General features: G+C 35.3%; 5 protein-coding genes, 2 long non-coding RNA genes and 2 pseudogenes across 8 annotated transcripts; 3 read left to right on the forward strand and 6 right to left on the reverse strand.

The window, feature by feature from the left end:
* Nucleotides 1-11,017: 11,017 nt before the first annotated feature.
* LOC144548878 (oryzalexin D synthase-like) lies at nucleotides 11,018-11,413 on the forward strand. The gene has a single exon (XM_078297589.1). It carries the CDS (start codon nucleotides 11,018-11,020, stop codon nucleotides 11,411-11,413), a length of 396 nt encoding a protein of 131 aa, XP_078153715.1.
* Nucleotides 11,414-14,083: 2,670 nt separating this feature from the next.
* Nucleotides 14,084-86,272, reverse strand: LOC144549089 (RNI-like superfamily protein). Of its 2 annotated transcripts, XM_078297838.1 has the most exons (3): nucleotides 85,866-86,272; nucleotides 78,544-78,693; nucleotides 14,084-14,269 (listed from the first exon to the last, which is right to left on the reverse strand). In XM_078297838.1, exons 1-3 carry the CDS (start codon nucleotides 86,160-86,162, stop codon nucleotides 14,090-14,092), a joined length of 627 nt encoding a protein of 208 aa, XP_078153964.1. In that variant the 5' UTR covers nucleotides 86,163-86,272; the 3' UTR covers nucleotides 14,084-14,089. The 2 variants fall into 2 exon arrangements, 1 of the variants encoding a protein (XP_078153964.1); XR_013509569.1 differs by lacking the exons at nucleotides 78,544-78,693; nucleotides 85,866-86,272 and adding an exon at nucleotides 85,447-85,596 and having other exon boundaries at nucleotides 14,142-14,269.
* On the reverse strand, nucleotides 23,906-24,410 carry LOC144548897 (uncharacterized). The gene is made up of 3 exons (XR_013509487.1): nucleotides 24,357-24,410; nucleotides 24,171-24,252; nucleotides 23,906-24,051 (listed from the first exon to the last, which is right to left on the reverse strand). It is a non-coding gene; the product is annotated as an uncharacterized LOC144548897 (long non-coding RNA).
* LOC144549040 (uncharacterized) lies at nucleotides 32,598-33,316 on the reverse strand. Its single transcript, XR_013509547.1, has 2 exons — nucleotides 33,110-33,316; nucleotides 32,598-32,978 (listed from the first exon to the last, which is right to left on the reverse strand). It is a non-coding gene; the product is annotated as an uncharacterized LOC144549040 (long non-coding RNA).
* On the reverse strand, nucleotides 42,103-71,864 carry LOC144548813 (uncharacterized). Its single transcript, XM_078297531.1, has 4 exons — nucleotides 70,880-71,864; nucleotides 44,139-44,221; nucleotides 43,168-44,049; nucleotides 42,103-42,216 (listed from the first exon to the last, which is right to left on the reverse strand). The coding sequence occupies exons 1-4, from the start codon at nucleotides 71,862-71,864 to the stop codon at nucleotides 42,103-42,105; spliced, it is 2,064 nt and encodes a 687-aa protein (XP_078153657.1).
* On the reverse strand, nucleotides 78,866-79,892 carry LOC144548815 (F-box/FBD/LRR-repeat protein At1g16930-like). The gene has a single exon (XM_078297532.1). The coding sequence runs from the start codon at nucleotides 79,844-79,846 to the stop codon at nucleotides 78,866-78,868; it is 981 nt and encodes a 326-aa protein (XP_078153658.1). The 5' UTR covers nucleotides 79,847-79,892.
* Nucleotides 86,273-88,889: 2,617 nt separating the features above from the next.
* On the reverse strand, nucleotides 88,890-91,004 carry LOC144548879 (F-box/LRR-repeat protein At4g14103-like). Its single transcript, XM_078297590.1, has 4 exons — nucleotides 90,976-91,004; nucleotides 89,863-90,894; nucleotides 89,394-89,543; nucleotides 88,890-89,105 (listed from the first exon to the last, which is right to left on the reverse strand). The coding sequence occupies exons 2-4, from the start codon at nucleotides 90,838-90,840 to the stop codon at nucleotides 88,890-88,892; spliced, it is 1,344 nt and encodes a 447-aa protein (XP_078153716.1). The 5' UTR covers nucleotides 90,841-90,894; nucleotides 90,976-91,004.
* Nucleotides 91,005-91,354: 350 nt separating this feature from the next.
* On the forward strand, nucleotides 91,355-99,046 carry LOC144549091 (uncharacterized; annotated as a pseudogene).
* A 2,556-nt stretch (nucleotides 99,047-101,602) lies between these two features.
* LOC144549088 (ABC transporter G family member 37-like) lies at nucleotides 101,603-109,524 on the forward strand (annotated as a pseudogene).
* Nucleotides 109,525-110,191: the final 667 nt, after the last annotated feature.

Consider the following 110,191-nt stretch of genomic DNA (forward strand, 5'->3'; position numbering starts at 1 on the left):
ATTTTTATATGAAGATCACGTTGAGCGGTTAAAAATGACTGTTCGGATTTTTTTTTTTTAATTTCTACAATAATTTTTATTGACCAGATAAATTTCTCATATAATTTTTTTTTTTCATATTGAATCTCAGCAACCAAACTATTTAAAATTATTACTGATTTGATATATAAATAATTTACATAACTGAAAAAAAAGAATAAGTCTATAATCCAATTGTGAATTCAAGATACATTTGAGATTTGATTTTTATTCCTACAGGGAAATTAACTGCGAAATTATGCAATAATCCAACTATAAATCCAATAAGATAAAATAAGATATTGCTTTGATTTGACAAATTAATTAAAGGTTGTAGAACGATGCAGAGAAAACTAAAATCCAACCCAATCCATTCTTATTTCTTAATTTTAATTTGTCCACCTCATCTTATCGAACGATCACAGTTAATTATCTATTTTTATAGGAGAAATCTAAGATTGATTGATTCACCATTTACGACCCAAAAAAGAAATATACAGCTACAAATTAATGCCAGCCAGAACAATATATGTGTGTGTATATATATATTCTACCTAAATTAATTGTAGATTTTTCTCTCTCTCGATCGATGGAGCGTGCACAAAGGCTCTTTCTCTCATTCTTTTTGCTCATTGTACTGCTCAGTTCATCTGGTATAATTTAATTTAATTAATTAATTATATTTTTTCTTCATTATTTATTACCATTATTACCAGCGTCAGCCTTACATATAGGACTGCAAACGAATCAAACCAAATCAAACATATCCTAGTTTGAGTTTGAGTTTTAATCAGATTCTAACCGAATTGGTTAATTTGATTTGTTTCAGAGCGAATTTTTTTTTTTTTGATATCCAGGTAGTGACTACCAGGTGTACAGTAATAGATGTGATTACAATTTCAAAAAGTTAAAAAAGAAAATCATACTAAATGAAATATACAATCTTTGATCTCAACGACTAAGCAGTGAACCCCTGCAACACTTCAACCACATTTCAGTTTCTTCTTTGATATCCTGTGCCAATAGTCATGGAGGTTTCCATTGACGACCAAAAATTATTGCATTTCGTTGCTTCCATACCCCCCCCCCCCCCCCCCCCAAAGAACAACCATAATACGAGTCATCCATACCCATTTAGGTTCTTTGATCAGTACCTTATATCGGCTCCAAGAGACTTCCACAAGCTATCTACGCGATACATCTAATTGCACTACATATTTTTTTGGCAACCACCAACAGTTATGAATTAGTTTTTTTCATGCGAAACAAAATTTATGCAGTTTCCTTTTACCTTTTAGGAAGTTACACTGATGAATTACGGACCAGCTCAAAATTCCCTTACCTTTTACCAAAATTCCTTACCTAGTCATATGAAACTTATTTCTATAGTTACTTTGTTATGCTATTGAAGCATTTTCCTATTATAAGTAATCATTATCATTATCTAAATAGTTTACTAACCAATTTCGAATAAACTATATATATTACTCAGTTTGAGTTTGAGTTTGAATAAGATTTATTACGTACTAATTATTACCTTAATATATAATTATTGTAATGAATTAATTAAATAGAAATGGGGGTTGCACCGGTGGAGGCTATTTATTTATGTGAGCGATCGAGCGTCCTGCATCCAAAGATGCCTCCAAAGAGGCTTCCAAAGAGGCTTCACTGGGAGCCACTGCGCTCAAATTGGTTCTTCCAAGCAATTAAACTATGGAAAGTGCATATGCACCGTGGACTGTCCTTCCAAGGAGAATTGTCCATTGTGCAATTAATCCTATTAGACATTCAATTATACATTAATTGAATTATATAATTTGAATCAAAAATATTGAACTGCATGCTTCTATTGATCGATATTTGTGTGTATATATATGTGTGTGTGTGCACAGTGTACTGTTCATTTACTATCTATTGATATTTGTGTGTATATATATCGATGATGATTAAATATGATATCTTCTTTATTTTTTAACAGAGGCCTAACTTGACTGAGCTAATTAATTATATTGGTTTTTTTTTTTGAATTATATTTGTACATGTTCATTTTTGAATCCTGTTTATAATTTTTTAAGATAGCTAGATAGCTAGCATGCATGCATACATGAATGTAGCACTTTTCTCCATCATTTTTTTATTAATATCCAACATTAAAATAAAACTAATAGTAATGCTCACGATATTTAATTTTTTTTAAAAATGTCCAGGCCACCGAATTTCGGACTGGCTGAATTCTTTTCTGAACCGCCGGCTGAGTAATATAATTTTCTTTTTTATTTCTTAGGTTTCTGTCATAAAAATCTAATCGAAATTCATATATAACTATATGAGCATCAAATTTTCAACAAAATGTACATTGTAGGAATTATGACTGAAGTGAATTATGATGTCATCATCACTAAATATTATCCTTTCTTATAAGATGCACAGTGAATTAGTTTCTTATTTAATATGAAATGTCATATCTATTATAAAACATGTTACATTTTAAAGATTTAATCATAAACATGTTAATCATGAGTTTAAAACTCGGTGTGATTTCAATTTTCAAAACCAACCAACGATGAATCTCTGGTGATTAATTGTTTCATCGATGTTCGGATCAAGAACGAAATGAATTATAACTTTTACTCTAAATTTGATGTGGGCTTGATTCGGATTGGATTTGATTGGGATTGACTTGGATTTATTTGGGTTGACATGGTTTTGATTTCCAGGCGGGAAGACATGGTTTTGATTGCAATTTGACGTTGTTATGTGCTAGGTGAGGACGGGCCTAAAGACAGACAACCTATGGACCTTTATGTTAAAAAAAACAAGCAGAACAATAACCTTTATTTGCTATTAAACTATGAATTATTTTGTTGCTCCAATAGCAAAATCACATTGTTGTTTGTTATTAAATTATGAATTATTTTTTCTTTTATTAGAAAAGTCACATTATGGATTATTTTGTTGTTTTGTACCGTCTATGTGATGTGCTTGAATATGGATGGACCAGCGGTTATGGGAAGACCAGGCAAGCCCATGGACAAGGCCAGGGGAGGCAAGGATATACATGCATGAGCTTGAGGGAAAAACCCATAAATAGACTAGATATAGATTTTCAAGATCATCAGATTGGACTAGACAGGTGTACCATCAGTTTTTAACAGACAAACCATGTAGGCATGAACTTAGCAATATACCTGTAGACTAAGCCCATTGCCATCCCTAATATGGGTGGATTGGGAATTAAGGATCTCTACTCCATGAACCATGCTATGGTAATGAAAATTAGATTTTTTTTTGTAAATATTAATAAAATATTCGGTAAAACATCATTCCTTTGGGATATAGTCTAGAATATTTAAATCAAGTAATTTTCTACAAATCTAAAAAATAGAAAAAATATTCTACATATATATAAATTTTGATTTCCAAATATATTATGATATGAATATCATGTTCAAATACTCATCTAAATCGTCCGAGACATTAACACAAACTAAAAAAAAAGAATCATATGTATTTAATAATGAATTCTGCAACAATTTTAAACAAAAAAAATACTTTATAATACCGGAGAAAAAGAAGAATTTTTTAAATAATAATTAGTACTTCTCTACAAAACATATATATTTTAAATTTCATATATATTTCGAGGAACATTATATTTACCGTCTCGAACTAAAATAAATGCATAAACTTTAGTCCAAATTTCATTTCTTTGAAATAAGTAATTGTTAGCAAATTCTGAGCATTTTCGCACAAATTCTGAGCATTTACTGGTGGATAATTTTTGCACAAATTCTGAGCATTTACTGAAGATTTACAAATATTATTTGTTTCTTCAAAAATAAAAGGATCACAATATTTTATGTATTTATCTAGAATTAAGTGACTTTTGAACCGAGGTGCCCCTGGATCCAGAGAATAATTTTCCAAAAAGAAGACTTAAATCCGGAGAATTATTTTCCGGATTGAACATATTAATAAATGCAGAATGTTAGATTTTATATTTTTTTGAATATTAATAAAAATTTCGGAATATATTACCTATCCAAAAAAAAGTAAAAGATGTAAGTATATTTTCATATGAAGATCACGTTGAGCAGTTAAAAACGATTATCATAGCCTTTGTGCACGACAAGGAGCAATTGGCCGGAGGAGATTAAAATCGACTGTCATCTCTAGCTCATTTAATCGATCGATCACAATTAATTATCTATTTTTAGAGGAGGAGATTAAGATTGATTGATTCACCATTTACGACCAAAGAAAGCAATATAAAGCAATTAATTGTCGATTTTTCTCTCGATCGATGGAGCGTGCACAAAGGCTCTTTCCCCTATTCTTTACGCTAATTCTACTGCTCAGTTTATTTGGTTTAATTTAATTTAATTAATTTATTATATTTTTCTTCATTTTTTTATTATCATTGTTACCAGCACCAGCCTTACACACACAGATATATATATATATCCTAATTGTTACCTTAATAATTTCTGTAATTAATTAAACAGAAATGGGGCCCGCACCGGTGGAGGCTACGGCTTATCGTTTGCAACAGAGCAAACTATACCCACAATGCTCGAGGCGACGTCCCACAGACCCTCGATGCGTTGCTATGTGCTTCCGCGAAGGCTTCACTGGCGGCGACTGCCACGAGATTGTTTCGAGCCTTCCATGTATGTGCTCTGTGGAAATATGATATTGTAGAAAAAGAAAATTCATTGCTTCCATTGATATTTGTAGAAAAAATGAACAAAGCTTCAAATGGTACTAATTCCTATTTCAAGTTCTCTTGGTATATATATGTGCACAATGTACTGTTTATTTACTATTTATTTCATGTAACAAAAGGAACATATATATGTTTTTATTGATCACTTGATTAAATCTTGACCTTTAGATTGATCGGTCGATGATGATTAATTATGCATGAGATCTTCATTTATTTTTTAACAGAGACCTAACTTGACTGATCTAATTAATTTGGTTAATTAATTATACTGGTTTTTGTTTTGAATTATTATATTGGATGTACATGTACATGCTCATTTTTTTCTTTTTCTAAGTACCAATTAATGGTTTATTTGTATTATACCAATTAATTAATTATGTACGTGCATCAATAATAATAAAGATTATAAGTAATATTATATTATTCATTTTTGTCTGTTAACTCATGTCATTATTAATTAATTTGAATCATGTTTATTATTTTTTTAGATAGCTAGCTAGCATATATGCATGCATATATACATGAACGTAGCACTTTAATTTCTTCGTCATTTTATTAATATCCAACATTAAAATAAAATTAATAGAAATGCTCATGATTTTTGAATAATTTTAAAAATGTCCAATACATCGAGCTTCTCAGCGGCTGAATTCTTTTCTGGGCCGCCGACTGAATAACATATATATTTTTTATTTCTTAGGTTTTTGTCATAAAAATCTAATCGAAATTCATATATAACTATATGAACATCAAATTTTCGACAAAATGTACATTGTAGGGAATTATGATTGAAGTGAATTATAATGTCATCAACTAAATATTATCCCTTCTTACAAGATGCACAGTGAATTAGTTTCTAATTTAATATGAAATGTCATATCTATCATAATTCATGTTACATTTTAAAGATTTATCATAAATATGTTATGTATCTCTTATATAGATAGGCTAAGTTTAAAACTCGGTGTGATCGTTTCATCGATGTTCGGATCAAGAACGAATTGAATTATAACTCTTACTCTAAATTTGATGTGGGCTTGATTCGGATTGGAATTTGGTTCATTTGGATTTGATTGGGATTGACATGATTTTGATTTCCAGGCGGGAGATCGGTTTTAATCAAGGGGTTTTTACAAGATCTGCCTATCTATTACATGACTACTGATTGCCTTCCCAACCAGGTACAAGGGAAACCAGAATGAAAGGTTCATGGTGAAAGGTTATGGATGTGTTATAGTGTAACAATTCAGTTCATCAGTTTGTTTATTATTTGAAAATCAAAATTCATGTGTAAATTAAATTACAATATTAATATAGAGTTTATCACTAGACGTGTAGCGGATATCTTCGTTTATTTTTTTCAGCAGTGGCCTTTTTTTTGCTTCTTTTCTATATCAGATATACGCACCAGCGATAGCAGTTGTGTTGCTATTAGTATCCACATGAACATGTTAACAAACTACTGTAATTTGATATGCTAGTACCAAACTGACAGCTCTTTCTTTTCTCTCTTTATCTCTCTCGTTTTCTGAAATGAAGTAAAAAGATCACTGCATATTTATAAAACATATGCACCAGTTCAGATGCACTTGTATAATCGCACCACTTTAGAGAGACTTATATATTCAGAGATTATAGCAAATCACTCGATCCAGAATATATCCAGCCTAATATTTTAATATATTAATTAGACCCAAATCATTTCACTTGTAGAACATTTCTTACACATAATTAACCTATGTGGCACTGGCATGGAACAAAATAACAGCACCAAAGGGTATGGGTGAATTCGGAATTAAGGATCTCTACTCAATGAACCGTATTATATATGGTAATGAATTTTTTTTTTAATATTAATAAAAATTTCGGTAAGAAATCATTCCTTTCGGATATAGTACTCTCGAATTTTTAAATCATGTGATTTTCTACATATCTAAAAAAATAGAAAAAAAAGTCTACATATATATAAATTTTGGTTTCCAAATATATTTTGATATGAATATCATGTTCAATACTCATCGATCTAAATCGTCAATGCAAACCTAAAAAAAATGAATCATATGTATTTAATAAAGAATTCTGCAACATTTTTAAAGAAAACAAAAATACTTTATACTGGAGAAAAAGAAGAATTTTTAAAATAATAATTAGTACTTCTCTACAAAACATATTTTAATTTCATATTTGGAGGACCATTTGCCGTCTCGAACTAAATAAATGCATAAACAATCGTTTAGTCCAAATTTCATTTCTTTGAAATAAGTAATTGTTAACAAATTCTGAGCATTCACTGGTGGATAATTTTTGCACAAATTCTGAGCATTTACTGAAGATCCACAAAATTTTGTTTTTAAAAAAAATAAAAGCATCACAATATTTTATGTATTTATCTAGAAGTGACTTTTAAACCGAGGTGCCCCTGGATCTGGAGAATAATTTTCTGGAAAGAAGGCTTGGATCCGGAGAATTATTTTCCGAATTGGACAGATTTCAAATTCTCTCGAATTTAGATGCAGAGTGTTAAATTTTGTATTTTTTGAATATTAATAAAATTTTTGGGATATATAGCACCTATCCAAAAATAAAAAATAAAAGATCTTAAAAAATGTAAAATTTCATATGTATATTTTCATGAAGATAATGTTGAGCAGTTGAAAACGACTATTCGGAATTTTAAAAATGACTGTCATCTCTGGCATGTAACCCAGCCTTTGTGCATGATAAGGAGCAATTGAAGGACATTTCATCGATTGATGACAATTAATTATCTATTTTTATAGGAGGAGATGATTTATTCACCATTTACGAACCAGAAAAGCAATATACAGCTAAAATACCAGCCAATCCACTACATATATGTCTGTGTGTGTGTGTGTCTATATATATATATATTAATTGTAGATTTTTAATTATCTCTCTCTCGATCGATGATGGAGCGTGCACAAAGGCTCTTTCCCCTATTCTTTATGCTAATTCTACTGCTCAGTTTATCTGGTTTAATTTAATTTAATTAATTTATTATATTTTTCTTCATTTTTTTATTATCATTGTTACCAGCACCAGCCTTACACACACACACACATATCCTAATTGTTACCTTAATAATTTCTGTAATTAATTAAACAGAAATGGGGTCCGCTCCGGTGGAGGCTGCGTCTCTTCGTTGGCGACAGAGCAAAAGGTACCCACAATGCTCGAGTCAACGTCCCACAGACCCTGGATGCGATGCTACGTGCGTCCGCGAAGGCTTCATTGGTGGCGACTGCCACGATTTTGATTCAGGCATTGAATGCCTGTGCTTGGAAACATGATATTTGCAGAACAAAAAAATCATTGTTTCTATTGATTTTTGTAGAAAAAATGAACAAGGCTTCAAATAGAGCCGTTGGTACTAATTCCTGTTTGAAGTTATCTTGGTATATATGTGCACAGTGCACCGTTTATTTACTATCTATTTCATGTAACGAAAGGAAAATATGTTTTTTTTTCACTTGATTAAATTTTAGAGGTCTTCTTTAATGATCTTTTAATATTTAAGGGTTATTTATTTGTCAAGTTTTCAGTTTTAATATTATGTTGTTTCATAAAAAGCTTTTGTCACTTGTTTATTCTGTTGTCGAATTTTCTATTTGTTATTACATACAAAAATGTGTTTTACAAAAGAGGAGAACAACTATTTAAGTAAAAATGAGAATAGAGAAACACATACCTCACAAGAATTAGTTTTTTCAATCTTTCTAAACCCAACACCGAATAAAATACAAAACAACATATAATACGTTTTATTTGTGAATAAAACATGTATAAAACGCAAATCACGAATTATTCGCGAATAAAACACGAAATTATTTTTTAAAAATTTTTGCTTTAATTTTTTTAAGGGGTTTTCTTGGTTCTTTTGTCCTCTTTATAGTACCGAATCATTTCCGAATTATACCCGAATTATTTCCAAATCACAAAATTTTGACTCTGTCGAACTGAATTCGGACTATTCATTTATGAGTATGGTAATGAGCAACCCAAAATTAACATTATTAGATGATTACGGTAGCTCTTGGTTGGACCGCCACAAGATATCTAACCGTACCTCCAAAATCTGACACTTTTCTGTGAAATAATCATGAATCATGAAATTAGATGATTATTTCACAGCAAAAGTGTCAGCTTTTGGATGATTATTTCACTGCACCCGGTGCTGTCACAGAAGATGCACCGAGAATGGCCATAAGGTCTGACAAGGACGAGCCGGGGGTGCTGGTCAACAAGTTGGAAGATAAGGTTAAGGATGCGGCTGACTAAGCTGGGCCCATTAAACTAGCTTGGTAAACCTGATCTCGGCATTGCTGGTACCGGAGCAGATGATGGTTAACCCGATCTCGGCATTGCCGGCACCGGCTAGATTGCTGAGTTACACGTGTCATCTATGTATGCAATTTAATTTACTTAGGAAGAAGGCAGGTGATATATATTAAGTTATTAACTTTCGACCAATTAAACTGGCTTGCTCCTCTTTTTTTTTTTTCTCTCTCTTTGTTTAGTTATTTCTCAATTCTAATTTTACTGATGCATGTTAATAATGTTGAGAATATGAGTACCAGAGAGCAATCACACAACACAGAAAGAGAGAAAATTGAAAAAGAATCAAAATCAGAACCCACAGATTTTACATGGGAAACCCTCTAGGAGAAGAAAACCCACGACCGCTCGCCAAACAAATCCACTAATTTCTCAAAGTCGGTTACAACAAATTACAGAGAGATTTAATGTATATATAAAAAAAACAAACCCACTGAAAGGGCGCAAAAACAGACTAATCTGAACCGCACATCTTAATGGGTAACTTAACTAATCTGGACCGTCGGTTAAATGATTTTTTATGCAATTGCTTCGTAACCTCAGACACCGTTTGCAGGGGGCCCCCACCCCCCGCCCCCCTGCCACCCCCCGCATACTCCTAGAATCAGGCCCACATACATAACAGATAAGGCCAACTAAACCTTGTTTTTCTTTCCCCCTTTTCCTGAGCATCAACTGCCTATTCTTAAATATTCTAAGAAAATCATGAATGGGATAGTATCCGTGATGGATACTATCGGTATACGTACCCTTGCGGATGTTACCATCATTAATAGAAAAAACACATTTCTATCGGTATAGCCTTGCGGATACTATCCCATTCTGGTAGATCGGATAATTACATTAAAAATAAGTGCAATGATTTCTAATATAAGGTTTTCATATTGTAAATGGTCAAAACTAAAAGAACTGAGGATCGATTGTTGCTCTTCTCATTTTCTCATTTACTAAAACAATACATAAACTTTGACATTACCAAATCCCACAATACTACATAAGAATCAGATATTATAAATATATAAAGTTAACCAAAATTTTAAGTTAAATAATATATAAAATCAAACCGTTATTAAAGAAAAAAAAATGTAAGTTAATTTCTATGCATTTATTTTTTACTGCTTGAATCAATTTCTTAATTAAGCATATGAAGTTTTTTTTGCCGGACTGCTTAATATAATTTCCAATGTACTATTCTCTCAAGATGTGGTTGATATTAACTCCGAGTCACAGCAAGAATTCACTGAGTTGTTGAAGGACACCATGAACGAAAGCGCGAAATCTAATGTCTCCGATTTCTTTCTTTTTCTAAGGTTTCTTGATCTTCAATGTAGACGGCATATTTCTACAGACCACTATAGATGATATTATAAGTTTTTTACTGTTATTATAGATGCTCGCTTACAGTACAGGACCAGCAATGGAAAATACTACGGTGATTTCTTAGATTCCTTGTTCGATATGCTTGCAGAATCAAAGATAACTCGTCAAGAAATTCCAATACATCTTATGGTAATTTATCTTATATATTTCAACATAGAGTACGTTTATTTTAGAGATTAACAGCATGTCACATTGGGTATTTTTCACGGCATGCTCACAAAGATAGAAATTCTAATTTGTTTATTAAAATAGTAATAACTAACATTATCTTATAGTATTATCTGGTATCAGTTGTTCCTATACTAATAACCCCTCATATCCTATAGCATTATCTGGTATCAGTTGTTCGATAACTGACATTGCCAACAACATGACAATTTATATATATATTCTGTGCAAAAACTTCCATACAAAATGCATTCATATAATGTTAATTAATATTTTCCTCATCAAGAACTTATTGGGGCTTCAAGTGAAACAACCAAAAGTACAATTGAATGGGCAACGAGCGAACTTCTCCGTGACCCAATTGCCATGGCAAAAGCTCAAGCCGAAGTGAGGAAGGCTTTTGCATCACAAACTTTGAGAGAACCAGATATAATCAATCTTCCATACCTCCAAGCAGTGATTAAAGAGGTAATGCGATTACATCCGGCAGGGATAATAATCCCTCACAAGGCCATGAAAGATGGAGTGGACCTCAGTGCGTACAGAGTGCTGAAAGGAGCGTCAGTGCTTGTAAACAACTGGGCTATTGGACATAACCCGCAAGTTTGGAATGAACCAGATGTGTTTAGACCAGGGAGATTTTTGGAGAAACAAATCAGCTTTCATGGGAAAGATTTTGAGTTCATCCCGTTTGGGTCCGGGAAGAGAAATTGTCTCGGGATGCCATATGCTGCAAGGGTAATACCTTTTCTGCTGTCTTGATGCTTGAGGAATTTGATTGGAGGCTTCCAAATGGGATGGAACACAGAGACATAGATATGACAGAGAAGTTTGCGAACGGGATTAAGATGGCAGTTCCCCTTTGTGTAGTGCCCGTTCCAATAAACACTTGAAGTATGTTGTTTACTATTACTGATCATAAAAATAATTAATTATAGTATTTTAAATTTGCTTGGAATTTTGATTGGTGTTGTTCCGAAAATAGTATTTATTTATATTTATGGAGGAATTTGGTGAGTTTGAATTGGTGGATCAGTATTATAGTATATAGTACTGATCAAGTGCTCATAGGTTGTAGTGGAGTGACAATATTGCATCGCTATTGTACACTGTATCTGAAGATCATTTGAAAGTATGTTGCTTTTAATTGAGTACAATAAAAAAAAAAGTTGAATGACATATGTGTATGGAATGTAATGTTGAACATTCTGTAAATGCTAGCATTTTGTTATACATGTAGATCTATATATCTACCTAAAATTAGATTTATGCTTTGATGATCTAAATGCTAGCATTTTGTTTCAGTAAATTAATTTTGTAATTACAGGAGCAAACAGTAAAATATAGGATTTATGTTTTATTGATTATTTTCTCATAAATTCAATGTATATCTTACAATCACAATATATATATATATAACATACATAGCTAAAGAGTAGAGTAGGATTTGATCTTGCCGTACCAGTAAGAAATGGGAATAGCAAAATCATAATAAGCAACAATATTTAAAAAAAAAATACATAGTGTTTCAGTACAAACTGAGTACTAAGACCAAACGTTAGACTGTACAAAAACAATCATTAAATTAATTAAATTTTATGAACAGATCGGGCAATCTATCTTCATATTGTACCAATATATGTTACATATCTTTTCTGTTGATCTGACCCGCAGCAGAAAGAGTCAGGATCAGTGGCTCAGATAGAAGAAATAATATTATACTTGTAATAATCTTTTATTGATTATAATGTCATGTAACAAATACTTATTCACCATCCATATTATTTTGCAAAAAATGACATAAAATAAATGAGTAAAATATTTTTTTTCTGAAAAAAAGAAGGAAAAAAATGAAAAAAAAATTACTATGTTTATTTCTATTCGGTTAATGGAATCATTTTGTTCTATTTTTTATTATGTTTTGCTTAAAATGAATGAGTAAAATATTTTTTTTTAAAAAAGGAGAAAAAAAATGAAAAAAGAATTACTATGTTTGTTTCTATTCGGTTTATGCAATCATTTTGTTCTATTTTTTATTATGTTTTTAGTGTTGATCGCTACTCAAATTATTGGATTCGAAAGAAATCCATATTCAGAATGAAATCACCGCACGAGAAATTATCAGTTCAGTTCTATAATGATGAATGCAAATGCTCAACAACAATTATCAATCGAAAATCAATATATATAGCATTAACCGGAAATCAAATAACTAATAACAAGAATATTTGGGACCTAATATTTACAACCGCTAAGTCTGGTAATACTAACAGATACCACCCCGCTTGTCTATGCAGACGCCCACCATAAACCCACGTCTGCTATTACTCATATCCATTATCTGTAGTGTTAGGCTTATACCATTATAATAGTTCTGGTTCATAGTCAGACATTTCAATTTCAATAATTCAGTTCAACGATAATGCAATTCAATAAAATATCAATATTACCACACCATATAGGTAGTGACCAGTAAACAGACATTTACCACAGTTTATAATCATTCAGTCATTTACAATATCCTATACCCAACTGGTATTGGGTTCAGTTGAGGCCATTCACCATATGCGCATAAGGATCCCGGATTAAAGTCTAGTAGTGATCTAGAATTTGATTTATATATTAATCATTTTTCTCCACTATATGGGGGTTCAAGGATTACAGTATTCAATATTCAATTAATTTAGTCACTGTAGTCTTAATCAATCAATAGAACAAGAATAGACAATCGATAAACTGTACCAAAATGTTAGATTAGTAGACTTACCTTTGCAATTCAGTTCAGTTATATTAGTAGACTTACCTTATGCCTATATTATAATTTAAGTTTGTTTAGTTCATATAAAATTTGATGCTATACCATGTTCAGTAATATCATTTAAATCATCCATATATTTATGTAGACTACATGAAATTAATTGTTTAATTCTCATTGTTCTGCCTAATTTGTTCTTATTTGAATATTAGTCCATATATGGTAATTTCATATGCAGGTGGTCGATCGGTAGTGAAATAGCTATAGTTGCACTGTAACATAATTCCAATCATCTAAAATCATCTTATAAATCTTGCAAGTAAATTAACATGCTAACTAGATCTGACTTAAACCTGAAACGGTTAATATTTGAAATGACCAATAAATTAGAAATATACGCCAAGGTCCACAAACCTATCTGAGCTGATTGGATCCTGATATGTTCTTTTCCTGCAACGCTACAAGTATCTCTCTTAGAGCTAATTAATCCAATCATTTAAAGACCAAACAACAAAACTTGTTTAAATACAGCTCTCAGATCACAACAATGTTGCATTACCAAACCTCTTACATAATCACATCAACATAATAATATCAAAGAGAAATAACTCAACCAAAAAATTATAGAAGCTCGGTGCATTAATACAACAAAAGTTGCATCACAGAAACCACAACAGTGATAATCAAACCCGCATAATTTCACCAATGATCTTAACATGAACAGACAACTTATTAATGAGCTGATCAACAAATTCATTATCATTTTTAAATCCTACAATTCTAACAGTCTTAAGAAATTCCCGCTGGAGTAATGCGTTACTTGGTCCCTCCGGAGTTACAGCCCATGATCCAGCCCGTGTCTTCTATAGTAACAAAACAAGTTACATAAATTTTGTTAATCATATATCTACCCTTCTGCAAGGGCTTACTTGAGGGGGTAATTTAATCAAAGACCATATCTATAGACTATATCATTAATTGACTATGTTTTTGTCTGCCTCCTCAATTGAGGCATGGAAAAGATAACCAGTAGCAATACACAGAGAGAGAGAGAGAGAGAGAGAGAGAGAGATTACATTGACGTTTTGCAAGGTAAGCTCTTGTAGTTTGGGTGAGTGATGGAGGAAAAATGGTGCAAGATCAAAGACAGAGAAACCCATACTAACAAGTTTCAGGCACTTTAAGTTGCTGAAGACTGGGAAATTAGATAATTCCTTCTTCAGTGCCTATTTTCACAAAGTAAAATTAAAACGATGTTCAAAAGAAACAAAAATAATAAAAATCACCAAGCTAATTAAATAGGAACTTTTGATGCTTATTATAGCCATGGGATGTGTTTACTCCAAGAACTACAAACAAATATCATGTACATAAGTATATGCATATAACACGACCAAAGAAAGGTTTAATTTATTTTCAAGGTACCATAAAAAATGTCAACAAAATGTATAGGCAAAAGTAGAAGAATCACAGATTTTTGCAAAGAGTGTGTACCTTTCTGTTGATGCAACCAAATTCTAGCTTTAAGCTTTCGAGATTTGAACAGCTGGCAAGAAGCTTGGGGACCCCAGTAATATAATCATTCTGATCATAAAAACTAGGAATAGAGATAAATGCATCAACAAGCGATGGCATATTTAGCAACAGAATTTCCCCCATATTTATTATATCCATGATATCAATTTCGAAGTGTAGGAGATTAGGCGTGGAAATCTGTAATCTATTTCCTTCATACAAATTACGAATAACCAACTTCTTCAATGTGTTGGAATATATCTCAATGATTCCAATAGAACATGATAGTACTAATTCTTCAAGCACTGGACACCCTAAGAAAAGCTTTTTGAAAAAATCATCGGTAACACGGGTAGTGATGTTTAGGGTTTTGAGGCAAGGAAGATTTATTGAGTTGGGTTCTATAGCTACGTGAGGAACAACATTTATAAAATCCCACAACTGTAGATTTATTAGTGATGCACAATTGAAAATCAGATTGGTTTGCAAATTCAAAATTGCAAGCGACTGCAATTTGATTGAGCACTCTCGAGGCTCCAACTTCATCGCATCACCAATACAATCAGCGACATCTTGAGTGCAAGGCAAGTAAACCCCGCAACAATCCAACCAAAGTCGAAATCTGTTAATCACACAGGATGTATCTCGTTTCTCCAACACATTTTTAACAAATAATTCAAATTTAGTCGAAACCATTTTACTGTGAACAATCTTTGGCGACTCAAACTCTTTAATTTCAAATTCCAGAACCGGCACAGATGCCCATGTTTTTATCCATCTTTTGGAGAAGATGCATGTTTGAACAGCATTTCTTGTACTAAGAAATGATAGAATATAAGTGAGAATCTCATCAGGCAAACTACTGATCCTATCAATACCGCATCTCTTGGTATTCATCATCTTTCTCTTTCACCTAACAAAAGCAGTTATTCAAACATTTTCTTGGCAAGACTCTGTTGTACAATAAAATTTTCTAATTTCAATATAAATTCCAACATCTAATTTCTCATATCATTGGAAATTTCTAATTTCAATAGAAATCACTAAAATCAGTACAATAAAATCAAGTTCAAAACTACCATACATGTGAAAAATCGGCAGCGACTTGGGAAGCAAGAGGATCGGATGAGAGACTGAGGTGATGAGATCGAAAGAATCGGTGATTTAGGGTTTAGGGTTTTTCCTGTTTCTCTTTCTATTTCGTGTATGTTTACTTTAGGAGAGGGTTGGCAGCGACACAGAGACGGATGGCCTTATGGTATGAGCAACTTAGGATAAAGAGTTTAACAGAGAGGTTTTTGCTTCATAAAGCGAAAAAACCATATGTAGTTCAGTTTTGATTCCATAGTACGTGCAAAAACCACAGAGAGGGATTGAATATAGCTCTCTTAAAACCTTTACGCTAAATTTGGACAGATATATTCAATTTTTAGGTAAGTTAAGAGTTATTTTTGGATATTTTTTGTAAATATTTTAATCTAGTTAATAATACCATATTAAATATATTTAAAACTTAATTTATAAATTTAGTTATGAAAATTTAACATTAATAGACTTATTTTCATCTTTATCTACAAAAAATAAAATACTAGAAAAATAATAAAAATTGAAAATGAAAAAAAAATAAAAATAAACTTATATGTTTCAAATTTTAATGGTCCAAAATCAACGATAGTTGGTAGAATACTAGATAATACTTTAATTCTATGAAATTTGATATTTTTATCCAAATTAAACATATCTGTAAACTTATATTGTTATTTTCAACCTTCTTTATTATTATTTATTTATAATAGTGGACAAAAGCGCACAAATTTAATTATTCAAAACGAAAACTACATAGTCAACAGTTACAGGTACCAACCATCTGGTACCAGAGCTGACAAAAGCTGAAACAGACCTTATTTTAAATATGAACAAAAAAATTTCCACCAATTTTTAGTTACATACATGTAACAATTTCAAATAGATCTAAGAACGATTTCAAATTATGGAATATCTACTTTATTATTATTAGAATAAAACAATTTAAAAGAATTGAATTATTAGTTTGAATCATACAAATTACAGTATATTTGGTGAATTAATGAACTTATCCTATACAAAGAACTACAAAATAGATAAAAAAAAAGCAACAAAACTTTTGTATACTCCTGATATATTGATTAACTTAAGCTATTATTTTTTGAATAAGAAATCACTAATCTCATAAAAAAGGAAATTATATCTATCTTTTTTGGAAGTTGAGCACATTGATGGAAACACCGAAGAGGACAGCGAAGAGAGCAGCAAATCGAACTACCATAACTGCAACCACCGGTAGAAAATCGTGATGGAATCCAAAATAACTCTTCAAAAACCCTCTCACTGTTTCATTCGATCCATGAAGCGGGTCATCTATGTCTCCGAATTGTGACGTGACCAATCCGTATAGTGTCCATGAGACGGGGCAGGCCCAGTAGTACCAACTCCACCATACTGGCATGCTCTGCAAATCAAAGGGAAATTTGGTCATTTATTTTAACAATCAAAATGTTGATATCTTTAGTAATTATGCAGATAGTAAAATTTATTTAAAGAACTTACGGGTCGGGCAATGATAAATCCGGAGAAGACATTCCAAATGCCACACTCCGACAACGGGACCGACAACCCACAGCGCTGATTTTATTATAATGAACAATCTTATAAATATATACATACACTATCAATGACATAGACAAGAGCCACGATACCTATAAAAACTTTGTGGCATGTCCCGCAGTCTTCTAGTTCAACATCTTGTTTTCGTGTATTGCGCTTTGTACCTGGAACCCACCGAAGTGAAAATATGTGAGAGGTTGAAAATCTCCCAGTGCGGTATTTAGTTCCAGCCGAGTTATTCTTAGATTCTACCAACTAAATCAAACCACATTGAGTTTAAATATAAAAAGACAACATCGATAATTAAAATTCGGGAACAACTTAAGTAAACTGAAATTGACCAAGAAGCAAATAAACTGATCGTAAATAAAAATGCAATTGTCACATTGTCTTAACATGATCATAAATTCTAAAATAGTACCAAGCACGAACAATATTGAAGACAATGAAAGAATCAATGTTCCCAATAAACAATTCAGCACTATAATTATCAACTAGTATAAATATATCAAATGACTAGCCAGCCACTAAAAATAAGTTCATATATAAAACTTCCATGTAATATGACTAGTGAACAAATGTCCTAAATTGAAATTTCGAGTACCATCAGTACAAATTACAACATGAAATGGTCAAGTATCATATCAAATGCTAAAATGTTCATGTGCAGAATTTTTAAGAAACTCATCTAAGTTTTAAAAATAAAACTTCACTATGTCATGCTTTATTCACAACTATTTATCATAGAATAAAATATCATTATATTAGGTAGCCATTTTGGTATTAACAATACTCGGTCATGCACTACAAGTACAATGCCTACATGACCCCAGTCATGCGCTACAAGTTCAGCGCCTACATAACCGTCAAGATTCATACATGACTCCGATCATGCGCTATCACAAATATAGTGTCTACACAATTTCTGTTATGGCCATAACTTGAAATTATGTGCTTACCCCGAATAAGGCGCCTACATGACTAAAGTTATGCGCTACAAGTTCAGCGCCTACATAACCCAGTCATGCGCTACCACAAATATGGCGTCTATGCAATTTCTGTTATGTGCTACAAGTTCAGCGCCTACATAACAAAAATTACACTCTTACCCTGAATATAGCGCCTATGCAATTTCTATTATGCACTACAAATTCAGCGCCTACATAACATAAATTACACGTTTACCCCGAATAGAGCGCCTACATGATCGTCAGGTTTTAGACATCAAGTTGTTTAGCACAGTTCACAGTATCAGGTTACAAATCATTCTTTTCCAAATCATATCATCTTTTTGCATGCATCTTTTTGACTCAACTAATAAATACAATGCATAATATAATTCAATTCAAACTTATGTTTCAGACCAAGTACTTCAAATCAAGTCATTCTTATTTTCAGAAAATAGAATATGCCTCACATGCAAAGTTATGCATTCATGTCATGCATTTATGATAATTACTATGCATCCATATCATCCTAAGGTTCATTTAAATCAAACTCATACTTCAGCTAAGTTTCTTTGTACCATGTTATACCCAGCTTATGAAAAATATAATCATGTCCGAAAAACAAATAAGCATTCAAAATATGCAGTTTCAAATTCATAACAAGCATTCAAATATAATCTGACAAACAAACATGTGATCTAACATAAAGAGTTCCCCTTTTTTTTGCACCATAGCGCTACTGACTTCTGTATATTGTGCACTTGTATTATAGTGACAGCAAGTTTATAACTCGCTACACTATTGTTATACTAGGAAGTGCATAGACAATAATCAATGGATCTCTCTGGTGGCGAGCATAGTCTAGACGTCTAGTAGTCAATGGGTGTACAATAATGAATCTTAATTTGCTGTGGTATCTATTTTGTAATCATTACAATAGTCTTCAATCATGCAGCGTAGGAGAGTGGAGCAACATATATAGATTTTGATAGATTGTTTCAAAAAGCAATTTCAATTGTTCAATCAACCAACTAAGGCATTGAGTTGTTTGGAATTTTGCAAGCTGTCATTGGGTTGTTTGCCACTGGTATATATATTGATCAATATAAGGTTTTTGCAGAAGTTCAATTTGAGAAATTAAATAGACCAATTAGACTCTTCGGAACCTAATTATTCTGCCCACCACATGCTTTCTGTACAAGTTAATTGCTACATAATTCTCACAACTTACACTATTAATTGCTCCGCTGTGTAGAAAAACAATATTTACAGGAATAGCTACTAATTAATGGTTGTATTTGATCGGTCAATATGTCTTAATTTCTTGACACTGACACGGCTATATATTGAATGCTGGATTAGTTGGCCGGTCATGAAATTAAATGCTTCTTGACTTCATTTGCAGAGAAAAATGGAATCCTACAAAGAGTATTCAGTTCCTGGAATTTTCATTATATCAACATTTTTCATAAAGAACCCTACGTACAAAGATTATTTTTTGTATAAATAGTACAGGCAAATGGTAGTTTAAATTAATTATTTGAATGCGCATATCTTTTTGTACGAAATTTACATTTGAGTAATCTTAGTTTTCTAATTATTATCTAATATTCCTTACTAGTAATTAAATGAGTAGAGTTCTAAATATATATATTACTTGTCCATCTATATAAATTTTTTGTTGTCTTTTTGAACCCCAATTATTTTAAATTGAAATTTTTTCCTACAAAATGGAATTATTTTAAATTGAGTAGAGTTTTGTTTTATTAGACATGTTAGGAGGACATGTTTTGAAGAGAAGCTTTACGCAGTGTATGAATCATCATGTGGCAGTGTACTTTGCTTACATTATTGTTCGAACTTTTTCGCAAACCACAACTTATTTCAAAAAGGAATTGTGTAATAGATTAAACAATAATGCAATGCATTGCATTATTGAAAACTTGGCATTAAAACAAGTTCCTGTAATGTGTCCAATAAAACAAAACTAAAAAAAAATTAAAAAATTGATTTACAGGTGTTAAATAATACCAAATATTCTAGGCTCAGCTTAATTATATGCCTGAGTAAATTTATAATTTCGACTGGGGTGATTTGTCATTGACTTCATCATTCACTATCAGAATTTACAAAGTAAATTCAGATCATGCAACAAAAATATATAGACAACAAAGTATTAAGAGCTTTACATAAATTCAGATAATTTGTAGCGTGTGGCAATACTCATTTTCAAGCATTTTATTATTTTCCTTTTCAAGCATAACCTAGATTTGGGTTATTAACACGTCAAACTCAATAACTTCACATAACAACCTACAACAACTTAACATAGATTTGGGTGATTAAAACATGTTAAACTCAAGATAAATCTGAACTTAAAAGATTAACACAGAAATTAAAAGATTACTTGTTAGAAATCAGAGATGGAGAGACTACTCCCTCTAAAAGAGCAATCGAAGAATCAAGACTCCTCAATCGAAATCCATTGTTTTGAGTCTTTCTTCGCTTTGTTTTGGCTTCCTACCTTGCATCCGGGCCGACATCCCAATCTTCCGTCTTCACGGTGAAGATGAAGACCAAACAACTCAAAACAAAGACCATTGTTTAACACAAAATTTTTCTAGGAACTATATATGTATAGAAAAGTAACAATTTGTGTTTCCCAAAAGAGTCCATATTAGAAATCATTTCACCTAAGGTAACAGAATATTTACGTCTAGATCCAGACCATCCAATCATAATATCCGCACACATATTAAAAGAGCTCATGCATTCAGCATTCCACTTCTAAGCTGGATTGACCTGGATTATGATCAGACGGTATGGATGAAAACAGAAATATTTTGTTTTCCCAAAGATATGGACTCATAGAGGTTGAGTCTGCATCCTCTACGGTACCTAAAATTATAAGTTTGGATCCTGGATCGTCCAATGAAAATATGGATCAATGCCGCTCAAGTTGAAAATTCAAAGGGGATCCTTCAAACATTTGTATTTTAGAAGGGTTTGGTATTTTTTTTCTGGCCCAAAAGGCCCATTGGCTAAGATGGCTATTTATAAGGCAATTTCTCTGGCCCAAACGATATCATTGTTTCCTCAAACAGAAAAAAAGAAAGTCAAAACATTCCTGTTCTAATAATTAGAAACACTCATCATACGCCAATGGTACTAATATAAGTATAAGTACAATATGTATATATATATAATCAATGGCAGTGTGCTATAAGAAGTATCTTACATATAATGCAACGCTCTGGTGCCTAAGGGGTCGCTTATTACACTATCTCCATAAATGATATATACAAAGAATGAAAATTTTTATACCATCATGCATATATGAACTATGCTCAGCAATGTATAAACCAAACTATCATAATTCTAAATGAAACCAAACAAGGTAGGAACCAAGCTCAATGTCTGATCAGATATATAGGTACTCAAAGAGAACCATGACAACAGAGACGGCTCAACCAAATGTGGGCATGGCAATGGCTGCAGCAGACATGTCTGATGCCACATCAGACATTACCATTGGAGATGGAACAGGTGCAGGAGCAGGGGCAGGGGCAGAAGAGAAATGAAATTGAGGAAACGACGAAATAAAGAAATAATTTAATTGCATGAATTAGAAATAGCTCTAAAGAGAAATAAGGAAACAGATCGCTAAAGATTCATTTAATTTTAATTGTGACAAATCGTGTAATAGTTTATGTGGCGAGCATATTTTTAACTAAATTTAGATTTCTACACATAAAATAGATGTATTTAATCAAAAGAAGATATATTATATGATTGGAGGGCTGATATTTAATTCAAATATTTATCTTTCAATCTCAACCGTGGATGGATAAATAACACAACAATCACACAGATAAATAATTACATTTCATATCCCAAATATTCATTTGTTTCGTGGTTAATTTAAAAAAAAACTATAAAATTCTCTATATATATGGGCAATAAATATATTTCATACTGTACTCAGAAAGAGATTTCTAATAATTAAAAAAATTGTTTACAGAAACGAAGTCATCTTCTCGACGTAGTTGTTTCAAAAGTAATTTACCTTAATTACATTTTTCTACTATAAAAGCCCCCAGATTTCATTAGCAGACCATAAAAAAATTTAGATCTTGAAATACATAGGTTTTTTTTTGTTGATATAACTGGTGGTAGCTATCAGGGAAATTACAAAGAAAAATTGTAATGAGATTCTCCCTGTGGCACGGATTGAAATTGAAATTCTTGTTTAAGAACTTCCCTTTCAGGGATCCTCTCAGGCCAGAATACCTTAACTACCGATCAACATACAATTTGACAATTTCTATGGTCCGTATGCAATTTTATAAGTAATAAAGATTATTTTTTATAAATAATTAAAAACTTAAAAATGGAAAAGTTTAGTAAATGCGACTATCATGTTATGATATAATTATCTCAGGATGACAACATGGAAAAAAGAGCTAGAATTAAATCAAATAGAAAAAATTCCATTTATAGTAAGAAAACCAACGGTACACTAATCAGTAGGTACCAAAAGTAGAAAGAAAATAAAAGGCACGTAAGTAATATAAATAGAACTACAACTTGTAATATTTTCAATACATTTAATACAACCGGTTATCTCCTCAGAATATACAAAATCATCACCATCCGTCGGGTCTAACTCTGTAATGGCAGGAGGCTAAGTGTGCCATTTAAACAATGGGAAAACAATAAACCACTCGTTTATTCACATAACAGAATATACACAATTACACAGACGATTGACAGATAACAATCACAACTTAAAAAGATATGACACTTAAATTAAGGTGATAATACAAGTATTACATACCCAATCATGATATAAGCAAGAGAGGTTCACACCTTGTAGTACGCTAGAGCTTACCAACAATGATGAATTATATATTACGGTACACAGTACCAAGCAGATTATGATATTTTAGGTTTTTCATAAATCATAATCTGCATAAACACACAAGGTGGTCACATGATGCTACAAGGCTGTGCCGTGGAATCAAGGATGATGGTAGGTGGCCGGCTTGGCTCGCAGTTACTGGGTCCACTGCCCCAACCAGGCCCGCTCCGTCCGGGCCAACTCTCCACCCCGCAAGAGCAACACCTGTAGTTGTTGGACCATGCTGTCCAGCATGGACAAGGACGAGCACAACAATCAAGTGGCGATGGTTGTGGTTTTGCTGGCTTCTCCTTCTCCTTGCAGTCGCATTCGCATTTGGATTTGCATTTGCATTTGAATTTGTCCTCACATTCTTTCCAGTATTTCTCCTCACATTCTTTCTTGCATTTTTCGATGCATTTGCTTATTTTGTTGTATTCTTCCTCGCATAATTTCATGAAATCTTGCTTTTTTTGATCAATTGGCTTTTTTGGCTCCTTGATGTCTATGCCTTTGATTATTTTAGGAAGCTTGCAAAGCAGCTCTCTTTTGAGTTGCTCGGGATTAGAGGGGCAAGATACAAGCACAACATCTTTCTTCACGTCATATTCAACTGACACAATTTGCATGCACACTTTACCTAGTTAATTAGAAAAAAAAAATAACAAGAATATATGTGGTTATTGATGTTCATAATATAATTGTACATGCACAAGTTAATAAAGATTATGAACAATTATCTGATGTCATTGTTCGTACGTTGCATCCGACAGAGATAATCCTGGATTGCTTGTTGACAACGGCAACAACTTAGGTCCACTTTAATAATGAGTGTATACATCTACAATTAACAAGATTATTTATACGATTAAATTCGAAGGAATTGAAATAGCTTACTAAAATAATGGAAATGGAGTTTAATTTTGAACGAACTAAAATGCTAACCTTGTCTCCCATTGATAGATAGGGGTTGGTATGACGGACCTCTGGTTATTGGTTATAGTGATTCAATAAGAGCTGCATGGTTCTCTTTAAACTGCTCTAGGTATTTCCAGCATCCAATTAAACACAGACACCTGTCTTCTTTTTTGTTTGTTTAATCTGCTAACTTCTTCTATGACTTTTCGTCTTTGTTAGTACTATTATTTTGTGGTTTTGAAGTGGGTCCGGCTGTTTGTTGAACGTAGTTATGAAGGCACTATTTCTATGTTTTGGCACGTGCTATTGATATATATATCTCATATCAAGCCATATCAACTTATTTATTTGTTTTAAATAATAATTTTTGTTAACTTCCATATTTATTTATTTATTTATTTTCTAAAAGTCTTTTGTGAGAACTAAATGTGTATTTATTTTTTAAAAGGGTTCAAATTTCTTCATTTCTTGTATATATATTCATCATGCCTTCATTTTAAAAAATGTTAATAATTCAAAATTTAAATTGTAAATGTCAAAATAAAATGGTTAGATGTGATCTATTTTTTTTTCTTTTATGTGCTCATAAAATGGTTAGATGTGATCCATTGGAATCGTAGCGGATTTATTTCCATAACGAACTGGAGGAGGTTGTACACAATTCGCATCCTCTGAGATATCTCATATTTTGCGTGACTTTTTGCGTGACATACATTGAACCTGACTTAAATGGACTGATTTACAAATTTGTATTTTGACTTAAGTGAACCTGACTTCAATGAGCTTTAACTTATTGTTATTTGACATACTTAAGTATTGAACCTCAGTTGTGCAATCAAGCTTCAATTTAACCCAAATAAGCCACCATTTAACTTTGAAATGCCTTGTCTGAAATTTCACTTTGAAATTGAAGGAGTACAAGAAATTAATTAGACAAATTAATTTATTGGGGCTGCTAATTATCGGCAATAAAACCTACCTAAATTTCAAGTTAAAGAAAGGGTTGATTTCTTGTATAAAACCTACCTAATTATTGGCAATAAAACCTACCTAAATTTCAAAAGTGGGAGTAATTTCAGAGAAGACCGCCAATAACCTACCTAACTAGTGTTAAATTTGTTGGTACTCAAGTAAATCTAAAACCAGAAAACTTACAGGAGCCTAGAAAAGACAGCTCAATTAATCAAGAGGTTGCAATAAACCTATTATTGCAAGTATGCTGTCTAATCTGGGCCTTCCAATAATCATACATTCATTGCATTAGAAAGTTGTGCATCTCTATTATTGCAAGTATTCTGTCTAATCTGGGCGTTCCAATAATTATACATTCATTAATTGCATTAGAAAGTTATACTTATCTCTATTATTGCAAGTATTCTGTCTAATCTGGACCTTCCAATAATCATACATTCATTGACAAGTATTTCTAATGCGTACTAACTATCTCAAGTTTGTATTAGAAATGCATCTTCCCTAAGGCCGAAACTAATGGACAAGGGGCGTTTAGTTAGTGCATTATTAAAGAACAATCAATCCAGCCAAGATTTTCTTTTTTCTCACTAAACAATGGTTAAGGCAGATTGGAAAAGTACTGGTCACAAAAGCCATCTCCCTGTTGGTTTTCACGACTGGGCCATGCAAGTTAGTACTGGTTACTTATAAAAGAAAGCCATGTCCCTTTAGTTGGTAATTTTAACTGTAAAAATTTTCCTCAAAACTGGTACAGGTCAAATACCAGTAAAACCAAAAAACATGTCTCAACTTGATTTCTCAAAACTCATAAAGAAATTAAAGGAATACCTTTCCCCAATCTCAGATTCGTTCTAATGGTATCAATTGAAATATGTAATCTACGATACCATAACCAAGATCCACTTGATATGGTACTTAGGCATGTCTCACCGGAAGCAAAATGAGTAAAATACAAGTAATAAACATTTTTCTTTCTTTTACCCGAGTATATTAAAGCACCATCTGAAAACCTAACTATATGACAAGCGTCAATATCAAATTTAGCATAATAACCCAAGTCACATAGCTTACTTACACTAAGTAACTTATAGTCTAACCCATCAACAAGGTATACATTGGATATGGTCAAGTGTTGGTTACCGATTGAGCCTATTCCAATAATAGAGCTCTTCATTTGATTATTTCCAAAGGTAACCGTACCTCCATCATATGGTTCTAAGAATTTAAAATTAGATTTATCACCAGTCATATGATGTGAGCATCCACTATCAATGATCCAAGCACTTTCCTTTTAAGATGAAATCAAACACACCTACAAAGTATATATTAGTTATTGTTGAGTTATTAACTAACATATACCTTGTATTAATCTCCCCCTTAATATTTGGAAATTGTAATGATTTAGGGGAGATTAAGTGTGAACCTAAGCTAGTATAGTTTTAGGAACCCAAACAACATTTTGTTTGTTGTTTACATTCCTAAATTTACATTCTAGAAAAGTATGGACAATTTTACAACAATAGTTGCACATTTTGATTGATTATTTTTGAGTAGTAGAACCTTATTTGAAGATGGATTGGTATTTCACTTTATGCACACTACTTTTATGACTACCATGTGATCTATGTGCAACTCTAGATATAACACTCTTGGTTTTGTTAGAATCAAGTCTATTGTGATATTGGGGAACATCTCTAGCTAAACTATTTCTTTGAGTTTGATTTTGTAAAGCATTTTTATTTTTAATTTCATAAAATCATTCATCGGATCCTTTGAAATAAGTTTTGTTTGACCCTTTTGGATTAAAAGTGTTCCCATCACTATTTTGAAATTTATTTTTGTTCTTGAAATTTCTTTTGTTGTACTTATACCTAAATGCATAAATCTTATTTAGCATTTGAGGCATGTGAAGACTTCAATTCGGATGACTTCTTGTTCAAGGGAGTTAAACCATTTTTAGTGAAGAATTGATAAGTTGAATATTGCTCACAATTAAACTTAAGTTTGGCATTTGGAATACTTGAAGTTTGAGAATGTTCCCATTTTTCTTTTGGTCCTTGTATGTGGTTGGATTTAAATGAGGATTTACCCTTGTCAAATCCAAGACCAATTCTATCTATTTTATGATAAGATTGATTATTCATCAAATTACTCACATAGTAAGGATCTAGACTAGTGACATTTAAAAATTCACTAAGAGATCTCAATGCTCGAATTTCGGTCTCTAAGGTTTGAACTTTAACTTTTAAAATGCCTATTTCACCTAAGTGCGATGTCTTTAACATTTTATTTTCAAGTTCTAACATGTCATTTTTTTTGAATGATACCTTCCTTCTCAACCAAGGTTCTAGTTATCTGATCAAGGAGAGATTTCAACCTAGATTCATCATCATAGTGCATTAGAATTTCATTTGTGAAAGTGCTTGTATCATTGTGATAAGCCAAAATTATATCTATTGAAACCTAGGGTTTGTTATGTAAATTAAGCCAAGTTTTGATTAAATTAGGTTTAATTAGGTTAGAAATGTCCAAAAGTTCAAGTTACTGCCCTAGTTATGTTTCTTCTACAGGTAATCAAGTGTTTGGAGCTTAACGAAGCAAAATGGGTGAGTTAGCACGAAGATTGGAGCTTCTGCCAACATTCATTGCGGCCCGAAATGGAGTTATTGCGGCCCGCAACCAAACAAGTCAGAGCTTTCATTTCTTCACCTTTATTGCGGCCCGTAGGACCTTTATTGCGGCCCGCAAGGACTTTTATTGCGGATCGCAATGACTCTTCAGTTTTTTTTCTGCGCAGTCTGTTAACTTCCTCCATGCACTGCGGCCCGCAATTAGGTCGGTTTAGAGCCCGAATTTGCTATTTTTGGTTGGTTATTTCTAAGTTTTAGAGGGGGGGGTATAAATAGGAACCTGTAGAACAAATTAAGGACGTTTTTTAGGCAGAATTTCTAGGATTAAACAAGGAAAAGCAAGGAAAAGCAAGAAGAGAGAGAAAAAGGAAGAAGAAATCATTGATCAATCGGTTTTATTATTTTCTTTCCTTTGGAACTCTTTTATTCTTTTGATTTCATCTGTGTCTTAGCCATGACTGGCTAAGGGCTTTTCTAGGGTTGATTAGGGTTGTACTTGAAACTTTTGTTATGATTTAGTTGGTTTTATTTTATATATTCTTGTTCTTTGTTATGATCTATTCTTTATTTTAATTGATTGTGAAGACTTAATCGAAATCACATGAAACCCTAGGATTTGGTATTTGCAATTGAGAAATTGAATATTAGGTCCAGACCATAAGGAATAGGGTATTTGATAGGCTAAGGACCGAGAGGTGACGCTTGTCTTATACGGGCTTTACCTAATAGTTTAGAAAATTGTGTCAAGTACCGAGAGGTGAAAGATAGTTTTCTAGATTTATTGGGACAGTAAGAACTTAATGACTTTAGATTAGAGTAGCCAAGTACCGAGAGGTGACGTTTATTCTAATTTAAAGATGGTATTAATATAGAGATATCCCTTTGTACCTACAACACCCAACTGTGCCTTCATAACTAAAAGAACAAATTTAATAAACCAATTAGTCATAACACTAGTGGATAGGAACCCTAAGAAACCCTAATTTCTCATACTTGTTAAAAATCAGATTTTGCTTTAAGACTTCAGTTTAATTCATTTTAATCGAAACCAAACCAACATTTGAACAAACAAAAACATTTTTATTTTCTTTTACTAAATTAAATTGTTAGGTTAGATTTGATATTCCAACTTGTCCCTGTGGAGACGATCCCTAAGTACTACTCGACAAGGTTGTACACTTGCAACCGAATTGAGCGTAAATTAGGATTTATTACTTGTGTAGTAAAAATCACATCACATTGGTTTCTAACTGATTAGCATACAAGCCATTGTTGTTCTCATTGGTGAGTATACAATTTTCAATATCAATTTCTCCACCATATTCTTCACCACCTTCATTTTTAAATTCATGTTCGGTCCCATAACCATCAAGATTAAGATTTGAATGTACCTCATTAGCAAGGCTTCAACTCCATCATCTCCCTTCTTGGCTTTCCTTGACTTAGCAAGCTCCATGAGGAAGTTGATGGTAGTCTCATCGGTGAGGTCTTTGCTTGCAATAATTGAGTCCATGTCAATTTCCGAGAGACCTTCATCTACACTTGCTATCAATGCAAGGTTAGTCTCTTCTTCGTTCTCCGATTTTGTGTCGGATTTCTCCATCTCACTATCCGAAAATAAGGTTTGCATTGCTTTGGCTTTCTTCTTTTTGTACCCTTCATATTTTTGCCTTGGCTTTCGATCTCGTTGCATCTCACCATCCGTATTCTTCAATTGTGAAAATATCTTGAAACATGTTTGGATGGTATGCCCCTCTCTATGGCAAGCAAAACACATTACCCTTTTGCTTTTCTCTTATCGTTCATTGTTGTATTTTCTTTCAAAATGAAGCATCCCTTGGAACATTTTGGATAAGAGAAGGGCATGCTTAGATGATTCATGATCAATTTTGTTTATGAATTGATCATTTGAGAGGCGAGTATTTGAGTAGCTAGGAAAGTTACAATTTTATATCGGAAAAGCTACGGTTTTTGACTTTGAGTTTTGTTTTAGCTCTCCGGATTGTCGTAGCTTCTCTTCAAAGCTTCGGACGTGTGCGTAGAAGTTGTCTGGTGTGAATGAGTCATGTGTGCCTTGGATTGCTTCAAGAGCACTCACCAATTCGGACCATCTATCCCTCATAAGCATCACCCTCGATAGCTTTCCTACAAGTTTATTGTTAGAAAGCGGTTCTCCTAATTTGGTTAATTCATTTTGGATATGCATAAGTCTATTATACATGCCCTCTATGCTTTCACCATCTTCAACCTTAAAGGTCTCAAATTTGGCTTCTAAACCGGTTATCTTGGTTCGTTTAATTTGGGTATTTCCTTTGTACCGGTTAACAAGAGCATCTCACATTTCTTTTGCACTTGAGGCACTACCAAAGAGTGATGCTACCGATTCACTAACCAAGTTAAATATGACATTGGTTGCAAGATCATTTTCTTTCTTGGTTTGTTTGGAATCGGGAGTCTCAATTTTTACATTGGTTGTACTATCGGTAGTAATGGTGGTAAATATTGGTGTATAACATTTTTCAACCACATTCCATATCTCAAGGATGTTCAAGTAATTAATCATGATTTTTCTCCAATGCATGAAATTTTTGGTGGTAGTGCCAAAAATCAGGGGTTCCTTCGCGGAATAGGGTGTCATTCGTCAAGTTGATCTAACTCCAATTAAGTGTGTCTTAATTCGAGTAACGTGCTCTAATACCACTAAGTGGTGCACCTTTCTATTACCCAATACAGAAGGATTACAACTTGTGAACCGTTGAGCCCTTACACACCAAGCGGGAAGTCAAACGGCCAACTCAAAGAGATGAGAACAAGGTCTCTTAGTTCAAGCTACTCAAGAGAAACACTCAATAGATCACTCTAATCTAATCTAACTCAAGATTAGTGAAGTGGGTTTGAGGTTGTTTAAGAGATTTTAAAGTTTTAAGCTCTCTCAACAATAGAGTATGCTAAGTTCTCAGGAAATCGCTTTTTAGAAGTTTAGGGTCGGCTTGGATTTTTTCTCAGAAGAAAGCCCAAAACCCTATTTATAGAGTCAGCTCAAAAATGAGTTGTTTGACCTAAAACGCTACCAACGTTTCATAAAACGTTACATCATTTTAGTTCAAAATGCAATTTAGGGTTTCCCCTTTTCTGACACCTTAGTAAATCATTACAACGTTTGTAAAATGTTACATAATATTTTGCTCTGTAAAACTTGATCAAAAACAGGAATTGTTTGAAGCTCAGATTTAATTAAAATGTTATAACATTTTGTGAAACGTTACAACGTTTGTAATTTGAATTTTGCATTTGATACAGCTGTATTTATCGTTCTGACAATCCAAAAATGTTACAACATTTTAAGTTGTTTCTGAGTTTGATCAAACTGTTACTTCATCATTTTTGACAGGCTTAAAATGTTACCAACGTTTTACCTCTGTTAAAACAGCCTCAAACATACTTTACCAAGTATCTGATTTTATAATTTATATTCTTGATAAATGGCTTCATGATTTCTTCAGTCCAAGTGCTCCATAATGCAATTTCATTTGACTTGAACCTTCATACCTTTAAAAGATAGAAGAAATCGTAAAATTCAATAATTGTATGTTTTTGCAAATTAGTCAAATAGACGAAAAAGATTATTACTCGAACAACAATAATAAGTAACAGAAAATTAGAGGAAGAAAAGAGAAATATATATATACATGACTAACCTTATCAAGATAGAGAGGAGAAATACAAATTAATAACTCCAAAGATCTCAAATTCGGCCTCCTTGTGCGCAGAAATCTAACCAACATTCAATACAGAGAGAGAGAGAGTATTAATTGATCAAAACGACGCTGCTAGAAGGAGAAGGCCTTTTATATAACCAAAACCCTACAATAACCTTTCAACACGGATTTTTAAGTATAAATTCGTGTAGCTCTCTTAAGACTTTTTACACTGTTATTTAAACAATGTGCAGTGTACAATTCCTACCTTTCTACATGGCTCTTTAACAAATATCCATGTAGCTCTCTCAAGGCTTTTTACATTGTTATTTAAACAAACATCCGTGTACAATTCCTACCTTTCTACACGGTTCTTTAATAAATATCCGTGTAACTCTCTTAAGTCTTTCTACACTGTTATTTAAATAATAATTTGTGTACAATTCCTAATAAATGTCCGTGTAGCTCTCTCAAGGGTTTCTACACTGATTCTTTAATAAATATCCATGTAGAAATCCCACAGATATTTCGAGCTTCCAAAAAAACCTATTTGGTACACGGTTTTTATATAAAATTTTCAAATCTGTGTATGATGTGCAGCGTACAATGACCTTTTCTCTAGTAGTGTAGGCTGCTGTCAGAACTACTTGCCCCACAAGTACTTTAGAACATTCATCGAAATCATCATACTCAGAGTTAACTCAAGTAGATGCTTGTTCTTCCGTTCTGCTAACCCATTCTGCTCTGGTGTGTATGGACACGTGGTTTGATGTTGTATCCCCTGGGATGACATGTACTCCTTAAATGCTCTATTGGTGTACTATGTCCTATTGTCAGACCTCAATACCTTCACAACTGCCCCGTATTGAGTCTGAACCATTTTGTGGAAATCCTTGAAGCAAGCAAGCACATCACTTTTGTTCTTCATCAAGTAAAGCTAAGTCACACGAGAAAAGAAATCAATGAAAGAAATAAAATATTTAAACCCATTCAAAGTAGTTGTGGGACAAGGTCGCCATATATCAGAGTGAATCAAATCGAACACACAAGAACTCCTACTACCAGAGCTAACATAAGAGCTCCTGGTATGCTTACCTAACTCACACTCATCACACACTAGTTTTTTCCTCATAAGGAGGATACAACATACTCAAAACAGAAAATGAAGGATGACCTAAGCGCCTATGATGGAGCAACAGTAAGTCCTCCACACTCCTTTCAACTCCTCCAGCTCTCTCTACGATGGATGAGAGGGCCGAGTCCATACCCTCCCTATCCATGTATAACAGCCCGCTATGCCAAGTGCTAGTCCCAAGTAGCCTGCCGGTTCCCTTCTCTTGGAAGATCACCTTAAGAATATCAAACAAAACAACACATTTTAGTTGTGATATAATGACACTTATGGATAACAGATTCACAGGAAAAGAAGGAGCATGCAATACATTAGACAAAGTCAAAGTGTTGGTACATTTCATAGTACCAACTACGGGCTGAGCCGTACCATCGGTAGTCTGAATGCACTCTGGTACTGCTAGGCGAGTATAGGAAGAAAACTCCCTAGCAGCACCAGTTACATGGCGAGATGCACTAGAGTGGACTATCCAATCTAGTGATCTAGTGGTAGGTATCGAGGCTAGAGTAAGTGTATCACAAGTACCTGTGGCTGTACCTGTGGCTGAGTGAGCCAAAGAAGACTGGTAAGCAAAGTTACCCGTGGATTAAGATGAGGTGGATGCCTCATCGACCACACTCTTCCTATAACCAGCTTGTTTCTACCCCGTCCTGAGTGCCTGAGAATAGGCCTCCACGAGTGCCTGATTCTCCTCGGTATGATCTCCAATGGCTTCTTCCTCCTCCTCTGCAACCATCAGATGTGTCCGGTTGCCTCCTCTTCCACCTCTCCGACCTCCACGGCCGCGACCACGACTCCCAGACTGCCCTCTTCCACCTGTATCTCTCTCCTTTGGTGGCTTAGGGCAAGCCTGCTTCAGATGACCTACCTCACCACAGTTGTAGCACTGTTGGGTCTCGCCCCTGTACCCTATGTTACTTGAGTTGGAGGCTGATAGTGCTGACTTTGCCCCTGGAAGTCCTCGTGTCCCAGCCTGTAATCCTATACAGCTCTCCTCCTGTATCATCACAGAGATCGACTCATCTAGTGAGGGGATCTTCTACTGAGCTAGAAACACTGCACTCCTCTGCTCAAATGCTGAGTCCAGATGCCTTAGAAAGTACATAGTCCTCCTCTGGACATCTCTCACACCCTTCTTGCAATTTGGATCCATACAACCCTCAGCAGGAGAGAAGTGGTCGTAATCTACCCACAGTCGCTCCAGATCTGCGGCATACTCCTGAATCGACCTACCTCTCTGTGCTACCTCCTATATCTCTCTCTCGATCTAGAACACTCTCATATTGTTGTCGATCCCTGCATAGATCCTCATCAACTTCCCCCAAACATCACTCATGGCCTCTATGCCATCAACCGTCTTGGCAATAGATGCAACCATCGAGTTTTATGAGCCAAGTGTGCAGCAGACTATTTGTGGACCTCCACTCGTTATACCTAGCTGAGCCCTTTGCTGGTACTACCATCTCACCTGTGATATACCCATCTAGATTCTTTCCTTCTAGAGCCCTCTTAACCCGATGCGACCAGCTCAAATACGTGGCTGGTCCATCCAGTTTTATCTCCACAGATTGAAGATCTAACTTAACCAGCTTCGGCTTACTCTCAACAGGAGCTTGGTACACGGCCAACGCTCGCACCATGACAGCCATCTCATCAGGAGTTAGCTTCGCACAAGCCTTTGCGAACGCATTCCCAGTCACCTCATTCTCGATCTCCTCCTTTGACATGGATCCGACTCAGATCTATGCCTCACGTATCGATATTAGTCGGAATCCCTCATACTACTCTCTTAGACCTGATCTTGCACCCAGAACGGATCTAAATCATCTCCCCCTTTCTTCTTCTCCTTCGTGACCCGATCTTGATTTAACGCATCAAGATTCGAGTTCAAACCCGATCAAACCCGAACCAAACCCGCTTCTCGGGTATCGTGGGGTGTAGGCCCCTCACGCCGGCCAAATCAAGCAAAGAACAACCTTTCTTACCTTTGGTTCGGCCTAGAAGAAGGAGAACCGGCCAAAAAAGAAGGAGAACCGGCCAAAGAAGAGAAGAAGAGGAAGTTCGAATCTAACCTAGGCAAAAAATGGAGCCAAAGGTAGTGACTCTGATGTGCTCTGCTGAGAGGAGGAGATGGCGGCGCTACTGTGGTCAGATCTGACCTAGGCGGAGCAGGGAAAGGGCGGAACTAGCGGATCTGACCTAGGCAGAGGTGATCGGATCTGACCTGTGACGGCCAAGGCAAGGCCAGGCGAGGCTCCTCCCTGCCTTTGTTGCGCGGTTATTGTAGCGCTACAGTAAAACGGGAAAAAATAGAAAAAGCAGTTGCTAGGAAACCCTAGCTCTGATACCAACTAGGAAATGGTTCAAATATAAATTGTACTAATTCCTTGGCTCTCTTTGAGCCTATATAGGAGGTACATATTTCATTGAAGTCCCTAAACTATTCTATAATCCTTTTACCAAAAGGACCCTACAAAACCCAAAATACCGAAACATACAATAAATCTCAACAATTTCACTATTTAGAAGAACAACTGAACTGATCTGAGTAAATCCATAATAAGTGGTCAAACCCAAGCTGCGTAAACTTTCCAGATAGGAGACCTTTTCCACTTCATATTCATGTACATAAATATGCCATATAGTGCTAGGTATGGTAATTGATTTATCATTACGTTCTATTCTACAACATTCTCCACAGGAAACGTTTTGGGCCAACTCATGCACCAAATCATGCACAACATATCTCCTTTCACCTTTCATTGATTTAACACATTCAAAGAATGACTTAAAAGAAGATTGAAATAATCTTCTCCAATATCTTCTGGCCTTTCTTCTTGACTTCATTGTTTGCTGGACAAATCCAGAACATATCCACATTTTAATGAACTCATCTTTATTAAACTAATGATCTTGAGGAAATATACTATAAAATCTAAATCATACCTGCAAATTTGTTGGTAAATGATAGTAGCTCAATTTCAAAACCTCCATCACATCCTTTGCTTGCTCTAATTTAAATAGATACCCGTGATTCAAAACTCTTTTCCAATACTGGTGCTCTATACGTGAATTCAGCAAGCTTCCAATCACCTTTGCTACCAATGGACTACCTCGGAGCATTTTTAGTATTTGATCTCCAATTGCTTGCAATTCTCTATGATTGTGAAGGATAAAATCACGAAATGCATAGATTTGAAAGAGCAATCGCAATTCTTGCTCTCCTAAGCCTTGTAATGATAGATATCACACTTCCAAGCAAGTCTGTCATTGATTTCATTATAGTAGTAAATATGATTTTACTACCTTCTTGTACATCAAAGGAGCAACCAGTTGGTCCCAGTCACTCCTTTTCTCATCATCCCATGAGTGTGGCTAATTTGCTACCGGAAGCACTTCGACCGAGGTGCTTCTGGGGCTATATTAGCATATGTGATGTTCAAACAATAAATCCAAACCGTTAGATGTTTAATCTATATTAAAATCTACTTGGAGACCAAATTTTACATTTTTTGGAATTTTTTTACTATTTATTAAGATGGTTTGAAAATCGCTGTTTTTATTAAAATTCTGCACCATAAAAAACAGCGACTTTCAAACCATGTTAATAAATAGTAAAAAAATTCCAAAAAATATAAAATTTGGTCTCCAAGAAGATTTTAATATAGATTAAACATCTAACGGTTTGAATTTATTGTTTGAACATCACATATGCTAATATAGCCCCGGAAGCACCTTGGTCGAAGTGCTTCCGGTAGCAAATTAGCCACACTCTCATCCCATATATCATCTAAAACGGGAAGATTTTTTTTTAAATTAATATTTTCTTTCAAAGTCTCTTGAAGCGCGTTTAATGGTTTATTATAACAATTATTTTCTCCTAGTTCATCAAGTATCTTTCTCGTTATATCTTCAACACTGAAGTTAGTAGAAACAGTGGTTCCTGGGGATTGAATGTAGATTGAATGTAGTTGTTACAGAGGTTCCTGTAGATTGAATGTAGTTGTTGCAGAGGTTGCTGGAGCTTGACTTCAAAATCTCAAGTCTTCTGCATTATTGTAGAATAACATATGCTATGTGGCATTCACAGAGTTACAATCCCTGCAGGATAGCAATACAAAACAAGTATTTGGTAAGGAAAGGAAAAGTGGAAGCTAGCGTCAATGACCCGCCACAGGGCAGTCAATAAATGCTGTATCGGATTTTTGTAGAAACACGTTTTTTGGTGGGACACATTGCTTCAATTACTATTGTCCTTCTATATTATGTAAATCGGTTATCTGTCTGCAATCCGTCCTTTTTCCAAAAGGACGTTTTGGTTGAACTTATACATCACTTGCTGTCACAAACTAAAATTAGTTTAATATAAACAACAAAATTTTATAGAAGAGAGAAATTTTAGTGTTCTTAATAGAGCAGTTGTTAATAGCCCATGCCCATCCCTCAATTGAGAATTATTAATTTAGTTTTGATCGTCCAATGAGGAAGCGACAGAGCCCGTTTCCTTTGTGTTCACATCCGCTTGGTACTTAGTTCTTACTTTAAACAAAGGTTCTAATTGGTGCTTACTTTTAGTGTTACCCAATGATATTTCTAATTTAAAGGAACTGATAACAACTGATATGTTTGGTCATTGAAGGATTCCAAATCCTTATAGTCACATAGTTTGGATTCATTTTACATTCTCTCACTTTCCATCCATAGCCATTCACACACTTTACATTGAAACATTTTCTTACATGCTGTTTGTATGATATGTTCGGTTGAACTTTAGATAATCTACATGACTTATTGGTTTAATAGTATAGCAGAGTTTTTGAAGAGCCAAAATTATTCTTTAATTTCTTTTCAAACAGTCCTTATATTAATTAAGAAAACAATTGAAAAAAGATTACCTAATAAAAAAAGAACAAGACGATTACATACAAGTTATTGGAGAAAATTGGAGAAAACTTATGTTATCGTGATATTTTTCTATTTCATAAAAATTTTAAATGTTTCTAATCTTGAAAAAAAATAAAAATGATAGTTTTTTTTTCTTATAATACTTAATTTATTATCTACATAATCTAAAAAGATTATATTTCTAATCTAATTTACCCCATAGGTCAAGAGCAAAAAAAAATTATTACTCAAATTTTTACATGAGGTGACAATAAAAAAGTTTATTATTATGTATAACACCTTTTGCTCGGGTTGTTGATTTTCCCGGCAACTGGTGCTGACTTGAGGCTTGAGCCATGTTGATTGATTTCCGGTATGCCTATTCTGATCTGACCTGGGGTTTGGTTTTATTTTGCTGGTCTGGGTGACTGATTTTTTTGTGCGTGCTTGGATGCCTTGCTGACCCATCCACCTTGTTCTGTCTTCCTGTTTTGTTGTTGCTGATTGATGCATTGTTGGGGCTGTTTTGAACTGTGCTGTGGTGTGGTTGTGCTGACTTGCGAAGTGTTGGTACTGTGCTGAATTGTTGTGTACCAGACCTTGACTTGACAGGGACCAAATCATAAATAAATTAATTCAGGGGTTGTTGTGCAAAAATACAAACTCTTGGGAAATTTTGAAAATAGGGCGGGGGGGGGGGGGGGGGGGGGGGGGGTAAGGTGCAATTTTACATTTAAAATTGGGCTTGGCCCATGTGATTGGATTCGGCTGAAAATTAAGTTGGGCTTAGGCCCTTGTATAAAAATAAAGAAAAATGAAGTTTGGGCTTTTGTTTCTGTTGGGATAAATTGAATTTATTAACAAATTCAGAAAATGCTTGGGCCTTTAGTAATGGGCTTGATAGATTTAAATCCAAAAAGGGAAATTTAAAATTATGGTATTTGGAATTTGTTTTCCAAAAAGCGTAATTGTCGGATTTAAAATGCGGCTTTCAAATTTAAGTTTTATAAGGAATCGAATTAAAATCGGATGCTTACGTAAACTTAAATTAGCTCGGGAGATGATTATACCGTCCAGGGTCTTGATGCCTCGATGATAGCTCATAACATAATTTGAGCTGATACTAAAATAACCCGATTGGACACTTGTATAATCCCGAAACAAACCTAATTAAAACACCCAACACATTAAACTAAAATAAAAGTTTCATAAATTTTTTTTAAAGTTAAAATAATTCTTTTAAACATTTTTCGAACTTGTACAAAAAAATTCGTTGCTAACTAATAAAGGACAATTAATTAGCAACGAAAAATATTCATTATGGACTTAGATTTGAAACGACTAATTAAACGTAGAAATTAATTTAGTTATAAAAATAAAGAATTGCGCGACTTAGGAATAAATTAATTAGAAAACGCGTAAAATAGTTAAAGGTTCCGTTCTTAAAATTTTATAAAAGAATTATACATCTAAAATATAAAATAGCTTAACTATATTAAAACGGATTATAAAATTTGCAATAATCATATAATTAATATATTTTATTAAAATATTAGCATTAGGGATTTTAATTATAAATTAACTTTCGAAACCGAATTTCGATCAATTGAAATTAATTGTAGCTTGTTTAAAATAAATCAAAGTAGATAGGCAATTAGAATATATTAGTTAAGTAAAACCCGTTAATTTACCGTAGCTCTCGAATAATTATTTTTATTTGTGAATAATTCGACATTTGAATTTCTACAAGCAATATATCTTCAAATTAAATTATTAAAAATATGAATTAATTTAGGATTAAATTAGATTAATTTAGATCAAAGTGAATGATCACTATCTGACGAACTTATAAAGAAATTAAGATTAATGCTAAGCTCGATGACATGAAAGTAAATAATTAATATGTGCCTAACTGGATCAGTTAGACTGACTGAATCGGTAATTTTATAAAACTGAAATAATCAAGAATTTAACTTGCACATTAACTGGGATGAGGGTTAGAATAAAATTAGCGTAGATTTTAATTAGTTTAAATTACGTGATCACAGATCAGTCAACTCCGTACGAGTCCGACCCGTGGGCCAATCCGACTGACCCGCAATTCAGAGCATACGCGGAGCACGCTGATTTTTAGTGACAGAGACTCCAGCCCCCTCAGGTGTGGGATATCTGAATTATTTTTTTCGTGGGCGTATTCTTACCAGTCGATCCATCTAACCTGACACTATAGGTAGAATTGGATAAACCCTGAAAAATCTGAATTTACTGTATTTTAGGAGTAGAGTAATTAAATAATATTATATATATATTATTAGAATATTAGGTTATTAGTTTGTCTTCTTCTCATGGAAGACAATATATTATTATTTTACGTGCATACGCATGCATTAGTGAGAGCTGAGCAGAGCCGAGTGACTTCGTTCTGTCTTGGTGTCACTTGGCATGAGACGGCCCGACAGCCACTGAGCTGAGGGTCACTTGATCCTTGAATGGCTTTAGGATTATATTATATGTATAAACTTTGATTATGTATCATTTTCGATCATTTTACTATTTGACGTGAGCAGTTCTGATCTCGAGTTCTGTGGCACGATACAATTCGGGATTTATTCCTTGCCAACATTAGGAGCTACTTTGCCTAGAACGGAAGTTCCAAAAGTCCAATGTGGGCCTTGTGGAATGATGTGCAAGTGCATAATGTCGACGAGCCTTGATGCACGGGGTCGACGAGCCCCTGATCCTATTGGTCTGACCGGACGGTAGAGTTCTCTCCTGCTCATGAGGGAAGAGATTAACAATTTTACGACTTGCATTGTATGATTTCTCCTATTTTATATGTTTGGGTGATGAATCGTTAGGCGAGATGACACACCGGATTTTGATATAACCATTGGCTAGTATGCTATTTATCTTGTGGGCAATGCTCGATGTCACTAGGCAACGTGTATCATTGCACTCTGATCACAGTCCTTGGATTATATTGTTTGGATCTTTGATCCTAATGGCACGGCACGGGGTGATTTACCTTATCCATATTATTATTATTATTATTATTATTATTATTATTATTATTATTATTATTATTATTATTATTATTATTATTATTATTATTATTATTATTATTATTATTATTATTATTATTATTATTATTATTATTATTATTATTATTATTATTATTATTATTATTGTATTTGGGCACACAGTGCTAGGAGTACTGGATTTCGGCTTGATTTCTATCCGATATTACACCTTGATTTTATTTTGGGTGTATTCCACATGTTGGCATAATAGAATAATCGCATCATGGCATCATTTAAAAGTATTGTAAATTTTATTAGATATTAATATAGGTTCACACATGTGCATATTTTTAATTGTATTCATTTTATAAATAAAAGTGCTTTGACCGTAGAGGATCCCTGAGGGGATAATTCTGGGTCACATATTGGGCGACTCGTCGCTCACCCACAAGTTATTTCGTGGATTTTAGGTACAGCATCTGGCGATCCACAGCAGGAGTTGTTCCCGATGGCCACACCGTTTGATTAGCAGAGTTAGACTTTTGATTAGGTTTAATTATGAGCCTCATATTTCTTGTGTTATATATACGGGCTCGGTAGATCTTGTATCCCCTTTCATTAGATGATGTTATTTTGGATCCGAGACGGATTGGACTACATGATATTTATATTTGTATTTTATTATCTGATATGTGACTGATGCTGATGTTTTATATTATCATGCTTCCGTTGTTGCTTGATTTATTATTTTGTTTATCTTAGCCTTGTGTGCTTAATGATTAATTAAGCACGAGGCGAGGTTGATCACGCCTTAATTCAAAATTTTTGGTTTGGAGTGTGACATTTTTAGAGTACCAAATAAGTACCTACGTAATTAATATCACAGTACATACAATCTCATCTCCAAACACAAACATTAAAAAAAAAAAAAAAAACTATATATCATAACAAAGCCCTATATTGGATCAGTTACAAGGCCCACAGTATTATCCAGCAAGAAAACTAAAGCCCATCTTGGGCCTGTATATGACTGAAATATTCAGCAAGGGAACCACATGCCCTTTTTGGGCCTTAATATGACTGAAATAAAATTCGACTCGGACTATTAATTAAGCAGGATGATATTGGACTATTTTATATTATCCGACATTAGAATGAGCTGAAATTGGGACTATAGCTATATCATGGGTGGTTTTTCCGAAATTAATTTCTTATAGTTAAGTCAAAATAATAGGAGCTTCTAAAATGATTCTTTTCTAACATATGGTTTATTTATGACTAATGTTTCGATCTCTCGAACCGTCGCTCCCAGCGCGTCCCCCAACTAGTTCAATTGTGGCTAAGCGCCCACCTTTAAATACTTTCCCCAATAGCTAATTACTACCACTAACAATTTCCATTTTTTGAATCACAATTTCTTTTCATTTTACTCGGTGCTTAGCTTCCTGAATCGTGATTTCTTCCCATTTTTGAATCGCGCAGAGATATCTTAGGCTTCCCTGATCTCTCTTCATCCCACGGCTTCTTTGATGAGCTCATCTTCTCTGATTTCTACGATCACGGACATCCTATCTCACTGTTCAGCAACCTCTTCTTCTCCGATCATCATTTTTCTTCTATGTCACTGTTCAGCGAGATTTTCTTGCTCCAATCACCGTGTTTTTGTTTGATATGGCCAAGCAATCATCGTATTGGAGGTAACTATGTTACTTATTTTGTTATATGTTGTAAAAGTTGATTGTGATTGCATTTCGATTTGGATGTAGTTGATGTTTTATTTTTAAATGCTCTACACCTGAGATTTACATGCTTCACACTTGAGGTTTAAATGTTGTTTACGATGAATGATATCTAAACTCTTATCGTTCGCAGTTTAATGTCCTGATGCATGAGTTTCAAATGCTAGATTTGGCTGTAATTATCGATGATTTAGTCGAATGCTCATTTTAAATGCTTGACGAATGATGTTTAAATGCATGAATTTTGATGTTTAAATGATAGATTTGATTGTATACGGGAGTTTGATTTTTTAGATGATCTTATATATTTAAATGATTAGTAGGTTAGTTATAGATGTTTACCACTTCACGTTTAGAAGCATGATTGTAGTGTCTGACGGGTGCATACGAAGTTTGTGTTTTAAATTGTTATGTTTCAGTTGTAAATCACTAGTGGAGAACATACAATTAGTGTCGCCTTAAAAAACTGACACTAATACATTAGTATCGGCTATTTACAAAAAACCGACACTAATAATATTAGTGTCGGCTATTTAGATGTAGCCGACACTAATAACTAAGAATTAGTGTCGGCTGTTAACAATTAGTGTCGGCTCTTTATAAACAGCCGACACTAATACATTAGTGTCGCCTTTTTATAAACAGCCGACACTAATTCTCAGTTATTAGTGTCGGCTATTTATAAACAGCCGACATTAAAGCTAAAAAAATTTCATTTTAAGTCTCGCGCACCTCTTTCAAACGCACGCCTAGGGTTTAAAACATCTCCTTCACTTCGCTTCACGCTTCTCTCCGATCCGTTCACTCCAATGAACGGTGCGAAAGGCATGTTGTACTTGTTTGTCTGATAGGTGGTGTCGAAAGTCACGACATCACCGAACTCTTTGTATGCTCTCCTTCCTCTACCATCAACCCAAAAAATATTCTTGACAACACCATCCTCATCTGCCAATATTGAATAAAAGAACTCGGGATCATCTTGCTTCTGTTTGAAATACATCAAGGTTGTGTGAACATCAACACCTATGAGCTTTGCATTATCCCCCGCTATCAGATTGCTTATATCTTTTTTCTTGAACCTAATATTCCCCTTACCATCATATTGGGCACTCATATATTCGTGAATTTGCGTTGTTCCCACATTTTGAGCACTCAATTTACGGATGGTGTCCTTCTGACTTCCCGTCATGAGCTTATGGGATCGCAAATTTCGAATCTTCGAAGGGCTTGTGATCAGCTCATGCTTGTGATCCTCCTCAAATACGCTCACTTTCCATTTTCCACTCCCCATTTTTCTGATCCTAAACGAGGCTTTACAGTCACACCTTGTAATCCCATGTTCTTTCTCAGGGGTAACAAATTCCATCGAGCATCCAATTGGCCTCTCTTTTCTTTTATGCCACTCTGATTTTCCTTCTTTGGAACAAACATACCGAATCGATGACAACCCATTTTTATTAGATGCTGAAGAGGCTTTGCGAACACTAAATCCAGCACAAAGTGCATAATTGTTGTAGAAAGTGTATGCCTCTTCATGTGTGTTGAACTCCATGCCGACATACGGCTTACTTATATCATTTGACAAAGGCTCATCAACAACTCGTATTGCTTCCTCATAATAGATGTAGGGATCGATGAGATCAGACTGTTAAACATAAGCAAACCATAATCACTAAACACTCTTACTTAAGTTGCAATGTATATGTTTTAACAATATAAAATAATAAAAATTACCTGCATATGAATTCTCGGATTATTTTCATCTTCATCGACATAAAAGTCATTTGAGCCTACCTCTACACTATTAGTGGAAAGGTCTGTCATACCAAAACAAAAATGACATCAACAAAAGGCAATGACTGTGTACCTAGAAAAAGATCAAAAGTACAAAAAAAATAATTTAGATGCGCATGGCAACAAAACATAATTTAGATGCGCATGGCAACAAAAAAATAATTTAGATGCGCATGGCAACAAAATAAATAATTTGAAAATACAACTGTGACTGATTTCATTAGACTACATATATACTTAGAAAGAGATGCGCATGGCAACAAAACATGCCAATTCTCAGTTCAGAAAATACAAAGAGATGCTTAAAATAATTTATAAATTTTATGAACATTCTCATTAATACCACATGGCATACTGGTACGATTTTTTTTTTTTTGGTGAGTGAATCCCCATAGGCGCTAATTTAGATGAGATGAACCAGATTACAACTTGTCTAAGATAAAATTAATCTAAACCTGAATGATTTCAGCTACCTGCAGCCTGGAATATAGAACTCAAGCTGGAAGAAAAAAAAGCTAGGTGAGGTAAACCTGGATTCGCGAAGCAGCGACTAAGAGAGGGGAGAGCGACTGAGAAAGAGACCGTCGGAGAGCCGCTCTTTTCTTTTTCGCGTGATCGCCTGAGAGTCGCGACTTAGGGTTTAGATGGGCGCCGCTGCCATTTTCTTTTTCGCGTGAGAGAGAGAGAAGGAGAAACAACGGGAGTGGGTTTAGGGTCTAATGGGAGATCTCCATTTCTCAAATTTCAAAACGATATATTAAGGGCTCTGTACAGGAGACGTCCAGTTCCGAATTTTTGACATCTCATCATCTCCGATCAGCACTACTTTTGAAGCAGATCGGAGGGTCAGAAACGTGAATTAATACAGTCGGTTTAATTCATGAAGTAGCGTAGACTAACTCTATATATATATATATATTTTTGATATAACTGATAGTGGCTATCAAGGAAATTACATAGAAAAATTGTAATGAGATTCTCCCTGTGGCACGGATTGAAATTGAAATTCTTGTTTAAGAACTTCCCTTTTAGGGATCCTCTCAGGCCAGAATACCTTAACTACCGATCAACAAACAATTTGACAATTTCTATGGTCCGTATGAAATTTTTTAAGTAATAAAGATTATTTTTTATAAATGATTAAAAACTTAAAAATGGAAAAGTTTAGTAAATGCGACTATCATGTTATGATATAATTATCTTATGATGACAACATGGAAAAATGTCCAAAATAAAAAATAAAATGAGAATAATATACTAATATAATAGTTTGGAGGAATGTGAAATATCCGAGGTTGTGCCAAAGCCAAATAATTAATTTGCCAAAATACAGCACGCTAGGGTTCCCAAGGAAGGTATTCCGCAGATTAGCATATCAAGGAATGTAATAAAGGACAACATGCTCTAGCTGGAAAAAAATAAAACTTTGGTAATTGTACAATTATCAAATTGAAAAAAAAAAAACACGTGGGGTGTAAATGAGTTTATAAAATTAAGTACAATAGTAATGATACTATAGAACGGTATAAGCTAGGCAATATTAGTTCCAAAAGGTTTATATATTCAAATATATGGGATTGACTTTAGTGAAACCTTTGCACCATTTGCACCAGTGACAAAAATCTATAACATTAGAAGTTTACAACTTTATTTTATATTACAGTAAATAATAATTGGAATCTATACCAAATAGACTAATAACAGTTTTTTTTCAAGGAACACTTAAAGACAAAGTATACATGAACCTACCTCCTGGTCATAAATTGCAAAATAATTTTAACCTAGTGTGTAGGTTAAATAAATCAATTTATAGATTGAAGCAATCTTCTTGAGCATAGTATGACAAGCCTAGCTCTTATTTGAATTAATGTGATTTAAAATTAGCAGTTCCGACTATTTCTTATTCCCCAAACTAAAATAATGGAGAACACGCTATCCTTATATTGGTCTATGTAGATGACATCAAAATTACTGCAAACAACATAAATGAAATAAAAATAATAATAAACGAATAAAAAAAAATTGATATCAAGGATCTTGGATATCTAAAATATTTTTAGGAATGTAGGTAGCTTACTCAAAGTTAAACTAGGTTGCAAACTTTTCTCCGCACACATTGATGACAAATGTAAATTAAATAGTGAAGATGTAGAATTATTAGAGAATTTTAAAAAAAATTCAAAGACTTGTCGGAAAAATAATTTATATCATTGTAACCTATCTGGATATTTCTTTTCTAGTATGCCAAATTAGTAAAGTGATGCATTCACCTAGAACACCTCACTTAGAGGCTATAAATGAATTTTTGAGATACCTAAAGAAAATATCCAATAAGAAATTGTAATGAATGTGGCTATTCCAATGCAGATTGGGCAGGAGTTTTGATAGGAAATCCACCACCGACTTTTGTATTTGATAGGCGGGAATTTAAATAAATAAAATGTCGTGGGACGATCTAATGCGGAGGCGGGTATCGAGTGATGGCGTCAATTGCAAGTGAATTAATATGACTCAAGCAACTTCTCAAGGAAATGGGCAATGAATTCAATCAAGCCATCACTAGTGGAAAAACTGAAATCAGAATCGGCATATTTGGATCGGCTGTATGAACCAACCGATACTAATACCTATTTGGATCTGTTTTATCAATAAAACCGATACTAAAAGCTAATGAAAGCACAGCACATGAACTAATTGGATCGGTTCCTAGCTAAGAACCGATCCAGATAGTATCTGGATCGGTTCTAAGCTAAGAACCGATCCTAATACTTGCAAAAAAAAAAACAAAGTATCAGGATCGGTTGTTTATAAACAACTCATGCTGATACTTTTTTTTTTTTCAAAATTGGTTTTGCAAAAAAAAAAAAAAAATATCAGCATCGGTTGTTTATAAACAACCGATGCTGATACTTTGTTTTTTTTTTCAAAGTTAGTTCTGCAAAAAAAAAAAAAAAAAAAGTATCAGCATCGGTTGTTTATAAACAACTGATGCTGATACTTTTTTTTTTTTCAAAGTTAGTTCTGCAAAAAAAAAAAAAAAAAGTATCAGCATCGGTTGTTTATAAACAACCGATGCTGATACTTTTTTTTTTTTTTGCAAAACCAAATTTGAAAAAAAAAAAGTATCAGCATCGGTTGTTTATAAACAACCGATGCTGATACTTTTTTTTTTTTTTTTGCAGAACTAACTTTGAAAAAAAAAATAGTATCAGGATCGGTTGTTTATAAACAACCGATGCTGATACTATTTTTTTTTTTTTTTTTTTTTGCAGAACCATCTTTGAAAAAATATAGTATCAGGATCGGTTGTTTAAACAACCGATGCAGATTATTGTATTATCAGTATCTCCTTCATCAGGATCGGTTGTATTCCGATACTAATATGTGTATATAACCGATCCTGATTCCATATTTTCCACTGGTGCATGCAAATGTATTGCGACATGGATATCGGCATTGCATTGATTCTGGTATGTCACAAACGGACCAAGCACATAGAGGTGGATTGCTACTTTTTTTGAGAAAAGATCCAAACCAAAGAAATAGAGATACCGTATATATAAACCAAAGAGCAATTAGCGGATGTCTTCACCAACGAGTTAGTTCCGAAACAATTCGACAGCATCACAAGCAAGCTAGGATTGTACAATATATACATTGCTAGCTAGTTTGATAGAGAGTGTTAAAATTATAGAAGAAATAAAATAGGATTGATCTCAGACACTCATCATTGATCAAAGAGCTAGGATTAGATCAAATAGAAAATTCCATTTATAGTAAGAAAACCAACGGTACACTAATCAGTAGGTACCAAAAGTGGAAAGAAAATAAAAGGCACGTAACATATCTTTGTAATATAAATAGAGCTACAACTTGTAATATTTTGAATACAATTAATACAACCTGTTATCTCCTCAGAATATACAAAATCATCACCATCGGTCGGGTCTACCTCTGTAATGGAAGGTAGCTAAGTGTGCCTTTTAAACAATGGAAAAACAGTAAACCACTCGTTTATTCATATAACAGAATATACACAATTACACAGACGATAGACAGATAACAATCACAACTTAAAAAGATATGACACTTAAATTAAGATGATAATACAAGTATTACCCAATCATGATATAAGCAAGAGAGGTTCACACCTTGTAGTACGCTAGAGCTTACCAACAATGATGAATTATATATTACGGTACACAGTACCAAGCAGATTATGATATTTTAGGTTTTTCATAAATCATAATCTGCATAAACACACAAGGTGGTCACATGATGCTACAAGGCGGTGCCGTGGAATCAAGGATGATGGTAGGTGGCCGGCTTGGCTCGCAGTTACTGGGTCCACTGCCCCAACCAGGCCCGCTCCGTCCGGGCCAACTCTCCACCCCGCAAGAGCAACACCTGTAGTTGTTGGACCATGTTGTCCAGCATGGACAAGGACGAGCACAACAAACAAGTGGCGATGGATACGTCAGCGGCTTCTCCTTCTCCTTGCAGTCGCATTCGCATTTGGATTTGCATTTGCATTTGAATTTGTCCTCACATTCTTTCCTGCATTTCTCCTCACATTCTTTCTTGCATTTTTCGATGCATTTGCTTATTTCCTCTTAGATATTAATACTTTCAGTGTCATATGTAAAAAATACTTAGATATGTATACCTTTGTAGTTTAAATACTTAGAAGATAAAATATTAACTTTTAAAAAAAGATTAATGATTTGATGCATAACTTGTTATGATTATCCATTTTCGAGTTTTCCAATCATCCCCGCATCAACCTTGCTCTAACAAAAATAGTTGACCTCATAGGTATAAATACTTCAGTACATAAGTATAAATACTTTCAATACTTGGATATTAATACTTTTAGTGTCATATGTTAAAAATACTTGCAAGCATAAGTATAAATACTTGTGCAATGACAAGTCTGAAAGTACGCCATCATGTATCTCATTTGAAAGAGAAAATTGTGCAGATATTAATACTTTAGAAAAAAAAATCAAATTGTGGAGATTTTGTGGTCCTTGCAGGAAGTTATCTTCATGCATTTAATTTTCGGTGGCCCCCCGAGGGTACAGTGGGGATACTATTATCTCCGCGCTACAGTACCCGCGCAATAAATAATTGTTCATCTCATAGCTATAAATACTTCTATACATAGGTACAAATACTTCCGTGCAAAGATATTAATACTTCAGGAAAAAAAAAATCGAATTGTGGAGTTTTTGCGATCCCCATAAAAATTTATTTTTTCACATTTAATTTTCGATGGTTCCCATGTGAGTGTTGTAGCGTGAGTACTGTTATCAGCTCCCAAAGATAAATATGCTAATTTTTTTTGTTAAGGTCGCTTTCTAGTACAATTACTTTGACCGTAAGACTAAGAAATTAAAGACTAAAGAGACGATTGAACGCGCTAATTATCAACGTGATTGACTTGAAGTGCTTGAAATTCCCAAATGTTAATTCTTTTAAGTTGCAAAAATCAAGATAAAAATATATTAACAAAAATAAAAATAAATGCTTATATACGTACAATCAAAGTAGTTCAAAAGTCAAAAGAGGCGCCAGAAATTTTCATGTCGATGGAAAGATAAATATGCTATTTTCTTGGTTAAGGTCGCTTTCTAGTACAATTAATTTGACCGTAAGACTATGGAAATAGCTCCTCGGCTTGATTGACTTGAAGTGCTTGAATTGACTAAACTTTATAATTTCCTTGGGAATTCTAAACATTGATTTGTTAAATCGAGATAACAAATGGACACCCAAAAGATTGCAACATTAAACTTTCCACTCTGCAAGAGCACTAATGAAATTTGTCATGAATTAATTATTAATGGTCAATTATTGAGTGAGTTTATGATACTTTAATTACAGTATGTAGTTTGGTTGGTGTTATGAATTTATATCTCTGTTTTTAAGTTTCAAGTATTTAATATATATGATCTATATATGAAAATATATATACTTGAAGATCAAATTTTACATTTTTTTCAACTAGATAGAAAATTACTACTTCCATATGGTTCATAATCTTTAGATTAAGTAATTTTTAACCTATCTAAAAAAAAGTAAAATGATTTTAAAAATCATAAAATTTTATCTTCAAGTATATTTTTATATAAAAATTATGTTAAGAGATTGTATCAACTATTTAGAATCTGAAAACGAAACTACCAAGTACCAAGTATAGTAGCCTCACTCGCGAATTATAAATTAAAGAAATTTCCGAATGCTAATTGTTTGAAGTTGCAAAAATCAAGATAAACATATATATGAACAAAAATTAAATAAAAGGTTATATAGGAATAATCAAAGTCGTTCAAAATTCGCTTTAATACTAAGACTATGGAACATGGCCACCTAACACGTAAAATGATCTAACCTCCTCAACTTTTGTTTGAGTTGAGACCTGCTGCTTGCGGTGATTCCGGATCTATCACAATTTTTTTTTCTACTGATGTCTGTTACGGGACACTGAGAAATAGGAATTCCGATTACATTTGAAATTTGCCAATAGTGGTGTGTTAGATGAGGGTTGATCAAGCTTCAGTCGAGAAATGTTTTTGGTTTAGTGGCAAAGGCACATAACTTTTATGTGGAAGGTTATGAGTTCGAAACTCACAAAGTGAAAAAATCTTCTATATTAACTTGATTTATAACCCATATTTAAGAAATAAAAAGCTTCAGTACGTGGAGAAAGTCACCGTAGAAGAGACGACGGTTTTTATTAGGCTTAAAATTTGAAAAGGGTGAAGAGAGTATCATCAATAAAATGATTGGAATATTATATATTTTTAGGGAGGGACTACAGTATCTATTTCTGTCACACCCCGAGACAACCCGCCACGTATTTATACGTAAGGCGTATACACATCACATACATTATCAATAACATCCACAAATGTCACATTAAATATACAAACAATAGTCTTACAATAGTAATCAAAGTGGTTCAACAGCGGTCACAACATACATGGTTAGGAATACGGCAAAAACCATGCATGTTCAAGTGTACCAATTTAGTGGAAATGAAACAATTAAAATAAAATCAAACATAAGTGACATTTAATCATAAACATGAATCCTCCCGCTTGCTTTTACTCACAACCTTGTTCTAGCGCCTCTTCTTCATTACCTGGAACCCACATAACAGTGGAACGGGTGAGAGATTCGAACATTCTCTCAGTGCGGGATTCAGTTCCAGTCCCGGATTTTATAAAATTAACTTAATTCTCAAAAGCATGAAAATGAAATAAATAATAAATACTCATGCGTTTCTAATGCCATGCAATCCTACGATCATAAACACTTTCATTTTCTTACAAGTTTTCTGTTAGTCCATTTATCTTGTCATTCTAATGGGAAGTCCAACCAACATTAGAATGTTGCCAACCCATTGGGAAGTCCAACCAACAATGGGAGGCTGCCAACTCACTGGGAAGTCCAACCAACAATGAGAGGTTGTCTCACTAGACGGGGAGTCCACCCTACGCTAGGTCTTGACCCGTGACGGAAAGTCCAACCGATGCCACGTTAACGAGGGGTCCAGTCGAACACCAGACCCAATGTATACATCCCGATATGCGAACATATCGGCCCCTGTTCACTTTACTCATCCGTTCACATCACGCATATTAACTCAACACAACACATCTTATAAGTCCGTTGATCAAACGAATAATCATATCCTAATATTTTCTAACAAAATCAATCGGTCGTTCGAATTCAACATGCATAATTAAACTATATAAACATAAATGCACACAAAACGGTAAGTAATAATTTTACAAAGTCCAGAAAACCCGCACCTGCTATTGTGGTGTAGTTCGTTACCGCTTCTTCGTCACTCTTTACTTCAGAATTCAGACCTAGACCATGTAACACGGTTTCTAAATTAATACTTATATATGTATTTCCAGATATACACCAAATATATTAATTAACATCTAATCTGACTTATATAAATGAATTAAATAAAAATAATCAAATTTCCAAAAGAATAAAATAATTTAATAACAATTGAAATTTCAAAATAACTAGATGAATCTGACTATATAACTTTGACGATTATTAACCATCTGACTATATAACTCTGATCATGAAAACGAATAAAATAATCGAATTCCAAATTGACTGTTTGACTCAATATTGAATATCGGATTTATTATCAAACTACTTTATATATATATCGATATTATAAAACAATCAGATTCGAAACGAATGACAACAGAAAAAAAAACAAAATCCAAAAGAGACAAAATCTATCCAAGTGGAGATAAGTATATAGATATATAGGTAGTAATCAAATTCCAATCCGACAGAATAAAACGACGAAATCCAAATCTAAGAAACATTAAATTAATATCAGTTGAAAACGTTGACTAGACAATTGAATATAAGGAGTAAAAACAAATGAATATAGTATTTGATCACCTCTGTGAAGATGGCAGAGGAACGAATAATCAATTGAAACAAAATAAAATATAGAGTCTGTGAAGATGCAGAGAAAAAAGACAGAGAGATGCGAACAGGCGGTTATTATCACATATATATATAGCGCGTATTATAACTTGAATCAGGGGTTAAGTGCCGACTATTCTGAGCGGTTGCGACTCTTATTTCGAGTAATTAATCAGATGTGTATATGTATATAAATATATATGTATATACATATATATGTATCTACATATGTATATATCTATGTATTGTGGCTGTCGACTAATTATACTAAACTTTGAGTCTTGTATATTTCGGGTTATAATCATATACTATTTATATACTATTTAAATACTGCTATATACATATATACTATTTAATTTAATTTAATTATTTTGAGCAACTAACTTTACATGAATTGTGACTATTCAAAGATAATAATACGCCAAGTCTGAGTCTCTGGTTTTGAGTAATCGTAACAGTCTAGAAAGAAAAAAAAAAAATCTATATATATATATATATGACTATTAACATCGTACCTTTATTTTGTTTTCTCAATCTACGTGGCGTTACAATTTCAATTGGATAATATATATCCTGATTAATTGATTTAAGACAAGAAAGTGAAATTTGAAAGAGTACGGTATCCATTTACTGTGTCTAAATTTGACAAATACACATAGCAAGCATGTAAGTGTATACATCTTGATATAATTATGTGCTTGGATATAATCATGTCCATCATCTCCAAACTAAATGGACTATTGAATAGAGGGCCCAATTAAGGTTTTTCTGAAATTCAATATTCACTTTAACAGGTTAAGTCTAAACTGAAATTAATAGAATCCCAAACAAGTCAACTAAGGCTAAGTCCAAACCAGAACAAATATGTCATTCTAAATAAAATAATTGTTATATACAAAACCCAATACGAATCCGAAAATAGTACAATAAATCATGAAAAATGTACAAATTTTGAAAATTTAAATCAGGAGTACTATAAAAAATAATTTAGATTGGATTTTAGACTCTGGTGCAACCGATCATATGATAGAAAATTAGAATATATTGCGTGATTAACAAACAATTAAAGGTCAAGAATTTGTATATGTTGCAAACGGTGAAAAATGAAAATTTGTGGCTATGGCTCAATCAAACTTTTCTTAACAAAAATTAAAAATATTTTACATGTAAAATATTGCACATCTAATTTCTTATCAATAGAAAAAAATTCAAAAGAAATAAATTGTGATATTATATTTTCCTCAAAAGATGTATTTTTTGAAGATGTGACATATAAGAGGATGATTGGTGAAGGTTTTTTTTTTCAGAATGGACTAATATTTTAAAAATTCAATTTCAACACAAAAACACAAGACATTGAAAGTTTATGGTATAGAAGAGTTGAGCATTCCTCCAATAAAATTTTTAAAAGTATTTATTATTTTTTTAATTTAGATTGTAGTAATTGTGAAGTATGCAAATTAGCAAAGCATATATACAAAATTTTCTTTTGTAACTTCAAATTCTAAAAATAGTAAAATATTTGAACTTATTCATTCCGATGTTTGGGAACCCGCTCTCGTAGACTATTATAATGGTTTAAATATTTTATTACTTTGTATAGATGATTTTTCACAATTAACATGCTTATACCTATTGAAAAATAAAAGTGAAGTTTTTCTTACTTTGAAGACCGATAATGGAACAGAGTTTGTAAATCAAAAAATTTCACATATTTTGAAAAAAAAACAGAGAGTTATACATCAAACTACCTGTGTTTATAACCAACCCCCCCCCCCCCCCCCCCCCCCCCCCCCCCCCCCACACACACACACAACAAAGCAAAGTTTATGAAAGAAAAAATCATCATTTACTTGAAATGACAAGAGCACTTATGTTCTAAAACAATGTTTAAAAGATTTATTGTCCAGATGTCATTCTCACCACAACTTATTTGATTAATAGGTTGCCAAATGTTGTGCTAAATAAGAAAATTCCGTTAGAAGTTATTTACCAAAGAAAAATATTCTTTAACCACCTAAGAGTATTTGGATGTACATATTATATACACCAAAATAAATTAGATCATACTTCTATTAAAGCTATTTTCCTAGGATATTCATCTAAAAAAAGGGTTATAATTAAACAAGGGATGGGAGAGAGTTTCTAATATAAGGTAGCAGCTTCTATTTCGATTTCAAGTATGTGAGAGAGTTTCTTATTTAGAAATTATGCAGCAAAATTTCTTATTAATAAGCACCTTATAAACTCCATTCTAGGAAAATTATTTCTCCATCCTAGCCTTAATACAACACTTCATTTGAAGGTCTTTGTAGCACACCGATAGAGTCCATATGGTAAGAGAAAAGGGTGGTTGCAAACCTAATACAACACTCAAATTGAAGGCCTTTGCACACTAAAGGTGTCTCCAAATGAGAAGCGAAGAGAGTAGTTGCAACCCTAATACAACACTCCAATTGAAGATCTTTGCAGCACTCTAGTGGTGTCTCCAAATGCCAAGAAAAGAGGACAATTTCAACTCCAATACAACACTCCTATTAAAGGTCTTTGCAGCACACTAGTAGTGTCTCCAGATAGCTAGGGAAGAGGGTGGTTGCACTACTCTACTTCAAAGTCTTTACAACACATTAGTAATGTCTCCCGATGGCAAACATATTAGTAGTATCTCCAGATGGCAAGAGAAGAGGGTAGTTGCAGCTCAAATACGACACTCAAATTAAAGTTCTTTATAGCACGCTAGTATTATCTCTATGTGGTAGGAGAAGATGGTAGTTACAACCCTATTATAACACTCCAATTGAAGGTCTTTGTAGCACTCTAATGTCTCCAAATGGCAAGAGAATAGGGCAGTTGCAACCCCAATACAACACTCCAATTAAAACTCATTCCAACACACAAGTAGTGTCCCCAGATGGCTACAGAAGAGGGTGGTTGCAACCTCAATACAACACTCTACTTAAAGGTCTTTAGAACACATTAGTAGTGTCTCCAGATGACAAGGGAAGAAGGTAATTGCAACCCTAATACTACACTCCAATTGAAGGTCTTTGTAGCACTTTAGTATTATCTTCATATAGTAAGAGAATAGGGTAGTTGCAACCCTATTAACAATACTCAAATTGAAGGTCTTTATAGCACTCTAGTGTCTCCAGATAACAAAAGAAAAGGGCAATTGCAACCCTAATACAACACTCCAATTAAAGGTCTTTGTAGCACACTTGTAGTGGCCCCATATGGCTAGAGAAGAAGGTGGTTACAACCCCAATACAACACTCCAATTAAAGGTCTTTGTACCTCTATAGTAGTGTCTCCATTTAACAAGAGAAGAGGCTAGTTGCAACTCTAATACAACACTCAAATTAAAGGTCTTTGTAGTACTCTAGTAATGTCTCCAGATGGCAAGAGAAGAGGGTGTTGTTCGTACAATAATCTTTTACGTCTATTTGACTAATTTGCAAAAAACATACAATTATTGAATTTTACAATTTCTTCTTCTTCGAGATAATGTAGGTTCAAGAAGAATTGGAATTGCAATGTAGATTACTTGGACAGAAGAAATCATGAAGACATTCGTCAAGAATGTAAATTGTAATATTTAATAATTAGTAAAGCCTCCAATTGAATGTGTTTGGAGCACCCATTAGTGTCTCTAAAAGGCAAGATAATACGGCATTTACAACCCTAATAAAACACTCCAATTGAAGGTGTTTGGAGCACTCTAGTAGTGTTTCTATATGGCATGATAATTGGGCATTTACAACCCTAATACAACACTCCAATTGAAGGTGTTTGAAGCACTCTAGTATTGTCTCTATATGGCAAGATAACAGGGCATTTGCAACCCTAATAAAACACTCCAATTGAAGGTGTTTTGGAGCACCCTCATAGTGTCTCTATATGGCAAGATAATAAGGCATTTACAACCCCAATACAACACCCAAATTGAAGGTGTAAGGAGCACTCTATTAATATCCTCAGATTGCAAGATAATAGGGCATTTAAAACCCTAATAAAACACTCCAATACAACCCACACACACACACACGCACACACACATGCACACACACACGCACACACACTAACACACCCACACACACGCAAACACACTTACAAACCCGCACACGTACACATACAAACAAGCACACACGCACACACACGCACACACGCGTACGCACACCCACACACGTACGCACACCCACACACACGCGCACACCCGCACACACGCACACACACGCACAGGCACACAAACGCACACGCACACCAACGCACACGCACACCCACACCCACACACGCACGCCCACACACACATACTCACACACACACACGCACACACACACACACGCACATACCCGCACACACACTACCACACCCACACACGCGCAAACACACTCACACACCTGCACACACACAAACACGCACACACGCACACACGCACACACGCACAGTCACGCACACACACGCACGCACACCCACACACCCGCGCACACACGCACACACACGCACACACGAACACTCGCACACAGACGCACACAGACGCACACACACACCCCCACGCACACACACGCACACACCCGCACAACAGCACACACGCACAGAAACGCAACCGCACACACACACACACAAACGCAGACACACACACACACACCCACACATACACACGCACGCCCACACCCACACGCAGACACACACGTACACACACACGCACACACCGAACACACACACACACACACGCAAACACACACGCACACGCACACGCGCACACACACACACACACGCACACCCACGCACACCCACGCACACCCACCCGCACACATACACGCACACCCACACGCACACGCACACGCACACGCACACGCACACGCACAGAGGCACACACACACGCACCCACACACGCACACACCAGCACACATACCCACACACACGCACACAATTGAATATGTTTGGAGCACCCATTAGTGTCTCTAAAAGACAAGATAATACGGCATTTACAACCCTAATAAAACACTCCAATTGAAGGTGTTTGGAGCACTCTGGTAGTGTTTCTATATGGCATGATAATTGGGCATTTACAACCCTAATACAACACTCCAATTGAAGGTGTTCGAAGCACTCTAGAATTGTCTCTATATGGCAAGATAACAGGGTATTTGCAACCCTAATAAAACATTCCAATTGAAGGTGTTTTGGAGCACCCTCATAGTGTTTCTATATGGCAAGATAATAAGGCATTTACAACCCTAATACAACACCCGAATTGAAGGTGTAAGGAGCACTCTATTAATATCTTTAGATTGCAAGATAATAGGGCATTTAAAACCCTAATAAAACACTCCAATTGAAGGTGTAAGGAGCACTTTAGTAGAGTCTACTGAAGGCAAGATATTAGGGCATTTACAACCCTAATAAAACACTCCAATTGAAGGTGTTTGGAGCGCTCTTGTAGCGTGTTTATATGGCACGATAATAGGGCATTTACAACCCTAATACTAAAATCCAATTAAAGGTGTTTGGAGCACTCTAGTAGTCTCTCCATATGGTAACATAGAAGGGCATTTACAAACCTAATAAAACACTCAAATGAACGTGTTTGGTGCAATCTAGTTGTGTCTCTAAATGGCATGCCAACAGGGCATTTGGAACCCTAATAAAACACTCAAATTGAAGGTGTTTTAGAGCACCCTCATAGTGTCTCTATATGCCAAGATAATATGGGATTTACAACAATAATAAAACACTCGAATTGAAGGTGTATGGAGCACACTTGTAGTGTGTGTCTTCTTGAAAAGATAATACCACATTTGAAACCCTAATATAACACTCTAATTAAAGGTGTTTCGACCACACTTATAGTTCAATCATTAGGATCGTGCGAGAGCGGGCACGCGCGGACACACACACACGCACCCACATGCACCCACACGCACCCACACGCACCCACACGCACCCACACGCATGCACACCCACACACACACACACGCGCACACACACACGCAAACACACATACAAACCCGCACACGTACACATACAAACACGCACACACGCACACGCACCCACACCCACACACACGCACATACACGCACAAACGCGTACGCACACCCACACACGTACGCACACCCGCACACACGCGCACACCCGCACACAGGCGCACACGCACACACACGGACACGCACACACATGCACACAAACGCACACGCACACAGACCAACACGCACACACGCACACACATGCACACAAACGCACACCAACAGACACGCACACCTGCACACGCATGCACCCACACGCACGCACACCCACACACACACGCACGCACACACACACACACCCGCACACACGCACACACACCCACACGCACACACCCGCACACACGCATAGAAACGCACACGCATGCACCCACACGCACGCACACCCACACACACACGCACAAACACACACACACACACGCACACACACGCACCCACACCCACACGCACACACCCGCACACACGCATAGAAACGCACACGCACCCACACACGCACACAAACGCAACCGCACACACACACAAACGCACACGCACACCCACACACACCCACACACGCACACGCACACGCACACCCACGCATTTACAACCCTAATAAAAACACTCCAATTGAAGGTGTTTGGAGCACTCTGGTAGTGTTTCTATATGGCATGATAATTGAGCATTTACATCCCTAATACAACACTCAAATTGAAGGTGTTTGAAGCACTCTAGTATTGTCTCTATATGGCAACATAACAGGGCATTTGCAACCCTAATAAAACATTCCAATTGAAGGTGTTTTGGAGCACCCTCATAGTGTTTCTATATGGCAAGATAATAAGGCATTTACAACCCTAATACAACACCCGAATTGAAGGTGTAAGGAGCACTCTATTAATATCTTCAGATTGCAAGATAATAGGGCATTTAAAACCCTAATAAAACACTCCAATTGAAGGTGTAAGGAGCACTCTAGTAGTGTCTCTCTACGGCAAGATTATAGGGCATTTACAACCCTAATAAAACACTCTAATTGATTGTGTTTGGAGCACTTTAGTGTCTACTGAAGGCAAGATATTAGGGCATTTACAACCCTAATAAAACACTCCAATTTAAGGTGTTTGGAGCGCTCTTGTAGCGTGTTTATATGGCAAGATAATAGGGCATTTACAACCCTAATACTAAAATTCAATTAAAGGTGTTTGGAGCACTCTAGTAGTCTCTCCATATGGTAAGATAGAAGGGCATTTACAAACCTAATAAAACACTCAAATAAAGGTGTTTGGTGCAATCTAGTTGTGTCCCTAAATGGCATGCAAACAGGGCATCTGGAACCCTAATAAAACACTCGAATTGAAGGTCTATGGAGCACTCTAGTAGTGTGTGTCTTTCTGGAAAGAGCACACTTATAGTTCAATCATTAGTATCGCGCGAGCGCGAGCGCACACACGCGCGGACACACACACACACACCCACACACACCCACACACGCACACCCACACACACACGCACACACGCAAACACGCACACAAACGCACACGCACACACACACACACACACCCGCGCGCACACACAATGGCACACACACACACACACCCACACACACACACCCACACCCACACCCACTCCCACACCCACACCCACACACACACACGCGCGCACACACCGGACACACTCACACGCACATGCACACGCACACGCGCACACACACGCACACACACCCACCCGCACACATACATGCACACCCACACACACGCGCACACAGGCACACACACGCACCCACACACACCCACACCCGCACAAACACATACCCACACACACACGCACAATTGAATGTGTTTGGAGCACCCATTAGTGTCTCTAAAAGGCAAGATAATACGGCATTTACAACCCTAATAAAACACTCCAATTGAAGGTGTTTGGAGCACTCTGGTACTGTTTCTATATAGCATGATAATTGGGCATTTACAACCCTAATACAACACTCAAATTGAAGGTCTTTGAAGCACTCTAGTATTGTCTACTGAAGGCAAGATATTAGGGCATTTACAACGCTAATAAAACACTCCAATTTAAGGTGTTTGGAGCGCTCTTGTAGCGTGTTTATATGGCAGGATAACAGGGCATTTACAACCCTAATACTAAAATCCAATTAAAGGTGTTTGGAGCACTCTAGTAGTCTCTCCATATGGTAAAATAAAAGGGCATTTACAAACCTAATAAAACACTCAAATGAAGGTGTTTGGTGCAATCTAGCACTCTTGTAGTGTGTGTCTTTTTGAAAAGATAATAGGACATTTGAAACCCTAATATAACACTCTAATTAAAGGTGTTTCGAGCAAACTTATAGTTCAATTATTAGGATCGCGCGAGGGTGCGCACGCGCGGACACACACACACACACACACAACCACAAACACCCAGACACGCGCACGCACACGCACACACACGGACACCCACACGCACACCCACATGCACCCACACGCACCCACACGCACACACACGCACACAAATGCACACGCACACACACCCACCCGCACACCCGCACACAAACGCACACGCACACACACACACACATAATCGCACATGAACACACAAGCACACCCGCATACGCACGCACACCCACACCCTCACACACACGCACACACACACGCACACACTCGCACACACACTAACACACCCACACACGCGCAAACACACTCACACACCCGCACACGCACCCGAACACATACAATCACGCATAGTCACGCACATACACCCCCACACAGGCACACACACGCACACACACACACTCGCACACAAACACACGCACACACAAGCACACACGCACACTCGCACACACACGCACACGCACAGACACCCACCCGCACACACAAACACAAACGCACACACACACGCACAACCGCACACACGCACACAAACGCAACCGCACACACACACACAAACGCACACGCACACACCCACACACACAATCACACACCCACACCCACTCGTAGACACACACGTACACACACTCGCAAACACCGGACGCACACACCCACACGCAAACATGCACACCCACGCACACACACACCCACCCGCACACATACACGCACACCCACACACACACGCGCAGAGGCACACACACACGCACCCACACACGCACACACCCGCACACACTCATACCCACACACACACGCACAATTGAATGTGTTTGGAGCACCCATTAGTGTCTCTAAAAGGCAAGATAATAGGGCATTTAAAACCCTAATAAAACACTCCAATTGAAGGTGTAAGGAGCACTCTAGTAGTGTCTCTCTACGGCAAGATTATAGGGCATTTACAACCCTAATAAAACACTCTAATTGATTGTGTTTGGAGCACTTTAGTGTCTACTGAAGGCAAGATATTAGGGCATTTACAACCCTAATAAAACACTCCAATTTAAGGTGTTTGGAGCGCTCTTGTAGCGTGTTTATATGGCAAGATAATAGGGCATTTACAACCCTAATACTAAAATTCAATTAAAGGTGTTTGGAGCACTCTAGTAGTCTCTCCATATGGTAAGATAGAAGGGCATTTACAAACCTAATAAAACACTCAAATAAAGGTGTTTGGTGCAATCTAGTTGTGTCCCTAAATGGCATGCAAACAGGGCATCTGGAACCCTAATAAAACACTCGAATTGAAGGTCTATGGAGCACTCTAGTAGTGTGTGTCTTTCTGGAAAGAGCACACTTATAGTTCAATCATTAGTATCGCGCGAGCGCGAGCGCACACACGCGCGGACACACACACACACACCCACACACACCCACACACGCACACCCACACACACACGCACACACGCAAACACGCACACAAACGCACACGCACACACACACACACACACACACGCGCGCACACACAATGGCACACACACACACACACCCACACACACACACCCACACCCACACCCACTCCCACACCCACACCCACACACACACACGCGCGCACACACCGGACACACTCACACGCACATGCACACGCACACGCGCACACACACGCACACACACCCACCCGCACACATACATGCACACCCACACACACGCGCACACAGGCACACACACGCACCCACACACACCCACACCCGCACAAACACATACCCACACACACACGCACAATTGAATGTGTTTGGAGCACCCATTAGTGTCTCTAAAAGGCAAGATAATACGGCATTTACAACCCTAATAAAACACTCCAATTGAAGGTGTTTGGAGCACTCTGGTACTGTTTCTATATAGCATGATAATTGGGCATTTACAACCCTAATACAACACTCAAATTGAAGGTCTTTGAAGCACTCTAGTATTGTCTACTGAAGGCAAGATATTAGGGCATTTACAACGCTAATAAAACACTCCAATTTAAGGTGTTTGGAGCGCTCTTGTAGCGTGTTTATATGGCAGGATAACAGGGCATTTACAACCCTAATACTAAAATCCAATTAAAGGTGTTTGGAGCACTCTAGTAGTCTCTCCATATGGTAAAATAAAAGGGCATTTACAAACCTAATAAAACACTCAAATGAAGGTGTTTGGTGCAATCTAGCACTCTTGTAGTGTGTGTCTTTTTGAAAAGATAATAGGACATTTGAAACCCTAATATAACACTCTAATTAAAGGTGTTTCGAGCAAACTTATAGTTCAATTATTAGGATCGCGCGAGGGTGCGCACGCGCGGACACACACACACACACACACAACCACAAACACCCAGACACGCGCACGCACACGCACACACACGGACACCCACACGCACACCCACATGCACCCACACGCACCCACACGCACACACACGCACACAAATGCACACGCACACACACCCACCCGCACACCCGCACACAAACGCACACGCACACACACACACACATAATCGCACATGAACACACAAGCACACCCGCATACGCACGCACACCCACACCCTCACACACACGCACACACACACGCACACACTCGCACACACACTAACACACCCACACACGCGCAAACACACTCACACACCCGCACACGCACCCGAACACATACAATCACGCATAGTCACGCACATACACCCCCACACAGGCACACACACGCACACACACACACTCGCACACAAACACACGCACACACAAGCACACACGCACACTCGCACACACACGCACACGCACAGACACCCACCCGCACACACAAACACAAACGCACACACACACGCACAACCGCACACACGCACACAAACGCAACCGCACACACACACACAAACGCACACGCACACACCCACACACACAATCACACACCCACACCCACTCGTAGACACACACGTACACACACTCGCAAACACCGGACGCACACACCCACACGCAAACATGCACACCCACGCACACACACACCCACCCGCACACATACACGCACACCCACACACACACGCGCAGAGGCACACACACACGCACCCACACACGCACACACCCGCACACACTCATACCCACACACACACGCACAATTGAATGTGTTTGGAGCACCCATTAGTGTCTCTAAAAGGCAAGATAATACGGCATTTAAAACCCTAATAAAACACTCCAATTGAAGGTGTTTGGAGCACTCTAGTAGTGTTTCTATATGGCATGATAATTGGGCATTTACAACCCTAATACAACACTCAAATTGAAGGTGTTTGAAGTACTCTAGTATTGTCTCTATGTGGCAAGATAACAGGGCATTTGCAACCCTAACATAACACTCTAATTAAAGGTGTTTCGAGCAAACTTATAGTTCAATCATTAGGATCGCGCGAGCGTGCGTACGCGCGGAGACACACTCACACACACACAACCACACACACCCACACAGGCACACACACGCGCACACACACACGCGCGCACACACACGCGCGCGCACACACACACACACGCACGCACGCACACGCACACACATGGACACACACGCACACACACGCACACACACTAACACACCCACACACACGCAAACACACTTACACACCCGCACACGCACACACACAAACACGCACACACGCACCCTCACTCACACACACGCGCACAACCGCACACGCGCGCAAACACGCACACCCACGCACATGCACGAACATGCACGCACACGCACCCACACGCACACGCACACGCACACACGCACGCACACGCACCCACACGCACACGCACACACGCACACAAACGCACACGCACACGTACACGCACATGCACCATCACGCACACACGCACACACACAATAGCACACAAACACACACGCACACCCACACACTCACACACACGCGCACACACACACACGTGTACATCCGCCCACACACTAACACACCCACAAACACGCAAACACACTCAGACACCCGCACACGCACACACACACACACGCACACACACAAACACGCACACACGCACAGTCACACACACACACCCACACAGATTTGCACACCCACACACACGCGCACACACGCACACTCGCACACACACGCACATACACCCACACCCACGCACACATAGGCACACCCACGCACAGACACGCACACGCACACACACCCACCCGCACACACACACACGCACAACCGCACAACCGCACAACCGCACACACGCACACAAACGCAACCGCAAACACACACACACAAACGGCACACGCACGCACACACACACCCACACACACACACTCGCACAGCCACTCCCACACGCAGACACACACGTACACACACACACACACGCAAACACACACGCACAATCGCTCACACACACACGCACACACGCACACGCACACCCACGCACACACACACCCACCCGCACACACACCCACACAGACACGCACAGAGGCACACCCACACACACACGCACAGAGGCACACACACACAGAGGCACATACACACGCACCCACACACACGCACATTGGCACACACACACGCACCCACACACGCACACACCTGCGCACACACATACCCACACACACACGCACAATTGAATGTGTTTGGAGCACCAATTAGTGTCTCTAAAAGGCAAGATAATACGGCATTTACAACCCTAATAAAACACTCCAATTGAAGGTGTTTGTAGCACTCTGGTAGTGTTTCTATATGGCATGATAATTGGGCATTTACAACCCTAATACAACACTCCAATTGAAGGTGTTTGAAGCACTCTAGTATTGTCTCTATATGGCAAGATAACAGGGCATTTGGAACCCTCAAAAAACATTCCAATTGAAGGTGTTTTGGAGCACCCTCATAGTGTCTCTATATGACAAGATAGGCATTTACAACCCTAATACAACACCCGAATTGAAGGTGTAAGGAGCACTCTATTAATATCTTCAGATTGCAAGATAATAGGGCATTTACAACCCTAATAAAACACTCCAATTGAAGGTGTAAGGAGCACTCCAGTAGTGTCTCTCTATGGCAAGATTATAGGGCATTTACAACCCTAATAAAACACTCCAATTGAATTTGTTTGGAGCACTTTAGTAGAGTCTACTGAAGGCAAGATATTAGGGCATTTACAACCCTAATAAAACACTCCAATTTAAGGTGTTTGGAGCGCTCATGTAGCGTGTTTATATGGCACCATAATAGGGCATTTACAACCCTAATACTAAAATCCAATTAAAGGTGTTTGGAGCACTCTAGTAGTCTCTCCATATGGTAAGATAGAAGGGCATTTACAAACGTAATAAAACACTCAAATGAACGTGTTTGGTGCAATCTAGTTGTGTCCCTAAATGGCATGCCAATAGGGCATTTGGAACCCTAATAAAACACTCCAATTGAAGGTGTTTTAGAGCACCCTCATAGTGTCTCTATATGCCAAGATAATATGGGATTTACCTCAATAATAAAACACTCGAATTGAAGGTGTATTGAGCACTCTTGTAGTGTGTGTCTTTTTGGAAAGATAATAGGGCATTTGAAACCCTAATATAACACTCTAATTAAAGGTGTTTCGAGCACACTTAAAGTTCAATCATTATGATCGTGCGAGCGCGCGCACGCGCGGACACACACACACACACACCCACACACGGACACACACGCACACACACGCACGCACACCCACACACACACACACGCACACACACACACACGCACACACCCGTACACACACTAACACACCCACACACACGCAAACACACTTACAAACCCGCACACGTACACATACAAACACGGACACACGCACACTCACGCACACACACGCGTACGCACACCCACACACGTACGCACACCCACGCACACGCGCACACCCGCACATAGGCGCGCACACACACACACAAACGCACACGCACACAGACCAACACGCACACCCGCACAAACGCACACGCACACAATCGCACATAAACACACACTCACACCCGCACACGCACGCACCCACACGCACGCACACCCACACAAACACACTCACACACGGACAGTCACGCACACACACCCACACATATTTGCACACCCACACACACGCGCACACACGCACACACAGGCACCCACGCACACTCGCACACACACGCACACACACTCACACACCCACACACACACACGCACACACACGCACACGCAAACACACACACCCGCACACCCGCACACAAACGCACAAGCACACAACCGCACACACGCCCACAAACGCACACGCACACAATCGCACACAAACACACACGCACACCTGCACACGCACCCACCCACCCACACGCACGCACACCCACGCACACACACACACACACACGCGCACACCCACACGCACCCTCACCCACACGCACACACCCGCACACACGCACAGAAACGCACACGCACACACACACGCACAACCGCACACACGCACACAAACGCAATGGCACACACACACAAATGCACACGCACACCCACACACACACACGCACACCCCCACCCACCCGCAGACACACACGTACACACACTCGCACACACCGAACACACACACACACGCAAACACACACGCACACGCGCACCCACGCACACCCACGCACACACACACCCACCCACCCGCACACATACACGCACACCCACACGCACAGAGGCACACACACACGCACCCACGCACTCAAACACCCGCACACACACATACCCACACACACACGCATAATTGAATGTGTTTGGAGCACCCATTAGTGTCTCTAAAAGGCAAGATAATACGGCATTTACAACCCTAATAAAAACACTCCAATTGAAGGTGTTTGGAGCACTCTGGTAGTGTTTCTATATGGCATGATAATTGGGCATTTACAACCCTAATACAACACTCAAATTGAAGGTCTTTGAAGCACTCTAGTATTGTCTCTATATGGCAAGATAACAGGCCATTTGCAACCCTAATATAACACTCTAATTAAAGGTGTTTCGAGCAAACTTATAGTTCAATCATTAGGATCAAGCGAGCGTGCGCACGCGCGGAAACACACACACACACACACACAACCACACACACCCACACACGCCCACACACGCACAAACACACACACACACGCACACACACGCACACACACTAACACACACGCAAACACACTTACACACCCGCACACGCACACACACAAACACCCACACACGCACACTCACGCACACACACGCGCACACACGCGCAAACACGCACACCGATGCACACACACGCACATGCACCCACACGCACACGCACACACGCACACACGCACACAAACGCAACCGCACACACACACAAATGCACACGCACACCCACACACACCCACACACACACACGCACACCCCCACCCACCCGCAGACACACACGTACACACACTCGCACACACCAAACACACACACACACGCAAACACACACGCACACGCGCACCCATGCACACCCACGCACACCCACGCACACACACACCCACCCACCCGCACACATACACGCACACCCACACGCACACGCACACGAACAGAGGCACACACACACGCACCCACGCACTCAAACACCCGCACACACACATACCCACACACACACGCATAATTGAATGTGTTTGGAGCACCCATTAGTGTCTCTAAAAGGCAAGATAATACGGCATTTACAACCCTAATAAAAACACTCCAATTGAAGGTGTTTGGAGCACTCTGGTAGTGTTTCTATATGGCATGATAATTGGGCATTTACAACCCTAATACAACACTCAAATTGAAGGTGTTTGAAGCACTCTAGTATTGTCTCTATATGGCAACATAACATGGCATTTGGAACCCTAATCAAACATTCAAATTGAAGGTGTTTTGGAGCACCCTCATAGTGTTTCTATATGGCAAGATAATAAGGCATTTACAACCCTAATACAACACCCGAATTGAAGGTGTAAGGAGCACTCTATTAATATCTTCAGATTGCAAGATAATAGGGCATTTAAAACCCTAATAAAACACTCCAATTGAAGGTGTTTGTAGCACTCTGGTAGTATTTCTATATGGCATGATAATTGGGCATTTACAACCGTAATACAACACTCAAATTGAAGGTGTTTGGAGCACTTTAGTAGAGTCTACTGAAGGCAAGATATTAGGGCATTTACAACGCTAATAAAATACTCCAATTTAAGGTGTTTGGAGCGCTCTTGTAGCGTGTTTATATGGCAAGATAACAGGGCATTTACAACCCTAATACTAAAATCCAATTAAAGGTGTTTGGAGCACTCTAGTAGTCTCTCCATATGGTAAAATAAAAGGGCATTTACAAACCTAATAAAACACTCAAATGAAGGTGTTTGGTGCAATCTAGCACTCTTGTAGTGTGTGTCTTTTTGAAAAGATAATAGGACATTTGAAACCCTAATATAACACTCTAATTAAAGGTGTTTCGAGCAAACTTATAGTTCAATTATTAGGATCGCGCGAGCGTGCGCACGCGCGGACACACACACACACACACACAACCACACACACCCAGACACGCGCACGCACACGCACACACACGGACACACACACGCACACACCCGCACACGCACTAACACACCCACACACACGTAAACACACACACCAGCACACGCACACACGCACACTCACGCACAAACACGCACACCCACACACACGCGCACACGCGCACACCCGCACACACGCGCACACACGCACACCCACACACACATACGCACACACACACGCAAACACGCACAACCACAAACACACACACACGCACAGTCACGCACACACACGCACACACTCCCACACATATTTGCACACCCACACACACGCGCACACACGCACACACGCACACTCGCACACACATACACACCCACGCACACACACACACACACACGCACAGACACGCACCCACCCGCTCACACGCACACAAACGCACACGAACACACACCCACACGCACACCCGCACACACGCACACAAACGCACACCCACACACACATAATCGCACATGAACACACACGCACACACGCACACCCGCATACGCACGCACACCCACACACTCACACACACACCCACGCACACACACACGCACACACACACGCACACACCCAGACACCCACTAACACACCCACACACGCGCAAACTCACTCACACACCCGCACACGCACACACACAAACACGCACAGTCACGCACACACACCCACACACATTTGCACACCCACACACACGTGCACACACGCGCACATGCACACTCGCACACACACGCACACACAAGCACACACGCACACTCGCACACACACGCACAGACACGCACACGCACAGACACCCACCCGCACACACAAACACAAACGCACACGCACAACCGCACACACACACACAAACGCAACTGCACGCACACACACAAATGCACACGCACGCACGCACACACCCCCACACACACTCGCACACCCACACCCACACGCAGACACACACGTACACGCACACGCACACACCGGACTCACACACCCACACGCAAACACGCACACCCACGCACACACACACCCACCCGCACATATACACGCACACCCACACACACACGCGCAGAGGCACGCACACATGCACCCACACACGCACACACCCGCACACACACATACCCACACACACACGCACAATTGAATGTGTTTGGAGCACCCATTAGTGTCTCTAAAAGGAAAGATAATACGGCATTTACAACCCTAATAAAACACTCCAATTGAATGTGTTTGGAGCACTCTGGTAGTGTCTCCTGAGGGCAAGATATTAGGACATTTACAACCCTGATAAAACACTGAAGTATATGTATTACACGACAATAGATAGGTTTATTATTTTCAAAGTACCTAAAACAATGCCAACAAATGTATATGCAAAAGTAGAAGCATCACAAATTTTTGTCTCCAATATATTGCAAAGAGAGGATACCTTTTCGTCGGTACATTCAAATTCTAGCTTTAAGCTGTCGAGATTTGGAAAGCTGGCAATAAGCTTGGGGATGCCACTAATATAATAATTCTCATCATACCAACCAGGAATAGAGATAAACGCATCAACAAGAGATGGCATATTTGGCAAAAGAATTTCCCCCATATCCATTATTTCTCTGATATAAATTTCGAAGTATACGAGATTAAGCGTGGAAATCTGTAATTTATTTTCTTCATATAAATCATAAATAACCAACTTCTTCAAAGTGTTGGAACTTATCTCACTGATCCCCATAGAATATGATAGTACTAATTCTTCAAGAACTGGACATCCTAAGAAAAGCTTTTTGAAAAGATCATCACTAATCGTTCCAGTGAGGTGAAGGGTTTTGAGGCATGGAAGGTTTATTGAGTTGGGTTCTATAGCTAAATGAGTATAAACCGACATATGTAGATCTATTAATGATGCACAAGTGAAAATCATATCGATATTTACATTAAAATGTGCAACCAAACGGAATTTGATTGAGCACTCTCGAGGCCTTAACTTCATTGCACCACTCATACAATCAGCAACAACTTGAGTGCAAGGCAAGTAACCCAACGAAAGTCGAAATCTATTAATTATACATGTTGTGTCTCGTTTCTCCAACACACTTTTGACAAGTAATTCGAATTTGGGCACAAATTTTACAGCCATTTTACCATCAACAGTCTTTGGCATTAACTCTTCAATGTCAAATTCTAGAACCGGCACAGATGTCCATGTGTTTATCCATCTTTTGGACAAGATGCATGTTTGCACGGCATTTCTTGTACTAAGAAATGATAGGATATACGTGAGAATCTCATCCGGCAACCTACTGATCCTATCAATACCACATCTCTTGGTATTCATCATCTTTCACCTTCACAAAGACTCTGTTTTACAATAAAATTTCCAATTTCAATATGAATCTAAACATCTAATCTCTCATATGATTGTAAATTTTTAATTTCAATAGGAATCACTAAAATCAGTAAACAATAAAATAAAGTATAAAACTGCCATACCTGTGAAGAATAAGCTACAAGCGGATGCAACAAGGAGGATGTCAACGGGAGAGAGGGATTCATCGCATGTACCTGTAACGGACCAACTAGAGCCTAAAAAAAAACACTTTTTTGGACCCCTTGTCGGCCCACAAGTTTTAAAATTGAAACAAAATGCATTTTATATTTTAGGCCCAATCAGAAGCCCAGACAGAGGCTTCCTAATACAATTACACACGGGCCACGGCAGTCAACTCTCCTACGTGTCCTTGCTAATCCTAGTTGTATCATTCAAATCATTTTCAGTTTTGCAATTAAAAAAATGATTAATGTCAGATGCACAAGAGACACAACACAATCAAAGGAGTCTTTTACTGCCAGATTCTGCCAAATAAGATCTACCAAAGATGGTTATAAGGTCAGTTCAAACCCATTAAATAATCAAATAATAGATAAAACATGATAAAAACAACAAAAATAGTATTCTAACACAACACAATTTGCTTCATAACATTTAGATAACCAAATATGTTTCCAAACACATATTTTCTAATAATTGCATTTGTATATGTTAAGACTTTCCCAATTAATGAAACTTAAATATTTAACACAATTTACTGCATAACAATTCACTTGTAAATTTTTATACTCCGAATGACAAATAAAAGAAAATAATGTATTAACCAACTTTAATAATACTATAATTCAAGACTTAAATGGAAGGGATTAATAATTCTTGTATCAATTAAGATTCTAAAACCTAATTCAATATACCAATTAATTAGGGTTCTAATAATTCGATATACCAATTACAAATTCAATCTATCAATTAATTAGGGTTTAAGACGTAGTAATTCAATATTACCATCTACCAAACACAAATTCAATCTATCAATTAAATAAGGAAGGACACGTAGGAGAATGGAGAAAGAGAATGTTTGCAAGTACGTGTTGTGTGCATAGTGTTTCAATATTACCATCTACCAAACACAAATTCTCTTTCAGATAATATTGTTAAAACACTATGCTTGCAAGTACGTGTTGTGTGCATGAATAGCAGTTTTTTTAAATTGATTTGGTTGTTTTTGTTCAAATCAATTTACAACAACAAGCAAAGTAAATAGCATTTTTTTATATATTATTGTCTGCAAATTGATTTTAATAACCTGTTTTGTTTTAACCTGGTACACCATAATATACAGATCTATTACTTTGCTTTTTTTTTAGTTTAGTTTACAAATTTGTTTAGTTCAGTTTAGAGGCGCCAACAAGAGTCACAGTTTTTACGTGGTTAATGTTGAGAAATAAAGTTCTAACGATTGACAATCTAAGAAGGAAGAGATGGTTATACCGAACATATGCTATATGTGCAGAGCATAAGAGAAAACAGTGCAACATCTATTCATACATTGTGAGTATGCAAAGCTGGCCCAGAGCAAATTGCAAGTTCAATTAGAGCTACCACAGCCGCTATATACTGCAAGAGGACTATTGTAATGCAATAATTAGATTTGAGCATGTGGTTATCAGAAAAAAAATACAACTCACAACAACATTTGTAATCTGACGATAAAGGTGTAGGAGGGTATTCACAAAAAATAAGAAAACGATTAATGCAGTGGTGGCTGTCTGACTGAGGTTCAGAGGGAGTACATCAATTGATTCACATGGTCAACATTAAGCAGAAAGAGGCACACTGGCAAAAATACCAGTATCCACGCATGGTACTGCCTTTGGAAGGTTTTCTGGTATAGTTTTGTAATTTTGGCTTTCTTTTTCTTTCTCTTTATTTCCTGACATAGTATAGGTCACTTTGCCTTTTATTTTATTTTCATTCTTTAAACATTTCTTTCTTTTTCATTTTTTTTTGGTAAATTAAAAAGAAAAAAACAGGGCACAATTTGTGTCCGAGGTTAATGGAACTGGAGGGCTTTGACCCACTCTTATCTCTAAAGAAAATTCTGGTGTGTTTGAACTAAAGATACCGAATATAAAGTCATATCCTTATTTCCTACATAAATTTATTATAGATTAATAAACAATAAAATGATAACATGATATCCTGCCACTCTTATTTTGAACTGACTCCTGTAGTCCTGTCGCACAATGAGAAGAGGAGAGAGGGAGGGAAGTTTTTTTTATTTTTAACAAAGGGTAAAATGGGTAATTCATAAATTTAAAATGAGTTTTATAGAAAAAGTAAAAGAATTGGGTAAATATGTGAGTTTTTCAACTTTAGAAGGATAAATATGTTATTATGAATTTTAGAGGGGGAAATACGTAATATCAAGGTTTTTGAGGGGGATACGTGAAATTCCCCCATAAAAATTGAATCTATCAATCAATTAGAAATCAAAGACCTAAATTCAATCTAAAATTTCAAACCCTAATTTGCAATTTCATACGACCCAAAAATCTAAAGAAAAATAATAAGTCTAAATTACCACATATAAAGAGGGACAAGGTCGCAAGGAGTATTTTTTTTTTTTTTTTCATTCGAGTCAGTGGAGGAGAGCAGAGGAGAGGTGACAGAGAGATTGTGTATTTTTTTTTTTTCGTTTTTGTCTTGAGTCAGAGACAAAGAGGCCTTGTGCGGCGATTTTGTGTATTTTTTGTTTTGTTTTTGTCTTGAGTCAGAGACAAAGAGGAGTCGCACAGAGAGATTGTATTTTTTATTTTATTTTGCATTTAAATCATATATATATATATATATATAAGAGGAGAGTTCAAATGTGTCACGTCCCTGGCGAGCACGGGTCAATTTCAACCCGGTTCTATGTCACGAAGAAGGAGAAAGAAGAACTGGGCAGCAAGGGCAGGCAAAATGGGTCACGGTCAGGATAATAATTGAGATTAGTTCACTGTCAGGTGGGGACCGCTACTTTAGAACTGGAGGGAGAAATGGACAATAGCAATGGAGCTGTCCAGTGAAAGTAGGTTAGAGGTTTGTTACGCCAATTCAGCTCACTGTGGTGTATTCAAGCAATTCAGTTATAGGATTCATTCGATAGAGTTAGAATTTTATTTCTTAAGCACTGTCGCCTATAAATAGGCAGTAAGGGTAATTAGTTAGATTAGACTATTATCAAGTATTTTTGAGTGTTCTAGCTATGCTTTGGCCTTGTGCCGTGTATCTCCATTTTCCATTGAATTTCAATAAAATTGTTTGATTGTTCTCTGTCGTGTTCAATTCACGCTGTTCTAAGCCTCGTCAGATCTAGGATCTGACAAAATGTCTCTACCATGTCTAGAAATTATATCCACTTTAGTACGTTTTTTACAAGCTCAAAGTTTAATTGGACCAGATTATTTTTTATTGTACTCAAAGTTTTGAATCCAGATATCAATTAAGGCTGTTAAGCATAAGCAACACTTCTTCTTCTTTTTATTTTGTGTGTTTTAATCAACTAATGGGTCAGATTAATTGGGCTATGACCATCTCTTATACAATTTACAAAATTTGAGTATAACATTATTGGACTATCCAAACATTATTGCACTATCCAAACAATTTACATATAATATAGATATACATAGACACACACACATATATGCTGATATATGTTGATTATTGAGTAAAAAGTAGGTGTACCAAATAAATTTTGACAAATAAAAACTGTGCCTTCAATTCTTTTGGTTTACTTATTTCTCAATAACCAACAAATTTATGGTGTTTAATAAAAGCTCAAAGGGTTGATAATTAATTCTCTATTAGGTCATGCTAAAAGGCTTAATAGAGATATTTTAACTTTCTAGCTATGAGCTTCCTATGAGATATTTTCACTTTTTAAATGTAAACATCTCTCATTAATTGTAAGATTGAGTTAATTTGGTTTTTTTTTAAAAAGCTGTCTCGTCTTTAAATACAACATAAATCTTACATTAATTAAAATTTACGCCCATGATTATAATTATTTAATTATATTATCCAAATATTTAGTTATATAATAGAAAAAATGTAAAATATTGATTTTACACTTTTTTTCGTATTGATAATTATAATGTTTCGTATTGATAATTATAACGCACATATAATATTATACATGTAATGTTTCTTTTTTGTATCCCATACAGTAAAGAATTGTTAAAAACTGTTTGTTACTTGTTGTGTGGTATATATAAAAATGTTTCATGTACATATCTTTCTGCCTTCTTTTTTTATTTGATTGTTTTGAAACTGATTCGGTTGCAGGTACTTGTCCCAATTTAATGCAGATCATATGGTAAAGAAAAACGATGATGTGTTTATATATGACCCTTTTTTTTATTGGATATTCTAAAACAGTAAAAAAAAATGATTTTGACCTTTAATTAATTTTATAAATAATATGTGAAAATATTTTGTGTACATTTTTCCATTTTTTAAATTTGCATATTACAACATTAAAAAAAAGTAATCTGTATTGATTAAAATGTGATGTGACAAAAAACAATTCATTCATCAATTTTTTTTCACCACATGATGCACAAATAATAATAAACCTGTAAATTTTGGGTTTAGAGATTCTAAAACAATTTTATACTGTTACAGGAAAAAAAAAATAGGATCTTCAATTTCAATTACTACAAAATTAAACAATTAGTTTTTAATTTTAGAATTCTAGTTACTATTTGAATACAATATATTGATCAAGACATTTTTTTTCATTCTTGATATAGTCACATAATGTATACATAAATAAATTATATTAAGGAAAAATAATAAATAATTTTGCTACTCTTCGTACACAATTAGTGTGTGAATGTAAAGTGGACTAAACATGCATGTTCTTACATGTTTTTTGTATGATATGCTAGGTTGAATCTCAGATTAATTACATGAAGTATAGTTTGAAGGTGTAGTAGAGCTCTTCAAAATGAAAAAATACTGTTTATTTTCTTTCCAACTAGTCACTCTATTTATTAAGAAAGAGTTTTACTTTATATTTTTCTATAAAAATGAAAAGAAATTTGCATACATACAGCTGAGAATATATACTTATGTAAAATATGCTAACAAACACTGATATAGTCTCATTTTCAGTATATTTGAGAAAAGTTCAAATATATGTATTATTATATTTTATTTTAATATTTATTCTATTTTTGAGATATATCTAATTTGAAATACTGATATTGCAAAATTAATATCCCTTTAACATGTAGTGACAACAAAAACAAACACACTTATTTCTTTCATTTTTCTTTTAGATGACATATATGCATGTTTCATATGAAATTAAATTCAATTCATATTTATACAATAAAATAATGTAATATTAATATCATATCACATCTTACATGTGCATACGGCAACTCAAAGCTCATAATCTTAATTTCTATGTATGTTAAAAAAATTCTAACTGCAAAAATGACTTGACATCATGAGTAATGCGTTTACAGGTCAAATTAACATCATCATAAAAATAATATATCAGTTCGGATTTCAGACTACAGAAAATTAATCTGCATTGTTCTGCCTTACTTGTTTCTTATTTTAATACTAGTCTGTATGGTTCTGCCATAGTTGCACCGTGAAAAACATTCCAATCATCTTCATATTGTACCAAGATGTGTGTCATATCTTTTTTATTGATCTGACCCGCAGCAGAAACATTACAGCTTGTGAGATGGGATCAGTTGCTCAGAATTTTATCATGGTTGCAGCAGGTTCAAGGTTGTAGTTACACATGCTAACTAGATCCGACTTAAATCTGAAACGATCAACATTTGGAATGACCAATAAAGAAATATACGCCAAGCTCTAGAAACTATTTCTTTTTTTAATAAAAGTGGAGAAAACCCCACCGATATCGATCTATTAACTATAAATCATACCAACAAGAAGAGGAACCAAACCTCTGGTATCAGCTCTTGTTACTGTCTACAACACATAACTATTTGATTTAATTGGCCCTATCTGATATGGTCCTGATAGGTTATTTTCCTGCAACACGAGCAGTATCTCTTTTAGAGCTATTTAATCGAATCATTTGAAGACGAAACAACAAAACTTGCTTAAATACAACTCTCAGATTACAAGAATGTTGCATTACCAAACCTTGTACATATATAATCACATCAACATAAAAATATCAAAGAGAAACAACTAAATGATAAAATTTTAGAAGCTCAGTGGCATTAATACAACAAAAGTTACATTATAATCTAATAAAAGAGTGACGAAAAGTAGGAATCAAACCCGCATAATTTCACCAATGATCTTAACATGAGCAAACAACATATTGATCACCTTTTCAACAGATTCATCATTATTTTTACCTACAATTCTAACAGTCTTAAGGAAATTCCGCTGAACTAATGCATCACTTGGTTCGTCCGGAGCTGTAGCCCATGCTTTCTATAGTAAAAAACAAGTTACATATATTTCATTGATCATATATCAACCATTCTACAAGGGCTTACTTTAGTGGGCTAATATGAACAAAACCTGATTTTAAACTCTCATTAATTATGTTTTTTCTGCCTCCCTCAATTGAGGCATGGAAAAACAACAAGTAACAATATAGAGAGGGAGAGAGAGAGAGAGAGAGAGAGAGAGAGATTACACTGCTGTTTTCCAAGGTGAGCTCTTGTAGTTTAGGCGAGTGATGGAGGAAAAATGGTGCAAGATCAAAGACACAAAAATCCGAACTCATAAGTTTCAGACGCTTTAAGTTGTTGAAGACTGGGCAATTAGAGAATTCCTTCTTCAGTGCCTATATTCACAGAGTAAAATTGAACTATTTTAAAAAAAAAAGAAAAGAAAGGAAAATCACAAAGGTTAAGCCATGAGATGTGTTTACTCCAAGAGTTACATACAAATATCATGTACAGAAGTTTATGCTTATAATAGGACCAAAGAAAGGTTTTATTTATATTCAAATGAACTTAAAAGATGCGAACAAAATGTATAAGAAAAAGTAGAAGAATCGCAGATTTTTGCAAAGAGAGTACCTTTTTGTCGGTGCAATAAAATTCTAGCTTTAAGCTTTCGAGATTGGATAAGCTGGCAATAAGCTTGGGGGCCCCACTAACATATTCATCCTCATCATACCAACCAGGAATAGTGATAAATGCATCAACAAGCGATGGCATATTTAGCAAAAGAATTTCTCCCATATTTATTATATCCATGATACAAATTTCAATGTATAGGAGATTAGGTGTGGAAATATGTAATCTATTTCCCTTATACAAATCATTAATAACCAACTTCTTCAAAGTGTTGGAACATATCTCAATGATCCCCTTGGAACTTGATAGTACTAATTCATCAAGAACTGGACACCCTAACAAAAGCTTTTTGAAAAAATCACCACTAACCTCACTAGTGAGGTCAAGACTTTTGAGGCAAGGAAGGTTTATTGAGTTGGGTTCTGTAGCTACATGAGTATAAACCCATAGCTTTAGATGTATTAGTGATGCACAAGTGAAAATCATATTGGTATTCAAATTCAAATTTGCATACAAACACAGTTTCATTGAGCACTCCTGAGGCTTCAACTTCATTGCATCACTAATACAATCGGCAACAACTTGAGTACAAGGCAAGTAAACCTCCCCATAACCGAACCAAAGATGAAATCTACTAATTACACATGATGTGTCTCGTTTCTCCAACACACTTTTGACAAGTAATTCGAATTTGGTCACAAATTTTACAGTCATTTTAGCATCAAAAATCTTTGGCATTAACTCATCAATGTCAAATTCAAGAACTGGCACAGATGCCCATGTATTTGTCCATCTTTTGGATAAGATGCATGTTTGCACAGCCTGTCTTGTACTAAGAAATGATAGTATATACGTGAGGATGTCATCAGGTAAGCTACTGATCCTATCAATACCGCGTCTCTCGGTATTCATCATCTTTCACCTTCACAAAAACATTTATTCAATCACCTTCCTGGCACAACTCTGTTTTACAATAAAATTTCTAATTTCAATATAAATCTAGTTTCTCATATTTGATTGCAAATTTTTAATTTCAATAGGAATCACTAAAATCAGTAAACAATAAAATAAAGTATAAAACTGCCATACCTGTGAAGAATAAGCTAGAAGAGGATACAGCAGAGAGGAGGTCAGCGGCAGAGAGACTGTAGGTTTTAGGGTTTCTCTAATTTATCTTTCTATTTCGCGTAGGGACTGTGACAAACTTTTTTGGGCTCAATCAACTAGAGCCTAAAAATAAACTAAAGCCCACAAGTTCATGATCGATTATCACAAACTTTTCTTGGGCTCAATCAGAAGCCCACAAGTTTTTAAATTGAAACAAAATGCATTTTATATTTTAGGCTCAAACAGACAAACTGATAGAGTGCTGTGCAAATCATTGCAATTGTAATTACACACGTGGCAGCCAACTATTGTCTCCTTCCTAGTAGTTTCTTCATATATATATATATACATTTTTTCCCCATTCTCTTTCTTCCGTTCGATTTCTACAAACCAAATCTCACTCTAGGAGCACAACCCAAGAGGTCTTTCACCGCCACCACCAACCCGGTGCTATCACACAAGATGCACCGAGAATGGCCATGAGGTCTCACAAAGGGTGAGCCGAGGGTGCCAGTCAAGGTTGCGGCCGGTTTATTGAGTAAAAAAATCATTTTGGAATAAGGCAATGGATATATATATATATATATATATTTTGATTATTGGGTAAAAAATAGGTGTACCAAATATATTTAAAGTGAAAACTAAAATGTAATTATGAAGTGCAAGAGCATGGAAACATTGGAAAATTAAATTGATTTACTGAATACCTTTCTTGAGCAGCCAGTTTCACTGAACAGGATTTTCTTTTGTACCAGTGATCGATCTTACTCGTGTAAAAAAAAAATTGAAAAATGGGAAGGAAGTAAGGGCGGGATGCCATGGCACACTCAAGACCATGTAAAAAAATGAATTTTTTTTTTCAGAAATGAGATGCCATGGAAAGTAAAGTGGACGCCATGGGGCAACCCAACCAAGGAAAGAAAAAAAAAAAAGTGGGACGCCATCGGATAACCCAACCCAAGAAACGAAAAATTCTACCCTTCTCAATCTTGGAGACTTGTTTTTTTTGTTTTGTTTTGTTTTGAGGGTTGGGTTGTCCCATGGCGTCCAACTTTTTTTTTATTTTCTAGGTCAGATTGCTCCATGATGTCCCACATTTTTTAAAAATTTTGAAATTTTCTTCAATGAATTGAGATGTGCCATGGCGTTACTACCTTCTCATTTTTAAAATTCCCGCACAACATTTCTTATTTAAATATTTTTATTTTTTATTTTCTTATGAATAATTTTTTTGGTATATAAAGAGTTCAACCTGTAATCAACATTTCTTGTGGGACTAAGAAACTTTGAATTCCGGACATCAACAATTGTTTGGGGCAACTCATCTTTTGGGCCAACACTAACTCTATACCTATTAATGTTGCTATATATGTTTTTTTTTGTTTTTACGGTATGATTTAATGTAATAATTCATTGATAGAATCGTGCAAAAAGAAGCGAAGTAAAATTATATTCATTTATTTTTATATTTATATCTTAAAGTTCATGTGACTCAATTATCTGATAGTTATTTGTTTGACATTCATATTCGAATCCGTATTCATAGTTTATCCGCTCCATATTTATATTCGTTTAAGATGGATTTAGTTTTGAATTTTGATATTCGTTTACTATCGGTATCCGTGTTCGTATTCGCTCACTGAAAGACGGATACGGATATGTATCACCATTATCCGCTCCGTTTTCACCCCTACACATAGCTCATATATAATTATGTGGAACTTACAAACTTTCAATCATTTTTACAATTTTTAACCAGAAAAAATTATTGAAGCTTATAGTCCGAATATTTAATTATATAATAGAAATATGTAAAATATTGATTTTATTATCTTTTGTATTGATCATATATGATGCGGAAAAATAGTTTATTGACAAACTTTCTTCACCGCAAGATAGCACAAATAATATTATACTTGTAATAATCTTTTATTGATTATATTGTGATATGACAAAAAAAGAATTATTCATCAATTTTTTCAGCACATCATGCACAAATAATAATATACTTCAAATTTTTTGAGAGCATGTCGTACAGGTAAAAAAAAAATTCTTTCAATTTTATTTCGAGATAACCTCTAATTATACAAAATTACTATAAAAACAATTTTTTTTTTAATTTTGGAATTCTAGTTACTATTTCAGTACAACATTTTGAGTAAGACATATTTTGCATTCTTGATCATAGTCACATAATGTATATATAAATAAATTATATATACTTAGGAAAAAAAAAGAAAAAATCAATATGCTGGCCTTATTCGTTCACAATTAGTGTGTAAATGTAAAGTGAGCCTAAATATGCATGTTCTTACATGTTTTTTTTTATGATATATTGGGTTGAACACCATTGTATGACCTATATATTAGTTTGATAATATATATATATATAGTAGAGCTCTTAAAAATTAAAAGCAAAATACTATTTAATTCTTTCCAACTAGTTGTATTTATTAAGAAATATTAACAAATGTTAGCTAGCAGTTTCATTTACATTTTGATTCTGAAAAATATACAACATATATAACATTTTTTTTATATTATTTTTTTTTCCATTTTTATTTTGAAAATTATTCAACACATATAACCTTTATTTAATATTATCTAGATTCTTTTACATTTTTATCCTAAAAACTATTCATCATATATAACTAGGAGAAGTAATACATATAAGTTATTGGAGAAAATTGACGATATATTTATATTCTTCCATTATAATGTAAGGTGATTTACTTTATAGTTTTATATCAAAATTGAAGGGAATTTACATATCACGGCTAAAAATATTCTGAGAAATATTCTATTTGGAGGATTTATTTTTTCTTTTTAATAAAAAAATTGACATATCATACTTTTCAGTATATTTTTTAAAAAAAAAAAAAGTCAAACTATAATATAGTTCAGATATGTGTATTAATAGGTGTTCTTTTAATATCAACTTTATTTTAGTAATATATGTTTGTAGCATATTATTAATTTTAGTAATATACATTTATTTCTTGCATTTTCTTTTACATGACATTTATGTTTCGTATGAAATTACTTTAGATTTATATTTGTACACTATTTATTTTTATATATCAAAACTGAAATAATAGGGACATGATCCCTATTTTATTAAAAAAATTGAAATAAAATAATGTAATACTAATATCATCTCCCATTTTTATAACAAATTCACTTTGGATTTCGGGTTACATGAAATAAATCTGCATTGTTCTGCCTTATTTGTTTCTTATTTGAATATGGTACTCAAATACCTATAGTTGCACTTGGAGGTGTTCAAATGGTTCGATTTATTTGGTTTTAAACCGAACCGGAAAAATTTGGACTAAATGATTTGGTTTTTCGGTTTAAATGGTTCCAGTTGGTTCATTTTTTGATTGAATTTGGTTTATAATGCTTGATTTGGTTTAGGATTATTTTTAAGGAAGCAACTAACAGTCCCCCAACTCCAGTCCCCAAAAAATTTCCGGAGATTTTCAACTAATTCTGTAAACATCAATACTAAATCCTGTAAACTAATTCAACAAATCCTGTAAACATAAAAATGTGTGAAAGCTGTTAAAAACGCGCGACAGCTGTTGAAAACGCGTGACAGCTGTTGGGAATCACCTTCTGTGAACATACACATAATATCATGTAAACATACACATATTATTCTGTAAACATACACATATTATCCTATAAACATACACATATAATTCTATAAACATACATAGTGTACTTGAAATTATAGTAGTTGAAATTATGACAGTTGTGGCAATTAAAAACGCGTCAGAACTAAGCTAAAAAGGGAAGGCTTTTATATATGGAGATTTTTGAGGGACTGTAGCCGAGGGACATTACCTTTTCTCTATTTTTAAATCAGTTGTACTGAACCGACCGATCTCCAGCCTTAAATGAAACCGCCGAATCTTGGATCCCACTTCCTCTAAAAAATTGTCAATCGCTCTTTGTTTCTACCCAAAATCCCCATTCTATATTCTCTCTTCAAATCTCTGTGGAGAGGAGCCTCTCTAATTGAACCATTTTATCTCTCCTATACTAGTTTGGGGTTGAGCTTAAAACCAAGATTGCATACAAGAAATTTTATTTTTATTTTTATTTTTTAAATCTTCGCAGAAACTGCGAAGTCGTGAGGGAAAATCGAACTCCCGACCTTTGGGTATAACAACTCTAGGACTTTTTCCTAGCCAATTGTGCTACCTCCCTTTCTCATCGCATACAAGAAATTCCTTGCTGGATTATAATTGGAAATATAACTGTGAAACATCGAATCAATTAAGGAAGCCGTTCTTCAAGAAATTAAGAACTGATAAAGGTACTACTACAGCGTTAAGCTCAGTTGTTGAAGAAATTCATTTTTTTCTTATGCTTTTTTTTAATTATATAAACCAGGGCAGGGGGGGTTTGATACACATACAAGTACAGTTCGATCGATTCTGGTACACATGTACAGTTCAAGAGGGTTAAAATTGCAAAATTTTGGTTTGTTCGGTTTAATTAGATGAAAAGGTTAATTTGGATGGTTCGATTCTAGTTTTGAAATCCAAAAAAAAACTTTAGTTTGCCTATTTTTGTTCTGTTTAAACAGAACCGACCATTTGAACACCCCTAGTTGCACTGCAACAGAATTCCAATCATCTAAAATCACCTTACAAATCTTCCATGTCAAACATGCTAACTAGATCTGACTTAAACCTGAAACGATCAACATTTGAAATGACCAACAAAGATATATACGCCCAGGTCCAGAAACCATTTCTAAAGAGAACCATTTCTAAAGAGAAAACTTAATTAACCCTATCTGAGCTGATCGGATCCTGATCTGTTATTTTCCTGTAACGCTACAAGTATCTCTCTTAGATCACAAGAATGTTGCATTACCAAACCTCGTAAATAATCACATCAACATAAAAATACCAAAGAGAAATAAATAAACGATAAAATTATAGAAGCTCAGTGGCATTAATACAACAAAAGTTCTATCACAAAAACACCAACGATTACATAATAATCTAACAAATGAGAGGGAGAGGAGGGGGGAGCGGGAATCAAACCCGCATAATTTCGCCAATGATCTTAACTTGGGAAGACAACATATTGATCAAATGATCAACAAATCCATTATCATTTTTAAATCCTACAATTCTAACTGTCTTAAGGAACTCCCGCTGAACTAATGCATCACTTGGTCCCTCTGGAATTGCATCCTGTAACTTCTATAGTAACAAAACAGGTTCCATAAATTTCATTGATCATATTTCGACCCTTATAAAAGGGCTTACTTGAGGGGGTAATTTGAACAACATTACCATATTGTCAGCTTCATAATCAAAGACCACATCTAGAATATCAATTGAGGCATGGAGAAAAAAAACTAGTAAGAGAGAGAGAGAGATTACACAGATATTTTGCAAGGTGAGCTCTTGTAGTTTAGGTGAGCGATGGAGGAAAAATGGTGCAACATCAAACACATAGAAACCAAAACTAATAAGTTCCAAACACTTTAAGTTGTTGAAGACTGGGCAATTAGAGAATTCGTTCTTGAGTTCCTATTTTCACAAAGTAAAAATTAAAACAATGTTCAATAGAAAAAAAACAAAAGGGTAAATCACAAATCTAATTATAAATGAGAATTTTGGATGCTTATTATAGCCATAGGATGTGTTTACTCCGAGAACTACAAACAAATCACTGAAGTATATGTATTACACGACAATAGATAGGTTTATTATTTTCGGAAGTACCTAAAAAAATGCCAACAAATGTATACGCAAAAGTCACAAATTTTTGTCTCCAATATATTGCAAAGAGAGGATACCTTTTCGTCGGTACATTCAAATTCTAGCTTTAAGCTTTCGAGATTTGGAAAGCTGGCAATAAGCTTGGGGATGCCACTAATATAATCATTCTCGTCATACCAACCAGGAATAGAGATAAACGCATCAACAAGAGATGGCATATTTGGCAAAAGAATTTCCCCCATATCCATTATTTCCCTGATATAAATTTCGAAGTATAGGAGATTAGGCGTGGAAATCTGTAATTTATTTCCTTCATACAAATCATAAATAACCAACTTCTTCAAAGTGTTGGAACTTATATCACTGATCCCCATAGAACATGATAGTACTAATTCTTCAAGAACTGGACATCCTAAGAAAAGCTTTTTGAAAAGATCATCACTAACCGTTCCAGTGAGGTGAAGGGTTTTGAGGCATGGAAGGTTTATTGAGTTGGGTTCTACAACTACATTATTATAAACCGATAGCTTTAGATGTATTAGTGATGAACATGTGAAAATCATATCGGTATTCAAATTAAAATTTGCATACAAATGCAGTTTGATTGAGCACTCCCAAGGCTTCAACTTCATTGCATCACTAATACAATCGGCAACAACTTGAGTGCAAGGCAAGTTAACCCAACGAAAGTCGAAATCTATTAATTATACATGATGTGTCTCGTTTCTCCAACACACTTTTGACAAGTAATTCGAATTTGGGCACAAATTTTACAGCCATTTTACCATCAACAGTCTTTGGCATTAACTCTTCAATGTCAAATTCTAGAACCGGCACAGATGTCCATGTGTTTATCCATCTTTTGGACAAGATGCATGTTTGCACGGCATTTCTTGTACTAAGAAATGATAGGATATACATGAGAATCTCATTAGGCAAGCTACTGATCCTATCAATACCACATCTCTTGGTATTCATCATCTTTCACCTTCACAAAGACTCTGTTTTACAATAAAATTTCCAATTTCAATATGAATCTAAACATCTAATCCCTCATATGATTGCACATTTTTTATTTCAATAGAAGTCTTTTAAATCAGTAAACAACAAAATGAAGTTTAAAACTGTCATACCTGTGAAGAATAAACTAGAAGAGGACACAACAGAGAGGAGGTCAGCGGGAGAATCGGATGAGAGAGAGGAGAGGATCGGCTGTAGGTGTAGGGTTTAGGGTTTTTCTAATCTCTCTTTCTATTTCGCGTAGGGGGTGGGGAGAGAGGGATTCATCACATGTATCTATAACGGACCAACTTGTCGGCCCACATGTTTTAAAATTGTAACAAAATGCATTTTATATTTTAGGCCCAATCAGAATCAGAAGCGTGAAGCCTAGACCGTTCCTTCGTACCAGTGGTACCTAGTCTTCCCCCCTGCTGTCTTTCGTACAAGTGGTACCGGGTCTACCTCCTGCTGTCTTTCGTACCAGGTGGTACCGGGTCGCCCTCTTCATACAAATATTTGAAACTACAAATATTTTGCAATAAATGATTTTAAAATTTCTAAATGTAAATATCACTCATTGTAAGATTGAGTTAACTTGATTTTTAAAAAAGCTGTCTCGTCTTTAGATACATCATAAATCCTATATTAATTATATTTGACGCACATGTTCATAATTATGTAGAACTTTCAAACTAGATTCATAAAAGATCAATCATTTTTACAATTTTTAACCAGAAAAAATGATTGTTGCGTATAGTCCAAATATGTAATTAATTATATGATATTAAAAATGTAAAATATTGATTTTATATTTTTCTGTATTGATCATATATGATGCGAAGATAATATTATACTTGTAATTAATGTTTCTTTTTTGTATCCCATACAGTAAAGAATTGTTAAAAACTGTTTGTTACTTGTTGTGTGGTATATATAAAAATGTTTCATGTACATATCTTTCTGCCTTCTTTTTTTATTTGATTGTTTTGAAACTGATTCGGTTGCAGGTACTTGTCCCAATTTAATGCAGATCATGCATATGGTAAAGAAAAACGATGATGTGTTTATGAACCTTTTTTTGTTTGGATATTCTAAACTAGTAAAAAAAACATGATTTTGACCCTTAATTTTATACAATATAATATGCGGTACGCATGAAAATATTCAACATATAAAACTTTTTTTTAATATTATCTAGTCCTTTTACATTTTGATCCTGGAAAATATTCAACATATATAACTTGGAGAGATAATTACATATAATTAGTTCTTGGAGAAAACTGACGATCGATACCTTTATATTCTTCCATTATAATGAAAGGGGATGTACTTTATATTTTTTCCATCAAAATTAAAAGGAATTTACACATTACGGCTAATAATATTTCTGAGAAATATCCTCATTGGAGGATTTATTTTTTCTTTTTACTTTTTATAAATAAAACTGACATATCCTCCTTTTCATTATAATTAAAAAAAAAACACTCAAATTTTAAATATAGCTCAAATACGTGTATTGCCAAATTTTCTTTTAATATCAAAATTATTTTAGTAATATATGTTTGGAACATGTTAATAATTTTTGTAATACACACTTATTTCTTGAAATTTTTTTAGATGACATATATGTTTCGTATGAAATTATACAATATTTATAGTTGTATATCAAAACTGAAGTAATAGGAACTTGGATCTCTATTTTACTCAAAAAAAATTATCAAAAGTAATGAAATAAAAATAATGTAATATTAATATCATCTGCCATTTTTATAACAAATTCACTTTAATTATCACAATATAACATTATCATAAAAAAATAACATATCAGTCAAGATTTAGGACTACATGAAATTCACTTATTTGAATAATAGTCTATAATTGCACTGTAACAGAATTCCAATCATCTAAAATCAGCTTATAAATCTTGCAAGTCAAACATGCTAACTAGATCTGCATTACTAAACTTGCTTAAGTACATAATCTAATTAACATAAAACAAAATCAAAAGAGAAATAACTAAATGATTAAATTATAGAAGGTCAGTGACATTAATACAACAAAAATTGCATCACAAAAAACACAACAATTTACATAATAATCTAACAAAACTGCTTAATTTCACCAATGATCTTAACATGGACAGACAATATATTGAGCAGCTGATCAACAAATCCATTATCATTTTTAAATCTTACAATTCTAACGGTCTTAAGGAACTCCCGCTGGACTAATGCATCACTCGGTCCCTCCGGAGTAGTAGCCCATGCCCGCTGGACTAATGCATCACTCAGTCTCTCCGGAGCAGTAGCCCATGACTTTTAAAGTAATAAAACAAGTTACATACATTTTCATTGATCATATATCGACGGCTTACTTAAGAGGGGTAGTTTGAACAACTCTTGGTTTTAGACAGCCTTTCCAGTATATCAATTGACTCTGTAAATACTCGAAGCTGGTTATTTTCTTTATTTTATAAATTTGGATTTTTAAACTATCTCATTAATTGATTATGTTTTCGCCTGCCTCCTCAACTGAGGCATGGAAAAAGTAACCGGTAGCAAAACAGAGAGAGAGAGAGAGAGAGAGAGAGAGAGAGAGATTACATCGAAGTTTTGCAAGGTGAGCTCTTGTAGTTTAGGTGAGCGATGGAGGAAAAATGGTGCGAGATCAAAGACATAGAAACCCAAACTGACAAGTTTCAGACACTTTAAGTTGCTGAAGATTGGGCAATTAGATAATTCCTTCTTCAGTGCCTATTTTGACAAAGTAAAATTAAATTATGTTCAAAAGGAAAAAAAAAAAAAAAGGAAAATCACAAAGCTAATTATGAATGAGAACTTTTGATGCTTATTATAGCCATGGGATGTGTTTACTCCAAGAACTACAAACAAATATCATGTACACTGAAGTATATGCATATAACATGACCAAAGAAAGGTGTTTTTTTTTTTGAGAAACCAAATAAATGTTTTGTTTATTTTCAAAGTACCTTAAAAAATGCCAATAAAATGTATATGCAAAAGTAAAAGTATCGAAGTTTTTTATCTCCAATATATTCCAAAGAGAGTGTACCTTTTCGTCAGTGCAATCAAATTTTAGCTTTAAGCTTTCGAGATTTGAAAAGCTGGCAATAAGCTTGGGGACCCCACTAATATAATCATACTCATCATAATCAACATCATACCAATTAGGAATATAGATGAACACATCAGCAAGCGATGGCATATTTATCAAAAGAATTTCCCCTATATCCAGTATAGGATATATATCAATGATATGAATTTCAAAGTACAAGAGATAAGGCGTGCAAACATGTAATCTATTTCCATCATACCAATCACGAATAACCAACTTTTTCAAAGTGTTGGAACATATCTCAATGATCCCCACAGGACATGATAGCACTAATTCTTCAAGCACTGGACACCCTAACAAAAGCTTTTTGACAAAGTCATCACTTATTGAAACACTACCACGGAGGTTAAGGGTTTTGAGGCAAGGAAAGTTTATTGAGTTGGGTTTTATAGCTATATGAGGAGCACCCTTTATAGAAAGCCGCAGCTGTAGATCTATTATTGATGCACAAGTGAAAATCAGATCGGTATTTAAATTCACATTTGCACACAAATGTAGTATGATTGAGCACTTCCGAGGCTCCAGCTTCATTGCATCAGTAATACAATCGGCAACAATTTGAGTGTAAGGCAAGTAAATCCCACAACAATCCAACCGAAGTCGAAATCTGTTAATTACACAAGATGTGTCTCGTTTCTCCAACACACTTTTCACAAGTAATTCGAATTTGGTCACAAATTTTACAGCCAATGTCGAATTCCAGAACCGGTACATATCATCAATCGTCTTTGGCATTACAAACTCATCAATGTCAAATTCTAGAACCGGCACAGATGCCCATGTGTTAGTCCATCTTTTGGACAAGATGCATGTTTGCACGGCGTTTCTTGTACTAAGAAATGATAGGATATACGTGAGAATCTCATCAGGCAAGCAACTGATCCTATCAATATCACATCTCTTGATATTCATCATCTTTCTCTTTCACCTTCACAAAAGCATTTATTCAAACACCTTCTTGGCACAACTCTGTTTACAAAAAAAATTAAAACTAAAATATAAATTCCAAAATCTAATATCTCATGTTATTGCAAATTTCTAATCTCATACCTGTGAAGAATCGGCAGCGATAGAGGGAATGGAAGCAAGAGGGTCGATTTAGGGTATGAGTGCGAAAGAGGCGATTAAGGGTTTAGGTTTTTCCAGTTCCTCAAAAAAATTATGGTTCACGAACGATCATCGCAAATTTGTTGACACAATTTGTCGGCCCACAAGTTTTAAAGCTTTTCATATTTTAGGCCCAAGTAGAAGCGCGAAGCCCAGATAAATGTTTTAAAGCATTCAATTTCTACACGTGGCAGTCAACTCTCTTACATGTGCTTCATATATATAAATGTTTTCCACATTCTCTTTCCTTCTTTCGTTTGATCTCTACAAGTCAAATCTCACTCTAGTTGGATCAGTTTTGCAATTAAAAAAAAGAAGATTAATGTCAGGTGCACAAGGAGCATAACCCAAGGGGTCTTTCACCGCCACCACCTACCACTGTGCCGGATTCTGCCACAGAGTATCCACCGAGGATGGTCATAAGGTCTGGCAAGGACGAGCCGGGGATGCCGATCAATAAGTTGGAGGATAAGGTCAAGGATGCAGCTGCCTTGTGTTGAAAAAATATTAACTAATGCCCAATTTAAATCTGAATTTTGACCACTAAATAAATAACAATTATATTAAAATATAATAAAAAAATAATAATTAAAACTTTGTTACCCGGAGCTACAAAATGCGGTCCTAAGGCAACTTTTCGTTATAAGCGCAGGAATAATCGGTTAAGACTATTCCATGTTACGCCGGTATTCCTCTACCTACGGGCGCAACCGTGGTAGAGGTTGATATAGCTTCTTTCAGGAATGATAGCAGAATAAATATATTTTTCTTTCAGGAATGATAGCAGAATAAATATATTTTTATTATTCGATGATATCTCTCCAGATGGTATGTGCTATTTATAGGCAAAACCATAAATATCAATCAATTTGTGCATTCATGACTGTTAAAAATGATATTCAATATATCAGTGAGTCTATGGTACTATGCATATTACGATTTGTTACTGTGTTACGGCTCTATATTCGAGTTTTCAAATCCTAACGGTCGATCCGAACCGTTCAACTTGTTCTCCATATTAATATGTGTTTGGAGACCAAATTTTACATTTTTTGAAATTTTTTTACTATTTTTTTAGATTGATTGAAAATCACTGTTTTTGGATGGTCCAGAATTTTCAGATCAAGTGATTTTCTAAATATCTAAAAAAATAGTAAAAAATTTTCAAAAAATGTAAAATTTGGTCTGCAAACACATATTAATATGGAGAACAAGATGAACGGTTCGGATCGACCGTTAGGATTTGAAAACTCGAATATAAAGCCGTAGCACGGTAACAACCCGTGATATGGATAGTACCATAGACTCACTCTTCAATATATTATCGTTTCTTTTAAAATAAATTGAACAGTATAATGTGAATCAATGAAACGGTCATATTTGAATAAATGATAATTAATCACATGCATATTCAAAACTCAAATGGAAATTGGATTTTATTTCCTGCGCAAGGTGGTGCAATTAATTCAATTGATTATCATGAGTAAATGCCAAGATTTATAAATTGCATCACAGACAGCTTGCTCTCTACCATATATATTTGATTGGATTTTCTGTAGCGGTGGAGAGTGAGTTTCGTGTAGAAATTGGATTAATCAAATAATTCACAATTAGCTCCATAATTCATAAAATTAAAATGTTAATATTAACATAAATATTTATTTAAAATAAAACTCAAAACTCAAAATTTAAAATAGAATTAAAACGTTAATATTAACATAAATATTTATTTCAAAATATATTTCTAACAATCCCCCACAAAACTAAAAATTTATTTAAAATAAAACTAAAATAAAATAAAACATATATATAAATATTTTTGCTCTCATTGTTTATACTGTGCATTGGGCAAAATGTTTTGATTTCGCTTAGTGTCAATAATTTCAGTCCGAGGAGATCAGAGTGAACCAGGTCTTGAACAACGATTCCTTTGATCGGAACTTACATTATTACACACACAGTACAGAAAACTACATCGCGGGTTGTGCGTTTGAGGCCATGCACGTTAACTTGATTTTTCATGAGAGTATTCTACTGGTTGCCTAAACTCAGTAGCCATGGCCTTTTATATACGGTCATTCTCATATAGAAGAGTTCCCTCTGGGATGTGTGTAGAGTCACATCTCGTGAATTACAGACTTGGGATACTCATCTTATTACACTACACAGAAGCACTGATCACCATAGGGATGGGTTTGGAACAGAAGTTCCATATCTAAAATATTTTTGTGCTCCTTGGCCAACCTATCTGCTTGTTCTTACCCATTCAACCCCCTTCAGGGGATCGCCCATCAAAGAGGTTGGGTTAACACACCAGATTGGGCCATTAGGCAAAATCTCATCCCCCTCGATGACTCTAGGACTTTCGTGCTATACACAAGGACTTTAATTTTTAGTTCATCATCAACATTTTCATGTCAATGAATTATCATTTATTGCCCGAGCATGCAAGTATTTTTTTTTCTTATTTGTCAAAGAAACTTGCAAAATAGTATTCACCAAATAATAATAATTAGAAATAATGTTTTAAAAAACATATCATTAATTTTGTAGCATCATGTAACATAAATTTAATCGCACATACTTTAGGATAAAATATATGAGCTGACAACAATAATATTTTCAATAGAATGTCAAAATCATGCATTCTAATACAATCAAAGTAATTTAAAGTCATCAAGATAGATTAAGCATAGTATATTTCAATAAATTTTTATCACTTCATGTCATGATATATGATAATTTAAATTCTCACATTTTTTGCCACACACGAGAAAACTATAATGTAATCTCATTTAATACATATTAGTCATAATCATAATCAAGTATATATATAAGTCATCATGATCAATTAAATGAGTACATTTTATTTGACACCCTCACATTTTGTTTTCTTAATAAACTTATCATAATTTCTAATAAAATTAAAATTAAGGACATATATTCAATATTTATGCCATACATATCGTAGGGTTAACTTAATATTTCTATAACATTTTAATTCCCACAATTACTATATATAACATAATAATAAATCATTCTATCATTTTATGAAACTCGTAATCAACATTGTGCAATTAAAAGTTAATTAATGCATTTATAATTTCATGCCATATATGACTTAGGGTAGGTTTATATATATTTTAATAAACATTCGAACCCTCATATTATTCTGTTATATATCAAATAATAAGATTGACATCTTATTTAATTATTTCCTAACATAAAATTATGAATCATGTATGCTAATTAGTCATAATGATTAATTGATTAAAATAAACCTCAATCAATAAAATTGATCACAATTATTTTAGTTATTATTATTTTTTAATATACTCCCACATTTCTCTCTCTTCTTTATTTTATTCAATGTTTGTAAACACAGATTTATATGCTTTAAAGTGTGTTTGTAAACACAGATTTATATGCACAAATTTTCATTGCTTTGTTTATGTTGTTTTCTTGCCAGTATATATTGGTTTACTTGCTTTACACACAGGTTTATATGCTTTAAAATGTGTTTGTAAACACAGGTTTATATGTTTGTAACACAGATTTTTTAATTTTTGTAAACATAGGTTTATACACTTTAAAATGTGTTTGTAAACACAGGTTTATATGTTTGTTCACAGGAAAAAGAAACAAGGATAAGCATGGCATATTAAGTAGAGCAAATGACAAGAAAAATGCCAGAAGCTAACAAAAATCGAGCAACAATATGTTTACTGGTATTATCCAAGTGCTAATACAGCTAAAATGGTCTTGGTGCATGTTTAATTGTTATAGTGAGAAACTAACCTTCAAGGGATGGCTTGCTCCTTTCAATATAACTTCATTGCCAATACCACTGTTCAGTTTCAACTTGAGTTTCTCTCTTTTGACAAATATTTTTCCTGAAGCATTCACATAAGTTGGAAAATTAAAGGGGATGTGCACAGTAAACTGCCCCTCTTCATCATACAGTAGTTTCTGAGACCACTTTATTGTAGCAAATACATCTGAACCTCCATTAGCCTGTTACACAAAACAAGAAAGATTGAAAACACAGGTTTATATGCACAGGTTTGTAAACACATGCTTATATGCACAAATTTTCAATGCTTTATTTATGTTGTTTGCTTGCCAGTACATATTGGTTTACATGCTTTACTTGTTCACATGTACTGTTCCTGGCACATTCTGCACAAATGAAGAAAATTTGTGCTGGAGGACGCCCTCAGAGATTAATACAAATTTAGAGGTGTAAATTTCATGCTCGGGGACGCGCTTAGGGATTGGTTCCAGTTTAGATCTGTAAATTTTTGCTCGGGGACGAATTTGGGGATTCGTTTTTGTTTTTAAAAATGAAAATTTAACTCATTTACAATGAAAGTTAAACACTTGAACGCAGTAAATTAAACGCTTTCCTTTATATGTTTAAATTATATGATAGTTTCGCTGCATTTGGCGGTGCTTTTGTTAAATTTGTTTAACAGAGCGTTTTTCTCTTCATGCAGCGAAATTATATACAATAAAGAAAGATTGGTACTGTTATTGCGCTGTATGAAGTAAAACCTGATCTTTTTATTGCCGATATTCTAGAAGGTTGGGGGACGCGCACGGGTACTTTGTTTAGGGTACAATTATCAGCTTCCTTTTTTTATTATACGAAACTAACACTAATTTCATGTGTTAATTTAAGAAATAAAAGCACACAATTTCTTTTGGTTTTCTCTACTCATTAAAGAGATGATCAAGGTAGTTAATGCAATTAAATTACGTACAGAGGCGGCAAATATATGAGCATTAATTAGGACTTTTAAGTTTTCTCATTTATAATAATTAATAACATTAATCCGTTATAAGATTCAAGAGCAATGATGAAGCATAAGTCAAAAATTAATGTTTTCTCTATTTTTATTTTATTTTATTTAATGATAAATTTTCACCGATGACTTTAGAGATTTTTTTTTATTGCCCCAAATTTTTTTTTATGACAAAGATGTCCATTACTAAAGAATTTATCCTTCTTTTTCAGAAAAATAATTTGTTAATCTAATTACTTGATTTTAGAGTAACTAAATCATACTTCAAATATTTATTAAGAACTTTGAGGGTTTTTTTTAATAATTTGGTGAACAATTATTTAAAGAATCGATATTATCTAAATTATAGAAGCTAAGTGACATTTATATATACAACAAAAGTTGCATCACAGAAACCACAACAATTTACAAAATAATCTTACAAAAGAGGGGAGGGGGGGAGCGGGAATCAAACCCGCATAATTTCACCAATGATCTTAACATGGGCATACAACATATTGATCAGCAGATCAACAAATCCATTGGATCACAAGAATGTTGCATTAGCAAATTGACCTCGTAGATAATCACATAAACATAAAAATACCAAAGAGAAATAAATAAATGATAAAATTATAGAAGCTCAGTGGCATTATTACAACAAAAGTTCCATCACAGAAACACCAACGATTACAGCGGGGGGGGGGGGGGGGGGGGGGGGGGAGCGGGAATCAAACCCGCAAAATAATTTTGCCAATGATCTTAACATGGGAAGACAACATATTGATCAACTGATCAACAAATCCATTATCGTTTTGAAATCCTACAATTCTAATGGTCTTAAGGAACTCCCGCTGGACTAATGCTTCAGTTGGTCCCTCTGGAGTTGCATCCCGTAACTTCTATAGTAACAAAACAGGTTCCATAAATTTCATTGATCATATTTCGATCCTTATACAAGGGCTTACTTGAGGGGGTAATTTGAACAACATTACCATATTGTCAACTTCATAATCAAAGACCACATCTAGTATATTAATTGACTTTGTAAATACTCGAAGCTTGTCATTTTCTTTATTCGATAAATTTGGATTTTTAGACTATATATCTCATTAATTGACTATGTTTTTGTCTGCCTCCTCAATTGAGGCATGGAAAAAAAAACTAGTAAGAGAGAGAGAGAGATTACACAGATATTTTGCAAGGTGAGCTCTTGTAGTTTAGGTGAGTGATGGAGGAAAAATGGTGCAACATCAAACACAACAAAACCAAAACTAATAAGTTCCAAACACTTTAAGTTGTTGAAGACTGGGCAATTAGAGAATTCGTTCTTGAGTTCCTATTTTCACAAAGTAAAAATTAAAACAATGTTCAATAGAAAAAACAAAAGGGAAAATCACAAATCTAATTATAAATGAGAATTTTGGATGCTTATTATAGCCATAGGATGTGTTTACTCCAAGAACTACAAACAAATCACTGAAGTATATGTATTACAGTACAATAGATAGGTTTATTATTTTCGAAGTACCTAAAAAAATGCTAACAAATGTATATGCAAAAGTAGAAGCATCACAAATTTTTGTCTCCAATATATTGCAAAGAGAGGATACCTTTATGTAGGTCCAATGAAATTCTAGCTTTAAGCTTTCGAGATTTGGAAAGCTGGCAATAAGCTTGGGGATGCCACTAATATAATAATTCTCATCATGCCAACCAAGAATAGAGATGAACGCACCAACAAGCGATGGCATATTTAGCAAAAGAATGTCCCCTATATCCATTATAGGATATATTTGCACGATACGAATTTCGATGTATAGAAGATTAGGAGTGGAAATCTGTAATCTATTTTCTTCATCCCAATCACGAATAACCAACTTCTTCAATGTGTTAGAACATATCTCAATCATCCCCATATAACATGATAGTACTAATTCTTCAAGAACTGAACATCCTAACAAAAACTTTTTGAAAAAATTATCGCCAACCCTGCTAGTGAGGTGAAGGGTTTTGAGGCAAGGAAGGTTTATTGAGTTGGGTTCTAGAACTACATGATTATAAACCGATAGCTTTAGATGTATTAGTGATGCACATGTGAAAATCATATCGGTATTCAAATTAAAATTTGCATACAAATGCAGTTTGATTGAGCACTCCCGAGGCTTCAACTTCATTGCATCACTAATACAATCGGCAACAACTTGAGTGCAAGGCAAGTTAACCCTAGAACCCAACCAAAGACGAAATCTATTAATTACACATGATGTGTCTCGTTTCTCCAACGCACTTTTGACAAGTAATTCGAATTTGCGCAGAAGTTTTACAGCCATTTTATCATCAAAAATCATTGGCATTAACTCATTAATGTCAAATTCGAGAACTGGCACAGATGCCCACGTGTTTGTCCATCTTTTGGACAAGATGCATGTTTGCACGGCCTTTCTTGTACTAAGAAATGATAGGATATATGTGAGGATGTCATCAGGTAAGCTACTGATCCTATCAATACCGCATCTCTTGGTATTCATCATCTTTCAGCTTCCCAAAAACATTTATTGAAACACCTTACTGGCACAACTCTGTTTTACAATAAAAATATAAGCATCTAATTTCTCATATGATTGCACACTAAAATCAGTAAACAATAAAATCAAGTATAAAAATAAAACTGCCATACCTGTGAAGAATAAGCTAGAAGAGGATACAACAGAGGAGGGGATCGGCTAGCTGTAGGGTTTAGGGTTTTTCTAATTTCTCTTTCTATTTCGCGTAGGGGTCGGGAGAGAGGGATTCATCACATATACCTGTGACACCAACTAAGCCTAAAAATAAACAAAAGCCCACAAGTTCATGAACGATTATCACAAAAAAATTTGGGCTCAATCAGAAGCCCACAAGGCCCAATCAGAAGCCCAGACAGAGTGCTGTGCAAATCATTGCAATTGCAATTACACACGTGGCAGTCAACTCTACTACGTGTATTATTCAAATCAATATCTGTTTGGCAATATCTACGTGTATTATTCAAATCAATATCAGTTTGGCAATAATAATAATAAAATGAAAAAGATTAATCTCAGGTGCACAACCCAAGAGGTCTTTCACCGCCACCACCTACCACACTGCGCCGGATGTCGATCAAGGTTGAGGCCGGTTTAGGAGGGCCCATCTTTGGCGCTGGGGAAGATGATGGTAAACCTGATCTCGGTGTTACCGGTACTGGCTAGATTGCAGAGCTACACGAGTCATATATTTAATCAGTTAGAAATAAGGCGAGGGATATATATATTTTGATTATTGAGTAAAAAATAGGTGTACTGAATATCTTTCTTGAGCAAGAGCATGAAAACATTGGAAAATAAATTCGGTTGACTGAATGCCTTTCTTGAGCAGCCAGTTTCACTGTCCATTTTGTGCTTTGTACATGAGTTCTTTTTTGTACCAGTGATCTAACTTGTGTAGCATCATATGTCTCAGTGGTACCATGGTGTCCTTTCCAGTTGGTACCAGCAGTACATGGCCTTCCCCTGTCTTTCTTACCAGTGCAACTGATACTGTTTCTATTGCTGTCCTTTGTACCAGTGGTACCTAGTCTTCCCCCAATTGTGTTTCGTACCAGGTCTACCTCCTGCTGTCTTTCGTAACAGTGATCCCGGGTCGCCCTCTTCATACAAATATTTTACATTAAATGATTTTAAATTTTAAAATGTAAATGTCTCTCATTGTAAGATTGAGTTATTTTTTTATTTTTTTTTAAACTGTCTCGTCTTTAAATGCAGCATAAATCCTATATTAATTATATTGTATGCACATGCTCATAACTATAAAAAAATTCTGTTGCGAAAGAGCATCAAGTGTAAAAAATAAAATGTAAATATAAAAAATTTTAAAAAAATTGAAGATTAATTGACTTTATTTTTTTAAAGTGGATCTCGTCCTAATTTTTACAATTTCTAAGTTATGGCTGCTTATAGTCTAAATATTTAATTATATAATAGAAAAATATAAAATTGATTTTATAGTTCTTTTGTGTTGATCATATATATATGATTCGGAAAAAATAGTTCATTGGCGAACTTTCTTTATTGCAAGATGCACAAATAATATTATACTTGTAAATGTTCTTTTTTTTTTGTAACCCAATACAGTAATATTTATTGATTATAATGTGATGTGACAAAAAAAACAATCTATTTATCAATTTGGGTACAGAGATTCTAAAACAATTTTATAAATAATATATACTTGTAAATTTTGAATACAGAGATTCTAAAACAATTTTATAAATAATATATACTTGTAAATTTTTCAGTACAGAGTTTCTAAAACAATTTTATATTGTTAGGGGCAATTTGAAGGGAGCATATGGTATAGAAAAAAAAATAACATCTTTCAATTTTATCTGCAAGATGACCTCTAATTATACAAAAATACTATACTAACAATTAGTTTTTAATTTTAGAATTCTAGTTACAATTTGAATACGATATATTGATCAACACACATTTTGCATTCTTGATCATAGTCACATAATGTATACATAAATAAATTATATTAAGGGAAAAAATCAATAAATTTCCTAGTCTTGGCACACAATTGGTGTGTAAATGTAAAGTAATTAAGCCCAAACATACATTTTGATTCTGAAAAATATTCAACATATATAACTTGGAGAGGTAACATATAAAATATTGGAGAAAACTGACGATACTTTTATATTCTTCCATTATAATGGAAGAGGATTTACTTTATATTTTACAATCAAAATTGAAGATAATTTATAGATTACGGCTAATACTTCTGAGAAATATTCTCAGAGATCCTTTATTAATTTTTATAAAAAAAAAACTAACATATCCTCCTTTTCAGTATAATTTAAAAAAACCCTTAAACTTTAAATATATTTTAGATATGTGTATTGATAGGATTTTTTTTTAATATCAACTTTATTTTACTAATATAAGTTTGTAACAAATTATTAGTTTTAGTAATACACACTTATTTCTGGCATTTTCTTTTAGATGACATATATGTTTCGTATAAAATTACATTAGATTCATATTTGTATAACATTTATAGTTATATATCAAAATCGAAATAATAGAGACTTGGATCCCTATTTTACTCAAAAAAAAATATCAAAACTGAAATAATATTAATATCATCTCCCATTTTTATAACAAATTCAATTTAATTATCACAATATAACATCTTAATAAAAAATAACATACCAATTCGGATTTCAAACTACAGGAAATTAATATGCATTTCTCTGCCTTATTTAATTGTTCTTATTTGAATCCAAGTTCATAACAGAGTCCACAACAGAGTTCTTTCTATTTATTTAAATGGCTCTTCTGTAAAAAAGTACTGATTTTGTTGAGAGTCTCTGGTAGATTTAATTTCAGCCGTTGGATTTAAATTTTATTTTATGAACAGACCGGAAAAATAAAAAACTAATATTATACGGTCAGAATTAATCTACACCGTCAGATCTACATTTTACATCCAAATTTGCTGAGGTTTTTATCTCTCGTAAAGACAAACTGCCTCCGGATATATTATCTAGAAGCAAAAATTTATAAAATCATATTTGAACTAATTAAACAAATTAATAATAAATAAACATCAATTTGAAGTGCAACGACTCTCTGAACCAATAGCATCCTTCTTTTCTTATATAAAAACCAGCCTTCTTGCCACCAGACAATTCTTTATAAAAACTATTATATTTCATTTGTTTCATCAATGAAATAGGCAGGCTAATGAATCCTATTGCTCTCTGTTATAAATAATATCTCTGTTCCAAAGACAAATAGTTAATGGTGAGCAATTAAGAAATACAACAGAAAACAAAACAGAGAGAAGGTGAAACTTAAACATAGATGAGATGGAAAACTAAACAAACAAAACAAAACAAAACCTCTGTAAACAGAAATAAATAGTAGAAAACGATAGAAAAAAAAATGGCAATGTTGCAGAGAATAGGAAGCCTGAGCAGGCAAGGCAGCTTGGCAACGAGGCAGCGTGACAACAACGTTTTCACGCCGGAGAATGACGAGGAGGCGCTGATGTGGGCATCTCTTGAGAGGTTGCCGACATACGCAAGGATGAGAACTGGGATCCTCACTTTGACAGAGGGTGAACAGAGAGAAGTCGATGTCAAACGACTCGGTTTTGTTGAGAAGAAAGTGCTCCTTGATCGACTTGTCAAGACGGCCGAGGACGATCATGAGCAGTTTTTAATGAAGCTTAGAGACCGCATCGATAGGTATTCTTGTTGCTCTGCTTTGGCTTTTTTATATTAACAGTTTGTTTGATCGATTGATTGATTCTTTTGACATTGTAGAGTTGGAATTGATCTGCCTCTGGTTGAAGTGCGGTTTCAGAATCTAAAGGTCGATGCAGAGATTTATGTGGGCACGAGAGGATTACCGACGCTCTACAATTCAGTTATTAACTCATTAGAGGTACAATATATTGTAATTATATTTTTGTTCCTTAGTAAATTATGTTATTAACTCATTAATTAGAGATCTTCTTAATTTCTTTAAACAAGCCCATAGGGAATGCTCTTCATATCATACCAAACAAGAAGAGAGAAATGACGATTCTGGACGGTATCAGTGGAATTGTCAGGCCTTGCAGGTTTCCCATTTATTTTCAAATTGTTTTCTTTTCGAATGTTTATGAGCAACAAATTAATTAATATAATTTAGTACTTAATCAATTCAACAAATGTAATTAATATGTAGTTCATCATTTAATTTCAGAATGACATTACTTTTGGGTCCTCCTGGAGCAGGAAAAACCATATTACTACAAGCCTTGGCCGGAGAGCTCGACTCAGGTTTAAAGGTAGAAAGAAATATAATCATACTATACCATTATTGACAATAAAGTAAGTCGTGTCTGATAAAAAATATTCGAACAGATTACAGGGGAAATAACGTACAACGGGCATGGAATGGATGAGTTTGTTCCTCAAAGAACAGCAGCATACATAAGCCATTATGACACACATCTAGGCGAGATGACTGTGCGTGAGACGCTAGCTTTCTCCGCAAGGTGCCAAGGAGCCGACCCTCGTTATGGTACCTTCGATTCTAGTGTATGTATTTACAAGATGAACTTAATCGGCTCTTGCTCATTGACATGGAAAATTAAATATATGTAGATATGATTACCGAGTTGTCAAGAAGAGAGATGGAAGCAAGGATTCAACCAGACCCTGACATTGATGTTTTTATGAAGGTTATTTATTTATTTTTTGTTCATTATATCCAATTCAGAAAATTCAGTTCTGACAGAGTACAAATTAATTAAATGAACCTGACATTGATTTTTAATTTCAAGGCCTTAGGAGCAGGAGGAAAAGAAGCTGGTATAGTTACGGATTATGTACTAAAGGTATCCGATATATATAAATTACTTGCAATATGTAACAGAAAAATGGGTAAAATTAAGATCACACTGAACAGATTCTAATCAGGTGATAAGTTAATTTGGTGCCAGTAAAAAAATGTCCTATTGATTTCAGATACTGGGGCTGGAAAGCTGTGCTGATACAATTGTGGGAAATCAAATGATAAGAGGCATTTCTGGAGGAGAGAAGAAGCGTCTCAGCACAGGTACATAATAAAAGTACAAAATTGAATAAAAAGATAAAAGCCAAATGTAAATAAATGAAATGTGCAGTAATTAAAGAACCTGTTCTGGGAATTGGGTACCATTTGACCCTAACATAACTGGATTCTGGGTTAACGGGTATGGATCTGATGAATACAACCCGAGCCGACAAGATTCTTTGCTATTTCCCCTGAAACCCGGTTTCCCTGATTTCTACACCTTTCTTTCCCTTACCTTCATTTCACCTTCCACACATAAAAATAAACTCCTAGCACACAAGATTTAATGCTTCCTCCTCACAACACATCCATTTAGCTTTGGTCACAGGGTATGCTTCTCTGTTTCCCTTACCAAATTTCAACTTTGCACCCATTTCTCTTATGCGAATTTTTTTATTATTTATCCTTGTTCCTTTTTATCCATCAAGGGACTAACTAAAAGGTTTGGGAATATGTACCAACATAATTCCCTAAAACAAAAATTTATTGAACCAATCGGATAAGAATTTTTTGTTTACAAAATTGGCAAGTATTTAGGTTGGTAATTGAATACACTGGTCAATTGGAGATGCATACACCTCATGTCAGACGTGTTTTATAACCACCCTTTGGTTCGCTGAAACAGGAGAGATGATTGTGGGTCCAGCACAGGTTTTTCTGATGGACGAAATATCTACCGGGCTCGACAGCTCCACCACTTACAAAATGGTTAATTGCATCAGACAGTACAATCATATCTTGGGATCAACGACCCTTGTATCTCTTCTCCAGCCTCCGCCTGAAACATTCGAGCTCTTTGATGATGTAATCCTCATATCTGAGGGTCAAATAGTGTATCAGGGCCCACGCGAGTACGTTCTACAATTCTTCGAGTCAATGGGGTTCGAGTGCCCTGCCAGGAAAGGAGTTGCTGATTTCCTTCAAGAGGTCTGTTTTGTTTGATAAATATAAAAAGTATTTCTTATGCATATTGTTTGTTTATCAATTTCCAAGTTATTTATTTATGTAAATTTGATGTGCATATACTTACCTTCAATAAATTAAAATTGTCATTTTTTTTGTGTGAATCAATTGACTAATTAGGTCACTTCACTGAAAGACCAACAACAATATTGGGTGAGCAAAACACCATACAGATATGTTCCTGTGAGAGAGTTTGCTGAAGCATTTCGATCTTTTCACGTAGGCAAGGCTATAGAAGAAGAACTGGTGGTGCCGTTCGACAGGGAAAATGGCCATCCAGCAGCTCTGACAACTTCAAAATATGGCGTTAGGAACATGGAGCTATTCAAAGTTTGTTTTGATCGGCAACTTTTACTTATGAAGAGAAACATGCCTATCTATATCTTCAAGGCATGCGAGGTATTCATGTATCACTATGATTAAGCAAATATGGAAATCTCGATTCTATAACAAATTTTTTACATACTCTATGTCTTGATTAATTCCAGCTTTCTGTTCTTACTGTTGTCACGATGACGGTCTTCTTTCGCACAAAAATGCACCATAGAAGTGTTCCCAATGGTGCAGTATACATGGGGGCACTCTTTTTTGCGTGCATCACCATCATGTTCAACAGCTTAGCCGAGCTCGGCTTGACCATTTTTAACCTTCCTGTCTTCTATAAGCAAAGACAGAATAGGTTTTATCCGCCATGGGCTTAGTCTCTCCCAGCATGGATTTTGCAAATCCCGATATCAATCCTTGATGCTTCCATTTGGGTGTTCCTATCTTACTATGTAATTGGATTTGATCCCAATTTCTTCAGGTAAATAGTAGTTTAAATTCTTCTTTCTTCAAACTATGTTATACTCATAAATTGTGTTGGATAATTGACTGTGCTAGCTATTCCTTATTTTATGCGGTTGTTCTACCTTTATAGAATGCTCAAGCAGTTTCTTCTACTTATTGCGGTGAATCAAATGGCATCTGCACTCTTTCGGTTAATTGCTGGTATTGGAAGGGATCTTACAATTGCAACAACTTACGGTGCTTGCAGCATTATATTCTTTGTGGTTTTAGGAGGCTTTATTATTTCCAGGAGTATGTCCCTTTTTCCAAATTATCTCATGACACTTCTTCTATTGGAGTTTAGTTTGAACATATATGTATCTAAATTAATCCTTCTTTTGTCTCTTATGTACAGAGGATATAAATAATTGGTGGATCTGGGGTTATTGGATTTCACCACTGTCCTATGCTCAAAATGCCATTTCAGTCAATGAATTTATGGGTCATCAGTGGGATAAGGTTTGATGCCAGTTTTTTCTCATTTTCTACTAGATTAGAAAGCTCTTACCAAATTTTGGTTCCAAATATATTGATCACAAGCAGAGAATACTAGAATGTTTCCCTGTTTGATTTTTTATTATCATTGTTTTGCCTTTTGTCTCTTTAAATTCCGTGTGTTTAATTTTTATCTTTAAATGTTTCATTTTATTTCTTTCTTTCTTTTAATTCCTTGATGTTTACAGATTATTTCTGGAACGACAGAACCCCTGGGTCATATCATGCTAAATTATCGCGGGTTTTTTGTAAACTCAAACTGGTTTTGGATTGGTTTTGGAGCTCTAATTGGATATACTATACTATTTAACTTTCTTTATACATTGACTCTCACCTATCTCAACAGTGAGTATCTACTTTCCTAATCATGGTCATAAATAATCTTGTTTTATAATATAGCTAAAAGAGGTTAATGTGATAGTGAGAAATTTTAATTTTTATAATGGTGTAGCATATGGCAAAGACCAGCCCACAATATCCGAGGAGACTTTACAGGATAAGAATACTTATTTGACCGGCGAAGGTTTGATCTCACCACCAAGAGGTAAAATTAAGGATTGTTATTTTTACTTACACTTGCTGTTACCTGGCATTACAAAAGTTTACAGAGTTGGTTTTATGTGAGAACTTCCACATTTGTGTTATTCATGAAACATAAATGCTTTATTTTTCTCTGTGGATCAAAGTGGCAGTCACCAACAATTTCCAATTTTACTAAAAGCTTTAATTTACATAGCATACATAAATTACCAGATATACATAATATCTTCTTAGATAATTGTTGCTCTTAATAAAAAGATTACAGAGGCTAATAAATAGCTTTTGGAAATGCAGTTCAGAAGAATAGAAGCATAATGGAAAGAGGAATGGTGCTTCTATTTACTCCCCTCTGTCTTACCTTTGAAGATATCAAGTATTCTGTCAATATGCCTCAGGTAACAGACTGCTCTTTGAATTATAAAGCCTTGAAATGTCAACAATGCTCTCAAAGCACACTAAGCAAATTCTTTTGTTTGTTTATTTGCAAACTTACAGGCATTGAAAGCACAAGGTGAAAGTGCTGATAGATTGATGCTTCTTAAAGGGCTAAGCGGGTCCTTCAGACCTGGTGTGTTAACTGCTTTGATGGGCATTACTGGAGCGGGTAAGACTACACTAATGGATGTACTATCGGGCAGGAAAACAGGAGGATATATTGAAGGAACCATTAAAGTTTCGGGCTATCCAAAAAAACAAGAAACATTTGCACGGGTATCAGCATATTGTGAACAAATTGACATACACTCCCCATTTGTGACCGTCTATGAATCTCTTCTATTCTCTGCTTGGCTACGGCTCCCAACCGAAGTTGATGCCGAAACAAGAAAGGTTTGATTCAATTACAGACTAATGCCGTGGTGATACATTGACACTATTAATTTTAGCAGTATATTAGATTTTGCATATACTTGTAATTGTTTCAATTTTATGACATTTCTGTTAATCAATGAACATCTAGACATTCATAGAAGAGGTAATGGAGCTTGTCGAACTCACCTCATTACGGGGTTCGATTATTGGAACAGCAAGTGTAAATGGGTTGTCGACCGAGCAGAGGAAGAGGCTAACTATAGCTGTTGAGTTAGTAGCAAATCCATCTATTATTTTCATGGATGAACCAACCTCTGGACTTGATGCTAGAGCGGCTTCCATTGTCATGCGAACTGTAAGAAACACTGTTAACACGGGGCGAACTGTTGTTTGTACCATGCACCAACCCAGTACTGACATCTTTGAGTCCTTTGATGAGGTAGGATAAAAAATTAGCTATACTTTTATTAATTCTTCAAATTTGCAAAATTTATGATATTTAACTAATATTTTTTTACTTTTATTTAGTTGTTCCTACTAAGAAAAGGAGGACAAGAGATATATTTCGGTCCTTTGGGGCAGAATTCTTGCCATATTGTTGCGTACCTTGAGGTATTTATTCCCGATTTAAACATTCATTATGTTACTAAAAGCATCTATTTTTTTTCTTTATCACATACCATACTCTGTTTTCTTGATTTTAAAGGCTGTTGAAGGAGTAAAGAAGATGAGAGATGGTCATAACCCCGCAACATGGATGATTGAAGTGACCGAGACATCCCAAGAAGAAATGCTTCATGTCGATTTTCACCAAATATACAAAGATTCAGAACTCTACCAGTAAGAATTATGGCAATATTATAATAATAAAAACCTTTTACAAGAATGATATTCGGTAAACCTTTCCTTTATACCGTAACTGCAGGAGGAACATGGCCCTTGTAAAGGAACTAAGCATACCTCCTCCAACTGCTAGAGAGCTTCATTTCCCGACTAAATACTCACAACCAATTCTGAAGCAGTTGCTGGCATGCCTATGGAAGCAACAACTGTCATACTGGAGAAACCCTTCCTATAATGTTATCAGATTTGTTTTCACGACTATCATAGCCTTGTTCTTTGGAACTGTCTTCTGGAAGAAAGGCCAAAAGTGGTAAGTAAAAAACGAGAACTAATTATAGATTTACCCCTAGTGATCATTTTTCATTACCAAATATATATAACACTTCAACTAATGAATTGCATATAACAGGGAGAGAGTTCAAGATTTATTTAATGCCATGGGATCAATGTATGCTTCAACTGTATTCCTTGGAGTGAAAAACTCGTCATCGGTGCAACCACTTATTGATCTAGAGCGTGCCATCTTTTACCGAGAGAGTCAGAGAGAGCAGCTGGGATGTACTCTGCTCTTCCCTATGCACTTGGACTAGTAATTTCTTTATATCCCTCAATTTCTTAATGATTGATTAAAGAGGTTTGGATGATCCATAGGGTAAAACCACAATACCGGAGCTACAATTTCGAAAAAAATTAGTGGCATTTATTTGTTTTTGTTACCAAATTATTAAAATGAGCATTGCGGTTTACTGAAACTGTAATTACAATATGCTACCAGCAATCCAATCGCCTATATACAATACTGGTAAGATATAAACTGACATGTTAAATCAATCAATTTCCCAGGTTGGAATTGAAATCCCATACAATCTGATCCAGTCTGTGATCTACAGCTTTATAGTTTACATATTGTGTGACTACAAGTGGACAGCATCCAAGTTTATTTGGTTTGGTTTGTCATGTTCTTGACATTCTTATATCACACTCTTTACGGGATGGTGTCAGTTGCAATGTCACCAAACTTTCACATTGCCGCAGTTGCCTCGTCAGGATTTTACATTTTGTGGAACATTTTCTCTGGATTTCTCATCCCAAGACCAGTAAGTTTGAACTTGCTGATCAATTTGTCTTTTGGTAGAGCAATAATTTTACAAAATAAATAATTAATGTTCGTTATTGTTTATATATTATAATTTTCGGCAGAGAATTCCTCTTTGGTGGAGATGGTTTTACTGGATGTGCCCCATCGCCTGGACCCTCTACGGTTTGCTGGCATCACAGTATGGAGACGTAGAGGACGTGCTTGACAATGGCATGACAGTGAAGCAATTTCTCAGGAGCTACTATGGATTCAGACACAGTTTCATACCAGTTGTCGGAATTGTCATTGTCACCTTCACCGTCTCCTTTGCGCTGCTCTTTGTATACGCGCTCCACAGAATCAATTGGCAGAAGAGATGAGAAACTCCATTTTATTTTATTTTAGCACAGTTGATTTAACTTGTGTGAATTAATTCACTAGTAATTAATATTTGTTATTATCATGTCAATTATATATGGCACATTTGTAAATGAGGTTGCTTTATTTTGTAGATGATGGATCATAGTAAATGTGATATAATTGTTAGTTCATAAATATGTTTGTACGCACATTTTTAATTTTGTGCATCTAACAACATATATAGATATGTTTGAAGAGTAGAACTAGGGTGTTCCTAAGTTTACCATGCTCCCTTGTGAACTCAACTCTAAAATCATTTGGATCAGCTTCAAACGATGAATCCAAATCGTTGAAATCCTTCTACCTTACGAGTGATACCTCTAGATGCACAAATTTTAAAATTTCCAATTAATTTTGTATAGAGTAAAGTGGTCAAAATTAGAAAGTTTATAAATTAATTTTAATGCATTTATTTTTTGGACGTCTTTTGACCACTTGACTTTATACAAAATTAATTCGAAATTTAAAAAATTTTGCATGTAAACGCATCACTCGTAAGGTGGAAGGATTTCAACAGTTTGGATTTGTCGTTTGAAACCAATTCGATAGGTTTTAGAATTGAGTTCACAAGAGGGCTTGGTGAACTCAGGAACACCCTATTTCTACTCATGTTTGAATATTCATTCCTTACTAGCCGTTACTTGCAAAAGATGTCAAACATATAAATCCAGCATTTAAATTTTTAAACTAATTGGGTGGTACCCAGTTATAGCTGAATCTCTCTATATATTCTAGAAGGACTAGGTACGCCTCATTTTTTGAGACAA

Source organism: Carex rostrata, chromosome 34, assembly GCF_964058835.1.
Source record: "Carex rostrata chromosome 34, lpCarRost1.2, whole genome shotgun sequence".
Taxonomy (NCBI): Eukaryota; Viridiplantae; Streptophyta; class Magnoliopsida; order Poales; family Cyperaceae; genus Carex; species Carex rostrata.

What these genes read in the sequence shown, in the direction of transcription:
- LOC144548879 (XM_078297590.1), bottom strand. Translation starts at nt 90,840, where the DNA reads ATGATGAATATCAAGAGATGTGATATTGATAGGATCAGTTGCTTGCCT. An exon ending in TTGATTGCACTGACGAAAAG is followed by an intron (nt 89,544 to 89,862) that starts GTACACTCTCTT and finishes TTGTCAAAATAG; the next exon opens with GCACTGAAGAAGGAATTATC. An exon ending in TCACCTTGCAAAACTTCGAT is followed by an intron (nt 89,106 to 89,393) that starts GTAATCTCTCTC and finishes TTACTTTAAAAG; the next exon opens with TCATGGGCTACTGCTCCGGA.
- LOC144548813 (XM_078297531.1), bottom strand. Translation starts at nt 71,864, where the DNA reads ATGATGAATACCAAGAGATGTGGTATTGATAGGATCAGTAGGTTGCCG. An exon ending in ATCCGAGAATTCATATGCAG is followed by an intron (nt 44,050 to 44,138) that starts GTAATTTTTATT and finishes TATGTTTAACAG; the next exon opens with TCTGATCTCATCGATCCCTA. An exon ending in TGAAGCGAAGTGAAGGAGAT is followed by an intron (nt 42,217 to 43,167) that starts GTTTTAAACCCT and finishes CCGTGATCGTAG; the next exon opens with AAATCAGAGAAGATGAGCTC.
- LOC144549089 (XM_078297838.1), bottom strand. Translation starts at nt 86,162, where the DNA reads ATGGGGATCAGTGATATAAGTTCCAACACTTTGAAGAAGTTGGTTATT. An exon ending in TTGAATGTACCGACGAAAAG is followed by an intron (nt 78,694 to 85,865) that starts GTATCCTCTCTT and finishes CTGTGAATATAG; the next exon opens with GCACTGAAGAAGGAATTCTC. An exon ending in TCACCTTGGAAAACAGCAGT is followed by an intron (nt 14,270 to 78,543) that starts GTAATCTCTCTC and finishes TTGTTACTATAG; the next exon opens with AAGACACGGGCTGGATCATG.
- LOC144548878 (XM_078297589.1), top strand. Translation starts at nt 11,018, where the DNA reads ATGGCAAAAGCTCAAGCCGAAGTGAGGAAGGCTTTTGCATCACAAACT.
- LOC144548815 (XM_078297532.1), bottom strand. Translation starts at nt 79,846, where the DNA reads ATGATGAATACCGAGAGACGCGGTATTGATAGGATCAGTAGCTTACCT.